At 34.6% G+C, this 112846-nt stretch overlaps 4 protein-coding genes across 4 annotated transcripts in view; 3 read left to right on the plus strand and 1 right to left on the minus strand.

Moving 5' to 3' along the window:
* The window catches only part of LOC137390610 (neuronal acetylcholine receptor subunit alpha-7-like), a 17971-nt gene extending 8595 nt beyond the window's left edge, over positions 1 to 9376 (plus strand). Inside the window, exons 5-11 of the mRNA XM_068076936.1 lie at positions 498 to 757; positions 1502 to 1708; positions 2455 to 2541; positions 3454 to 3563; positions 6364 to 6562; positions 8216 to 8378; positions 9211 to 9376. Coding sequence (XP_067933037.1) covers positions 498 to 757; positions 1502 to 1708; positions 2455 to 2541; positions 3454 to 3563; positions 6364 to 6562; positions 8216 to 8378; positions 9211 to 9376 — 1192 coding nt within the window. The remainder of the gene's footprint in view (positions 1 to 497; positions 758 to 1501; positions 1709 to 2454; positions 2542 to 3453; positions 3564 to 6363; positions 6563 to 8215; positions 8379 to 9210) is intronic.
* Positions 9377 to 17184: 7808 nt separating this feature from the next.
* Positions 17185 to 41090, plus strand: LOC137391981 (acetylcholine receptor subunit beta-like 1). Its single transcript, XM_068078563.1, has 7 exons — positions 17185 to 17328; positions 29348 to 29490; positions 30802 to 30846; positions 33694 to 33803; positions 36163 to 36276; positions 36334 to 37108; positions 40595 to 41090. Exons 1-7 carry the CDS (start codon positions 17268 to 17270, stop codon positions 40763 to 40765), a joined length of 1419 nt encoding a protein of 472 aa, XP_067934664.1. The 5' UTR covers positions 17185 to 17267; the 3' UTR covers positions 40766 to 41090.
* Positions 41091 to 59805: 18715 nt separating this feature from the next.
* LOC137390611 (uncharacterized) lies at positions 59806 to 91511 on the plus strand. Its single transcript, XM_068076937.1, has 15 exons — positions 59806 to 59925; positions 61172 to 61216; positions 62118 to 62227; positions 68468 to 69295; positions 70890 to 70963; positions 74177 to 74325; positions 76108 to 76242; positions 81013 to 81094; positions 82855 to 83030; positions 83713 to 83757; positions 84935 to 85044; positions 87024 to 87845; positions 89145 to 89185; positions 89518 to 89618; positions 91368 to 91511. Exons 1-15 carry the CDS (start codon positions 59821 to 59823, stop codon positions 91509 to 91511), a joined length of 2967 nt encoding a protein of 988 aa, XP_067933038.1. The 5' UTR covers positions 59806 to 59820.
* Positions 91512 to 91530: 19 nt separating this feature from the next.
* Positions 91531 to 112473, minus strand: LOC137391982 (cytochrome P450 10-like). The gene is made up of 11 exons (XM_068078564.1): positions 112363 to 112473; positions 109875 to 110074; positions 103925 to 103988; positions 102066 to 102192; positions 100997 to 101096; positions 98949 to 99069; positions 97414 to 97557; positions 95568 to 95737; positions 93720 to 93798; positions 92671 to 92868; positions 91531 to 91964 (listed from the first exon to the last, which is right to left on the minus strand). The coding sequence occupies exons 1-11, from the start codon at positions 112369 to 112371 to the stop codon at positions 91833 to 91835; spliced, it is 1344 nt and encodes a 447-aa protein (XP_067934665.1). The 5' UTR covers positions 112372 to 112473; the 3' UTR covers positions 91531 to 91832.
* Between the last annotated feature and the right edge of the window lie 373 nt (positions 112474 to 112846).

The following is a 112846-nucleotide window of genomic DNA, read 5'->3' on the forward strand; positions in this document are numbered from 1 at the left end:
CTTGGGACAGCAACACTTGAACACCTGCACCGATCGACTGCCTTCCAGTCTTTTAGCATTGTCGTTCGCTGTATTGGCACATCTGACGATCTCTCATGGCTCACTCAAACTTCCTGAGTATATATAATAGAAACATCGTGAAAATGCATAAACTGGTTTCGCAAACCTAACATTTTTACTGTAATTATTTTCCATGCTTTTAGAAATGAAATGTTCTATTCAAAATATTTTTGTAGTCAAAATCAAATTTTTAATTACTTTTATGTGCAACTGGTTGACAAACTTTAAGGAGTTATGGCTGTCTTTGACTCATTAGAAAACCTACTCAACATGTTAAACCGAGTGACTAGATTAGAGCAATTTCAAAGTTTCTTATGTCAACAGTAAAGTGACCTTGCTCGCAATTAATGCTAAAATACACCGCCTCAGGCCTTAGTAAACTAAGCATAGTCACAATAAGAATATATAAGCAAACTGTTGATAACTTGTTCTTTCAGCGCTGCCGATGCATTTGACGCCAAATACCAATCAGGAGTGAGAGTAGACTACGACGGCTCTGCTGAACAGATTCCACCAGGAATGTTCAAGTCTACGTGTCATATCGACATCAAATGGTTTCCTTTTGATCAACAGAAATGTACCATGAAATTTGGCTCATGGACTTATGATGGCACAAAGATTGACTTGCGGTTTCTCGATGGTTTACCAGAAGGCAGTACAGCAGGATTCGCTATGAATGGCGAATGGGATATCATAGGTACTATCACTGCTAGTTGGGTTATAAATTAAGTTTTGCCTTAGCATAAGCTTTAAACCTTAGCACAAGTTCTAAACCTTAGCACAAGTTCTAAACCTTAGCACAAGTTCTAAACCTTAGCACAAGTTCTAAACCTTAGCACAAGTTCTAAACCTTAGCACAAGCTTTAAACCTTAGCACAAGTTCTAAACCTTAAGATTTAGTCGCAAGATTTTTTCAATAGTTAAATGTAATGGCAATAGTAAATCAAAATAGACAACTGAAAGTTTAAAATAAATATATTAAATTTTAGGTAATGTATTTTTTACTACAATTAATCTAGCAATTTACTACAGATTTTTCTCTAATATTGTCGAGTTCATCAAATACACAGAGACTTTCGCTTAGTTTTGATTTGATTTACATGTATTTGCTTGCATGTTCAGTATTATGTTTTCAGAAGAAGAAAATATGATATTTATAAATTATGTTGTTGTTTAAGATCTCAGAAAGAATCTATTTATATTTTTACTTAACCAATATAACAACCTCAGATAGAGGTTAATCATTTACTCTTGGACGAATCCACTTGGCATATAACTTACATACCTGGTGAAATCAAACAGCATGGGACATGTCAGCCTATTGCAAATATTAGGAGTTGTGTTATTGTGAACATATAGAAGATAAATCCGAAATGCTTTGCAATAGCTAACTCTTTAACGAAAACAATTTAAGCTCAATAAAGTAAATTTGATTTTTTAGAATTTCCAGCGGAAAGAAATGTCTTCACCTATGAATGCTGCCCTCAAAATCCATTTGTTGATCTAACCTACACTCTGCGGCTAAAAAGAAGGAAACTTTATTATTTAATAAATATTGTTGCTCCATGTATGCTCTTTGCATTTCTTGGACTATTCACCTTTTGTATACCGCCAGATGCTGGAGAGAAGGTGAGATGCTGGAGAGAAGGTGTCATTTAGTAAGTTATAAACTTTTATAAAAACTAGAGATAGATAACAATAACAATCATGATGCATGAACATAAGATAAGAGTAAACTCTAGTTTAATAGAACTGAATTTACCAGCCGAGAGACATTAATGATAAGTTTGACGCAAGCTACAACACTTGTTTGTTTACACTAGCGCACTGCAACCATTATCTAAAGTGAATAATTTTACGCCTTTATAATTCTTATATTGTTTAAATACTTCCAGTTTTACCACTGTGTGATTTTGAACAAAATTTTTAGTAAAAACTAAATAAACTTTCAAAAGACTATAAAAAATAGCATTTATTAAAAAAGTTTAATTGTCGAAATTTCTCAGAATCTCTTTGCAAATGTTTTAAAAACATTTTAAATTGCAATTTTCTAACATGCACCTTTTGGGTTACTAAATAATTGCCTGCAGGATATTTTAAAATGTAACTTTTTGGTCCGACAAAATAAATAAGAAAATTTTTTTTCAAAACTCCTTTCAAACAGTGAGTGTCGGCATGCTTCACATGTATCTATCAGTATAAACTCGCACGTACTTGCAAAGTTTTTAAGAACATGAATACATTATTTGTAACAAATATGTTTTATCTATAGTGCAAATTGTAAAATTTTTTAATTTAGTAAATATAAGTTTGACTGACAGTTTGTAATTATTAGCTTCTGAAGTGAATGTATGTTGTATGAATGTACATGCGTGTGTATGGTTCCTTCTTCAGGTATAACAGTGCTGCTGTCTCTCACTGTTTTCATGATGATAGTTAGTGAGACACTGCCAGAAACTTCTGAAGCAATTCCACTGATAGGTACGTTATTGCTGTTTAGTTTGACAATCCTGAGAAGTGAATATGACTGATAATTTACAAAAATTGAATCTAAACTTGAAAAGCGATTTTTAAAAATTTACTCTTGCTAAGCATATATTGTTAAATTAAATATTGTGCCAATAAAGCACCATATAAGGTCGTAGATAAAAGGACAATTGTTAGTTTCCCCGAATAAATAATGCTTGTTTTTTCAAGGACCAAACTAGTGAGCGCATTGCAAGACACATTTAATAAAGCTGATAGCAAATTGGAAAAAAACAGATAAACCTTTGTTCAGCCAGTAAATATACTTATGATTAAAATTGTTTGCAATTACTTACCGTTTACTAACAACTTACGACTGCGTGCAATATTAAAGCAAGACATACTGATACTTACCGTTTACTAACAACTTACGACTGCATGTAATATTAAAGCAAGACATACTGATACTTACCGTTTACTAACAGCTTACGACTGCGTGCAATATTAAAGCAAGACATACTGATACTATAAGCAGAACATTTGAGGAAAGATATGTACGAGAGTAATGCTTTACACTGACACTCACACTGACACTGACACTGACACTGACACTGACACTGGCACTGACACTGACACTGACACTGACACTGACAGTTATAAATTAAAAAGAAACACAATAAAATAATAACATACCTTCACAAATTAAATAATGAACATTATAAGAGATACAAAAGAAAATGTCATTAGAAGAAAATTCCGTATTTCGATGCGTTTTCGTTACTCAGTTTTACTCCAACACCTTCTGACATTTGAGGGCAGATATCCCGGTACAAATTAACACATCTTTAAAAGAAATATTCACTCTTTAATTATAAGTTTTCCGCCGCTGTTGATATAATTTTACTTAGTATGCAAAGTTTATTGCAGCGATATATTTCATGGGCATCATGGCGATGACAGCCCTCTCAGTGGTAGCAACCATAACTTCTCTCATCTTTCATCATCGGTCAGGAGAAACACACACCATGTCAAAATTTGTAAGTATTTAGTTACTGGTAATAATATGGCACTTTCTTAGGTATTTAATTAAGCGCTAATTAATAATGCTAGTCTAATTAATATATGAAGGCCGTTGCATTTGGTTTGGCTCATAGCCTTCAAAATTTTTGCTCCAAAATACAGTAGACGCTCTCACAACGTAAATAATCGTTCTGAGACCGTTTATCTTATAGAGAACTTACGTTATACGAACAGTAAAATACATGTAAATTACGTTATTCACTCCTACAACCTCCTAAACTCACCCCTTCGGTTTTTCAAAAAGGAAAGGAACTTCAATTAGTTTTTCAATTTAATGACTGTATTATTGGTTTGTATTCACAGCTTATCTCTTTTTTGTCACTTCCGCCTAGTTTAAGATCCATCATTAATGGAAGCACACACTTTCATTGCAAATTTAAATCGTTTTCCTCACATTTTTTCCAAACAGCAAAGTTTATGATGCAAAAGTTTTTATAGGCCAATGCCTATAATATAGTCAGCTTGGCAGACTGAAACCCTAATGCACCTGTCAACTGCTTTTAAGTATTTCTGAATAACTGTTTGGCTGCACCCTGTGATATATCAGTCTAGCTGATGATCTATCTATTCTATCACTTTGGAGTACTTGGCTGCTAGGGTACTGATATATAATAAAGATATTACTATAGGTTGTTTTCTCTCGCAAGTGCAGCAAGAGAGATCGATATGTTTAAGGCTAACTAGGGAACTCTTGCTTTTCAAATGAAATCTTAAAACTTGTACTGACTTGATGCTTCATGTAATGTACAATTTTTTACATATTATGGAGCAAAAACTTTATATAAATTCTTTATGTTATGTTGAATTTATGTTATAAAATATTTACATTATAAAAGTATCTACTGTAACCTCAAACAAGATTTTACATGCTGACTGATATTGACAACTACAAGAAAGAATGTTACCAATTATATTGTTTCTGATATCACTAAACCTCTCAGACTGTAAGCTTTCAGAGAAGTGCAGGCGCACAGTTTTGTTTTATCTTCATATTATGAGGAGTTATATAAACTAGTAGAGTTGTTAGGTAAAGAGGCAAAAATAGTCTCTGTCACCAAAAAATTGTTAACTCAAAAATACTTTTAAAAATGTGAGATTGTTTTTCATCAGCTTCATACTGCTGAATTCCTTTATTTAGGATTTTTATCAATTAAAAATGGTTTTCCTAGAAGAGTTTACACAAGTATACCATTACTAAGTACATGTATCAGTTAACATTTTAAGACAGTTAAAATTTTAATTTAGTAAACTATATATGTATATACGATGGATATTACTATATGTATATACGATGGATATTACTATATGTATATATAGTTTTATAGCTTTAAATTATAATTTTTTAACCTAAACACATTCGCAATCAATACCTGATTTATATTATTTTACCATAAATAAAGAGGTGAACAACTCCTAAAATTAAATATTGATTTATGGAAAAATAGATACAAGATCTTCCTTGTAGTATTTGTATAGCTAATTGGTAGTGTTTAAATGACATACAAGTTACATGTAAAATATCAAATATTGGGAGTTGTGGGACTATGAGCATAAGAAGACAACTCATAAGAGAGTAAGATTAGTTTGTTGCTTGCAACTGTTGAGTTATGAAGACAACAACATACTTACATCTAATTACATGTAAGTGAGTTATAATGCTGCCAGCTGTTTCTAGTAAAACTCTCTTAGCTGCAGTGATGTTTTATATGACAATGCACTAAGGTTTAGAGACGCAGGCGAGTGTTCAATATTATGGCTGTCAAACCTTAAAATAAAACAGCATGTCAATAAAGGGACATAAGATAAGCGTACCATTAACTGAGGGGCATCATATAGTATGTTTATCAAAGTTTTGTCACACTATTTTGAGTAAAGAACCACGGCACCTTTGAGTAAAGAACCACGGCACCTTTGCAAAGAACTTTCAACAGTTAAAAAACCAAAACTACATCACAGGAAAATATTAAAATAATTGATACTTTTATTGGGCTTTCTCTTAAATCCCTATCGAACAAAAGCTCTTATGCTGTTGTTTCCTGGCCACAAAAAATTTGTAAATGCAAAGTCATACTATGGTCTATACACAGCACCAAGTTTAAATTTTGGCTGTAAATCACATAATTGCATTACTAATGTTAGGAATATGCTCAATGACAAATACTTTTTAGTATTTCCCAATAAAGTTTTCCGTACCTCTACTATCTTTACCTGTAAACATCGCAATCAGGTCTGATCTATTTTACACAAACACAAAGATGATGAGCCAGCCTTAAGCTGCTATCATAGAGATAAATCTCACCAGCTAATTTTGGATATACATGTACGTGTATGTGTATGTGTATGTGTATATGTACATATAATTATATACATGTGTTATTTACATACTACCAGTAAGTTGTACAAATGCAGCAAGCAAGACCTTCCATCCTTTGATAAATTAACACCAAACTTTAGAACTCTCTTACCTTTTTATTTATGATAAAATCATATTTTTATTGGACTGTTTTGCTATTTGTTGTGCATGTTTGTAAGTTGAAAAATTAATATTTAAATTTGTAGAACCATATAAAAATAGTGTAATATAAATACATATATACATGTACAGTAGATTTTGAACTTTCTTGCAGTTTTTCTCTAAATAGCATACTTATTTGAAGGTCTTTTCTAAATACGGAGAGACAGCGGTATGACAGCAACTACATGTATGTGTTGTAAGGATAGCACATAACACAAAATTAAAAAACTCTTGGATTACAGGCAAAAGTGGTGATTGGTGAATGGTTAGCTTGGATTCTTAGAATGCGAAGGCCGGGTACTGAGCCACCCTGTAAGAAGAAAGGATGGTGGAAGAGAGAGTCTGATATTCAAATGCTTAATGTTAACACATCGCAGAGTCTTCTTGCAAACATTCGCGAACAAGAGGTCGACAACGAAAATTTTTATGCCAGCATTGGAGGTAATATAATGAAAAGATTTATATATGTTAATTATCTGCTCCTTAAAGTTGTTAACAGACTAATTTGACAGCCCACTTGAGACATTGGAACATGCCCAATGATGCCACTTTAAAAATCGGCAAAACGCTTTAGTTTTTTATCTCTTGGTTTTGCACTGTTGCAAATTTTCTACTGAAAAGAGTTTCTTTGTGAAATTGTTAAAAACAGCTGTTATTACATATAAATAACCATTAGTTGTCTTGCTCGCCATACAAATGGCATACAGGTATGCCTTCCCGGAACTTTGAAAATCAATGTCTATTAATCACCTTTAAAGTTTCCGTTTATCTGCTTGTCAAAGGTCTCCCCTAGATGTGATCCTAAAGCCTATATTTGCATGGCAAATAATGAATATGTAAATAATTTAATGTTTCTGTCAAATTGGACCATAAAAATTGTCAGCAAGTTGCTTAACTAGTTACAAATAGCTTGAGTTTATTGTTCGATTAGCCCAGGTTCAGTGAGTTATTTTCTTTTCATAGATGCATTGTGTTAGTGAAAATACTGTAATTGCAGTAGTTGATTGAATTTTTTTTCAAAATTGTGATAATAATCTTCACTATAATCTTTATTATATAAGAGACTAGTTCTTCCTTGTCAGTGTTGAGGTTGAAATGTCAGCAGGATATTCTAGGCTTCCGTCCAATTTCTATTACTTTTGCAATAAGCTTGGCCTTGCGCATCGAATTCCAAATCACATGAAAGACGTCCTTTCAAGCAGCAAATTACCGATGTATACACACGCAAAAGGATTACAAGGGCTTTTTATTTAGATAATGTAATGCGTGAACATGATACCTTTTATCCTGTGATGCTCTTATCTCCTCTCTTCTTAGGAGTCTCAGTTAGAGATTCTCAAGACATCTGACACTTCATTAATAAATGATCAAGGAGGGTACTTTCTGAGTCCTTAATAATTGACCTTAATGTTGCAGGAGAAATGACAAGGGTTTTGGTTATAAGATGCAAAAAATCATCTTATAACTCAAACCTTTGCTAAGCTTCTGCAACATTAAGGTCAATTCAGTGTTCTACATACTTTGAGTAAACTTACTGCAACATTAAGGTTAATTCAGTGTTCTACATACTTTGAGAAAACTTACTGCAAACATAATTTTACTTGTAGACTTATTCAGCTTCTGAATAAAATACGTAAGAAGAGGCTATAACTATAAAAAAAAATTAAATTGAGTGCACAAATTATTAACTAAACTAAAAGCAATGAATAAAACAATTTGTTCTAATAAGATTTCATTACAATTTTTCTAAACATGTTTAAAATTGTTTTTTTATACAAAAATGTTTATTTTCTGTGCATCACATGAAATGAGGCCTTGAGCTCTTCTAGAACTCAGGCCGATTTAGTATTAAACTGTGCGACTAATCACATCCAGAAAACCTGACCGCACAACTAAAAAGTAACTGTAGAAAAACTAACAAAATCTTTGTTAGATAGTGCCATCTGTTTAGATTTTAAAATGGTTAGGGACGTGTTATTATCACACGCCAGATGTCCACATTGAACTTGGAATGGTTAGTGACGTGTTATTATCACATGCCAGATGTCCACGCTGAACTTGGAATGTGAAAATTAATAAATTTTATTTTTACAGCAAGTACACACGGGGATGGATCTAATCACACTCTCAAACTGGATGCTCATCCCTTGTCCCCCCACAACATAAACTCTCATTCAAATCACAGTAACTTGGCTGGTTCACACTCGTCTCAGCCTATGGCCAGACTTGAGCTTCGAGCAATTCTCAAAGAATTAAGGTAGCTGTAACTACCATCCAACTTTCAAATTATATCTAGTTGGTTGACTTGAAGTTGATGTCTTACACTATTTATGCTCCGACTGTCACCCCCTATTAGTAGGCCGCTTATTTACATGTTATCTAGATGACAAAAGTATAAGAACTTGTTGGGTTTTTATTGGCTAAATCTTTAAACATGCATATATTTTTTTATTGGGCAGTTTGTAACCATTTTCATAGAAAAAATGTTTTACATACAGTGCAACAAAACAAAAAAAACCAAAAAAATAAAAATGCATTGTCTAGCACTGATCTTTGTGTTCACAAACGAATGCTCGATGATGGTAACACTCTGAGGCATTCTAGCCTCAACATGGCTAGTAGCAGTTTAAGCTCTACTTACTAGCAGTAGTGTGAACCGGTAGAACATCTGATGAACTGTTAACACCTGTAGTTAGTGAGAGAATCAACTGCTGGATGATTTCATGAGATGTTAAAACCAGCCACCAGATGAGAAGGTTTTGATATTACATGTAGTTTAGCTTTACTTTAGTTTAGCGTTTGCACTGCTCACCATTGAATATAAGAAAACCTTAAATTAGAAGACAAGAATCTTAATTATCAAAATCACTAAGTGAACGGCAAAACTTGATTGCGGCAAAACATTTGGCAGCAGTTACTCCTGTTGGACTATTATTATACTGGATGAAATAATGACTTTAGTCCATTCCGCGTAAATAATCCGCAACTCAACAAAATAAGCTTTAGTTAGAGTACTGAGTCCACACTTATTTCTATTTTTATTCTAATTGAATACAACAAAAACCAAAGCATTAAATCTTTGTTAACAGATACCTAACAGCCAAAGAGAAAGAAAAAGCGAACGATGACAAGATCTCATCTGACTGGAAGTGGTGCGCCATGGTGCTTGACAGGCTCTTCATATGGATTGTTGGCATCATCAATGTCATCGTGGCTGCCTCTGTCATACTCTCTGCTCCTGACCTTTTTAACTGACCCATCCTCTCACTCTCAACCAAATCAAATAATTCAACAGCAAATGGATGTGCAACATAACAGTAACATCGTAATGTTAGCGGTAACACAAATTAGATTTACCCATTACTAAACATGAAGTATAGTATTTACACAGTGTAAATGGAATCATAACACAGGGTTAATGCAATGTTAGTGCAATGTTAACTTGAGACTAGCATCCCCAAAGCTTTATTGCAAAATTAAATGGCATCAAACCATGGATACGTTACATGATCATTAACATAATGTTAATACAGAGTTAACACAATGTTATTGTAATTTAAAATTCACTTTGGCTGTTTAAAATTTGAAGTTTGAATTGTCGACTTTCCAAAAGTCTGAACTGGTTTACTAAATGGCGGATGGCTTTGCAATAGCATAGTTTAGGACTGAACACAGTGTCTAAGCTTAAATCTTCAATTTCAAATGTGTTGTAACTTTCTACTTCAATAAATCTGATTTGTTTTTAAGAATTAGACATTTCTCCTCGCTACCAATTATAACTATAAATAAAGACTTCCATCTATTGAACAATAGAATGTTTTGAAGTTTGATAGTTTCTGGTTTGCTAAACTATATGATGGCACACTCTGAGTAGATGTCTAGTAGTCATGTGAACTTACAGCAGACAGTTCTGTTAGAGAGAGCTAACACAGCTGGTGATGTACGTAGGAGATAATGATACTGTTGTTTGTTTATTTTGAGTTTGCTATTCGATCTATTATACTCAATATCAGCATTTGATGTTTGACTATTATATTATTTTATCAGAGCTACTTGTTTCGTCTAAAAGCTTTCCGGATAATTGCGTATCATTCCTTTTCCTACTTTAGATGTAGAATACAATATTATATGCTTACAAGGATGTGTTTTTTGTTCATGCAATTGATGCAACTGAATGCGAACAAAGTCACACACAGACTATAATTCGACACTTGGAACATAAAGTAGGAATGAACAATCAAAACCTTCAAGGCTAGATTTGTGGCTATAGCGATATGCTACATAGGTCAAAGTAATTTTAGTGGAGTAGAATGGCCTAAATGAAGTCAGCTTTGTACTAGAGCAACTTCATGACTGAACAAAAAAGTTGGCTTTTACGGAAGTTTATTAGAAAGCCAGTAGCAATAATCGAGAGTTCAGAAAAAATGCTGGTTTCAAATTAATTTCCTTTTATGCAGTTTATGCAGTGTGCACATAATGTTGTAGATAGATGTGCACATAATGTTGTAGATAGATGTGCACATAATGTTGTAGATAGATGTGCACATAATGTTGTAGATAGATGTGCACATAATGTTGTAGATAGATGTGCACATAATGTTGTAGATAGATGTGCAAATAATGTTGTAGATAGATGTGCACATAATGTTGTAGATAGATGTGCACATAATGTTGTAGATAGATGTGCACATAATGTTGTAGATAGATGGGCACATAATGTTGTAGATAGATGTGCACATAATGTTGTAGATAGATGTGCACATAATGTTGTAGATAGATGTGCACATAATGTTGTAGATAGATGTGCACATAATGTTGTAGATAGATGTGCACATAATGTTGTAGATAGATGTGCACATAATGTTGTAGATAGATGTGCACATAATGTTGTAGATAGATGTGCACATAATGTTGTAGATAGATGTGCACATAATGTTGTAGATAGATGTGCACATAATGTTGTAGATAGATGTGCACATAATGTTGTAGATAGATGTGCACATAATGTTGTAGATAGATGTGCACATAATGTTGTAGATAGATGTGCACATAATGTTGTAGATAGATGTGCAAGATAGATGAGCAAGGTAGATGAGCAATTGAAATGAAAATCCCCTGGTAACCCATTACCATCACCATAACAATCTCCCACCATAAAAATTTTTCCTAAAAATCAATCAAAGGAGAAAGCCAAAAAATTGTCATTTTAATACTCTTGAATTTTTTGACCATGACATATACAATATTCTCTCCCAGATGAAAAACTATTAAAGCAAAACCGTTATAACATAGCTTTCCCAAACTAAGTTGTTCAGAACTTTTTAATAGAAATTATACATGATCTGCTACATGTTCGTACAGAGCACATTGAATATTAGTAAACAGAGCTGTGGAATGCTGTCAGATGCAAGATGTAAGGTTGATCCGGATGGCTCTTGAGAATTTATTATAGAATTCCTCAGCGCTTGTTGTTATTGTTTTAACATAACATTGTTTGAGCAGCCTGTTTGACTTTTTGATGGTGCTATATAAGTTCTCTTCAGAAAGAAGAATTAAATATTTTAGTTACTTTTGTTTCACATTTTATAGTATACATTCAAAATGGTTTTACTTTGAATCTTGGCTAACCTACTATATTAACCTGTTACAACTACATTGTAGGCAACATAAGCACCTGTTATACATATCACGGCATACTACCCAAGGGGTTCGATAAGTAGAACACTAAACTGTGGAGGGGTGATAAACAAAGTATCAATGGATTATGGCAATATCATGGGTAGATAAACAAGGCCTAATTCAGTTTCTTAAATGAAATGAACTGCACCTACTGTCAGTGAAAGTGAGAGATTATTGGCACAGAAAGTCAGTAATTAGGTGATTACACATACTGAAGGAATGATAAACATTTGCGAGAATAATTTATGGTGAAAGGAAATAGGTGAGGCAGAAGCTGCCAACTGTGAAACAGCTGCCTCAAATCATTGTCTAGGAATTGCATGCCACTCAGTAGTAGGAGGTATTTTCATAGATAAACTGGTTCCATGAACACATGGCATCCCATTGGCATCTTCCATCAAATAAAGTTATTTAAATTATAAGCTAAGTTGGTATTTTCGATTATCAACTAAAAAATAAATTCGTTCCGCGCTAAAATAGCTGTACCATTGTAAGGCAATGAACTTTAAGTAACTAATCTATTTTAATAAAAGTTGGGTTGAAATTTGCCAACGTTGGCAATATTCTAGGCCTATATGCCAAAGGATAACAAAATGAATTGATTTATTTAATATATTTTATTAAAATATAATACATACAACAACGAAGGTAAAATAGCTATATTTGCATATTTGCGATAGATGTATCAACTATTTTGAAGTAAATGCATCAGCAGATTTGTAATAGATGTATCAAAAGATTTGTAATAGTCATGCCAACTAACTTACAATAGATGTACAAATTAATTAACAATATGTGCGCCATCTTCTTACATTTCCTACCTAACTTAACTTTCCAATACTACTGCAAATGCTACAAATATAAAAACTCTCACAATGCACAAAATACTGTTTGAGATTGAATGAATTTTTACACAAGGCATGCATTATTAGCTAATGTGAGATACAGTTGGTACACGTACACAAGGCATGCATTATTAGCTAATGTGAGATACAGTTGGTACACGTACACAAGGCATGCATTATTAGCTAATGTGAGATACAGTTGGTACACGTACACAAGGCATGCATTATTAGCTAATGTGAGATACAGCTGGTACACGTACACAAGGCATGCATTATTAGCTAATGTGAGATACATTTGGTAAACGTAGACAATTACTGCTTTTTATTGCCACTGAATAGAAATGTTTATCGTTTATTGGTTTCATAGCTAAGTTATTTTATTTATATTATTTTAATGTTTTTGTACTTTATCCAATAGTTTTCATCGTTACTCTTGTGACCTCTTGCTGTGCTGTTCATTGCTATCATCCTAATTATTTATCTTGTTCCTGTATAACCTATTACTGTCATCCTAATTATTTATCTTGTTCCTGTATAACCTATTACTATCATCCTAATTATTTATCTTGTTCCTGTGTAACCTATTACTATCATCCTAATTATTTATCTTGTTCCTGTATAACCTATTACTATCATCCTAATTATTTATCTTGTTCCTGTGTAACCTATTACTATCATCCTAATTATTTATCTTGTTCCTGTATAACCTATTACTATCATCCTAATTATTTATCTTGTTCCTGTATAACCTATTACTATCATCCTAATTATTTATCTTGTTCCTGTATAACCTATTACTATCATCCTAATTATTTATCTTGTTCCTGTATATCCTATTACTATCATCCTAATTATTTATCTTGTTCCTGTATAACCTATTACTATCATCCTAATTATTTATCTTGTTCCTGTATAACCTATTACTATCATCCTAATTATTTATCTTGTTCCTGTGTAACCTATTACTATCATCCTAATTATTTATCTTGTTCCTGTATAACCTATTACTATCATCCTAATTATTTATCTTGTTCCTGTATAACCTATTACTATCATCCTAATTATTTATCTTGTTCCTGTGTAACCTATTACTATCATCCTAATTATTTATCTTGTTCCTGTATAACCTATTACTATCATCCTAATTATTTATCTTGTTCCTGTATAACCTATTACTATCATCCTAATTATTTATTTTGTTCCTGTATAACCTATTACTATCATCCTAATTATTTATCTTGTTCCTGTAAAACCTATTACTATCATGAAGTATAATATTATACCTACTCTTGATACCATTAATATATTAGTATTTTTTGTATAACTATTGTTGTATATATTATTATATATTAATGACGTTTTAGAATGGGTTTTACTAAAATTGGTTTGAAGTAATGTTACAATCTGATTTTTATGTTGGGAAGTGCTATAAAAAGACATTAATTTCTCATTGAAGAAAGTTTTCCACACGTAGTATGTTGATTCCATTTGCAAAGACTATAATATAATAATTATTCTTGCTTCATTTACTATTATTATTGTTGCTATCAATACAAGCAAGGTGGTAGTGTACTGTGTTGCAAGGTGCTAGTGTACTGTGTTGCAAAGTGGTAGTGTACTGTGTTACAAGGTGCTAGTGTACTGTGTATCAAGGTGGTAGTGTACTGTGTTGCAAGGTGGTAGTGTACTGTGTATCAAGGCGGTAATGGACTGTGTATCAAGGTGGTAGAATTCTGTGTTGCAAGGTGGTAGTGCACTGTGTTGCAAGGTGGTAGTGTACTGTGTTGCAAGGTGGTAGTGTGCTATGTTGCAAGGTGTACTGTGTTGCAAGGTGGTAGTGTCCTGTGTTGCAAGGTAGTAGCGTACTGTGTTGCAAGGTGGTTATGTACTGTGTTGCAAGGTGGTAGTGTACTGTGTTGCAAGGTGCTAGTGAACTGTATTGCGAAGTGGTAGTGTACTGTGTTGCAAAGTGGTAGTGCACTGTTTTGCAAGGTGGTAGTGTACTGTGTTGCAAGGTAGTAGCGTACTGTGTTGCAAGGTGGTAGTGTACTGTGTTGCAAGGTGGTAGTGTACTGTGTTGCAAGGTGGTAGTGTGCTGTATATCAAGATGGTAGTGTACTGTGTTGCGAGGTGCTAGTTTACTGTGTTGCAAAGTGGTAGTGTACTGTGTTGCAAGGTGGTAGTGTACTGTGCATCAAGGTGGTAATAGACTGTGTATCAAGGTGGTAGAATTCTGTGTTGCAAGGTGGTAGTGTACTGTGTTGCAAGGTGGTAGTGTGCTGTATATCAAGGTGGTAGTGTACTGTGTTGCAAGGTGGTAGTGTACTGTGTTGCAAAGTGGTAGTGTACTGTGTTGCAAGGTGCTAGTGTACTGTGTATCAAGGTGGTAGTGTACTGTGTTGCAAGGTGGTAGTGTACTGTGTTGCAAGGTTGTAGTGTACTGTGTTGCAAGGTGGTAGTGTACTGTGTATCAAGGTGGTATTGTACTCTGTTGCAAGATGATAGTGTCCTGTGTTGCCAGGTGGTAGTGTTCTGTGTTGCAAGGTGGTAGTGTACTGTGTTGCAAGGTGGTAGTGTACTGTGTTGCAAGTTGGTAGTGTACTGTGTTGCAAGGTGGTAGTGTGCTATGTTGCAAGGTGGTAGTGCACTGTGTATCAAGGTGGTAGTGCACTGTGTATCAAGGTGGTAGTGTACTGTGTTGTAAGGTAGTAGTGTGCTGTTTTGCAAGGTGGTAGTGTACTGTGTTTCAAGGTGGTAGTTTACTGTGTTGCAAGGTGGCAGTGTACTGTGTTGCAAGGTGGTAGTGTACCGTGTTGCAAGGTGGTAGTGTACTGTGTATCAAGGTGGTAGTATACTGTGTTGCAAGGTGGTAGTATACTTTTTTGCAAGGTGGTAGTGTACTGTGTTTTTAGATGGTAGTGTTCTGTGTTGCAAGATGGTAGTGTACTGTGTTGCAAGGTGGTAGTGTGCTATGTTGCAAGGTGGTAGTGTGCTGTTTTGCAAGGTGGTAGTCCGCTGTGTTGCAAGGTGATAGTGTACTGTGTTGCAAGGTGGTAGTGTACTGTGTTGCAAGGTGTTAGTGTGCTGTGTTAGCAAAGGCGGTATAGTGCTGTGTTGCATGGTGGTGCTGTGTTGCAAGGCTTTGGAAGGCAAGGATTTGAATTCTGAACCATCTTTTTTGTTTCTAATCTCCAACTGTGGCTTTGAACAGACGGACGGATGAACAGACAGGCACGGCTCTCATTTTAGTAAAGATGTAACTATTAATTAATGTAGGCCTATTATTCATTTTGCTGCATGAACTATTGCATATATATTTGCTAATGCTGTCATTGTCACTAATATTATTGTGATGAAGAAAGAGTGGTTAGTTTTTATTCAGACAGGAAATAGGCTTATTAGTAGTTAGTGTTTACCAAGGCTTTTGTAACAGTTTATTACTACCGCATGCTTGATACTGAGCTATGTTTGAAGATTTGAAGATTTCTTAGAGCATGAGTAAGAAAACATGGCAATACTATGATTTGTGACAATACAATGAGTTGTGACAATACAATGGGTTGTGACAATACAATTAGTTGTGATAATACAATTTGGCATTGATGACTAAATCGGCAGTCATAAGTAAATAGGAAGCATACGTCTAGTTGTTAATACCCTTATATTGTCTTTCATAGAATTTTTTTAGCTTAAATATACAAAATATTGACAAATATGTTGCATATATACAAATATATACAAATACGCTGCATATATACAAATATATAGGTCTAATCAAGCATAATATAGACAATGGAAGTACAAGTAGTCTGTACAATTATTATTTACTAAATACTTTCAAAGTTTGCATAATTTTGTTACAACGCCATTCTAGAGGCGTGAGAGCACATGCATTCACTTGATTATGCAAAGTTGTTGACATCTGAACATAAAGTTAATCAAAATAAACAATGGCCGTATTCTCGTTCATCTTGCTTATTCTATATTAGCTTATAAAAGCTCTATTTGCTTTCGAAATCAAACCATTCACTATGAAAATAAATCGTAAGTAAATTTGCTCATCAGTACTGATGGATGAACAATTGAGAAATGGAGGAATTACTCAAAGGACGCACCGTCATTAAGACCTGTCAGATGTGTGTCATTTATGCACTGATGTGACTGGAGAAAGACTAAGGTAGTCTATCGATCTGTAATTACAGCAGGGGTGAGCGAGAGAACGAAAGAAAGCTGATAACCGCTAGTGTTTAGGTAACAGTAATAGACTCGAGTAGCCCCTAATCGCCTAAATGCCACCGCAATTAACACAATGCAAGTTTCTTAAGCTCACAGATCAGCTAACAAAACAAGATGATCTGATTGGCTAGCTAACATTGGCTATTATGCCCTCACGCTGTCGAAGACTAAAGAACGGCTCAGGCTCTTACCGTTTTCGTTGTGAAGGATTACAGTCAACCATAATAATGATTGTAGTTGCTTGTGTCACACAGACATCGGTACTGAAACTGTATCGACAGTGAAAAGAAAGCAGACGATTTGTGGATATTTGACAGACTTTCAAAAAGGCTATTTGTGCTGATGGAAACACGTTTAAAAGAGCCAGTTAAGAATTGGCAGAAAAAATGACTATTTTAGCAGTGCCTAGATCTATGATACTGGGGCTAACTTTGCTGCTAGGACAAAGTAAGTTATACCTAAATTATTCTTTCGCAGATGTAAGTATACTATGCTGTAAGTGCATAACTTGACATGATCCGTGATATAATCTTCTTAAATTAAAGTGAGTAAAATGCTGAGCTGAAACCATTTTAAAAGACATCATGTAGAGTGAACTATGTTAAATCAACTGCACTCACAAAACTAAAAAGTATTGTTTGAAAACGCAAATGCATAAAGCTTTTTTAAAGCATCAAAATAAAATTTATAATTTTACCACTTTACCAATTTTTCCAGTTTTTTGTTTACTATTTTTAATGCAGTCAGATTAGACAAGAAACTTTAAAAATCTTGGATACGACAAAAGGAAGCATGCGTAACACAAAGTATCCTGACAAATAGCAGTGACTTGCAGTGACCTTGCAGTGACCCGCAACGTCAGCTGTCAATTTATACAAAATATTCCCATAAAGCTCCGCAAATGCTAAATTCTAGCAGGGGAGACAAGGTAGAATTTACTGACGGGCATCTAATCAGAGTCAAAACCAAATCGCTTAGCTAATATGTTCATACGCTGAGAAGTGGAGTGCAACAATAATTATACCAGATGTGATATAATTATCATTCCTATCATATAGTATCTTTGAAGAGACTGTGAAGAGAGTGTTCAGCAATCACCAGAAGCTACACAAATGTTACAACAAAATCTTGTAAAATACTTACATTCAAGGAATCTTTATATTCAAGAGATGTAAATGTGAACCATTTATAGAGTACACCAGCTAAAACAAAATAATCTACTAGCATCTGTTACCTGAAATATCTTTTGTGTACCTCTATTGCTTTATTGTATGGAATGTCAACCACTCATTCGCAAAGAGTGATTTTCATTTCCTGTAAGTTTCCTGTAAGTTTCCTCTGCTTTGAAAGCAAACGCATAGTTGAGCAACTTATCTCTATCAAGATTAAAGTCGAGATTAAAAAGACTTTTCTATCAATTCATAGTAAGATTAGTTGAGTGTGTGAGCTGCATTTAGTGATGTCCTCTGGCCTTAAGCGTTACCTGGTAATACTTGCTGACTTGAAGTCTTTTTTGTCTTTTTTCCACTTTATTCACCATTACCAAGTTACTCTAAATATGCATTTCTCTATAAACTCAATCTTTTCATCTCTCATGTTGTAAAAAAGGAAAAAATCAACAAAGTTTATGTTGCCGACCTTTTCACAGTTTTAAATATTTTTGTTTGATGAAAACCTAAGTTTTTTAGTTTAACGTACTGTTACTTACACAGAAGTGTTTCTGGGTGAGCTTTACACATAACTTAATGAGTTTTCAGAATGATCATTTATAGAAAATCCACAACTTTTAGCTTTTATTATTTGGACACATGACTCTCCCCATTGGCTGCATGAACCTTTGACTGATGTACAAAGACAATTGAATCGCAAGCTTTAAAAGCAAACACTGCTGCCATACATACATCTAAAGCTAGACAATTTAACCAAAGAGTTTACAAGAATTATTTTGTTCAGCACTTGTTTGCAGCCAACTTGTTAAATATGACTGCCAAATAAAATATAAATAAATATAAAATAAATATGCTCGTAAATGATAAATGAGAAACATACTCGTATGACAAACATCGTTTTTTTATTTTATGACATCAGAACGCTACATCTACCATCATATGTTTCAGTTTATGAACTTTCTGTTACTACAACCTTCAAGTCAATACTATTAGATTACCAACTTTCCAAACACATTTGTTCAGCTTATTTAATATATCCTGATTTCAGTCTTTTTGCAAGAATGGCCAAGTTTTTGTGTAACTTTAACTATATGGGTTAAATCACTGATATATGGGTTAAATCACTAATATATGGGTTAAATCACTAATGCAGTCTCAAAAACAGACCTTCAAAAATTAGCTGCGTTGTAACAATAGTATAAATAAATATACACAAATACAAGCCAACTTGCTAGAAATTGTGACAACACAAGGCTGGTGCTTGAGAAACAGCTGATTGGTGCTGAATATCGGCAGCAAAGCATTTGTGAAATACCTGTGCATCTTTGCACTTGTAATGACAAGGTAATATATGAAGATGTGAAGGTTGACCTTTAATTAAAGTAGTGCTCTAAGCTGGGCAGCGACTAGGCAGCGACTAAGCATGGACTAAGCAGCAAGCGGTTGAGTAGCCCTGATATTTGTGTCTAGCTGCCAGGGCGGGTAATTGCTCTAAGCAATGAGAAGTATTTCATAAAGGGAGGTAGCGCAGACATACCTACTGTTACTGGTCACTAGTTTCAAGAAATGAACTAGACTATAACTATTATAGATGCTTTAGTCCATTTTTGCAATTCTTTCAGTAAGTTTCCTCTGCCTTAAAAGCAAATACATAGTTGAGCAACTCATCTCTATCAAGACTAAAGTCAAAATTAAAAAGACTTTTTTATCAATTCATAATAAGATTAGTTGAGTGTGTGAGCGGCATTTATTGATGCCAATCTTCTACAAATTGAAAAGAGTCTATTATCTCTTCCTTACTCAAACTGCTTTAATAGTGTAATTTTAATGATAGGAATTTACTATCGGAGAATTTTTTATAACAAATTTTTATTGTATAATTATGTCAAGGAAACCCTTAGGAAATCATAAAGATCTTTATTTTTTGTAAGAATAGTAAATTATTGAATGCTGAGTATATTATTGTATGTTATATAATCTTATTATTATATTATTGAATAAATAATTGAGCTTGATACAATGAATACAAAACAGGTTGCTATAAAAGCCTTGCTATAAATCTTCCGCCGATAGACGCAATTTAGAATGTAGTAACATTAATAAAATACCGGTTTTTCTCAGACTAAAAGTGAGTTAGCTTCTCTTTTTCCTTTCTTTCACACCCTTGTTTCATAATCGAAGAATTATGTGGTGCGAGAAGGAAAGTTAATGTGGTTTTAGTAAACAGAACAAAAAGAAAACCAAACTGATTTGTGACAGGAAAACTGTTGCCATTGCTATATGAGCAGACTTGTAATTAAGTATCATAAAACACATAGTTGTTGATTTACTGTCAAGAACAGCATAAATATTCCAACCTTTCCTTATTCCTTAAGTTCTTTATTTCTAATATAACTTGCACTCTTTTGTCTCAGCCTTTCTGCTGATTTTCATTTCAACTGCTGTTAACCAGTTGCTAAAATAAGTTCTTACTTCCTGTTCTCCTGCTCATTGATAAAAATTTCAAACAGATGTCAACAAAGTGTTTTTGGTAGGAGTAATAAAGAATTCTATGCAAACAAAACCACTTTGACATGTTAAAATAAAATTTGGCTGTAAATAGGTGGAGCACAGAGGTTAAGTCTAGCAATAACTAGGATCCTACTGGATTCACACTCAGCTGAGAGAATTACTAACGCGACATCAAATACCCAGAATGCTGTCGATTCTTATTCATCAATGAGTCATGATAGTTCAACTAAGAAAACAGCTCAGCTACTTGAGCAAACAATCTGGCAGCGGCAGCTTTCTGACTCTCAAACATCTTGGCCTCGCCGAAGAATGAGAGCTCTCACGTTTCATTTATCAAGACAACTTGATTCTTTTCACAAGATCATATGATGTCACTTCAGCCATAGAAGGTTTTTCTTTGGTATATTTGCACAGCCGTGCATACAGCGTATTAGAAGTGTTGGACAATTGACTCACCTGAATGGTGTTTACACGCACCAACTCTCGACCACAAAAGACATATCGATGATCAATGTTATAGGCCTTGCGGATCAAAGATCAACGTGTGATTCTTACAAACAATTGTTGTAATGTCCGTAGCCCAAAACATAAAGAATTTAATATATACTTCGGCTCAAAGTTAAATTCATGCAAGTCCCTTAAAAACAACTTGAAAATTGAAGCACTTTTTGAGATCTTTAAGGTCACCATAATATTTATGAATGAATTGGGTAATTGCTTATGATGAATGTATAATGACTCTGGGTCATACTTGATGTATTTTATCGACGAATCCGTCGCTATCGTTAATATCTATATTTTTTCGACCACCTGATGAGCTCGTCGAACTGGTAGCATTACTATTGAGGATGGCTGCTGCCTGTCTGAGCACTGAATTTAAATTTATGTAATATGTTTTCAGCCCAACAGTTTTATTATTACAAAAATATTTGAGCTACTTGTAGGCCTATATAAAGGTAATGCTGAATAACTGTTTTAATTGTTTTTTCCTAGAACTGACGAAGCCGTGGTAGCTGTTATTAATTTCTCTTAATCAACAGTATTTAGTATAACAATATCTAGTAACATAATATAATTCAATATGATATATTACTATGTAATCTTATATACATCAGTAGCACGACATCATTTAATTTGATATAAAATACAATATATAGTAATAAAGTAAAATAACTATTAATACGATAGCACGTATTAGAATACAATGCATATAGTATAATCGTTGTAGTACTTTATAAATTATTATAATATGATATTAAATAATTTAATATAATGCATATAATAAAATACATTATTATATAATAAGATGTTATATAATATAACACTGTATAGTTTACTATTATATAATATGAAATAATAAATCTTCATCTAATCAATTTCAATACCACATGCAGTAAGGTTCAGGTGTAGTATTGCACCATCACATGACAGAGTAAAGTATAATATAGCTCAATATAACATAATACAATAGCGTATAACATAATCTAGTAAAATAATATATAATACGGTGCGATGACATAAAATACTCTGCATATTACAAACTATTTATGTTATATTATGCATTGTACTACATTATATTATGTTAGTACATATTACATTATATGATTTTGTATTATTTTATTTGATTATACATCAGTTTATATTAAACTATATATTGTATGATAAGTTATCATATTATAGTATATTATATTCTGTTATAACAAATTATATAAGTTTGCATATTATTGTACTGTATTTTATCACATTAGGTTGTGTGATTTTTTATTATATTGTTCCATATTATGTTTGGTTGTGATATATTATAATATACTATAGTATACTACTATATTGTTTTGTGTTATAATGTATTGCTGTATACCACCTTATATTATGTTATATTTCTGTTGTTAATCCTATAATATGGGACCACCAGTATCTGTAAGTTTAACATTTCTTCTTGAAGACATCAAACATAATTATCTTTAAAATTACCAGCGAATAGAGCTCCCAAAACAGATATAAAACATACTAAATAATAGCATGCGATGTCTGCTGACAAAAAGCATTAGTTCTCACTGTGATGTCTCTGCTGTTTTGAGTTAGGTGAGGTTAACTTGGTTAAACTTACACAAAATCAATTTCTGTCTGAGCTCAAGCCAATAAATTCAATTAGATTCAGATATATATATATATATATATATATATATATATATATATATATATAACGTAACATGAAATGAAGTATTTCTATTTAGTATTAAACACTCTTTACTATAAGAAAAACTGTGTCTGCCTGTCTGTCCATCAGTTTGAAGCAACAGTTGAAAGTTTGGATTAAAGATTACACCATACAGGGCTTGAACTCGTTGTTATAAAATGCTGTTTAGACAAAAATGCTCAAAAACTCCAAAGCTGAAAGAGTTACGGATGCAACTTCTACAATGCTCTTTCATACAAGCATTGTTTACAAAAATCCATACAAATTAGTTAGTCCCAAAACTAGCATAATACCGCGTACCAGCTGAATGTGAGACAGAAGGCTAAGCATCAGCCAATGCTAGTGCAGCAAAAGGTCAGAGACCAGGAGTGCTTTATCTTATGTCAAAAAGGTTATTATAGTTATGTAATAGACTAATTGCTGTCTATAGGCTTCAGGGCAAACAGGATGAGAAAGTTCATTACTTGTTAAAACTCGTTAAATATAGCTGCATACAGAAATCCCGCATATAACATTATTTTAACAATCTAGGTAATTTTTCTTGATAAAAAACTAATCCTCGTCCATAACTCAATAAGGCATTTTTCTTCAGAAAAAGTCATTAGCTTTTTAATGAATGCACTCATTTATAGCAAATCAGCATGCTAAGTTATTGTGCAATTAATGTCAACAGCCAATAGTAGCCCTCGCTAAACAGTAGCACATGTTGGCTAAATATGTCAACATAGTTAGCCTTTTAAAAGAAAACATTGTAAAGTGTCTTGTCTGTGGTATCTATGTCTGTGGTATCTATGACTAGAAAATATAAAAAATAAGTTGAGAGCAAAGTGACTTGACGAAGTTCAGAGGCAGACCTTCCAACAAGAGAGTACTGAAAACTGCAATCTCTACAAAACCAATTTTTCTCTTAAACTGGACCAGAATTGAAAAATTTATTCATTTTTTTGTTTTTATTTAAAATAAGTAGTTTGATTATTCACTGCTGCCGTGTTGCCGTTGGCTAGTGGTCTAGAAAAATTGACCCGTAAAGCACGACTGATGAGTTCAGCTCTTGAACCTAAACTTGTGGAAGCTGAAAAAAAATTCGACTTTAAAATGCTCCTTTCATAAATCTTTAGGTATTTAAATGGTTTCTATTGCTGGCTTCTAGCGTCAGTTCACATGAGAGTGGCAGCAGTTCCTCTACTGTCTTGTTCACATGAGAGTGGCAGCAGTTTCTCTGTTGTCCTGTTCATGTAGGAGTGGCAGCAGTTCCTCTACTGTCTTGTTCACATGAGAGTGGCAGCAGTTTCTCTACTGTCCTGCACCAACTAACATAAAAGAACAGGCTTATAATCAAACTAACATAAATTACTTTTACAAATTCAAAGTGAAGGATGAACTTTTAAAAATTTTTAAAAGAGTTTTTAGGTAAAAACAGCCCTTTACTGCCTCTTTTCTCTTTAAACATCATGGTTTCAAATTGATTAACTCTCAAAGATAAATATTGAGCCATAACCTTGTATTTTTCTTTATTAAGTATTAACCAATATTAAACTTAACTGTCAAACCCACTCCATGTTAACAAATTAGCATATTAGCAATATTAATGTAAACAAACACCACGATATATGAAAAACATATTATATACGGTTGAATATCTTGTCATGTGCAAATGAATGTAGTTACAACACTAACATACGTTAACATATTCAGAAATGCTGACAAGTGTTAACATGTTAACATGACATTAGTTGATGTGTGCAGATACATTTAGGAGAGCCAATCAAGCATTAAGTACTAGTGTTAGTATTGAGATATGTTAATAGGTTAACACATGTCAATTTTTTAGCATAAGTTATAAAATCTTTACACACTAACAGTCTTGTGCTTGCTCAAGAATTTCAGTGTGCAATGGTAGCATATCAATATATGTGAGCGGGGTGTATGTATGCATCTCAATAACAGCGAAAACCATTTGTGCTTACTTTTGCCCTTTCACACTAATAAAGCAAAATATGTTTCTGCAGCCATGCGCAATCCCGTAACTGTTCTGTGTTTTGTCCGTGAGAGTTCGCCATATGTAATAATATGTGTAGAGTTGTTGCTAGATGGGGCAAGGTGGTCGAGTGGTGCACTGATGACACACTTGGTTTCAAATCTTAATATCCTTGTTGGATTCCGGTGAGGTGGGATTTTTCCCTAATCCTTATTCCTAGCGCTCTCAGCGTGACTTTGGACAGACAGATATGGACAGACAGACAGATATGGCTCCTATTATAGTAAAGATTAGTACACTAAAGGTCTGCTGATAAAATGCAAAGAATAAGTATTTTGTGATGTTTCCTGCTTGTCTGAAAGTGGTGAGTTGATGTGTTGTTTCCCTTGACAAAGAGTCAAGAGTTCAAATCCATTTAAAAGCAATCTTTTTTGCTTGCCTCTAACCATGATTTCAGACAGTTGAACAGACACGGCTCTTTTTATAGTAAAAATTGTTATGTTAATATGTTAATATGCTAATTCAAGATGCCAATACCTGCTAGCAGCTCCTGCAATAATTTTTAATTACTTCTTGGATAACTTAAGAGATTGGTATTATACAACCAAGAAACTTACAGAAGACTGATAAAACAGAACTAATTGTTTCAGCTCATACCTTGGTCCCCATTTTGTCCCCCTTACAATGATACTTATGATTGATTACAACAACAGCCAGCCAAGATAATTCTAACTTCAATGGCAAAAAGCAAATGTGTCGGTGTTTCGGATGAATGGCGAACCGATGCGTGTGTTGTCTATAATCTAGGACTAGCGTGAATAAAGGGTGTAGATTATTGACAATATAACGCGTGATTGCTTGGAATGTGGTGACAAGCTTGACAAATATTGGATTGTTGTCTATTTTACGCAAGCTTCCTTTTATTAGGTCTACTTTTTGGCAGGGATCATTTGTGGTGAATCTCATACTTATCTGAATAGATAAAAATGTATCAAATTTATCACCGCCGTTCAAGGCCGTTCAACGCCGTTCAAGGCCGTTCAATGCCGTTCAATGCCGTTCAATGCCATTCAAGGCCGTTCAAAGCAAACTCCGGCCGTGAAACGAAGAGAATAAAATCATAAAGAGTAAATAAAAATAATGCGAACTGAAAAAAAGCTCATTTTTAGATAATGTTGCCCTATAATGCAGCTTGGCAGAGTGTTGATGTCTGATATATGGTGTAGAGGACTTTCTGAGAAACAGGAATGGATGTAATAGATGGCCAGTCAGATTAGAGATGCGATCTGAGTATTTCATACAGCAAATATCCAATAGCACATGTAGCTCATCTCCTAAATATCATGTATATCTATTATGTCTAAATGGTATAGGCACTTCGATAACCTTTCCTGTATTTGCAGTCCATTAGTTCATATTGTAATATTAGTGACAATACCAAATACGGTTACCAAATACAGTTAGACTTTTACATATTATGTTAACTCACTTCAGAGTCTTCGGTAGATAATAACCATTTCATGTCGACTCCAAAACTCTCTAAAATCTTACTTAATATACACCCCAGTAACTTACGGTGGCTCTTGCTCATAGCAATACAATAAATACATTTAATCCAGTTCGCACAAAACCAAAAATGAAAAGTTGAATTTCAAGAAAAAAATTAAACTAAAGAAAAACTGACACAAAACCTTTTATAGATTTTATCAGAAAGTATCGTTATTGTTCTAAAACCTGCAATTTCTTTATGTTTGAGGGGATCTAAAATGTTTCAAGAATAAAATCAAAGAAACTTTATTACAATAAAACACATGCGTACTTTATTATTTTTTATGTTATCGTTTTATTAGTCTTTTGGAATGTATGCTAAATCTACTTCCAGTTTCAAATAAATTATTCAATCATAAATAAAATTATAAGTTAAAAAATCCATGTCGAGAAGATCGTAAGTAGAGGTTTGACTGTATTGTTCATAATATGGTACATGACCATCAATATAATGGTACAAATAAAGTTGAAAAACAAACAGCTGTTGAAGTAATCATTCTCAAGGTAAGAGAAATCTGTAAGACTGACATCCAAAGAACAAACTGAGCATTTAAATATCTTAAAGTATGACGAGAGACAGCGAAAGAGCAAAGCGTTACGTTATTAAACTAAAGGACAACATATTACTGACAAGCCATACCAGTTCATGGTGTACAGGAGGGAGACAACTCTCCTGTTAAAGAACCCACAGCAAGGGTGTTCTATTGAAGTATGTTGCACCGAGTTATATTTTTGACAATCACCTTCAACTGTTTTTTCTTACACATTCAATCCGCTAGTCAAGGCAGAATAATTATCACTTTACTACTCGCATTTTCTAACATTCCAAATAATAAATCTATTTAATTAATTCTTGTAAATTAAATAGGAGTATAGATGATCTTAGTGGTGGTGCTTTACCCTTGTCTATTGAAAGCATCTTTAGCACTGCTAAATTCACTAAGCAACTTGTCCTGTGTTGTTTTGAAAATATGGATTTCCAAAAGACAAATTTTAGTGGGTGACAGGAGAGACAACTTTAGTGATTTTAGTGAAATATTGTTTTCCTGTTTACCAACGTTTTAGCTTCAAGATAATTTATGTTATAGTTGGATAACCAGCCTTGAACACAGTTGATACTATCTATCATAAGCTGCTGACCCGCATGTCTAATTCCTTAGTCAAAGGCTGATTCTGTACCCAATATTGTACTGCATTTCTATGCTTCGAATGAGTTTGGAGCTGCACCCAACCATTTCCACGATTTTGATTACTCTATAAATCTTTACGAGATTCGCAGGGCTTCCCTCCAAACTAAACTTGCTAAAGTAGACTCACTTTCGAATCTAGTTGCACTGAAAAGTAATTATTTTGTCCTACTTGTACGAGCAACCCTTCCCGGAATTCCATTCCTTGTTGGAATGTAAGTGTTGACATAAAGGCAAGAAGTCAAGCAGAAACAGTAGTGAGTAACAGAAAGAAATATTTTGGAGCAGAGACCGCATGGTTGTGTGTGGAAAATCTTTTACTTTCACTGGGGAGAGCTTGGTCGAGTATGATGTTCTACGATGTTGATGTACTCTCACAAAGAATACCTTCACACAAATTTAGCGAAGCAAAATAGAATCGAATGCATTCGGTTTTAGCGTTTCTACGATTCGGAGTACATGTAGAAGTACTTCCGAGCCCATACGAAGCATTTTAAACAGAGTATACTATTTGTAATTTCTTCTCACGGCTCGTTCATTTTTCTGTCATCTTCAGCGATTTTCACATTTCAGTTATTACTCAATATTACTTTTGCTATTATCTTTAACCCACTTCCTGTTTACTCTCTTTTTTTTGTTTTCACTTATCTTTTCCTGGGAACAAAGTAGAGCAGAGGTCACACGAAGATTCTGAGCATAAAGCATTAAAAAAGCATTATACATGTGGACATATTAAAAAAAACTTTGATTTTTGCGATGCTGACAACACAGATTTTTGTGCTTGTGATTATGCATTCTACGCTAACCAACCATAATATGAATAAAAAATAATTGCAGATAGCAATGACGTAGCCACAGGGGTCTGCTAATGCTACTAGTATTAGCAGTTACTTTCTTGTAGAATCCTGGAATGACAAAAAGTGTCTTCCAAGGTCGTGCATGCGGCGTGGATCAATACATGCATCGCTTGCATACTCTCATCAACAAGATACAAGTGGCTAAGACAAACAGTTTCATATTGTCGATATTCACATACATCAAGAATTCAATCACAAGAAGTGCTATAGCATGACTTCAGACCTGCTCTTGTCAAGTTACACACTCCTAGGAACAGCGTAGCAGAGAGTCGACTCATTAGTTAGCGCGCAAACGACATATACATCTACAGAGATAGTAACAGGGGACTGACTAGTTCATGACATATTCAAGGGAAATGCTGTGAAGGGAATAGAATGCTGCTAGCAACAATTTTATATTTGCTGTTGGGTACTACAAAGGTCAGCGGTATGTCCAGTCTAGGTACTTGGAAAGAGTACAGGAAGCAATGGAGCGCTAAAGGTATAGATTCACCAGTGACATCAACAGTTCACCTATAGACTGGCTTATTATTTTGCCTTTTCTGAAGAAATTATCAACAGATTTTTTACTGTTTAAAAAGGCTTAGCTTTGTGAGATTTGATTTGCTATTTCGCAACCCTTTACGTAAAGTTTACAAAGCCTCCGCTCTAGGTTCAGAACAAAAAGCCTGCAGTTTTAAAACACTTTAAAATATTGTGCTATAGGCTTGAAAAGGAGCAGCATTTTTCGCTCATCGTCAGCGAGAGCTTAAATAACTAAGCAAATCGCACCAATGTACAGACTAGCAAAAGCTTGTATCCTGAAAGTTGATTGTTTTACCTTGGAGTGACAGTTAGTTTATTTTTAAATCAAATGATGTCTTATTGCTAGGACTAGACAATATAAGCTTTCCTTCCACCTTTCTTACCACTTTGGGGAGACAATATAAGTCTTCCTTCGGCCTTTCTCAAGCGTTCAGAGAACATACTCTCTACTAGTTATGACAAAACATAGTCATCTTGACATGATTTTGTTTTAGGTTTGGGGAGTGACTCAGAACACAGGCTAGTCCAGGACCTGTTTGACAAGCCAGGTTACAACCCATTGATTAGACCCGTAGAAAATATATCAGATCCTATAGAAGTTAGCCTTGGAGTCACTCTTTTTCAAGTTATTACAGTCGTAAGTAGAATGGGATAACAAGATAAATACATTGAAGGAAAAACTAATATACCGACACTTTTCTATCAGTCTTTATATATTTACAGCAGTATAGTACAGTAGTATAATATAGTACAGTAGTATAGTATAGTACAGTAGTATAGTATAGTACAGTAGTATAGTATAGTATAGTATAGTATAGTATAGTATAGTATAGTATAGTATAGTATAGTATAGTATAGTATAGTATAGTATAGTATAGTATAGTATAGTATAGTATAGTATAGTATAGTATAGTATAGTATAGTATAGTATAGTACAGTAGTATAGTACAGTAGTATAGTATAGTACAGCTGTAGTATAGTGCTATTTTGTAATCGTTTGCTAATGTATAAAATTTCTACGCAATAATATTCGATGAGTTCATAAAATGTTGGATTGATTTCAATCTATCGAGATCAGATCGGTGTTTGTATTGAGTTGAGCAGCCTTGGCGGTTCTGGTAGGTTCAACAAGATGATCAACATGTTAGCTTAAGCTCATAAGGTCTTGGAGCTCTAGCCTCAGTGACTAAATTTGCTTTTGAGATTTTTTTAGGAGTTTATAGAAGCGTTAGGCCGAAATTACTGTGGTGCTTGTTTAAAGAAAATAAAAACGCATTATGGAAAGTGTTCTTGAACCAGCAACCTTATTGAACTATATATTTTTGACATGAAACATATATAACTTTATTAAAAAGCATGTATATCACTTGCAAAGATATTTCCAAAATTAGCAAGTGAGTAAAAAATATGAAGAAACATGGACAAGCTTGATTGACCTCAGCGGGCACCCCAGCAGCAGCACGCTGACCTTTGCTGAACGTCAGTGCCACTAATTTAGTAGTGACACATTAGAAGGTTTGACTATGGCCCTGATGATTTAATGTCTGAATACGTATACTCTGTGTCACTTAAAAACGACCTTCAGACCATCCCACTGTATGCTGCTAAACAGTCTCTAACATTCTTAGTTGGGCTAGCAAGGGAAACAACTACTAAACATTAGTGTTAGATTACTAACTGAGACTGCTGATTTATAGCGGAGACTTCTAAGTAGGGACTGTCGCTACTAACCACTGTCGGTTATTGAGAGTTAATAATCTCTATGTTCGCTATTTTCAGTCACTACTAACTACCAATAGTCATAGCGAGTGCTGGGGCTTAGCAGTCACCCACCTTCTACAGCTCGATACTGACTATTAGGCCTCTCTACCCACAATTGCGTCTCCACACTAGCCTCTCTCAGTCACTAGTTGAGAGTTGAGTCATGTTAGCTTGTTGTATTATACAGGAAGAGAGGACACAAGTAATGAAGACTAACAACTGGATACGAATGGTAAGTAGTAGAGCAATAGAACTCGCTTAACTTCCTGTCGACCAAACAAGATGGAAACAGCTACTTAAAAAGCAGTTTAAATTAGTTGAGCATTTATTTTTAAATTAATATAGCAGCAAAAATATGTATAATTTATACTGATTTTTGTCTTTTTACACTAATAAAGCAAAGATATGTTTCTTCAGCCTTGCTAATCTCATAACTGTTCCCTTCCTTCAGTTGGATATTCATAATAATACTAATGTCAGTGAAAGGAGCAGTAGGAATGACATATTATTCTTTTTAACTAACAATTTATTCTGTCAGCGTTTGCATTATGATAAAATACAGTCTTCTATGTATATATATGTATATATGAATCTCAAAGTTTGTCATTTGTCTGTCCGGTTATAGTGATAAAGTTTTTCATTTGTCTGTCCGGTTATAGTGATAAAGTTTTTCATTTGCCTGTCCAGTTAAAGCGATAAAGTTTTAGGAGCCTACTGTATTAAAGTACTGGATTTGAACTCACAAAGTTCAAATGCAACTGTAAGTTTGCAAACGCACACATTGAACCACGAGGCTAAGCCGTACTTATCATTCTTACCTATTTATCTTCGATATCTTTATCGCTAAACGAAGATGCACTTTTTGTTATTAATTAATATTACTTTTTACGTTTGTTTTGCTTTTCAAAAAATTTTAAAAGCCGTTTCAAAATTCATTATTGATGTTTTAATTTGCAATTTTCAAATGTGACGTTTCAATTTAAAATACCTTATTATCAGCTCCAACTTTGGATTCTTCCTCGTGGCCATTGCTAAAAACTATTACATTTAAAACTTTTACACCTGGACTGTTGTACCTTAAGTAGGAGTTAATGTACCTCGAGTAGGAGTTGTTGTACCTCGAGTAGGAGTTGTTGTACCTCGAGTACGAGTTGTTGTACCTCGAGTAGGAGTTGTTGTACCTCGAGTAGGAGTTGTTGTACCTCGAGTAGGAGTTGTTGTACCTCGAGTAGGAGTTGTTGTACCTTGAGTACGAGTTGTTGTACCTCGAGTAGGAGTTGTTGTACCTCGAGTAGGAGTTGTTGTACCTCGAGTAGGAGTTGTTGTACCTCGAGTAGGAGTTGTTGTACCTCGAGTAGGAGTTGTTGTACCTCGAGTAGGAGTTGTTGTACCTCGAGTAGGAGTTGTTGTACCTCGAGTAGGAGTTGTTGTACCTCGAGTAGGAGTTGTTGTACCTCGAGTAGGAGTTGTTGTACCTCGAGTAGGAGTTGTTGTACCTCGAGTAGGAGTTGTTGTACCTCGAGTAGGAGTTGTTGTACCTCGAGTAGGAGTTGTTGTACCTCGAGTAGGAGTTGTTGTACCTCGAGTAGGAGTTGTTGTACCTCGAGTAGGAGTTGTTGTACCTCGAGTAGGAGTTGTTGTACCTCGAGTAGGAGTTGTTGTACCTCGAGTAGGAGTTGTTGTACCTCGAGTAGGAGTTGTTGTACCTCGAGTAGGAGTTGTTGTACCTCGAGTAGGAGTTGTTGTACCTCGAGTAGGAGTTGTTGTACCTCGAGTAGGAATTGCATCTACATTTTCTCTCCGTTTGGTCAGACAAAGCATGTGACAAAGACAGTCCAATATCTCATTTTTCCATTTGTACCGGTATCGAAAGGTACCAGTATCGTCTATCAAAACTTTGAATACAACGAGCTTCTGCTGCAGCAGTAACCTTTTTTATGCACACACTTCTATGTATTAATTGCTATTATTAATTCAACATATTTATGATTTTTATTTTGTTTTCTCACTACATATTACTTGTATCATTATGAAATTACTTTTCATTATAATCATAGCAAATCAGACTTTATTTAGCCATTACTTGCTAACTATTTCACATTTACTTTTATACACCTTTCCAGCTGTTTTATTTTTTTTTAAATTTATTTGAACTGCACAAAACACTTTTCTCACGATATGAAGTTTGAAAATTAGAAAGGTAAACATTGTATATGCTAAATAGAAACAAATCTTCTGTTCAAAGGCTTTTTGTTACTCTGGTAATGCCGGGTATTCAGCTAGTATTTACTATAGTAAGAGCCATGTCCATCTGTCCGTCCATCTGTCTGTCCAAAGCAGTAGCTAGAAGTTGGGAAAAATCTAGAATTGCATGAGATTCCAACACTAACACCCACATTACTCCACTGCCTTCTGCAGTTTCAAAATAATTGTACACATAGTTATTCTCTGTGCTTTATCAGCACGCCTGATGACCTGCTTACAGCACACTAGACTGCCAGAGTACTAGCATATAATAATAAGATCAATAATATTCATAACAAATAATAAAAAAAATAATTATATTAATAACTTTACCAAAGTTAAACGGATTTAAAACTAAAATAAACGTTATTTCAGTTAATTTAATAAACGTTATAGACGGTGTTAGAAAATTATTGGCTGGCCAAATAATTTTCCTGTGACCAATCATGGTTGAATATAAAAAAACTTTTTTCAATCTTAAAAATCTCCGGCGGTGTACTAATAAGTTGATGGGTTGTATAGCATAATGCTGCTTCCGGTAAGTACAGTAAGTACAGTAAGTACAATACCAGTATTACCCATCAATGGCTGAAGGCAGTTCCATTTTCCGATAGTACATTTGTAACACGTGATATCATTACTATAACTAATTGTAATACAGAATACAATAACGTGTAAAAATTACTAAAATTATTGTTTACAACAAGCTACAAATAACTTTTCATGATTCCTTGAAACTATGTGAGTTCTTTTCACTGAATTTCCACATTTGTTAAAATAAATCTCATATCTGTTTCACGACTCCCTATAGTTACCTGATATGATTGACATTTAGGGATGGAAAGACTATCAGCTGAAGTGGAACCCAGAAGAGTATGGAGGCATTACAGAGATACGTCTACCATGTGCACAAATATGGAAACCAGATATAGTCCTTTTAAACAAGTAAGTCATTTAATCAGAGTTTTAAAAAAACTTCAAAACAAAGGAGTTACATTTTTATAAATCTCAGTCAAAATGAGTAGTTGACTTAACTGTAGAAACTTTTCTATTGTAGTAATATTTTATTCTGGAACATGATGGCAGAGTTTAATTAGTAATACAAAAAATTGTTTTTTGTGACATTATGAACACTGGTTGGTCAAGTGTGCATTCTTATAGCAGTATCTTTGGCTACAGATAAATACTCTATAGTCTCAATTTTGCAAATAAGACAATCTGTGACAGTTGATGTAGCTGAAGTTCTTTTGATCAGACAAAAATAAAAAACGGCAACGTAAAAACGATTACCTCATGTTCAAGTCTCTCAATAAAATGAGAATAACACCTTATTTATTTCAATTGCTTGCAAGTACATGTAGAACGTACTTGTTTGTTAATATTAATACGTATAATTATTTGCTTAGTTTTTTTAACAATTTTTATAACCAGTTATTCAGTTTATCCTCTGCAAACAAAATTAATTACTAGATAAGACGTGGTGCTTCTTTTTGTAGCCTTGCAATGACGCTTCATTCATAAAAATTCAGATGTCACGCCATTGTTTCATACCAGAGATGGTGCTGTGACAAAATAGGCTGAAATCTCACTCATATCATATTTATGAACTGATATACTCTGCTACGACAAAAGTTGGTTTCTATCACAAACCATTGAAAAGCTATAAATAACTCAACATGTAAACCTGTGAACTGCTGAGAGATGAATAATAATACAATAATTCAATTACACTAAAGTACTGCAAACTTTGTGCGTTAAAATTTTCATTATCAAAAATTATATTTCTTTCATGGCTATTTCACTCAAATTAAACCAAGTGTTAAATAACAGTCAAAACTTTCTGCATTTGATCAGTCGCCCTCATGGTTGTTGGTAACTTCCAGTACTGGAGTCTAGGAAGGTCTTCCACTCACATATAGAATAATATCTGACTACCTCTTAGACTTCTGTGATGAATCCCGCACTACATGCCTATGTTTGGTGTAATACTTACGCAGGGAATTTTTATGTCATTGGTTGGTTGTTGTGAACTGTGGAAAAATGAAAGAAGCGAAAACTAATAAAATGTTTTTAGAAAAATGTGGCAGTTTGAATTCATGGCAATTTCACGAGAGTATTCATTTCCTTGGTTTATTATATTATATTGTCATATCATGTTATGGTATACTTTATTATATTGTACTAAATTATGTTATAGTACGCAATAATATACTACATTACTCTACATATTATTATATTGTTGTACCAGTTGCATGAAGAATGCGTTTACAATTCTGGTTAACCATAGATAAAGCTAGGTTACAGATATTTCACAGCCTAGATTAAAACATGCTACCTATCAGGGTCTTTTTATCTGGCATAGTTGTGACTTGACTCATAATAGTAACACGCACTCTTCGTGAAGCCACCATAATATGGTTAAAAAGGCTTGCTTGCCCAAAAAATAAACCATTCACACAATTCTATGCAAGCTAGTCACCTGAATCCTTGGGAGGTTTAGTGAAACAACTCTGTAGATTTTTTCAGTATTACCAGACCTTGCGCAGATTTGAGTGGTGCTTCCGCTCGCTACAGATGTAGCATTTGTGTAAATCAGAAACTGCACACAGACTTCAATCATCACTTGTGTTTTAATTCTGTGTGAATCAGACTCCATGTATGGTTAACTATTGCTTGTTAGTCAGAAGCCAAATGAACTACAAAAGTTAATGAGCTCATGCAGATGGCGAAATTGAAAAGTTAGTATTGGCTACATTGAGTGTGATCAATCCTTCCAAGATAGAGCATGGTGGACATGTCTGAGGCCAATGGGAGAGAACTGGACAACTGGAAACATGCCCAGTTGCAGAGAGCCATTTAAGGCTGAATGTCATTCCAGTGACTTTTCTTGAGCATTGAATTTTAATCTCAGTCTGTTGTTCTCAGTGCAGCTTATCCTAATGTCTGCTGAATGCAATTTTAATGGTAGAATTTATGTTTTCTGGAATACACACCAGTGAAATAAAAAGTCTAAAAGTTGATTTGATAAGTCAAGCTGTTGGCAAGGCATGTTGTTAAAAGTGTGACACAGATATCTCTTTGTAAGCAGAAGAAGAAAAAGCTGTAATGAAAGACCAATGACTTGCTCATCTACACAGTCAAGTGTTATTGACAATCAATAATACTGACAATGAGGACATTTTATTAAGAATATCTTATTCTGATATGTTTACTGAAACAAGCACTTATCTATGCACAGTAAAGTATTAATTCTACACTCGTATATATACGCGTGTCTACCCCTGGCCATTGTTTCTGTTTGCAGTGCTGACGGCAAATATGAGCAGTCGTTCTGCTGTCATACAGTGATAGGAGCGAATGGCACTATTATGTGGATTCCTCCCTCCATCTATAAGAGTTCTTGTACAATAGATGTCGAGTACTTCCCGTTTGACGAGCAAACGTGCAGCATGATATTTGGATCATGGACATTCAGTGCGAGCCAAGTTCAGCTAAAGTTAGACACGGAGGAAGCTACTTGCGAAGTCAGCAACTATGTCTACAGCGGCACTTGGGACTTGATGAAATGTCCGGCAACACTGTCAACCACAAAGAAAAACAGTGAAATTCAATATGATATAGTCTTACGCCGAAAGACTCTGTTTTATACAGTTAATTTGTTAACACCTTGCGTATTAATATCCTTTCTTAGCGTGCTCACATTCTATCTACCTGCCGACGCGCAAGAGAAGGTGACCTTATGTATTTCCATTCTTCTTGCGTTAGTGGTGTTCTTGCTGCTTGTATCAAAGAGTTTACCGCCTACATCAGTGACAATGCCGCTGATATCAAAATACTTGTTTTTTACTTTTATCATGAATATAGTGACAGTCGTTGTTTCTGTTGCTATAATTAATATCAACTTTCGATCTCCTCGGACTTATAAAATGCCACGCTGGATTCGAATTATCTTCCTCCAATGGTTACCCATCATACTGTTTATGAAACGACCAGAGCACGAAGAGAAATATTTGCGATGGAAAGAACGAAAGCTTGCGATGAAGGAAGCGAGCTCAACTCGACCAAAAGCGAATGGCGCAACGACCGGCATTGAGATGAACGAGTTTAAAATAAGCGACGCCGAGAGCAACCATACTTTCCGTTCTGCAACTACAAAAGAAACACTTCCAGTTTCCATCAAAGCTGCCAAGGCAATTGAGGCGATAGAATTCATCACAGAACACTTAAAAAGAGTCGATGACTATGATGAGGTGAGTGATAATTAAGCGATATAGGATAACTCCAAACTGTCTGATTGAAGCCATACAGAAAAGGTCAACTTCAAGTGAATACAATAATATCAACAGACTGAGATAAAAACTTTTGCATTCTTCAAAAATTCCGACAAAACTATAAAATTCGTGACAATATGAAAATCTATCAAACTTTGAAATCTACAGGTAAAAATAAAAACTTTCACCTTCGTGATTCAAATGAGCAAATATAACAGAATGTGAGAACATATTATCAGTAAAAGTGTCTCTGAGAATATCAGTCATTAAATTTACTAACAGTCCGGATAAATTCCTTAAATAAAAACACAAACTGGTCAAAAATGGAAATATATGGCGCCAAATATTGAATAAACTTTCAACTTGTTGACCAGCATTTAGCGAATCAGTCTTTGGTAGCAGCACTTGGCAATCACAGTTGTGTATTGAGAGCGTTAAAGGTCAGCAGCAGTTACTCCTGCTAGTAATCATACATGCTGCTGCCTGATTTCTATCTGGCATCAGGCAGCATAGCCATAGCCATAGACATATCTGATTTAGCGTAGCAGTGGAGATGTTCATCTCTTAGTATATTAACAAATACCATGCTTCCCTTGAATGAACTTATTGATATAAACCAGCATATTAACATTTGTTAATATGTTGGCCAATGGAAATCTATTAACACTTGTAAACATATTTATATATACTCTAATGCATTAATTTATGCTAACATATGGTAGCACATTGGCACATGAAAACATGGTAACGTATTATTCCTTCAACTCTATTGTAATTACAAATTTTATTACAATTAATATAAATTTTAGTAACTATTAAATTTAATTCTTTTAAATATTAACTTTAAATTATGTTAACATGCTTAAAAATTTGAAATTATTAACATAATGCAAACATATTACAGCACAGAATCTCAGTTATTGGGATTTTCTCTGTATAGTTATAAATCTTGACAATACAAAAACTCCAGACCTTGTTTCGCTACAGCTATAAACTGTTTAGGCAAACGAAATGATGGTGAGCTCCGGGCATTCGCTCGTTTAGCATAGCACAAACGTGGCTTTACATCAAAACTAACCTAGCAGTACCTTTTCACTATTCTCGCAATTTTCTAAAGCTATCATTTTGTTAGTATGTCGTTGTTATACCATGACACAATCAGAAAGAAGTTTAAATGTTTTAATAATTTGGTAATATCTTTGAACGGTTTTCTCTCAACTCAAATGAAGAACTCCAAATTCTTAACTACAAAAACTACTTGACTGAAGAATAATTTGCTGATTTACTTGCAAAATAACATATTTGCTGCATGAAACGTAGCTATGTAATGAAACGCAGCTCCGGATAAGTTAGCGCCGACAAAACAGCTATATTGAGTACATAGATAATCTGGTTTAACTGTTTTCCTGTGTTCACCCTTTAATATTAGTTGATAGTATTTGTTATTTGTAAGAAGCTATTATTGAGGATAACTTTTTTAGTGTTGTTTTATGAGATTGCTGTGGCTAATGCATAACACTACCCCTAAAGCAACAAAAGACCATTAAAGACCAAGCACTTGACTATTCATTGAAACTGGTTCACATCGTCTTCCATTGCCGCAAGCGGCAATTTAATAGTAATACAATGCAAACATTAATAAGGTGACATTACCTGAGCAAACGTTGACAGTGAGAAGTATTTGGCCGTCCTTACAATAATAAGAGCTTAGCTGATACCATCAAATGGTAAAGTAATTTACCTTTATTCATCTGCCTGCAACCATTACTAGCTCTCAAGACTCTGAGCTGTTGGGGACGACTTAAAACAACAAGAATGATCGATCTAGCTCCATAAAAAATAAAATTAACTTATTGTCAATAAAGGTGGACAACTCTCAATTTTAAAAATGCTGTTAAATTTAGTCAAGAAGTTGCTTGCGCCACAGGTTATTAATGAACGAATGGATATCTTTGTTTGCGTGTGTGTGATGCTAGTGCAGAGAAGACCACCAGAAGGTCAATACATTCAGATTAGTCTGAAACTGCTTCTAAGTAGATTATCATCCTTGATCACCTCCGCTCTGCCTTTTTGAACTGATATTGGACAATAAGGAGGCAGCCATGATGTAAGAGTCAGCACTCTAACCTGCCAAAAGGCGGGTCAGTAGTTTCAGTCTTTACCGGATGTAAGGAAAAGAATCTGGTCTCAAATTGATTCTGTGCCAAGAGAGGCAACCTGAAAGAAAACGAGAAACCACCTCAGTACCCTCCCAAGAAAACTCATGAAATATTATCAAAGACAGGTGCGCTATTTGCCATTTGCCATTTGCGATTTGCCAGTGAAAACGTTATAAATTATTCTTTATTTTCCTTTTGAAGTGCCTATTCATTCATTTTTTTCTAATTCTTCTCTAGACATTCTCATCAATCCATCTGAATCAAGTTAAGTTTTGATCATTCTCCTACTCACTACTACTCTGAAATATACTTACCCCTGTCCGTTAACGCCCTCGAAATCATAATCATAATCCACGTATTAACTACTGCGTCTATGTCCTGTGTTTATGAACAGATGTGAGTATATTTCAGAGTAGTAGTGAGTAAGAGAATGATAGAAATTTAAATTGATTCAGATTGATTGATTGATTGATTGATGAGAATGTCTAGATAAGAATTGGAAAGAAATGAATAAATAGGCACTTCAAAAAGAAAATAAAGAATATAACTTTTGCACTGGCAAATCGCAAATGGCAAATGACGCACCGGTCTTTGATAAAATATCTAATTCAAGCAGTTAGAGGTCATGGCGTGAAGGACCTGCCTATTGCAGAATACTTGTAACTAAGCACTCCTACAATAATGTTGAAGCTCTATTGTGACGCTAGTGCTTGCAGAATATAAACTGAAGGTTTTCTTATTTCATTAAAAACACATGACTATCGACTGTGTTTAGACTATCGTTAAACACGTTAGACAATAGATGTTTGTCTAGCATGTTAAACACATGTTAGACTATTGTCTAACATTAATATTGTTGTATACTAACATTTACTCTTATTTTGCGTGTTCATATCAATAGTTTCATCTGTCTTGTGACTGTAGGTGTGATTAACCAATAAGGGTTAATTATAAGATGCCACAAGTCAGCCACCTTTGAAAGTGGTATGCTAACTCTGGTATGATCTACGCTGACGTTGCTTGATGCGGTTTTAAATAATGAGGCCCCCATTTTTATGAGCCTGTGAATATAGTACTTGTGTCTTTGCCAAATGTCGCAGCAGTCTGTCGTTTCACAAAAATTTTTACTGGTTGTACAAAATATGATCAATCAGCATAGTTTTTTGTGTGTAGATCTCTCATGTAAAGATAATCGCTCATGTAAACATAATTCCTCATGTAAAGATAATTCTTCATGTGAAGATAATCCTTCATGTGAAGCTGTTATCAACCAGTTTTTTTTCCATTTCTCTGTATTTGATTGTAGATCTGCAATGATTGGAGATACATAGCTGGAGTTATAGATAGGTTTCTACTATACATCTTCCTCATTATCACCATTGCGGGCACTATTAGCATTATTGTGAATGCCCCGAACATCTTTGAACATGTTGATCAAAAAGCCATAATTGATGAGCTGATGAACCAATCTAGCTAGAATGACTGTTGTTTTATGATCAACACAAATTCACCTAATTGATCAATATTGTATATACATATTATATTATATATTATACTGTTACTGTGTGTTCCCCGATTTTTTGAGATTGGTGCCTAATTTGAGCAGATTATTTGCTGTTTCAGTCACTTTATTTTGATAATTGTGTATAAGCATAATATGGACGGTTGTAATTGTGGCTAATTTGTTGAAATTAGTAAAAACACTAATTTTAAAACATAATTTCGTTATCGATGATGGCAAATAGACCACAAGTTCATCGGACTATCCGCTATAAATGATCTATTTGCATCTGTTCTGACATAAAATGCTGACATCTTTCTAAACTTTAATGTTCTCTTTTTTACTAGTAGCCATACATTGCATAAGGAACAAAATATATGAATATATTTATTAAAGAGTTGTGTTCTCTCGTTATGTAGTGTTCGAGCAACCCTAGGATCAACAAATATACTGTCAATTATATATATTTCTTGCCAATGTACTGCAACGTGAGCTATTCTTCAAAGTCATTAAATTTGAATGGAACCAAAGCCTTATAGAAACTAGTTTAATAGTGGTCTCAAGTTTACAAAAAAGTTTTACCTTCCAACTCTTTCCAAATTGAAGAAAATATTTGAAACCCTATTTTATGTTGAATATTTGGCATGCAGCTTTTTATTCAGACACATTGGTTGCTCCATACCATCCTTGACCTTTGCTGCTAACATTTCAGTTACCCCAAACCTCAATCAGGGAAGACAGCTACAAAAATATGCTCTATTGGAGTCAATCCTATGTAAATTTGAAATATTAAATTTACATGTAAAACATTTATAAGCACTTGCACCCTGGCAGACTAGTGTGTAATGGGAACTCATCAGGTGTAATAAACATTCATACAAATATTCAAGTAGGTTGTTGAGTGGCACAGTTGTTAGAGTGTTGGTCCACCAGCTGGAGGTGCAAGTTCGAACCCTATATGATGCAATCTATTTTCTCAACTGTGAACTCAGCTGTGGATAGACGGATGGGTAGGCACGCTTCTCCTTATAGTAAACTTTATTTATAATCCTTAAAAATCATTTTACAAACCTTTTATAACCTACTTCAATTTTTTTTATTCATTGTCATTTGTTAAATGAGATGCTCCAGCATTTTGCTCTAAAGCGTAGGTGAATATTTTAACTGCAACAAGTTGGAGAAGCGTGCTTTTGGAGCAACACACGTAGGAACAAAATAATTACTAGTGCGGTGCATTGTTCTCTAAATATTATAAGACAGATTAACAAAAATGAGGATTTTTAAGAGAAATTTCCAACAGGATATGCATGTATATGCGTTGTTACAAAAACATAAACCATAATATTATAGTTCATCAGAGCTGGCTCCATACAATAAGAAAACTTATAAATTTACAGCATAAAATCACTAGCCTCACCAAAGATTAGCCTAAGCTTTCGATCTATAGCAAGCTAAATGCAAAAACAATGTCTAAAGTTTTTAGTTAGTCATTCTCAAGCCAGGGTGTCATCTGTATGCATATCAAGCCAGTACATAAGCAGTTATACCATTTCGACTGTGCCCCCACCACAACCCCTACTCAGTTGTTTCATTGCCGGAATTGTGAATATTTAGCTACAAACTGTATTCAGATGCGTGAAGATAACCAACCTTGATTGCTTGTGCTCTAGTTCTACACCGATGAGGAGCTCTACATAAACTGCCTTGTATACAAGGGGTATGGCTAGGGCAGCTGCAATAGCAATCTTTCTTACTATATTAACAGCTGTGATTCTGTTCATCTGTTCTCAGCCATGGTTGGAAGATGGAAAAAAGCCAAACATAGGATTTAAACCCACGACACTGGGCCTCGCCCCTGACTCTCTACTATATGCACCATCCATTCCTTCAAACCAGATTTACTGTGCCTTTACTTATTGGCTGTTGGCTGCGCTTTATTGAAACACCTGGCAATCTTTCACAGCACTCGAGTCTGCCGGGGCACTAGTCTGCTTTATTATAATCTAATTCTATATTATATCTGCCAGTTTGTCCAAAGGCACAGTTAGAGGTTAGACAAGTTATAACAACATGCCAGGCTCGAACCCACGAGTTTCATCTTGCTAGACATACACTCTAACAACTGCATCAACCAACTGACTAATGGTGTTCTAGAATAATTGTATGTAATGATCTCTCGCGGTACACTATTCTGCAAGGGTACTAGCATCATTAATATATTAATAATGTCAAGCTCTGCGTCATACATTTTAGCATGTTTACGATGATGTTAAATTTACAGCTTCGCAATATAAACTTTAACAATTTATGTCTAGTTTAGCAATGAGTGAATTGAAAGGAGCATGCACCAAAAATGACATAACTCTAAAGCCAATATGTTTAAATTATTATATTACAAGTAGATCAATTTTATACAAAAGAAACAGTAAAGGAAAGTGATAAAAATGAGTTAACAGATTCTATCATAATATTAAACAAGACTATTCACTGCTAATTCTATTCTAGTTTGCCATCTAGATAAGTTGGAGATTTGTTGGAGTCAGACATGTATTAGTCAGTTTTGCTTTTCAATGATTTGTATAAGTAACATCATATTATACTTTTTCTTTGGTAATTACACATAGTAGTCTTAAATTTGCAGAAAATATTAGATATAACTAGTAAGTAGCCCGGTAGTCCCTTGCTCTGTAGAGATCACCATGCGTAATAACTGTGTGCACAATTATTCCACAATGCAGCATAATAGTAGAGTGCAGTTAATAGTGCGCTTGCTTAAAAAGCTGTATATCTGAGTTCAATCCTTGTGGAATGACTGCTTTTCTTAACCCCTAAGTGTGTCTTTGTCAGAAGGACGGACGAATGGACACAGCTCTTATTATAGCAAAGATTAGATTCAAAGCTGAAATATTGGCTCACACAAAAACTGGTAATGAAAGGTACAAGCATATCAAATATTTTTGTGCTAGTTTGATATAATAATTATGCTCTTTAATAGTTCCCTACTGAAACATCGATGATAACTTCTATCAACTGCAGCTAAATGCATCTTTTTAGACAAGTTTTGTTTGTAAAGATATTCTACTCAGTAATCTGTAGGAGTAATATGTGTTGCCAGTTTTTCAATACTGATGACTGAGTAACTCTTTCAACTTTCCACTGACTCGAAGCCCTTCTAAGATCAGATCATCAGCACTGTCATACACTGGGTGATTATAAAAAGAATCGCTATGTGAATTCCTCTCGCTGAATTCTTTGTTACATTTCTGGCAGCCTAAAAAGATAATCGTAGACGACTACATGTACATACATGACTAGCTAATAGCAATGCTGATAAAGGCTTTACATATTTACATGTAGTTAGTGTTTGACATTCATATATAACTGCCTTTACCAGAACATATTTTTGTAATTGTCTTTTCTAGTGGAAGTTTTTGGTATTTGAAGTTATAGCGGCAAAAATAGTTTATATTCAAGTGGTTTAGTCGGCACATAAAATAAGAGCTAATTTATAAACAAACATAACTTAAAACTTTTTGTTTATTCAAATTTGAAATTTTGTCTTCGGAGTTATTTTCTCTTGTTATTTTTTCAAAGCTGGTTTGGCGAGTGTAATTACAATAAGGTCGTACAACTACTGGGTAGAGTTACTGCAGAAGAAATGAGTAGCAGGAACATAGAGGTGATGTACCAGTCAGTCGCCTGATCGCATGATAATAGCCCGAGTATCTACATAAACAATGAGAACCTTGCAAGTATTTAGCCTCTCACATGCACTAAAGATCCTGCCACTATTGTAATTTTGGAAGAGGTTTTCTAATTTTACTAAGATCTCTATGTCTAGAGTAAGATGCAGCTTATATCTAATGCTTTAGTGATGATTACTTGCTATTCATCTACGTCCACTTGCGATAATTTGCTGTCTGTTCATATCTATTAAAGTAGTTCTGTTGTTTTCCTTGTCCACCACTACATCATCTGGCTGGTTTGCCAAGACATGCGTATCAGTCAGGGTGAAGAAATTCCATAAGAGCTTAGCACGGTCACTCTTATTGACCTTTTTTGAGCTTCCCATCAGTGTTATAGTTTGTTGAGGCCATGCACATCGGATAGACTTCTGTACACCGCACATGTGACATGATTATGCCTCTCAGTGTATACACCTAACACTTGCTGCTTCCATCCACTGATGATGTGTTGGATGGTCTCTGGTGCATCCTTGCACAATCTTCACCTAAACCATTTATATATATACTAGCCGTGCTACTCGGCGTTGCCCGGGTAATAAAAAAGTATTTGGACAGAAAATTGATTTGTATTTAACATATAACAACATTTGCCATTCTAACTTTCATACTACATAATATGAGAGAAATGTTTTGTGTAGTTGAAATAAATTAAGAGAGAAAATAAAAACAACTGTAAAGGTTTTGTGCAGGACAACTAAATTAAAAACAAATAAAGCAACTGTAAAGGTTTTCAAACAACTGTAAATTAAAAATTTTATAACTTTCAGCGACGTATAGCTTTTAATAACGTGCAGTGGAACCTCGGTTTTCAAACATAATTCATTCCAAAAGGTTGTTCGAGATACGAAACATTTTTTCCATTAGAATGAATGTAGGTAAATTTTAATCCATTTCAAGGCAAGAAAACAACTTCGGTAAAGTATTTTACATTTCGCACCATAAACTGTACTGTATACTATAAATAAAAACAAGTAAATATAGATCGTGTTTAATTTTAATAAAAGGTTTTCTATTTATGATGATGGAAAAGGAAACAAAAGTAAACATATCGTATGTTTTGCTCTTAAAACATCAAAAACATTAAAGGTTAAGATGCAATGACAAAAATTGCAGAAATTGATAATGAAATAGCAAAGAAATGCAACAGATCAGTTACATCAAAAGTTGTAGGAAAAAGAAAATATAAACATCAATGGCACGTTTACATCCCATCTTTGAAGGAGAATCCTCCTCAAAAACAATTTATTGGGTAACTGGTCTGGAGATGTTATCTCCCTAGCAAATCTCTTCGTTAAAGGAGACGTCGTTCCAGATGGTTCCTCCCTTTTTGTAAAGAATTTATTAAGCGTAAATTGCTTCTACGTTTGTTAACGAATGTTTCCATGCTGTTTCCGGAGCTGTTCCAATTTCAATGCACATGCTCTGGTTTGCCCCGAACTTATGTTTGAGATCCTAAATGAACAAATATTAAAATCTTTGGTTGAAAACTGAATTGGTCAAGAACCAAAGCGTTCAAGAGCCGAGTTTCCACTGTATGTAATCAGTACACAAATCGTCAAACCTTAAGTTAGAGATAAATTATTGTCGATATCGTGGAGCCAAATTAATTAGACTTAGAGAAAAAAATGAAGAAGCACTGCGTTGCATATACCTCAGTCCCAAAATATTTTTGAACAGAAACACTGCAACTCGTGGACGCAAGGCTAAAATAATTAGCACACGCATGGTGTATGCGGTATGTGAAAATATCTGTGGTCACTACGTCGTTATAGCTCAGCAGTAGAACGTCCGGATGAGAAGCTTGTCGATGTGTTTGTGGTAAATATCAGGATTTTAATAGCTGTAGCTAGAAGGACATACAATATATACACACAAATATATATATATATAAATCGTTTTATATTTGTTTTATATTTATATATGTTTATATAATACATAAATAAATATATATATATAAATGGTTCTGTACATATATAAAACTGAAAACAGTTTTGTATACATGTATATATATTTTTTTTTATATTACTTACTTGTTATTTACTTTATATTCATGTGTATGTACATAACATAAGATAACATTATATAACATACACGATATACATATTAGGTATATGTGTGTGTTTGTGTGTGCGTGTTATATATATATATATATATATATATATATATATATATATATATATATATATATATATATATATATAACACGCACACACAAACACACACATATACCTAATATGTATATCGTGTATGCCTAATTTTAAAAAATATTTCTATTTGTGAAATGAAATTATTGCCAATAAAGTACTATAGTACTTTATTGCCAATAAAGTACTATAGTACTTTATTGGCAATAATTTCATTTCACAAATAGAAATATTTTTTAAAATTAGGCCATACAACAATAGTAAAACAAAAAAAAGGGAAAAAAGCAACAGCTAGCCATTAAAATTGAATAAATAGTCTGACAAATAGTGTTTAAAATGCCTTTCTCTGCTAAGAGAATGGATATTTGGCGGAAGATTGTTAAAGCAGCTGGCAATGACATTTTCAAAATGATTGTTAGTGATAGTATGCAATTTGTTCATATCACGTAAGTTGAAATGAGATAAGAACCTGTAATTGTCATGTAAAAAACGAGGACACAAACCATGAAAAATCTTGAAACATTGAATTGAAGTAAAATAAATATTTAGCATAGGCAGAGTGAGAAGACGCAGAGATTTGGAAAGATCATTTGTTATGTGTTATGTAATCACCTAATCAGTTATTAGTAAATATGTATCAAGTAAATGCATGTATGTACAAGTACCATGTACTAAGTTTAGCCTAAAAAGTCAGCTAACCCCCTTTGCAGTTAGCTTAAAACCCATGATAGTTGATTTTAAATTTTGTTTATGCGAATTAATTTTTCTCTCTTTTTTGCTTTGATTTATAAAAACTTATGGTAAAAACACTTGTCAATTTTTCAATAAATCTCACTGCAGAGCTTATTAGACTTAGTTACCTGCAGAATGAACCCATTGCTAAGCAATCACATTTAAACCTGTATAAAACTTTGTTTGCAGTTATAGAATCATGTATTTAATTTTCTAGTCTGCTCCTAGTTATATTAAAAGGCATTGTCGTGCTCTTGCATCAGAGTTATTAATATTCAGAGGAAAATGTGCATATAGATAAAGAAATGTGAGTGCGTGTTCAAGTTGAGTTCATGTCGGATGTAGCATAATTGATTGTATCGCACTTGAGCGTCCCATATTTACTAAATATACACATGTTCTATTTACAGCTTTCTATAATTTAATCACATTGTTTGCTTTTGAAGCCGTTGGGAGGCCATAACCCTTTGTGCCTCCTTTCATACGCTTGTAGTTTATAGGTCTCTATTATACTGGATTGTAGAATGTTCCGGCAGTCATACTGTAGATGCGTATAAATAGCTTCAGAAGATGGAGACACGAGTACAAATCTATGGCCGCCAGTGAGACACCATTTTAAGTGGTCTCTTGAATAGTGATTTGAAAAATAAAAACAAAATCTGGCCTCTACTGAGGTTGTCGTTAAAAAAGAACCTTCTCTAAAATTCTGCTAGAATGCTCCAGCCATCTGACTTGCATCAAAACACGCAAATTACTAGATGATTTAATGTAAGAACATGATGCTTGCTACTGAGTTTTAGTTTATTCTGAGGTTCTGTCATCGAGTCCATGCATACAAGTTTTCATGTGCAGTCACGATTGAAAAACCTGGTAGCTTAAGAAATGGTAAAAATGACCACATTCGGTAGATTCAGTCAAGGTCACTCGTTGAGTAGATATCCCAAAAATTATTTTATATTCTAATTTATTATTATACACTCTTACCATTTCCCTAAGGGAAAATCTTAGGGGCAATGGTGAGGGTGAGATGGCAGCCAGACTAACAGAGCGAGGAAGCGCTATCAGTGAACACCAAGGTTAACATAACTAAGCCTACTGTCTGACCTTTCCTCGACCATACACAAACAGTGTAGATAATAAAATGTAGATAGTAAAGTGTAGATAATAAAGTACAGATAATAAAGTGTAGATAATAAAGTGTAGATAATAAAGAGTAGCTAATAAAGTATAGATAATAAAGTATAAATAATAAAGTGGAGATAATAAAGAGTAGATAATAAAGTGTAGATAATAAAGTATAGATAATAAAGTGCAGATAATAAAGTGTAGATAATAAAGTAGAGATAATAAAGAGTAGATAATAAAGTGTAGATAATAAAGTATAGATAATAAAGTATAGATAATAAAGTATAGATAATAAAGTGTAGATAATAAAGTGTAGATAATAAAGTCTAGATAATAAAGTGTAGATAATAAAGTATAGATAATAAAGTGTAGATAATAAAGTGTAGATAATAAAGTGTAGATAATAAAGTGAAGATAATAAAGTGTAGATAATAAAGTCTAGATAATAAAGTGTAGATAATAAAGTCTAGATAATAAAGTGTAGATAATAAATTGTAGATAATGCACAGCATAAAATTGAGTTTAAGTTTTTACTTTTTTCATGCATGTCTTGTATGTTAAATTTATTTTTATTGGATCTATGCTAAATTTACAATCCGCATCATATGTTCTTCATACGTTCTCTAGCATACACCTCGAGCATATACCTCGAGTATACACCTCGAGTATGCACATTAAGTATACACTTTTAGCGTACATGATCTGAGTTACAACTGTGACCAGTCGGGCGAAACTGATCTAACCTGTAACTTGGATAGTGAGTGTATAAACATATAGCACAAATCAAGAAATTTTACTGTGGCAATTTTTAAGTATAGTTGAAATTTGAAAGCTTTTCATCTATCATCTTTGCAATTCTGCTTACTGTCAAGAGCTATGATAATAATTATATAATATTGCTCGTATTATTAGATTGCGACAATCAAAGGTTTTAATTCTTTAGCATTAAAACCTTAAACTTGAGAGCAATGTTTTTGCAGCCATCATTACCTTGGGAGTCTGTTGCAGCCATCATTACCTTGGGAGTCTGATGCAGCCATCATTACCTTGGGAGTCTGATGCAGCCATCATTACCTTGGGAGTCTGTTGCAGCCATCATTACCTTGGGAGTCTGATGCAGCCATCATTACCTTGGGAGTCTGATGCAGCCATCATTACCTTGGGAGTCTGTTGCAGCCATCATTACCTTGGGAGTCTGTTGCAGCCATCATTACCTTGGGAGTCTGTTGCAGCCATCATTACCTTGGGAGTCTGATGCAGCCATCATTACCTTGGGAGTCTGATGCAGCCATCATTACCTTGGGAGTCTGATGCAGCCATCATTACCTTGGGAGTCTGTTGCAGCCATCATTACCTTGGGAGTCTGATGCAGCCATCATTACCTTGGGAGTCTGTTGCAGCCATCATTACCTTGGGAGTCTGATGCAGCCATCATTACCTTGGGAGTCTGATGCAGCCATCATTACCTTGGGAGTCTGATGCAGCCATTATTACCTTGGGAGTCTGTTGCAGCCATCATTACCTTGAGAGTCTGTTGCAGCCATCATTACCTTGCGAGTCTGATGCAGCCATCATTACCTTGGGAGTCTGATGCAGCCATCATTACCTTGGGAGTCTGTTGCAGCCATCATTACCTTGGGAGTTTGATGCAGCCATCATTACCTTGGGAGTCTGATGCAGCCATCATTACCTTGGGAGTCTGATGCAGCCATCATTACCTTGGGAGTCTGATGCAGCCATCATTACCTTGGGAGTCTGTTGCAGCCATCATTACCTTGGGAGTCTGATGCAGCCATCATTACCTTGGGAGTCTGTTGCAGCCATCATTACCTTGGGAGTCTGTTGCAGCCATCATTACCTTGGGAGTCTGTTGCAGCCATCATTACCTTGGGAGTCTGTTGCAGCCATCATTACCTTGGGAGTCTGATGCAGCCATCATTACCTTGGGAGTCTGATGCAGCCATCATTACCTTGGGAGTCTGTTGCAGCCATCATTACCTTGGGAGTCTGTTGCAGCCATCATTACCTTGCGAGTCTGAAGCAGCCATCATTACCTTGGGAGTCTGATGCAGCCATCATTACCTTGGGAGTCTGTTGCAGCCATCGTTACCTTGGAAGTCTGATGCAGCCATCATTACCTTGGGAGTCTGTTGCAGCCATCATTACCTTGGGAGTCTGATGCAGCCATCATTACCTTGGGAGTCCGTTGCAGCCATCGTTACCTTGGGAGTCTGATGCAGCCATCATTACCTTGGGAGTCTGTTGCAGCCATCATTACCTTGGGAGTCTGATGCAGCCATCATTACCTTGGGAGTCTGATGCAGCCATCATTACCTTGGGAGTCTGATGCAGCCATCATTACCTTGGGAGTCTGTTGCAGCCATCATTACCTTGGGAGTCTGATGCAGCCATCATTACCTTGGGAGTCTGATGCAGCCATCATTACCTTGGGAGTCTGATGCAGCCATCATTACCTTGGGAGTCTGTTGCAGCCATCATTACCTTGGGAGTCTGATGCAGCCATCATTACCTTGGGAGTCTGTTGCAGCCATCATTACCTTGGGAGTCTGTTGCAGCCATCATTACCTTGAGAGTCTGTTGCAGCCATCATTACCTTGGGAGTCTGATGCAGCCATCATTACCTTGGGAGTCTGATGCAGCCATCATTACCTTGGGAGTCTGTTGCAGCCATCATTACCTTGGGAGTCTGTTGCAGCCATCATTACCTTGGGAGTCTGATGCAGCCATCATTACCTTGGGAGTCTGTTGCAGCCATCATTACCTTGCGAGTCTGTTGCAGCCATCATTACCTTGGAAGTCTGATGCAGCCATCATTACCTTGGGAGTCTGTTGCAGCCATCATTACCTTGGGAGTCTGTTGCAGCCATCATTACCTTGCGAGTCTGTTGCAGCCATCATTACCTTGGGAGTCTGATGCACCCATCATTACCTTGGGAGTCTGTTGCAGCCATCATTACCTTGCGAGTCTGTTGCAGCCATCATTACCTTGGGAGTCTGATGCAGCCATCATTACCTTGGGAGTCTGTTGCAGCCATCATTACCTTGGGAGTCTGTTGCAGCCATCATTACCTTGGGAGTCTGATGCAGCCATCATTACCTTGGGAGTCTGTTGCAGCCATCATTACCTTGCGAGTCTGTTGCAGCCATCATTACCTTGGGAGTCTGATGCAGCCATCATTACCTTGGGAGTCTGATGCAGCCATCATTACCTTGGGAGTCTGTTGCAGCCATCATTACCTTGGGAGTCTGATGCAGCCATCATTACCTTGGGAGTCTGTTGCAGCCATCATTACCTTGGGAGTCTGATGCAGCCATCATTACCTTGGGAGTCTGATGCAGCCATCATTACCTTGGGAGTCTGTTGCAGCCATCATTACCTTGCGAGTCTGATGCAGCCATCATTACCTTGGGAGTCTGATGCAGCCGTCATTACCTTGGGAGTCTGTTGCAGCCATCATTACCTTGGGAGTCTGATTTTCTCATGCTCAACACCTTTCACTGATTAAAGTAAATTTTTATACTCATAGCTGTGTTAAAAAATGCACAGACTTTTGCACTTTCTTTAATCTCCATAAAATATAATATTAACAAACCCTGACTCGGGTTGAAAGTAAGTGTCTTTTAAAATTTCATCTTTCACTACTTTCCAGGAAATTATTTCATTCGACGTGTTGAAGTATTTTACTTTGTTAATCTAAGATTAGAACTGCTTAGCAGACCAGATCTGATTGCTAATACTCATATATATATACGTACATTAACATAGCGTATACTCTTGAAAGATATATTGATAATAGAGGGTCGCGATGTATCAGGGCAACACAACATAAATCTTTGTAAACATATTCAGACTTCAACACTTTTTCTAACTACACATTCAAACAACGACACTGAGCTTCTAAAGATCTGCACGTACTTTGTACCTGCTGTACTTAGAACCAGAGTATCAATAAAATGAAGTACGGAGACTTCCTACAAAGTTGTTGTCGGAAGCCAATAAGTAAAAGGAGCCATTAGACGCTATTGTCTCAGACTAGATTAATTAATGCTGTAAAATGTGACATTATTGACGAATAAGTACAAATGATATCCAGAACCCAAGAGACCAATTAGCCTGCTTGCTCAAGTGATGGATGAGTCTATCAACTCTCTCCTCGAGGCAGCAGCGGAGAGACAGCGTGATAGCAGCATCTACGTTTACGCATGACTAAGTCATACATCAATACACTTATAAATGTAGCTAAACAGACGGCTTCGGGTCAGGGAATAGGCAGCAGTGTACATACTTCTATATCAACAGCAATCTCTTAGCAGATGGTATGATTTTCTGTCTAATCTATTAGCTAATAGCGTTTGCTCTTACTGCTTCTAAGCAAGTTTTTGATACTTTCTATAAAAAAGTATCGGTGTAAAAAAGTTTGGTGTATTTTGTAACTTTATGTAACAGTATTAAATAACTATTTCATTTAACCTCAAGGAAGCCGCTAATTAGGTTGGTTAATGCATCTCCATTGTAAATATTTTATATTCGCACTGAACTTGACTCATAAAATTACAAGCGCCATTCTATACTTCATTAATTGCACTGGTTCAATGCACTGGTTTTTAAACACACTAATTAGTAAAACATTTAATTAATTTCTATTGCTTGTTAAATAACATACAGACTTCAAACGCCGAATAAGCTTTGGCAAAATATAACAAAATACATTTTATGTGTAAATTTTATTCTGAGACTTGAAAACTCTAAAAAAATAAAGAGGACTCAAAACACTCATCTGATAGCCATAGAGTTAGAAGTCTAAGTAATTGAGCTTGATGCTTTCCGTCGCTTCACATTTGTGAATGTCTCATTTAATAGTTGAATAAGAAAAAGCAATTTATGTAGGTCAGCTATCACAAGAGTTTCAGTATACTAACTAGAACTGTATATACTAGTTATAAGTCAATTATCTTGTGACACAGAAAGACAGATGTTTTTCTTGTGTAGCATAGGCAATATACATGGTGTATAGAGGTAGTTTCTCATAACTACTAAAGCTTTTGATTTTTAATACACGACATTAATTTGTATCTTCATCCTGTTTTTTCCTGTTCATTCCTATTTTTTTTTGTTTTTTATAAATTCACAGGATGTATTTTTTGTAACATTTCTCATTTTACGACTTATTGCTAAATTTGATATACAGATACATATTATAGCAAACCTTCGAGCACGAGTTAAAGAAAAGAAAAGTATCAGAGATGTTCAACACGAATCTCTTAGCAATCACATGCTGCGGTAAGTAAAACATGTCTGATCAGGTTAAAGATAGACTTAGAAATGAGATTATGGCAGATTTGTTCAAAATTTAATATATTTTTGAACCAAACTTCTAACATTTTTAAATCTACAGTCAAATTAGCAACCAGAATAAACAAAACAAAACCTTTACTCAAACTGTCAGTTTTTTCAATTTCCACATTTCAACTGCGTAACACATAATGTTTGAATACCATCTTTTTCAACCAGTTTGGAATTTTCAGGTTTTCTGCTGAGTTGTTTTTTATTATGTTTGTCGAATGTTTTAAACTCTCACCAAGTTTAGAAATGGTGCATTGGTATTTTGCAAAGAAGACTTAATGAACGTTTTAGTTCATCCAAAGCATTCTTCACCTAAACTGCTGAAATGAAGAACACCCAGTCTTTTGGCTCAACAAAACCAATATTTGATGCGTTGAACCATTTTTGTTTTTGTATTGAAAATCCATAGATTTTGACCTCAAACAAATTTTCAAATTTCCGAGTCATGCCCTTTCATGTCTCAAAACAAAGAACAAAGATTTTTACTCCAACAAGCAAACTTTCAACTGATTATAAATTATGTTATTTTTGTCAAACAGAAACATGTTGCTAGCTTATTAAAGTAGAAAGTTGCTTACACACACACAATTCTACAGACATTGTTATCGCTACAAAATTATCAAGTTTTATTCGTAAGTAATTATTTGATTAAAATTTGTTAATATTTTGGTTAAATGATTGGGAGTGATAAAAGTGTGTAAGTCAAACATGAAAATTGGTACTTTAAAGCCTGGTTCTTATATCGATTGCGAGACTCCGGCAGTAACTTGCGCAGCAAAACGCTTGCGACATAAGGCTCCGTGGCATCTGTTCACATAACAGCTGCATCGCTAAACATAATCGCGTAATCAAATAAAATGTTCGCTGGCCATGCCATTTCTTTAATGGTGACCTTCACCCGTACGTTGCATTTTGGGAAGGTTTTTCTTGCGGCCTTTTTCAAAATTTGAACAGCACTAAACTGTTGTGTTGCCGCCAGGAACTACCGGCGGTCCTCGGCGGTACCCGGCGCGTAGGTTCCCATTTCATCGCTAATAGCCTGTGGTGCTGTCGCCATTGCTTGCGACATATATGGGAATCAGGCTTTAGTTGAAATTGACCTTCTAATGCACCAGTCAAAAATCACCTCCTTTCCAACTTGATTCTAGAATGCATTTTCACACATATTTTTTTATTTTCTAACCTTCTTAATAGACTCTAACTTTTTATTCTATCGATATTGTTGCGTTGAGAATGACTATTCAGCAATAGTCGGAGGTGTTAACAAGGTCAAACTAACCAACGAGTGAGAGAGTTTACAGTTGCAACGTTGTACTTATACTAGTAATTAACAAGTGCTTTTAGATTTCAAACTAAAAATTTACGTATTGATGTAACAATTGGCTGCCAGGTTCAATAGGCCTACAATTGCAGTAGATTTTTGTACTGCAGAGTTTACGAGAAGTCAGCTAGTGTAACTACAACATAGGAGCTCAGTCTACATGTCAGCTTGCAGTGGGGATGCTATAAAGTTGATGTGCTTTTCGCTAACTGTAAAGAGACAGAAAAGCATATGTATATATCGTAGCTGAAGTTTAGCGTACCATCTTTAGCTTTTTTAGGGTAAAGGGTAAGTAACTCCCAGTATCTGCCAGAGTTTTCACCCACCAGCCGTTTTTGTAGCAACTGCCTAAATAGTAAGTACAGAGGGAATTACTCTCTACCTGAACAACTTGTCTGCCTTTCTATTGGTCAAATAAAATTATACAACTAATTCAACTAAATTAATTGAAGTTAATAAAATAAATTAAATTAAATGAACTAATTGAATTAAACCAATTCAACTAAAAAGTAAAATTATTCAACTACTGTTCATATGTTAAATGTTCATATGTTAAATGTTCATATGTTAAATGTTGCATAGAGGCCTCTGATAATCAATACGGTAGAAACTTGATCTGGATATTTTTAGCCTTTAGAACAAACTAATGATTAGTTTAGAGTATATGTTTTTTGTGCTTTGCTGTCTAACATACCTGAAGGAGACTAAAGAAATTGTGCCAAGAGCATGTGCTTTAACAGTAATTATAGCTTCATAGCGATATGAAAGAGACAGCAAAGGCTACTACTGCTATAGCGATATGAAAGAGACAGCAAAGGCTACTACCGCTATAGCGATATGAAAGAGACAGCAAAGGCTACTACTGCTATAGCGATATGAAAGAGACAGCAAAGGCTACTACTGCTATAGCGATATGAAAGAGACAGCAAAGGCTACTACCGCTATAGCGATATGAAAGAGACAGCAAAGGCTACTACTGCTATAGCGATATGAAAGAGACAGCAAAGGCTACTACTGCTATAGCGATATGAAAGAGACAGCAAAGGCTACTACTGCTATAGCGATATGAAAGAGACAGCAAAGGCTACTACTGCTATAGCGATATGAAAGAGACAGCAAAGGCTACTACTGCTATAGCGATATGAAAGAGACAGCAAAGGCTACTACTGCTATAGCGATATGAAAGAGACAGCAAAGGCTACTACCGCTATAGCGATATGAAAGAGACAGCAAAGGCTACTACTGCTATACTCTCTATTTAAAAGCAATAACAATAAAAATGAAAAAAAGAAGCTAATGATATGCATTTATTTTATGGTTTCAGTGATATGCCAGTTTCGACACATGCGCATAGATACAAAATTGTTGCCTAGTCAGTTGCTATGCCAACCACACGCTTTTTGTGCTCACTCAAGCAGTTACTCTGCCATAATCTATTAATTATTCATGAACTAAATGCACTCACATGCAATTACAGAGTGCGTGGCTGTAGCTTCTGATTAATATCCACCGCACAGGTCAAGTGAAAACTCATCTCGGCTGCTTTAATTATTTAAAGCAAATCTTATCATTACTTGAGAGTAGTTATGCTGTTGCTTTAATTAATTAGGCTCGGAGAATCTGTGGTCCTTTGAAGGTTTATCATTTCTGCTAAGTAAATGTTTCCAGCATTTTGAAATGTAAATTTTTTGGTACAATTACAATAGTTGTATTTGTATTTTATTGTATTTGTATTTGTATTACACACACTTTTTATTTATGTAATGCTAACTATTCCCCTCGGAATTGTCTAGCTAAGCTATGAATGGCTTGAGGGTGTTGTAGGCCGTATGCATTGTTTTAAACGGGTCACCGTGACACAGATACCTCAATACCGGCACTCTCGAGAGCGCTGCTGAGTGCAGCCTCTATGTAGGAAAATGCACCAATGCTCTTTAGCTTGTAAGACAGCTTTCTTTCATGGTTTCACATCCTTTCTATCGGCAATCTCTACTGACAAATCATTTATATACTTACCAAAGTAAAGAGTCAATAGGGTGAGGTTATGTTATTCGAACAGAGAGGAAGCTAAAGCTCATCTACCACGCGGGTAGCTTATGCCAAGATCTGTTAGCTAGTCAATTCTTCAGTGCACCTTACAACAAGGTGCTCGTGTGTTCCTAGCATTCAATAATTTGATACTTTTAACCTTCATTATACATTCCAGGGAGACTAATTAAAGATTTTAAATTTGGGTTTTCTGTTCAGTACTTGCACTTGCAATTTAAAAGAAGGCAGCTCACATATAGCTAATCAATTATAACAGCAATTAGGAGATAAAGCTGACAAAAGTTAGATAACATAACACCTACTTAATCAATTAGTGACGAATCTTTACTATAGTAATACATGTATTCATACATCTGTCCGTCCATCTGTCCGTCCATCTGTCCGTCCATCCAAAGCCACAGTTGGAGATTAGGAAAAGAGATTGCATTGTATCGGATTTGAACTCACGAAATGTAGTACTGAGCATAGGCAGTCTAACAACTGTATCAATCACTCACTAGAATAATTGTACGCATAGTTATTACACATGACGATCTCTCACAAATAGGACAAGGAAGTACGTACCAATAACAATTGCTTTCAAAATCATTTACATTTTTTACTTGATTAAAATTTGGATATCTATAAAGCAGTGAAAACTTGAAAAAAGTATATAAATAAACATATACAAAAATTAATTTCAATTAGTATAATATATCATTAATAATATTTTGTTCGATGATGAACTTTTTATAGTCACAAAGCTGGTTATCAGTATTAGAAACTAGGTGACTGTTTTTTTTTATCTCTCTACACTTACACTCACTGTTGATATACATGTAGGAATACATTGAAATATAAAAACTTAAAGCAGCTAAAAGAAGAAAAAATATGTTTACTCTAAAAGCATTTGCATCATTTAACAGGGCTGTTTCATTCAATCTATTATATTTGTTTTACCAAAATTTCAGCCCTTTCAGCCAGTGTTATGAGAATTTGTAATTGTTCAACTTGGCTGTCAATATTTTTTTGTTAGGCCAGAACAAGTTTTAAGATACAACAGGAAATGTGGCAGAGCGCTGGCAGCATAGGCCAAAGGCTAGTTGGGCTCATATGCAATTTCTATCGCTGTCAGTTGCAATTATTCCAGTAGCTTATCTCCTCTCTTCCTGTCAGTGGAATTTAAATCCTCCTCGAGTCAAGCTTGAAGAGGCTAATCAATTATTTATGATAACAAAGCAGAATGATTGCTAGCCTAACTCTGAGGTCTGACACGAGTGGATGATGCAATCAAGTCTCTCCCAGCTGCTTGGCTCGAGGCACTTAATCAGCTTATTGCTTTGTTTGTCACATAAATGCTGCTTGCTGTAACATAACCTGTATAGTAGGCTAGTCAAAAGCATTCATTACTTCTCTTTGTTTCAAAGTTTACTTCAACTTCTTGTGCAATGGAACTACATATTGACCCTTCAAAGGGAGCAATGGAACTAGCATATTGACCCTTCAAAGGGAGCAATGGAACTAGCATATTGACCCTTCAAAGGGACCAATGGAACTAGCATATTGACCCTTCAAAGGGACCAATGGAACTAGCATATTGACCCCTCAAAGGGACCAATGGAACTAGCATGTTGACCCTTCAAAGGTACCAATGGAACTAGCATATTGACCCTTCAAAGGGAGCAATGGAACTACATATTGACCCTTCAAAGGGAGCTTGTCTTAGAAAATTAATAATTCAATTATTCTGTTTTACAAAAAGTCATTCCATAAATAGAAAACAAACTTTGAAGGTTTTTTGTGTTGTGAGTAGCATCAGGTTTCTACGACGTAAGTGTGACAGTCAACAGGGTGACATTCTCATCAGTGTCACACTCTCATCAGTGTGACACTCAGCAGTGTCACACTCTCATCAGTGTGACACTCTCATCAGTGTGACACTCATCGTGTGACACTCTCAACAGTGTAACAACTTTATGTTTATCAGTACAAAGATTTATACTACTAGTTTTAATGAGCCTATAAACCTGTTTTCAGCTTTTACTAAGAAAGCACTATTATTGTTTTATATACAAAAGTAATATTTTAATAATCAATATTACTTGTACACCTTTTTCATTTAAATGCATGAAACAGCTATTCCACAAGCTCAAGCATAGATGCGAGTGATCTTTCGCGTAACCAATCCAAAGACAATACAACAATATGAAAACATCCATAAATAACAACATTCCTACTAAGCTGTTTATGTGCAAAAGAAAGAACCAAAATACATTATATTTTTTCTAGCTAGCTACGCGTAGAGCAAGTTTGAAATTTGCCTTGTAATTTTTATATGCGGATTTATTTCCTCCGCTATGTCATTCTCCAACTTTGTTTACGCTAACCTCTTTCTATGTTTAGTTAACTGATTCTAACAAATAATTTTAGACAAATTGTAGCGTGACCCAAAGGCTTGCGGTTAAAACAAGTATGGTATACTTTTAGCCTTGGTTTTGCTGTGTGAAAAAGGAGGCATTGCGAACCCCGATGCAAAGTCGCTGTACAATTACCTCTTTAGAAAAGATCCAATGACGGGTCTTCAAACGTACAACAAGCTGATCCGGCCTGTTGATAACAATACAGACACTCTGACTGTCAAGTTGGGGCTCAAACTCTCTCAGCTCATAGACATAGTAAGTACATTACACTGTAGGTGTCATGATGCACCAGTATATGTAGTTGTGAGAGGCAATGGCGAGTTATTGTGTAACAATCCCCAATGTCACATACATCCTTCAGTTATGAAAATACAAAATCTGTGTACATCTGTAAAGGCTACACATGTAACGAAATATAACAGTAATCAACACTTCGTTAACAAAACATCTTAACTTATTAACATTATCGAATCTGCTTCTGAGTACATTTGATCAATGAGTTTCTAAAAAAAATTGTAGTCATGGAAATAATATTTCTAATAAGGATTCTTTTCTGACTGCAACTTGGAACTGATTCATGCTAAAAACAAGATTTTAACCAATTCTAGGAATTTCTATACATAACGATTGGTTGCTGTATGGATGTACAGAACAACCATCTGCAGCATCATGCTTGTAGCGTAAAAAATTGTTTGAGAAATCTGTCTATCTTGTGAGTGAAATTTGGTATTAGTGGAACAAATTTTTACAAAACGAGAGCTGTGTTCATACATGCATCTGTTCTAAGCCTGGCTAGATGCTGGAAAAAAGACTGCATTGTAGCTGTCAGAATTCTGGGCAATCGGCTTATTAGGCAAACCCTCTAACATCTGTACCAATCAACCAACCTGCCACTTTCCAAAATAATTGTGCAAATAGTTATTATGCCTGGCGGTCTCTCACGGCGCACATGACTGCCCAAGGTGCTATTATTTACGATAATAATAGTTGTGTCTGTTTATCTGTCTGTCCAGAGTTACGACTAAAACTTTGGAAAAACCTTCATCATACAAAATTAAACCCCACAACTTTCGGCTTGGCGGACCAACTTTCTATCACCAGCCCCTCAAACATTGGCTGCCCTACAGAATAGTTGCTCACATACTTATTCTCTGTTCTGACACACCTGATGATCTCCCAGAGTACACTAGACTCCCAGGGTACTATTATAAACCATGTTTGCAGCTCGGCGTAATTGGTGTTGCGTGATTAGGTCAGCTGACCAAGAAGATCACAATGACATGGTGCTGTATAGTGTGTTGAGATGGTGTCTTGTTGAAGCCAAGATTTTTGACTGAACTCAAACAGCTTAAATACATGGAAAGACAACTCTCTCATTACATCGTGTCAATAAACGTAATTTCTGATTATCATCATCGTACGGTAACTTAGAAGATGGGAACAACTAATAGCAAACTGAATAATTTAAAATTAAACTAATTGAAAGTTTAATTGCTTTTAGGATGAGAAAAATCAGATTATGACAACAAATGTTTGGCTGAAACAGGTGAGGAAGCTTTATATCAAGTATTCATAGCAGTTTTTATTTGAAAACTAGGGAACTAGGGCTATAAGATTATTTAGTAGTATTAATGAGAATATTATGGAGGGAACCTTGAGTTTTATTTAATTGCCATTCTTTCAAATCAACTAGTTTGTTCATGTTGATGTTGAAAAATAAGTTTAGAATCTAAATACTTCTACTTAAATACAACTTATAGAAGTAAATAAATGAATTTATCCTTGGAACGGTCCTATAGTAAACAAGACTTTGTATCAATATAGGCTTAGCATCCATAGGCTAAATATGTGTAATAATCCAGGTGTAATTATAAAATATATCAAAGCTAATTATAAAATATATTTACATAATATACTTTTTTTAAATCAATGACAGACAGAAATCAGAATTATTCAGATGAAGATATCTTGATAATAGCTGTATTAGGAACAAAAATATGAATGCATTGCGTAAATGGCATAGAGCTTCTCTATCCTATCAGATAAAATCTCCTAGTTTCTGGGAAGTAAAGAAAGCGCAATGTCCATCATAGATACTACAGCGCAGACCTGTCAGTATGCTAATTGTAAATATACTTGAAAACTGCCATAAGTCTCCAAATTCCAAATAAAAATGAATAAACCCATCACTTGCAAGGTTCTTGGTACTGCTGCCCAAAGCGATGACAGTTAAAAGCTCCCACACGTGTCTCCATAGCGAGTGGTCAGTTATAATTACAAGCAAACCTTCCTTCATCGTCATTCTACCTCAGAAGGAACCTCAGCTCATTTAAGACTCAACACTAGACAGTTGTAGAAAAACAAAAAATTTGCTAGCTCCTAGGTAGGGTACAGTGTACAGGAATACACAAGGATAGTATGTGACCTCGTGACCTTTGTCACTACAGAAATGGAAGGACTACATGCTGGCTTGGGACCCGAAGGACTACGGAGGTGTTGATGTACTCTACGTGCCATCTGAAGAAATATGGCTGCCTGATATTGTCCTCTACAACAAGTATGCCTATGTGAAATATCTTTGGTATTTTTAATGCCAGATTGGAAACAGCAAATTCATCTTTTCCGCATTGTTACTAAAGCAAATAAGGTATAATTGTGTGAATCAAATAATTCATATTAGGAATTTCAGAACTTCAATCGGATTTTTAAGTTGTGGCTGTATTTATGAGTAGAAGTAAGCACACCATTTCAAGTTGTGGCTGTGTTTATGAGTAGAAGTAGGCACACTATTTTGAGTTGTGGCTGTATTTATGAGTAGAAGTAAGCACACCATTTTAAGTTGTGGCTGTATTTATGAGTAGAAGTAAGCACACCATTTTTAAGTTGTGGCTGTATTTATGAGTAGAAGTAAGCACACCATTTTAAGTTGTGGCTGTGTTTATGAGTAGAAGTAAGCACATCATTTTTAAGTTGTGGCTGTATTTATGGGTAGAAGTAAACACACCATTTCAAGTTGTGGCTGTATTTATGAGTAGAAGTAAGCACACCATTTTAAGTTGTGGCTGTATTTATGAGTAGAAGTAAGCACATCATTTTTAAGTTGTGGCTGTATTTATGAGTAGAAGTAAACACACCACTTTGAGTTGTGGCCGTATTTATGAGTAGAAGTAAGCACACCATTTTTAAGTTGAGGCTGTATTGATGAGTAGAAGTAGGCACACCATTTTAAGTTGTGGCTGTATTTATGAGTAGAAGTAAACACACCATTTTAATTTGTGGCTGTATTTATGAGTAGAAGTAAGCACACCATTTTGAGTTGTGGCTGTATTTATGAGTAGAAGTAAACACACCATTTTAAGTTGTGGCTGTATTAATGAGTAGAAGTAGGCACACCATTTTAAGTTGTGGCTGTATTTATGAGTAGAAGTAAGCACACCATTTTAAGTTGTGGCTGTATTTATGAGTAGAAGTAAGCACACCATTTTAAGTTGTGGCTGTATTTATGAGTAGAAGTAAGCACACCATTTTAAGTTGTGGCTGTATTTATGAGTAAAAGTAAGCACACAATTGTAATTCTATTTAAGTGCTGCTACAGATGATTAATGTAAAAACGAAAACTCTTTGAACAAAAAAGTCAGCACAGCGAAACTACAATTTGCAATCAAATCTTTGTACAGAGCTATTAACAGTAGAATTTTTTTACCAACAACATCTTAAGAAACCTTCAAGAATGATGTGAAAGTATGTTTCCAATGTTAAGAATTTTAATAAGAGGCAAGTTTGATATCTGTGCAGAGGCAAGTTTGATATCTGTGCAGAGGCAAGTTTGATACCTGTGCAGAGGCAAGTTTGATATCTGTGCAGAGGCAAGTTTGATACCTGTGCAGAGGCAAGTTTGATACCTGTGCAGAGGCAAGTTTGATACCTGTGCAGAGGCAAGTTTGATATCTGTGCAGAGGCAAGTTTGATACCTGTGCAGAGGCAAGTTTGATATCTGTGCAGAGGCAAGTTTGATACCTGTGCAGAGGCAAGTTTGATATCTGTGCAGAGGCAAGTTTGATACCTGTGCAGAGGCAAGTTTGATATCTGTGCAGAGGCAAGTTTGATATCTGTGCAGAGGCAAGTTTGATATCTGTGCAGAGGCAAGTTTGATACCTGTGCAGAGGCAAGTTTGATACCTGTGCAGAGGCAAGTTTGATATCTGTGCAGAGGCAAGTTTGATATCTGTGCAGAGGCAAGTTTGATACCTGTGCAGAGGCAAGTTTGATACCTGTGCAGAGGCAAGTTTGATATCTGTGCAGAGGCAAGTTTGATACCTGTGCAGAGGCAAGTTTGATATCTGTGCAGAGGCAAGTTTGATATCTGTGCAGAGGCAAGTTTGATACCTGTGCAGAGTCAAGTTTGATATCTGTGCAGAGGCAAGTTTGATACCTGTGCAGAGGCAAGTTTGATACCTGTGCAGAGGCAAGTTTGATATCTGTGCAGAGGCAAGTTTGATATCTGTGCAGAGGCAAGTTTGATATCTGTGCAGAGGCAAGTTTGATACCTGTGCAGAGGCAAGTTTGATACCTGTGCAGAGGCAAGTTTGATACCTGTGCAGAGGCAAGTTTGATACCTGTGCAGAGGCAAGTTTGATATCTGTGCAGAGGCAAGTTTGATACCTGTGCAGAGGCAAGTTTGATACCTGTGCAGAGGCAAGTTTGATATCTGTGCAGAGTCAAGTTTGATATCTGTGCGGAGGCAAGTTTGATACCTGTGCAGAGGCAAGTTTGATATCTGTGCAGAGTCAAGTTTGATATCTGTGCAGAGGCAAGTTTGATACCTGTGCAGAGGCAGGTTTGATACCTGTGCAGAGGCAAGTTTGATACCTGTGCAGAGGCAAGTTTGATACCTGTGCAGAGGCAAGTTTGATACCTGTGCAGAGGCAAGTTTGATACCTGTGCAGAGGCAAGTTTGATATCTGTGCAGAGTCAAGTTTGATATCTGTGCAGAGGCAAGTTTGATATCTGTACAGAGGCAAGTTTGATACCTGTGCAGAGGCAAGTTTGGTACCTGCGCAGAGGCAAGTTAATTACTGCTTATATTATTTCTTCAGTGCTGGGGTTTCACGATCACAAGGTCAAAGGTCAATTTTTCATAATATAGTAGATTACTATTAAGAGATTGTTGCATTAATATGTTGATCTGATATAACCTCTTCTATATTCAGTCTCTGACCTCAAGTGTGCTGATGTTTGGCTGTCTCAAAAAGATCATGTATTATTATGGTTGGCTGTCTTGACACAGAGGTCAGCAAATAGACAACATTTCTATATGTATATATATATATATATATATATATATATATATATATATATATATATATATATATATATATATATATATATATATATATAGTTATATGAGTTAAAAAAGACTTGTACAAAAATGACGACAATAGTCTTGCATATTGTCATAGCTTATAAATATATGGTTTCATTAGCATTGGGTACTTATACATTTACACAACAGTAGAGGGAAACAATGGGACAAACTCTAACCAACCTATCTTGAACCTAGTATGAGTATATATATATTCTCATGAAAGTTCTGTAGTTCAGTATAGAAATAATCCATTTCTATTTGTAGCTATTCCATTAGTGGCATTAGCCATTTCAAGTGCCACTTGTTGACTTTCTTTGCATATGTATATGCTACTTACGGGCTACTTACGGGGCTACTTACAAGGCTATTTATAGAGCTACTTACGGGGCTACTTACGGGGCTACTTACGGGGCTACTTACGGGGCTACTTACGGGGCTACTTACGGGCTACTTACGGGGCTACTTACAAGGCTATTTATAGAGCTACTTACGGGGCTACTTACGGGGCTACTTATGGGGCTACTTACGGGGCTACTTACGGGGCTACTTACGGAGCTACTTACGGAGCTACTTACGGGGCTACTTACGGGACTACTTACGGGCTGCTTACAGAACTACTTACGGGGCTACTTACGGAGCTACTTACGGAGCTACTAACGGGGCTACTTACAGGACTACTTATGGGACTACTTACGGGGCTACTTACGGAGCTACTTACGGAGCTACTTACGGAGCTACTTACGGAGCTACTTACGGAGCTACTCACGGGGCTACTTACAGGACTACTAACGGGACTACTTACGGGGCTACTTACGGGGCTACTTACAGGACTACTTACAGGCTCTTGTAACTTCTATAGATGAAAGTCTTTCATGTTTCCACTAAGTATGTTGTAGACATCTGCTGAAGGACAGACCAGTCCATTTGGTTGAAAACTTCTTTGATTTTCATATCTGTCTATTCACTGCATCTGGTGCACTCTAATTTCTCTATTTCTCCATTCTAGACATCATTGCATAGACATCATTGCATAGACATCATTGCATAGACATCATTGCATAGACATCATTGCATAGACATCATAGCATAAACCGCATTTCATCTGCATCTGATTATAACAAATGATGATGAAAGTTCTTAAAGCAACAGGGATGATTATTTAAGGAAAAACAGACAAAACTAATTCATATGAAAGCCTAAATATGTTGTTTGCATACTTGCAGAATGCTTTTATCACAAGAAAGACTAGATTTTAGTCTCTAGTTTTAACACAATAACTTCAATTCTTTGCAGTATTCTGCTCCGTCATTTTTGCTCTGTCACTGCTCTGTCTGTCACTTCATTTAAATATATTTTCTTGACTTAACCAATTTAATTCACAGTCAAACGAAAATAAAGTTTTAAGTTTTTATCCTAATATCATGTTAGCTCTTTGCTAGCACTGCAGGTATATTTTAATAACACAGTTAAGCATAATGACACCTGCTACAATATGTCATTTCTTTGAATTGCTTCAAACATGTTCCACTAAAGATGCATTCACCTTCACTTTCACATTATCGTTCACTTCATTCCATTAACTGTTTGAGTGACCTTTTCTTACTTTGAGTACCTGCAAAGCTTGTCAAGTTTGGCTATTTAGTCTATGACATTAAAAGTACTTTAGAAAGTTACACCCGTCACAGGCATGACAGGTATTAAATTGATTTTTGTTTCAAACAGTGAAATTACATATTTTTGCAAAAACATCAATATTGATCTAGACAGAATTGAATATTTATGAAACTCGTATAAGTCCTGTCAATTCATTTTAGTTCGCACATTGTTTTATCATTTGTTCAACGCAGCAATAATAATTTTATTTATAGCTAAAACTAGTTAAATCCAATAATATAAATAATGATTTAGTTGTGATCGTCTAATCTTTAGCTCACGGACTCTTTTAAAATTGTTAAAACTTTGTATTAATTACCTTGACAAAAGCAAAACTATTTTTGAGCAGTAAGAAATATGCAACACAGTACTAATATAGCTAAAATAGTGAGTGATATATACATGTAGCATCAACTAAAGTGGTAAAGCAAAAAAAAAGTTTTGTTTATCATGGCAGACAATTTGTTATTCTTAATACACCGAGACTTGACTTTGAAAACAAACATATAAAATTGACTTTTTAGAGATATTCTTTTAGTAAATAAAAACCAATTTTGGAAGTAGAACTTCAAGTTGAACCCTAGTTTTCCTAACGTAGTACTTTGACAGCGTGAGGAACTTGCCTCAAAGTTTATTTCAACATCGAACTGTTGTTAGACCAATAAAATGAATCTGTCCAATCAAAAGACAACACAGGCATGCCTTTTGATTGACGAGAGTTACCTTCCTCTGTATAATCTGACTAAATACCAGTAACTAGTAGCTCGGCAGGTACTCAGTTGTCATGGCAATCTCATAACGTAACGTTCACCACTTTTTGAAGCCAGAACTACATTAAGCTACGGTCCAAGAGTTCAATGTCTTCAGCTCTGCTTGCTTAACAGAGGAGACAACTACTCATATACACTATGTTGTATCATGCTATTATTTGGTATAGCTTTTGCTTTCTTGCATATGATTTATTCTACTACATACATGTCGATTTAGGAGTTGCCTTCTACTGAATAATAATTTGTATAGGTTGTCATATGCAAGCATGGCCTGACTAGAAGCAATACTGTCTATATATAGAATCTCTTTCACATACTTGAAAAACTCTAATTTACCATGAAATGATATAACCTTTGCATATTATATATAATTGATTGCTTTCAAAATAAAATTGTAGTCTTGGCATCACTTTCTCGTTTGTTGACAAAACAATAAGTTTTTTGTAGTTAGTATATACGTATCTGTTGAATACAAGTCTGATATATATTGAGAGTTGTTTTCTTATGATTGGATAACTCCATCTTCTAGTAACATACAATTTTGTATATCATACATGCACCTAACTATCAATACATAAGCAAGTTTTTTTCTAATTGATTATCCAGCCAGCTGCTTGGAACAAAAGCTATAAAAGAATGTAGCAATAATTCGACTAATACAGTAAGCATGAAACTATGATTAATTTAAACACTAGACACTCGCAAAAAATGTTGTGATTCTAATATATATATATATAAATATATATATATATATTATATATATTATATATATACTATATATATATATATATATATAGTATAACAAAGGCTTTGCTGTAAGAGCCTCTTTTATATTATAAGAAAAGAACCTAAATTTGAGGTGCAACTTGATGCAGCGTAAATCTCTTGGTGTAACTTGAGTGGTGCAATCTTCCTTGATACAATACATCCAAAGTAATTTGTCCACATGTTAGCTTTATGCGATGTGGTGCATGCTCAATGTTGTGATGTAAACCAAAAGATGATTGTAGCGCTGATGGAAATTACCAGGTCACACTGATGACTAAGGCTACAGTTTATAGTACCGGTGACGTCGTATGGGAACCACCCGCTATATACAAAAGTTCTTGCACTATAGACGTTGAGTTCTTTCCATTTGATGAGCAGACATGCTTTATGAAGTTTAGTTCATGGACATATGATGGAAACCACGTAGATTTGAAGCATATCGATCAAGCCGACGATGTGCAAGGAGAGGTGTTCATAAAAAAAGCGATTGACATGGACGATTATTATCGATCATTTGTTTGGGATGTGATGAAAGTTCCAGCGAACCGCAATGTAGTCCGATACCCATGCTGTCCTGAATCATTTCCTGATGTAACTTTTAACATTCAAATCCGACGAAAGACACTATTCTACACGGTTAACTTGATAATTCCGTGTGTCACCATTTCCTTCCTGACCGTGCTCGTGTTCTATTTACCTTCGGACAGTGGTGAAAAGATTACCTTATGTATTTCCATTTTACTCTCACTCACCGTCTTCTTCCTTCTCTTGAGTGATCTTATCCCTCCGACCTCTATCGTTGTTCCTCTCATCGGCAAATACTTACTGTTCACTATGATACTCGTGACCCTCTCTATTATCATTACTGTCATCGTACTGAACATTCACTATCGCTCACCTACTACTCATACCATGTCTCCGTGGGTACGCAAGGTCTTCCTTAACATTCTTCCTCGACTCCTTATGATAAAACGACCAAATTTGTCATCTGACAAGATTGCAAGGAAGCCACGGATACCAATGATGATCAAGAAGGATGTGGTGAATGGTTTTGGAAGCAATGAAAACCGGTAAGTCCCATCTCTAAAAATTACTGTTAAACAATAAGTTTATCTTTTTTACCTGACAGCAAAAATAAAAAGAGGTATTATACTATTATAGAAGTCTGATAGCTTTCCTACAGTATAGAACACAACATGTATGTCAGTATAATTTCCCTAACTAATTATCATTATTGCATTACTTAATGGGTCACTAATGTCAAATTTTGAAATATTTTATCAAAAAAGTATAGATATCTCTCTCACCATTTGAGATTTTGTTGGTTGTTTTAAAAGATCTGAATGACAAGATGTTTCAAGATTAAAATTTTAGTTAAATTGCTCAAAAGAAACAAACTTCACCATAAGTTGCTTCAATGGTGAGTTACGTACCTTATAAATGTAGTGATATACATGTGAGTTACGTATGTACTTTATAAATGTAGTGATATACATGTGAGTTACGTACTTTATAAATGTAGTGATATACATGTGAGTTACGTACCTTATAAATGTAGTGATATACATGTGAGTTACGTACCTTATAAATGTAGTGATATACATGTGAGTTACGTACTTTATAAATGTAGTGATATACATGTGAGTTACGTACTTTATAAATGTAGTGATATACATGTGAGTTACGTACTTTATAAATGTAGTGATATACATGTGAGTTACGTACCTTATAAATGTAGTGATATACATGTGAGTTACGTACTTTATAAATGTAGTGATATACATGTGAGTTACGTACCTTATAAATGTAGTGATATACATGTGAGTTACGTACTTTATAAATGTAGTGATATACATGTGAGTTACGTACTTTATAAATGTAGTGATATACATATGAGTTATGTACCTTATAAATGTAGTGATATACATGTGAATTACGTACTTTATAAATGTAGTAATATACATGTGAGTTACATACCTTATAAATGTAGTGATATACATGTGAGTTACGAAGCTTATTAATGTAGTGATATACATGTGAGTTACATACATTATAAATGTAGTGATATACATGTGAGTTACGAAGCTTATTAATGTAGTGATATACATGTGAGTTACATACGTTATAAATGTAGTGATATACATGTGAGTTACGTACTTTATAAATGTAGTGATATACATGTGAGTTACGTACTTTATAATTGTAGTGATATACATGTGAGTTACATACATTATAAATGTAGTGATATACATGTGAGTTACGAAGCTTATTAATGTAGTGATATACATGTGAGTTACATACATTATAAATGTAGTGGTATACATGTGAGTTACGTACTTTATAAATGTAGTGATATACATGTGAGTTACGTACCTTATAAATGTAGTGATATACATGTGAGTTACGTACTTTATAAATGTAGTGATATACATGTGAGTTACGTACTTTATAAATGTAGTGATATACATGTGAGTTACGTACCTTATAAATGTAGTGATATACATGTGAGTTACGTACTTTATAAATGTAGTGATATACATGTGAGTTACGTACCTTATAAATGTAGTGATATACATGTGAGTTACGTACTTTATAAATGTAGTGATATACATGTGAGTTATGTACTTTATAAATGTAGTGATATACATGTGAGTTTTTAAACAGAGCTGGAGGAAGTACAGTTATTGCCAACAAGCACCAGCTGGAAAACCTGCTGCCTAGAGAAGGCCGCCAGACTGGTGGGTGTTCATATCTTTTCTGCTTGTATTTTGAGGTTTTAAGCAAAAATATGACAAAGAGATTTTTTGCAAGTTTTAGTCTGTTTTAGTCTGTTTTAGTCACAGTAAAAATTGATGATATCCCAGAAGCTATATCAAATACAGTTCTTTTTAAAATTCAGCTTAAATGGCCTTTAATGCTGATTGGTGAATTGGTATATGTACATTATCTCCTGTTGCACATTATATATAGCTATATGTACCTCCTGTTGCACATTATATATAGCTATATGTACCTCCTGTTGCACATTATATATAGCTATATGTACCTCCTGTTGCACATTATATATAGCTATATGTGCCTCCTGTTGCACATTATATATAGCTATATGTACCTCCTGTTGCACATTATATATAGCTATATGTACCTCCTGTTGCACATTATATATAGCTATATGTACCTCCTGTTGCACATTATATATAGCTATATGTACCTCCTGTTGCACATTATATATAGCTATATGTACCTCCTGTTGCACATTATATATAGCTATATGTACCTCCTGTTGCACATTATATATAGCTATATGTACCTCCTGTTGCACATTATATATAGCTATATGTACCTCCTGTTGCACATTATATATAGCTATATGTACCTCCTGTTGCACATTATATATAGCTATATGTATCTCCTGTTGCACATTATATATAGCTATATGTACCTCCTGTTGCACATTATATATAGCTATATGTACCTCCTGTTGCACATTATATATAGCTATATGTACCTCCTGTTGCACATTATATATAGCTATATGTACCTCCTGTTGCACATTATATATAGCTATATGTACCTCCTGTTGCACATTATATATAGCTATATGTACCTCCTGTTGCACATTATATATAGCTATATGTACCTCCTGTTGCACATTATATATAGCTATATGTACCTCCTGTTGCACATTATATATAGCTATATGTACCTCCTGTTGCACATTATATATAGCTATATGTACCTCCTGTTGCACATTATATATAGCTATATGTACCTCCTGTTGCACATTATATATAGCTATATGTACCTCCTGTTGCACATTATATATAGCTATATGTACCTCCTGTTGCACATTATATATAGCTATATGTACCTCCTGTTGCACATTATATATAGCTATATGTACCTCCTGTTGCACATTATATATAGCTATATGTACCTCCTGTTGCACATTATATATAGCTATATGTACCTCCTGTTGCACATTATATATAGCTATATGTATCTCCTGTTGCACATTATACAAAGCGTTATTGCTGTTTTCACAAACAAGGGTTACAATACGTTTTTATAATTTTGTGCCTAATCTCACTATTATTCTTGTCAAACCTCATAAAAAAATAACTTAATACTAATATGGGTGCTTTCAAATTTTCTGAGCATAAATCTATCAATTATATATTAAACATATTCGTTATTGATTAGGGGTGTGAAATGCACAACTCCTAAGGCTAACATATATCCATGCATTTGAAAATATCCTTCATATGAATTTTTATGATATGCGATTGACCTGACATGTACTCTATTAATTAGAAGATGCTTGCAGATAAATCCAATGAAAATTAATTTAGCATTGGCTAAACATGACGGTTATAACTGGTGGTCCATTATTCCAGCAGACAAACATTAGCAGTGCAAGGATTTGATGCATGACTTTTGATAAAGAGTATAGAAACATACAATAGCCTACAGCCAATAAGGTTTCTAAGACTACGTCTGTTGTATAACCATGTCTCCAACCAACAAAAAATCTACTGTAATTATTCCATAGTCATATTATTTTATTGCATGCAATTAAAATATGAACGCTTTGTGCATACCCCTTGCACAATCGGATTGTGGCCATGGTAGAAATTGCAATTCAAGTGATAATCAATTAGTAATTTAAAATTAATAGTTAAGTCAACAAAATTATTCATGTTCAAATTAAATTATGTACTAAATTAATTTGTAAAATAAATCATTAATATTTGAGTTAATAAATTTCTTTTTTCAAAAACTGGTTTACTCACAATATTATCAAATAAGCCATCAGTTATAAAACAACGATAAATTTGACCAATCTGCATCAATGATTGCATTTATAAATTATTTGCAGGAAAATTCGTGTTAATCTTAAAATTTTGAAATAGCATACTCAAGAATTTTGCATGGAATTGAATTGCTATGCTAATTAATAATTCAAGCGTATCGAATATACTCAAGTATACAATGCTCTCATGTATATGTCTATAGGTGATACAACATAAAAATTGTATTATTGTAAAAATTACTTATGTATAAGTCGACTACACTATTTAGGAATATTTTAGAATATTTGGAAATATTTATATCGAATTATTTATCGAATTATAAAATATGGGATTTTTGGTATCCAGAGTGAAGATATTACTCGCAGAATTTTAAGTTTTTATTACCTAATACAATAAAGGGAGTTCTTCGACATGTTTTGAATTTGATACAGCTAGTCTACTGTATTATTTGGCCCATCACTGCTTGCTAAAATGCGAGTTAAGCGTTACATTTTTTAAACACATGTGTGTGACTTTGCGCTTGGTAGAAACAAAGTATCAATTAGGTGTTTGGTAAGCAGTATCTATGGAGCAAGAGCTATTTAACCGTATATTCATTAGACTTCATTCGGAATTTATAGTTGTAAAATTTTGCCCGATGTTTTTCCAAATAAATTACGTATTTAATTCAAAATCGGCCGGCAGTTACAGTACAGCACAACAATGGTGGCTACCATGTTATAATTGAGCGTGTCATCGTAAGCTTGTTTTTTAATAATATATACTATGTTTTCACTGATACACAGTTGATGGTAGTTCTGTGAGGTCACTAACAGTTATATAACAAAGCACCACTATAACGCGTGCTTGTTAAGGCTTCATTGTACAATGTTTACACCACGTCTATCATAATGGAGTTGTCTTTTCATATTCACATTACGATTGACTCGGCAACATATACATTACTCATATATAAGCCGACCCCAAAAATTTTACCTCAAATCGTCTTTCCGAATTTTGACTTGTACATGAGTATATGCAGTAATTCAATACAGTTATTAATTGACAACAACCCTGTTGCACATACTTAGGAGCATACCGAGCCTGAAATCACCTTTAGGGACCTAGTTGAACTTACCAAATTGAAATATTTTAAAGGGGAAAGAGAAGAGAGCAAGAACTTGGGATGGAATGGCAACTTACGAGAAGGACAGACGAGAAAAGGCCATCATCCACACGTCGAAAGAGCTTTAGAAGGTGTCAGATTTATTGCTGACCACCTCAAGGAAGAAGACAAGGAACAACAGGTGCTTCTACCTTATTTATTTCAAGTTTTGGTAACGTTTTGGTAAGCATCATCAGCTGTTACAAATTATTTTAGCGTTTTCAATATTTTGAACACTCATTAGTACTTGCTCATAACTTTTAGCAGGGCTCCTCTCGACTTGCACCAGACACCTGTCACCTGACAGCTGACACCTTTCACCTGACAGCTGACACCTGTCACCTGACAGCTGACACCTGTCACCTGTTCAATGGCCTCCAAATAAGGCAGTAGGGTACTAAATGATGTATGTTAGCAATTATTGTTTAAAATGCCCACTAAAAATTGTGAACATTTTTCATGAAGCATTAATGTTAACAGATTCATTTTATTGGTCTAACGACAATTCGATGTTGAAATAAACTTTGAGGCAAGTTTCTCACGCTGTCAAAGTGCTACGTTGGGAAAACTAGGGTTCAACTTGAAGTTCTACTTTCAAAATTTTCATCGTTGCTACTTGCAACGTCATTACTAATAGGTCGGAGTTGTTAACAGCAAAGTCATCAGGAACTAATTTTTATTTAAACTAAGGGTATGTGCGGTCTCTGACCTTTACATGGCAGAGGTCATTGAACCTTAGAACTTTTCCCACCTTGCTTCAGTTCTTAAAGGTTGGCTAATGGCAAAATTAAAAATTTTTTATCACAAAGCGTAAATATTTTTTGTTCTTTGAGATTTTATTTGTTTTTTTTAAGTGGTCTGGCCGTGAGGATGTTTCAAAAGTAACATTGACAAAATAAAATTGTGGTTTAAAATGTTAGGGACAAACAGGAAGTGCGACTGTTAACGTCATTTTTAGAGATGTTTTTTTTTAAATTTTAACTGTGATGTTAATCTTGAAATATCCTGGCAGCCAATTTACCTAAATCATCAAACAAATTTTCAACTGATAAAAAATATATATACTTTGTGGTAAAATCTTTTAAAGTTTGACATGAGTAACCCTCTAACAAAATGGATATCATTAATATTACTATTACACGTCAAAGCTAATTGACACTCATTCATGGTTTTACCCAATTTGATAATTTTTACCAACACATGCTAGCACAATCACACATAAGCTAGCACAATCACACTTATGCTAGCACAATAACACATATGTTAGCACAATCACACTTATGCTAGCACAATCACACATATGCTAGCACAATCACACATATGCTAGCACAATCACACGTATGCTAGCACAATCACACGTATGCTAGCACAATCACACATATGTTAGCACAATCACACGTATGCTAGCACAATCACACATATGCTAGCAAAATCACACATATGTTAGCACAATCACACATATGTTAGCACAATCACACCTATGCTAGCACAATCACACACATGCTAGCACCATCACACATATGCTAGCACAATCACACATATGCTAGCACAATCACACACATGCTAGCACAATCACACATACGCTAGCACAATCACACTTATGCCAGCACAATCACACATATGTTAGCACAATCACACATATGCTAGCACAATCACACATATGCTAGCACAATCACACATATGCTAGCACAATTACACATATGCTAGCACAATCACACATATGTTAGCACAATCACACATATGCTAGCACAATCACACATACGTTAGCTCACGCTGCCATATGCTAGCGCATGCTGCCATATGTTAGCGCACAATGCCAGATGTTAAAATATGCTAAAGTGCATAAGCTTTTTACATGAAGGCAAAATATTCTATTGTGGATTTTTATGCTTATATTTTAAAACCTATAATTCCATTGTTTCAGATAAAAGAGGATTGGAAGTACGTTGCCATGGTGATAGACCGACTCTTTTTGTGGATATTCACTACAGCATGCGTTGTTGGTACCTTTGGTATAATCCTGCAAGCTCCTACTCTCTACAGCGACGACAAGCCTTTGGTATTGCCCAAATAGAACAGCTTTGACTACGCTAAAGCCAACCTATTCTCAGAATGCAGAGATTATTCCTCAAAAGGTTACAAGCACTTTACCAATAGACAGCAATTATTTCAAACTGTAGAAGTTATGTGTTACTATCAGTTTTTAAAGATACTACAAGGCTGCGAAGTAAGTTTTGTTTTAAGTCTGGTATGATTGGCGGTTTTGAACCGCTGGCTTGACCATTGTCTCATCTATAAATTATTAGGCTTATAATTTTATAGTTTTAGAAAGTAAACATATTTCTACAAAATACAATTGTATGACTGTCACACTCTTTCGCTTGGTTTTCTACAAATGCTATTGTGCGGTCTTCTCCACCCCACATTCATTCTCACTGATATCACTGAGCCCACATTCATTCTCACTAATATCACGGAGCCCACATTCATTCTCACTGATATCACGGAGCCCACATTCATTCTCACTAATATCACGGAGCCCACATTCATTCTCACTGATATCACGGAGCCCACATTCATTCTCACTAATATCACGGAGCCCACATTCATTCTCACTAATATCACGGAGTGATGAGATTCAGCTATGGTAATTGAGCATTTCATTTTTAGCTCGCCAGCGTCTCAGTCCAGCTGACTTTAAATAGTGCTTGGAATAAATATGTATATACTAAAACTCAAGAAACTATCCTATTTGAAGAGCAGTTGTCTGCTCTTGTTCCATCGCTTTTAGCATAAAAGTCATTTCAATTTCTTATTTTTGAGGCAGAAATAATAAACTGTTTGTTATATATTTTCAAATCAATCACCAAACTGACACTTACATGCACTGGAAAACTAACAGTTAGTGATATTTTTAAAATTTTTGTCTATGTACCCATATATTGGGCATGCAAAATATCAACGTCTAGTCGCTGCCTTTAAACATATTTTTAGTCTGAAAACAAATTTTCAGAGCGTAGGATTTAATGGATGGGAACCGCATAGAGCTAAAAATCGGTCAGTATACTCTATGGAATGTTTCATGTTTTCTCCGCTGTTCATATTCTCTACATTAATATTCACCATTGTAATACACATAAAAACAAAAACATTCATTGAGCACAGTCAATAACTTTTACTCTATTATCACCTACCATTAAAGTACCTCTTACAGGCCACTTTTCTAAATTAATCACATCAATTACAATGAAAGACACATCCTCCATAAACGTATTCCTACACAAACGCATTCTTACATAAATACAATGTTACATAAACACATTTCTACATAAATACAATCTTACATAAACGCATTCATACATAAACACATTCCTACATAAACACATTCCTACATAAACACATTCTTACATAACCACATTCCTACATAAACATATTCCTACATAAACACATCCCTACATAAACATATTCCTACATAAACACATTCCTACATAAACGCATTCCTACATAAACACATTTCTACATAACCACATTCCTACATAAACATATTCCTACATAAACACATCCCTACATAAACACATCCCTACATAAACATATTCCTACATAAACACATTCCTACATAAACGCATTCCTACATAAACACATTTCTACATAAACACATTTTTACATAAACACATTCCTACATAAACATATTCATACATAAACACATTCCTTAAACTCAGCTCTACATAAAAACAGTCTTCTAATGTCACTATTACCTCAGCGGCTCGGTAACATTAAAACTTAAGTATTCACTGGCCATGAAATGACTGCTAGGCGTACTTGCACAGGGTATTAAATTACCCAGAATGTAGCACCTGCAGTTCTTATAGATCACTAAACGAATTGATGATATTTGCTACACCTAAAGCTGGTTTACGGTGGACTTTGATAGAATCAATGTTCAGCATGTCCAGTCTTTCATTGGTCTTTAACAGCAATGCAAGTAAATGAGGCTGTAAGAGTAAATTATCTTAAAAAGTAAGTCAATTTATTCACTTAGTTTTTAAACTGGATTAAACAAAAAATAAATTATAAAACTCATCCATTACAAGCGAAAATCTCTGAATCGTCAAAATATTTTAACTATAATAAGAGTCAAGTCCATCTATAGCGCCCGTTCAAAGCCACCTTTATGGGTTCCGAAAAAAACTGCTTTAAACAGGATTCATACTCTAAACCTACTGCTTTGGAGACACTTGCGCCAGTCAACAGGTTCCTAGCGCTTCAGCATACTTGTGCAGATGGTTAGTCTCTGTGGTTTATCAGCACACCTGACAATGGATGAGAGTACTAGATAACCAGTCTACTAGTTATTAGTACTATGTACTATTAGCACTATGTATTAGTATTAGTACTATGTACTATTAGCACTATGCATTAGCATATGTACTATGAACTATTAGCACTATGTATTAGCATTTGTACTATGTACTATTAGCAGTATGTATTAGCATTTGTACTATGTACTATTAGCACTATGTATTAGCATTTGTACCATGTACTATTAGCACTATGTATTAGCATTTGTACTATGTACTATTAGCAGTATGTATTAGCATTTGTACTATGTACTATTAGCACTATGTATTAGCATTTGCACTATGTACTATTAGCAGTATGTATTAGCATTTGTACTATGTACTATTAGCACTATGTGTTACCATTTGTACTATGTACTATTAGCAGTATGTATTAGCATATGTACTATGTACTACTGGCACTATGTATTAGCATTTGCACTATGTACTATTAGCACTATGTATTAGCATTTGTACTATGTACTATTAGCACTAAGTATTGCCATTTGTACTATGTACTATTAGCACTATGTATTAGCATTTGTACTATGTACTATTAGCACTATGTATTAGCATTTGTACTATGCCCTATTAGCACTATGTATTAGCATTTGTACTATGTACTATTAGCACTATGTATTAGCATTTGTACTATGTACTATTAGCACTATGTATTAGCAGTTGTACTATGTACTTTTAGCTTTCAGTTACGAAGCTATGATAATAGGATTTCAAATTTATCAAGTTTATAACATTTTCTTTACCATTTCTTTACATTTATTTACCACTTCAAATGGAATGACACATTTGCAGTAGTATGTAAAATAAACTGTATTAAACAAAATAAAAATAAACTAGACTTTTTTTGTGAAAAAATAAAAATCTTATTTGAAACATTGTTACTCAAGGTGTATTTAGCCAATAGCCAAAAATTATATATTGATTCTCATTTAAACTGATTACCGTGAACCCTCTATTTGAACGCTACCTTTATTTAAACGCTACCTCCAATAAATGCCACGTTTAATAGAACACCATCTCTAATAGAATGCCACTATTATGAGAAGGGTTGAAAAATAGAGCATCACTCTTCAAGCAAATGCCACCTCTATTTGACCACCATTTCGAAGTTCTCTGATCTTTGACCAAAAAGCAATTCCAATGATGACTCAATTACATCAATAACAATTAGTTGTTTTGCTGTTGCTGTATTGGTTACCATGGTTTTAGTAACTGCGTACCTGAGGAGACTGATCGTCACAATCATCAAACCTCTAAATTAAATTTGAATTAAGTTTCAGTAAACTGAAAATGGTCAAAAACAGTTTTTTTCTAGGCTTCAGCATTTTAACAGCTTTCACCACCAACTAGGAGCCCTTATATGAAACAAATAACTTTTGATGAGCAATAAAAAATTTGTGAGCCAGTCTTTTGCAGCAACATTTTTTAAAATTCTTTGCACCTGACAATTATCAACTCAGACAGACATATTGAGTGGGATTTGCCTGCACATTGCCGATTAGTACATAATTACATCAAACCATGTTTTGCCATTATCTGGAACATTACGAGTAGGCCTGTTCATGAAAGACAAGTAATTGATTTAAACTGATATAAAAGTATTAGCATGTAATACACACATATATCATAGTTGAGACTGGAGCTTGACGGATGTAGCTCTCCCTATTGGCTCACCTCTTACAGCACGCCACATTTGTAGTATGATGGTAAAACTATTGCCAGCTGAAGTCCCTGACAACGATAATGTTTTTCTTTGTTATAACACTCTAAACAGTCTATCAATAAACACGAAGAGCTGCTCTAAAGCCATCAGAATATTTTCAAAAGACTCTTGTATATCACTAGAAGGCAATCAGGTGCCAAGTATAATTAAATAACCTTTTCAGAAGAAATGAGAAATAGCCGTTGGCTAGCATTAATCATGTCATCTATATGAGGGCATATTAGTTGAGCTATGGCAGCGTATATAACATATTGATGAGTCGCACTCACAGCGCCTCTATTAGGATATGAGCAGATACCCTGCTATTGATTCTGACATTATCTATGTGCGTCTGGATGAAACCTAATATTAGACATCACTGGATGCGCCATCACTCTTGCCACCGAGGTCAGTGATTATATTGCAGCAAGAAGGTGTGTATAATAATTATATTGTTATTGTTTTAATTTACTTTTTATTGTACAGCATTTTTTATTCTGGTTATGATTGCTATTTAATTTATTTCTAAATGTTTCTCTGAGTATTATGTTCCGCAAACTTTCTTACTATAATAATTCTAATACTTCAGTGATTACAATTATTGTTATGATTCAAAGGCTGTCTGTTATTCTCAGGCTATTATTCTCAAGCCATTATTCTCAGACTGTCTTTTTTAGACTATTCCTATCTGATTATCTTTATATTTGACCTTCATAAAAATTGATGAGTTTTACAACATTATCAGCTTTCGATACAATATATTCCCCAGGTTCATACAGACCCCAATATATTCCCCAGGTTCATACAGACCCAGGAGCAAGATTCTAGCATGTCGGTAACAGTTATAGCAGGTAAGACTCAAGATCTACCAGACCATAAGCAAGAAATGGTAGAAACTGGAGAGCACATGGATGTCTGTTCACAGTTGAAACAGTTAGATCTAGAGTCATTTTTAGTGTCTGAAAGAAGCAGCACAGCAGTATTTATCCAAAAAAAGGCTGCTTTTAAATAAGTTAGGAATAATAAGCACCTGGTGACAACTGCCATAAATGCTCTTGTGACTAGCCACATCTGGTGTTCATTGCAATTACTAGCTGACCATATAAGTTAGTAATACTATAGAGCAAGGGTGGGCAATCCCTCAAATATCGAGTCTGATGTCTGCTTAGCTTGGCACAAGTCAGCTCTGTGATTTTGGTTGAATTTGCCTAAATCCAGCGGCAAGGGAACCTTGAGGACTGGAAGTGTAGGCAGGGAACCTTGAGGACTGGAGGTGTAGGCAGGGAACCTTGAGGACTGGAGGTGTAGGCAGGGAACCTTGAGGACTGAAGGTGTAGGCAGGGAACCTTGAGGACTGGAGGTGTAGGCAGGGAACCTTGAGGACTGGAGGTGTAGGCAGGGAACCTTGAGGACTGGAGGTGTAGGCAGGGAACCTTGACGACTGGAGGCGTAGGCAGGTAACCTTGAGGACTGGAGGTGTAGGCAGGGAACCTTGACGACTGGAGGTGTAGGCAGGGAACCTTGAGGACTGGAGGTGTAGGCAGGGAACCTTGAGGACTGGAGGTGTAGGCAGGGAACCTTGAGGACTGGAGGTGTAGGCATGCCCGGTTGCTGAGATCAATTTAGGGCTGAATGTCATTATGGTCTCTACTAGTGGCTTTTTATGGGAATTAAAACCCAACCTGTTGTTGCAGTGAGGGCTTTTAGACCACCAGAACACGGCTGCTCTCAATGGAGTAGAAAAAAAAACAAAATGAAAATTTTTACTTCATCACAACAAAAGAAGCAGATATAGTTTAGAATGTTAATGTGCTTAATCTGTTCACAAGAAACTGGCATTAAATTCTTTGGAATGGTCACTTACACTAGTGGTGATAGGATAGGCAGGGCGGTATTGGTCCTGCAAAATCAAGAAGTCTGCTGTGGCTACGCAAAATAGGAATTTGCCAAAAACCAACAAGACTTCTTACCCTTAAGTTATTCCCAAGTACCAATTACTCTCAAGTACCAATGTGCCAAAATAATACCAAATGGTAAATAAATTAAAAAAGCTTCGCAAATATGCAATTAGCTAAATATTTTAGTTTGTTGAAGCAAAACTAACATCTCTTTTTATTGATTATCTCTTTATTCATTGTTATTCAAATGTTTTTGCATTTAGATTTGTTTTTATTTTTTAGCTTGGTCTGTACTTTATCTATACCTTTTGCAAGGCATGCTTTAGAGCTGCGTCTAGCTAATAAACATTTGTAATAAATTTATTCCAATGGAACAAATTACTACAATTATGATTACGTTGAAATAAATATTACTTCAATGTATCACTGCTTTAACATGAGAAGAATTTTTTGGGTCATAAGAAGTTCATATGTAGATATTTTACAAGATTCTGATAATTTAATTATCACTTCCTACAGGTTGGATGTACAACAACCAATACCACAAGCATTTGTATAGGGTTTTTAATAAGTCTGAATTACTTAAATTACATCTAGATTGTGTCTGTGTTCTGATACTTTACCTAGACCTGTGAAACTGCAGTCATTTTACGCAAACGTCATTTTACGTCATTTTCTAATGTGCATCATTTTACATGTATATCCTGCTGTAGCTTTATTAATTCTGGGAGGCATGCATCCTGGTTGTCATGGTAACCCAGATGCCAAAATGCTGTACAATGACCTTTTAACTAGAAGTGGATATAATAAGCTGATACGACCGGTTGTCAACAATTCCGATGTTTTAACAGTCAAGGTCGGCCTTAAGCTTTCTCAGCTCATCGACATTGTAAGTTGAAAATTGTTTTCAGTTTAGAACAATATGAGGATGTAGTTGATAGTATGCATTATCCTTGGTTTGTGGTGTGTGGTGTGTGGTGCGTGGTGCGTGGTGCGTGGTGCGTGGTGCGTGGTGCGTGGTGCGTGGTGCGTGGTGCGTGGTGCGTGGTGCATGGTGCGTGGTGTGTGGTGGGTAGTTTGTGTCGCGTGGTGTGCGGTGTGTGGTGTGTGGTGTGTAATGTGTGGTGTGTGGTGTGTGGTGTGTTGTGTGTTGTGTGTTGTGTGTTGTGTGTTGTGTGTGGTTTGGTGCATGTGTGCAATGTCTGGTAGAAGGTATGCGGTATAATGTCTACAGTATATAAGGTGTGTGATATCTCATGTGTTGTGTGTAATGTGTGGTACAATGTGGGTGGTGTGTGGTATGTGGTGAGTGATGTGTGATGTGTGCGGCATGTGGTGTGTGGTGTGGTGTATGATGGGTGGTGGTGTGTGGTGCATAGTGTGTGATGTGTGGTTTATGATGGGAGGCGGTGTGTGGTATGTGGTGAGTGATGTGTGGTGTTTGGGTGTAGTGCCTGGAGTTTGGCGTGAAGTATGTGATGCGGTGGTGCGTGATGTGTGGTGTCAACTACATCACTATGTTGCATATGGTATAACCAGTTGTATTTTTTGTATATTAATTACTGTTGTAGGATGAAAAGAAACAGATAATGACAACCAATGTTTGGTTGAGCCAGGTGAGTACATGTAAGCTAGCATGAATGTTTTAAGTAGACACATTTGGTTTGACAGGAACATGGTCAAAAACATGCTTTGCTTCTTTTCAAATATAAAATATACGTTTTTGTCAAAAAAGTAAGAGCAGATAATCACTGTAATTTAAAGTATTCAAAGGATAAATATCCATTTAACACTCAACTACAGATGTAATTTTTTTGACTTGATTACAGTTCCACTTACCCACAATTCCACTTACCCACAATTCCGCTTACCCACAATTCCACTTACCCACAGTTCCACTTACCCAGTCCAAAGACCCTCTTCATATACTATCTGAGCCACACAACCTGTGCTGTTTAGTTGAATATTGATTTTGCTACAGAAAATATTTGTAAAATATATAAATATTCATTTGTTTTCCCTTCGAATAATTCAATTAAATTTTTGACCGCTGGCAAATAGAAGTAAACAACATTGCTAGCCTGTGATTAGTTGAAATGATTTTCGTTGATGTAAATAAACGCTAGGACACATATTTCTAGCAAGAAAACTGTTAACTTGAACATCAACTGTGTTGCTCAAATATGCATGAAGGTTTTTGGATAAAAATTGGAATATCATTAGATATTTATTGGAGCATTGTTTGTAATCCTGATTTGTGCGGCCAAGATGCTAGTACTATGATCAATAGTGAACTTAAAACATTAAAGTTATTCAAGAACTCAGATGACACTTTTTCCTGACCTTCATATCAGTGCCAATATGGAGGTCAGGGAAATGTTAGCTTAAAACCATAATCTTTGCTATAATAAGAGAGGGGTCGGTCCATCCATCTGTTCAAAGTCATGGGTAAAAGTTGTGATAAAAGATTTCTGAGAATACAATGCAAACCTACATTATTTAGCCTAGTAGGCTGATACTCTGAAACCTGCTTTCTCCATTGCCTTGTTTTAATTATTTGCTCTAGTATTGACTCTCAGAGCTCTATCAGCACACCTGACAACCTTCAAGGCTACTAGTTATACAGTATTAAAGAAAGTAGGCATTAGAAGAGTTATTTTATTCCCAAATATTTTGTTGAATCTCTTAATATGTTTTAGTGAAACCTGAAAATATCAGCATGGCAGTCGCAGTATCTTAAGATGATATTCGTGTGTGTTGGTTATGTGACTTAGCAATTGTCTTACCTTGTAGGAGTGGTATGATTATATGCTGGTATGGAATCCCTCTAATTATGGTGGAGTCAAGGTCCTCTATGTACCGTCTGAAGAGATCTGGTTGCCTGATATCGTGCTCTATAACAAGTAAGATCATTAGTCTATATAAAATTCTATTTATTCTAATCTGATTTCTTTACAGATTGTCCAAAACTTTTTAGCTCACCATCTTGGTGCCAGACTTTTTGGGGCCAAACCTTCTGGTGCCACACTTTTTGGTCCTGGCCATTTTAGCAGTGCTTATTTTACTCCAAAGAATTTATTTATGCTTATATACAGTAAATGAATAACATGATTATAGTAACTAGAAAATGTATAAAATATCATGTTATTCATGAAATTTTAAATATGTCATCAAACCAAAGACAAATAGTGAAATTTTATTTCAGCTCAGCATATTTTACTTGTTTAGTTCAGTTCACTGGATGTGTTATTGACGCAGCTGATGATCCATGGGCATGCTGGTTTATTTTATTCATCACTTGGTCATCTTTAGCCTGAATTCTTCCTTCGCATAAATTTTTACATTTACATCACCGAAATTTGTTTGATGGATTCAGTAAACTACATCCTTCAAATATGTAATGTAGGCATTCTTTACAAGTTTTTTTTCCACTTTTGCTTAAAAGATACAATGAAAGATGGATAAATTCTGAACGAGCAACTTGTGTCAAAAAGTCCAACTAAGGTCTAAAGAGGAGTTGGCTGTGAGCTCAATTTCACTGCAAGTAAAGCTTTCATATTTTAGGTTTACCGCTTATGTAGGTAAACTTTAGCTACGTGCTCAGTAACCATAAACAGCTCGTCTGCTTTCTATGCTAAAGGTCGGCAGCACAAATGTTTTACATGTTGAGGGTCAGCTACAAATGCCTTATTCAAAAGATGTCAAAAGGCCTAAAGTTAATACTACCATAATAAAAAGTATCAGTGCTAACTTTTATTACACTTAGAATGCATTCATAGTAAGTGTAAGCAATCACTTCAACCTTGCTGCCAGCAAGCTATGGTATATCAAGAGCCAAGACAGCTAATATTGTCTAAAAGCTTTTGTTAGTATTGATTTGACTAAAAAGAAACAACCCAATGCGGTCTGAGCTCAGACTATATTAGACTACCAAACACAGAGATATTACTATATACAGTTTGTGTGACTAAAATTATCAAATTCAAAAAGATTTTTGTTCAGAACATTTTTGAAACAATAAACTTGAAAATACTATAGATACCAGTACGTTCTGATCAATGCGTTATTACGTAAAAATACTATAAATACAAGTACGTTCTGATCAATGCGTTATTACTTGAAAAATATTTTCTTTTTGCTTACTTGTTGCTAAAATGAAGCAAACATGAGCTAGGCTTGAAACTTCTCACAAAATATTTTCTCATGTTTTGTTGAAAAGTTTTGATTTGGTTTTTTTTTGTAAATTAAAAAACTATTTTTAGTCGTCAAACAAGCTTCTTTCAGCTTGAAAATCTAGCAAATGTTAGAAGTTTTCAAAGATGAAGATAAAGTTTGCCTTTTGGTAATACATAAACCCAGTAAGAGTTGGAGAGATCATGCATTTCCTAAATCTTGTAGAATGCATCAAACTAATAACATGTGCCTTTATCTTAAATTACAAACATTTTAAAGTTAATAAAGCTACAAAACGTAACAATATAAATTCATAAATGTGAAACATAAATCATAAAACATAATAATCAAAGTTAAAAAATTTTACGAAATACATCTAATTTCATGACCTGTAAAATTTTGGAAATTTGCAAAAGTTACAAATTTTTCAGAATTTACTTCAAAATTCACAATATTTGAATAGTTTGGATACATCTAAAAAAAGTTACGAGATTGATTAATTGTTTTGTTAAAATTTTTGAAATCATAATCTTTATAAAAAAATTTAAATTTAGTACAAACTTCAATTTTTGTAAAATCTAAAATTTGGACATTCGTAATATTGCATAATTGAATCATTATTTCGTTTGACCAATCCAAATTATGTATTCTTTGTTTGTTTAATAGCAAAAAAATGAAATAAAATTGTTTTATATAAGCTGTATTGTAGCGCCGATGGCAACTACCAGGTGACACTGATGACTAAGGCTACAGTTTACCATACAGGAAGGGTTGTATGGGAACCACCCGCTATATACAAAAGTTCTTGCACTATAGATGTTGAGTTTTTCCCATTTGATGAGCAGACATGTTCCATGAAGTTTAGCTCCTGGACATACGACGGAAACAAAGTTAGCCTCAGGCATATATCTCAGCCAGATAATCAACAAGGAGAGGTAGACATACCCGTTGCGATTAACATGGCTGACTATTATAGGTCATTCATTTGGGATGTAATGTCAGTACCGGCGAGACGTAATATCGTTTACTACCCTTGCTGCCCAGAGTCATATCCAGATGTAACCTTTCACATCACTCTTAGACGAAAGACTCTGTTTTACACGATTAATCTTATAATACCTTGCGTGGCTATTTCCTTCTTAACTGTTCTCGTCTTTTTCTTACCGTCCGACAGCGGTGAGAAAATATCTCTTTGCATTTCTATTTTACTTTCTCTCACCGTTTTCTTTCTTCTACTCAGTGATCTGATACCTCCGACCTCCCTCGTCGTACCTCTCATCGGTAAATACCTTCTCTTCACCATGATACTTGTCACCCTTTCCATTATGATAACAGTTCTAGTACTGAATGTGCACTACCGCACTCCTACCACCCACGTCATGTCTCCGTGGGTACGCAAAGTCTTTCTTCACATCTTGCCACGTCTACTTATGATGAAAAGACCGAGAGTGTCCCACGAGCAGCGGAAGAACTTACCAAAGCCTCTCGCCATTTCCTGGTTCAAAAAAACAGAAAATGGAGTTCACGAAAGGTCAGTTTCGAGGTGCAAGTAAGCCTTAGCTCTTGAAATGGTTGTTAGGGATAGCTAAGGCTATTTTAAAAGTATGATCATTGGTTTCTCATGTTAGTTTACGAGCCATACTGCTAAAGAAATAAAACACTGATAAATACGCATGTGTCAAAAGTAATCTTAGCTGAACAGTAGCAGTGACAACCTTCACACTTGTTTTATAACTTTTATAAGTAATTAATAGTTGCATTGGGCAGTGAGTCTTTTATATGTTTTTTTTTCAGATTTGTTTTACTAAATAGTAAGTTTGCCGACCAGTTTTTTAACTTTTCACTCATTATCTTTTAAAAACTTTAAAAAAATAATTTTGGTTCTACATTTTGTGGTCATTCAAAAACACAACGTGATTGGTGATTTTGGGTGCTACAGAATTAACCAATAAGGTGTTTGTAAAAGAAACTAACTGGTCCGATAGTTTTAATCTAAAAGCTCTGAGAAATAGTTATAGTTGGACATCAGGTGTAAATGCTATTCCTGTAAACTTGAGGATTTGCTGAATATCCTGAGGCTGCATTACATATTCAAACCTACTTACATTCTATTAGTTGGTTGCAGGTTTAGTTGTAAAACATCAACAATGGCATTATTTCACATTTTTCAACTTTTTTACAAAAGCTAAACTGAAAAAATAACCAATAACTGTTTTGCTAAAATATCATTTTATAGTTTAATTAGAGTTTCTAACTAGCTCAAAAAATATTTTAAATTTTTTTGTTTTATTGCTTTGCTTTCTCGTTAGTTTAACCTTAGCACTCACATAACTAAAACCAGAAACAATTACTAATTTTTTATAATAAAAGCTATTCATTTGACTCTGGAATCTTTGTCTGTGAAAAAAAGTTAAAAAGCCTTAAATTTTAAAGTTAGAAACAGTGGCTGACAACTCCCTACAACACTATACCAAAGTAGACCATTAACAATCTATAAATAGAATTAAGTAAAAAAAACAAAAAATTATTAGAGATTCGAATAATTACTTTATTATAGCTGTTTAAAGTTGTTAGCTATCAGATCATTGCTAAACACCTTTGTGACCTCTTTTCGAAAATGAAATTATTCAAAAGTAAGCTATGACCCAATAGTTGACAAGCAGCAACTTCTGAAGAACAAATTTTTAAGGTCAAGAAGCATGAAGTATTCAGAAAAAAAATCTGTTTATTAATTTTCTTATCAGTTTGGCTAGCATCGCAACATTCATGGATTATGAAAATGCATCTATTGACTTACCATGGTGGTATAACTGGAAGTTGTTTGTTGCAGCAAAACAAATGTTGGCGGAGCTAACAAATCTGCGGGTAAAGGTGAGTCATTTTGAGTGTACATGATGACTATTCAAAGCGGACACTGTCTATGTTAGCTAGCAGTATGAACACGTAACAGGATCATATTAATATGAAATGTAATTGGGTAAATTCTTTTCTTACGATGTTCAACGTTTGTATTCCTAATAGAACAATGTTTATTTTTAAAGCGAAGTTATATTTTGGCATTTTAGTTTTATATAAGTTTTTAATTCAAGAGTTTCAAAAGTTTAAAAAGATAACTCATTTAGTTTTTGAAATTTTTGGTTTTCTTGAAAATGTTCAACTTCTGAAACCTTGCTAAATGTCAGCTGAATTTTGATTTTACGCAGGCAAAGAAACGGTCATAGCATACAATCCAGTGATTGAGAAAGCGTTGGACGGTGTAAAATTCATTGCTGACCATTTCAGAGAAGACAACAGAATTATTCAGGTAATACATTACCTTATTTTTAAGCATTCAAGGAACTTTAATACAGAAAACTTCCTGAACATAGAAAGGTACAAGGGTAACACAGGCAGTCAGACGTTGCTTTCCTTCCAAAGTTGTATGGGCAGCCAACTCTTAAAATAACACTACTTTCCTAAAAACTTGATAGTGGCAATTAAATTTCCCAATAATTTTTTTGAGATAGGAATTATATTTCGTTAGAGAGTATTTACAGCCATCTTTCAGTCATCTGTGCACCTTTGATAGTTACTACTTAGTAAAGTATAAAGTCATCACACTTAATAATGTTATGAGTACAGGTACTCAACAGTGCCCCATTACCTTAAGAGATCTCAAGGTTTAACAACTATTTGTACAATTGTTCTTAGTTGGCTGTTAGTAGGAGGCTGATCAGCGCAGTTGTCAGAGTGTAAGGCTTGTAGGTCATTAGTTCGAATCTTGTATGGTGCAATATTTTTCCCCCGTTCCAAATGTGGACAGTCAGGCGAAGACGACTCCTATTACAGTAAATATTCTGTTCAAGGTGACTGAATTGTAACGCGTCTTGAACTGACTTGTTGTATGAACACTATTGATATCCGTATAACAAAGCATTGTCTATTCATGAAACCTCTACTGAAGTAATGGTTAGCTGATAATAGACATGTTCATTCCATAAAATGTTTTTGTGCTAGCATGCCCTAGATTAAAACTTTGTTGGCATAAATTGTATTTAAAATAAATTGTATTTAAAATAACTCAAGCTAAAATTAGCTGATATTATTTTCACTATAAGCTTTTTTTATTCCACATGAGCTTAGACTAAATTATAGAAGAGCATTAGGTCTTTTGGCAGCTACAGATAGTACACCATAGCAAAAGTTTAGAAACTTTCCAGGAGAGAACAACTTCTGTTGGAGTCATAACATGATTAATAAACTAAATATTTAAAACAAACCTTCCATTGTGTAAGTTTGCATAAAACATTATTTGGATGTATAACAAATTTGTTTATTTTGTAAATACAGTAGAATCCTACAAATAATGAGTTTCATTAAGATATAACCTTCACTTCAGTTTGAAAAAGCACAGGATTTAAAAGTGGGCATCCATTGTAATATTATTGTTTTATGGCAATAAAGTTGTTCATAGGAACTAAGGCTTTAGTTGGCACTAAAATATCATTAGATGAAGGGCAAGTTTAGTCCTTACAAAGACACCACATACATACCATAAGAAATCTTTACTATAGTGCGGGCCGTGTCTGCCTGTCTTCTGTCTGTCTAAAGCCACAGTAGGGGATTAAAAAAGACTGCATTGTATGGGTGTTGAACTGGTGACATCCATTTTAATGAACCCTCACTCTAGCACCTTCTCCAATCAACAGCATTTCCGAATAATTATGCACATAGCTATTCTCTGTGCGTCATTGACACACTTGACAATCTAACACTAGACGGACAGGGTGACAGTATTTATAATAGACCAAATGATACAAACTAAATAAAACTGGTAGCTAGTAACAAACATTCAAACTAACATGCATAACATGTAATATTTTGAAGCTTGGTAGAAACATTATAAGTCAATAGAAAACTCAATATGCTATCAGCGTGTGATATCAGCGTGTGATACTGTCAGTATACTGATATGAATATGCTAATTCATAATAAATGTTGTTATGAATTCTGTGTTTAACTAATCAACAAGATGCAATGAATCCGGTTTAATCTAGTTTTTTTATTTGTTCAGATAAAAGAAGATTGGAAGTATGTTGCCATGGTGATAGACCGACTCTTTCTCTGGATATTTACCACATCCTGCATTGTTGGTACGTTTGGTATAATCCTGCAGGCGCCCACTCTTTATGATACCAGAAGACCGATAGAGTTCTAAGCAAGATTTATCATATTCATCTGGTCAATCTATTTTATATATTTTGCTGCCGATATTGTATTGACATATAACATATTCATAAGCCGAGTATATCTAATCATAGAAATTTATGAAAAACAAACACATCTCTATCCCAAGTTTATAGATTAATTATTTATAAGTTTAATTAGAAAAATCTTTCACTATATATTTGGAACAGACATAATATATAGCTGTAAATACAACATTGTTTCTAATGGCATCCAATGGTAAGATACTTCCTGCAGCCTCAGCTTTCTAATAAATGGATCAAAGCTACGCCTTTCTTATACCCATAATGCTTTAGTTTTTAGAAATCATGCTTGACCTCTCTATGAACTTCATACTCATATGCGCAGAGCTAGTCATGACCGTGTGTAACACAGGCTCTGGAGGTAACAACTCCGGATAAAAGACATGAAATCTTGATATAATCTGCAAGAGAGAACCTAAATAATTACAATAATAACAAATATACACAAGAATACCATATAAAATAATGCAATACAATATGTCAAAAAGATGCACTGTGATGGGATATCATATAAAACGACGCGACAAGGGAAACATCCCCTGTACATAAAATGACATGAACAAAACCTATTATAATATACAAGCAAGGCAGCACAATGTAATATGTTGTAATATGACCTAGTATAACATTGTGCTATGCAAAGCAAATTAATACACTCTAAGATAATTTTATAAAATAAAATATAACACAATAAAATTAGATATAGCAAAACAACAACAACAACGACACAACAACTCATTGTTGTAATTTTGAACTGCTGCGACTACTACCCATACTTGTATAATCCTGAGAGGAACAGGTTATGAATTTCCATAGTGTAATAATGCAACTTGTAAAATAATCCAGGATCATTACTGTGTTCTTTGCTAATTTTACATTATTTCACGTTTAACTGCACAAATGCATGATATAGAATACACTAAGTATTAAAGCATAATAGCCATTCTACAACATGAAGAAATTATAATGTTTTAGTAGATAAACTGCAAGAGACTTGATCATTGACATCTAAATTAAATGCCAAGAATATTTTCATTATAACTTTTGATTGTTTCCTTTATGAAACGGTTAAAAAACATCTATTAAGAATATCAAATGCCCGCCTACCCTCGCAAGCCCAAGGTGCATCTCCTGCTCTGCCAGTCGTCTGCCTATACACATCCTGGCCCCATGGCCCCAGACTAAATTAACAACACCCATGTCTTCGCTTCTCTCATTCAGCCATCTCTCAGGGATGAAGTCATTTGGTTGAGAGAAAACATCGCCATTTCTACACAAGGTGCAAGTGTTGGCTTGTATGTGAGTCTGTAACAAAGCAAACTGCAGTTTTTAATAGAGAAATAAAATTAAATTTTGTGGTACTTGACTGGTTTCCGTTCACAACTACACACTCTTGCTATACACAACTTGCTTTCGGCTCATACCACATTGTATGTACAAAATGATATTATTCTTGCCTATAGCTTGTAATATACATGTATATGAACGGGAGGGTTTAAGCAAACTTTAATATACTGATAAATGACTGTTCCAGCCACTGAGTTCATGCGATATAATGTGATATAATACGCTGTGGCATAAAATTACATGAAAGATTTTAATATAATATACATAAATACAATGTAATGGAACCTGTTGTAATATGATGTAGTGTAGTATGATATACAATAAAGTAGTATAATATAACATAGTGGTGTGATTTATCGTAGCACTTTATCACCAGTTTATGCAGAATTTAGCCAAATGTGTACTGGAAATGCACCCATTAGTATCTAAATTGATTCTATCAGTCTAGTGAAAGAATATTAGTCAAATTGTCTACGTTAACCGCAACAAACTATCAAATTAAATGGTAATATGATCTAGTGATAACATACGTTTTCTAACACCAAAGCAGCCAAGAATTGATTTGACCAGATCTGGAGGAAAAGGCCTATATGCTAACTATAGCTGGGATCCTGATACCAAACTATTCATGTAGTTTGTGAGAAGCAGCATGATGGGGTAGATATGATCAGAACTACAGACAGCAACTGCTTGTTACATGAAACAGAAGTGCTTGCCAGATGCAAACATTAAAGATATAAAATTGATTATACAGAGACAAAGTAGGGTACTTAGACTTCATTTAGGAAGTATGGTGCAGTAGTGCTTACCCCCGCAGGCACTCGGTAGCCTAAGATCTCTACATCCTCGTTCAGCAATCTACTTGTAGCGAATGTGACTGGATAGAGCCTAGGAATGTAGAACGAATTTATTATAAACTGTTATGTACAGCGTTATGTACAACGTTATACACAACGTTATGTACAATGTTATATACAATGTTATATACAACGTTATGTACAACATTATGTACAACGTTATGTATAACGTTATGTACAACATTATGTACAACGTTATGTACAGCGTTATGTACAACGTTATGTACAACGTTATGTACAACGTTATGTACAACGTTATGTACAACGTTATGTACAGCGTTATGTACAACGTTATGTACAACGTTATGTACAACGTTATGTACAACGTTATGTACAACGCTATGTACAACGTTATGTACAACATTATGTACAGCGTTATGTACAACGTTATGTACAACGTTATGTACAACGTTATGTACATTGTTATATACAACGTTATGTACAACGTTATGTACAGCGTTATGCACAACGTTATGTACAACGTTATGTATAACGTTATGTACAACGTTATGTACAACGTTATGTACAACGTTATGTACAACGTTATGCACAACGTTATGTACAACGTTATGTACAACGTTATGTACAACGTTATGTACAACGTTATGTATAACGTTATGTACAACGTTATGTACAGCGTTATGTACAGCGTTATGTACAACGTTATGTACAACGTTATGTACAACGTTATGTACAACGTTATGTACAACGTTATGTACAACGTTATGTACAACGTTATGTACAACGTTATGTACAACGTTATGTACAACGTTATGTACAACGTTATATACAACGTTATGTACAACGTTATGTACAACGTTGTGTACAACGTTATGCAGACACAGAAAACAAAGATTTGCTAGGTTGAACTAAGTTAATGAACCTGTGTGTAAACAGGCAGCTTTATACTATATTTAAACGTTTGAATTTCCATAAACACTGAATCATCCCAAAACGACTGTTTAATGGAAGTCGTTGGACGTTTGAATATGACCGGAGTTTACGCCGTTAAACATTATCACAGAGTTGTAACTGGCTGCTGTACAGTTTTTGGTAGCTTTTTATATGCAATTATTGCAGGAATTTGAGCTCGGGAAATAAATAAAATATGATATTTTACGCTTTTCAAATGCTCATTCTTTAGATATCATCTTTTTGCAGATAATACTGTGTAATTTTTAGAATTGATGAACAAAGATTAAAGATAGGTGAACTTATGCAAAATTTTAATAGACTATCAACAAGTATCAGCATTTCTATATCATTTGTGATTGTATTTGGATATTTGAGGTGATCTGACTGCCAGGATGTTCCAAGATTAAAACTGAAAAAGCTTGATAGCGGTTAAAAGCTAAACACGTTAAAACCGTATTGACTGTGGAGAAATCAGTCGGAATAGTAACTGCAGTAATTAAAGTTTTAAAACTATAAGACACTCTAAATTCAAAACTTTAAAACACAGCAATTTGATTATTTGTGTTATGATCTATTTATAGACAAAGTTCAGCTGTGATTACATTTACATTGCGTTGTTTGTCTTTTGTTAGCCTGATCATTCTATTTGACTGAACACAAAAACAATCCTATTTGAGCATCAGAACTAAAAAAAGCCATTTTCTTCTTAAAACTATGATTTTTAGCTAAAGGTCCTCTGTTCTTAGCTGAGTTTTTATTTGTTCATAACTTTTTATGTAGAGTTGTGGCAACCTCTCCTTAATTTTTTATAAAAATTTTCCTTGGTGCTAAATTTATTTTTGATATCATTATTTTAGTTGAAAATGGTGAAGATAACAAACTGACCTTTGAGCCTCTTTAATGCACGCCTTGGTGTATCGAAGTTTCTCCATCATTTCAGGAGTTATGACATCGCAGTCAGACCCAAGCACTTCCTGTACCTCATTAAAGAGGGTTTGCTGGCATCCTGGGTTTTTTGAGAGCAAATAGAGAGTCCACATGAGGGAATTTGAAGCCTTGAATATAACACAAAAATAGCAAAACAATCATAAAAACAGTTGTTAACTTTTCAGGGCTTTGAAGACCTCTGTATGAGTTTTGCAGCAAAACAGTGATAATTTAATGCAATGTTGCTGCCTTCAAATTGTGCTGACTTTACTCAAAAGAATACTAAAGCTGGCTACGTATCTAAGAGTAAAGGACTGCTACAGTCAGCAATTTGACTTACTATGCTGTCAGTAAATTAGAGCCTTAGATTCCAGAGCTTCCTGCACTTTGTTTAAAAATTTCGGTATTTGTTTAAAAATCTATGTAAACAGAACTAAAAATCTGCAAAGGATGTTTTCTGAAGCAGTAGTTTTGTTTGAACTTCAGCACACAGTGATTGGTTTGAGAGCCTTGAGCACTTTCAACTATGCCAGCCTACATCCTAGGCAATGAAAAAGGAAAAGAACATGTTTCAATTTAGTATGATATAATATAAAATAAATATAATAGAATATACGACTAAATAAAATAATATCATATGATGCAATGTAAATAGAATAATATACTATAATATTTAATTGCAAATTATAGTATATTATTGCATAGCATAATGTGATATGATTTAGTATAACATAGTATAGCAGCAAATAAAACAGTGTACTATAATGCTCAATAAAATCTTATAGTATTATTTCATAACTTCATATGAAACCAAATAGGTTTATGATAGTATTACTCTGAATTTTAATCCGGTCACCAGATTTTATATTCAAATCAACAAAAGAAGTTCTTTTTCAAGCTTAATCTCTTTACAATACTAACAGCAGCTGCAAACTACTAAAGACGGACTTTTAATATCAATGGACTACTTGAGTGCTTTGATCTATTAATATTTCTATGAATGCGTCTAACAAGCCGTCATCTCATCACAATAAACACACATTTTTTATTCTTGGATCAAAAGACAATTCAGACAATGTTATTATTGCTGCTAAAACCTCACAGTTTCTACTGACCCAACCATGAGTTGCTAATAACTCACAGCTTCTACTGACCCAACCATGAGTTGCTAATAACTCACAGTTACTACTGACTCAATCATGAGTTCCTAATAACTCACAGTTTCTACTGACCCAACCATGAGTTCCTAATAACTCACAGTTTCTACTGTCTCAACCATGAGTTGCTAATAACTCACAGCTTCTACTGACCCAGCCATGAGTTACTAATAACTCACAATTTCTACTGACTCAACCATGAGTTGCTAATAACTCACAGCTTCTACTGACCCAGCCATGAGTTACTAATAACTCACAATTTCTACTGACACAATCATGAGTTGCTAATAACTCACAGTTTCTACTGACTCAACCATGAGTTGCTAATAACTCACAGTTTCTGCTGACTCAATCATGAATTGCTAATAACTCACAGTTTTTACTGACCTAACCATGAGTTACTAATAACTCACAATTTCTACTGACCCAACCATGAGTTCCTAATAACTCACAGTTTCTACTGACTCAACCATGAGTTGCTAACAACTCACAGCTTCTACTGACCCAGCCATGAACTGCTAATAACTCACAGTTTCTACTGACCCAACCATGAGTTCCTAATAACTCACAGTTTCTACTGACCCAACCATGAACTGCTAATAACTCACAGCTTCTACTGACCCAACCATGAACTGCTAATAACTCACAGTTTCTACTGACCCAACCATGAGTTCCACTAACATGACTCCGATCTCAAAGTTACTGAGTCCTTGACCAGCCAACAAGTAAGATACAAGACACTGACGCTTGTTCTCGTCTACCTCACCACCTTGGTTCAGCTCTTCGAGTCTCTGTTATGGAAAAGATGTGGGAAAAGATTAAAATGAAATCTACAAACTCGAGTTTGCTGGAGTGTCTGTTAATACCATTGTAGAATCAGTCAACCAGTTTACATATCATTGAGTGACATTATTGTTACATTTAGTTGAGTTGCCTACAGTTGTAGTTCTCCTTCTTTGAAGCTTTTAAAGGAAAGGAACACTAGAAAGGAACTTAAATCTGATGTGGAGAGCAAGAAAAGTAACTATTAATAGTGTGGATCTTTTGTGGCTATAGATTAGTTATAAACCAACTAGCTCTTGTTTGGAGTAGAGTAGCCACATTTGAGTAGAGAGCAATACTCTGAATCTAAAGAACACTCATTGTAATGAGTTAACCTAGGTCAGCATTTCTTAAACTGGCTTAGATCAAACCTTAGATGTTTAGTGAGTTAGTCTCAAACATTCGGTGGTCAGCTACTTCCAGTCTAACATTCACTACAATAAGAATACTGTTGATATATTTCCTTCAGACGGTTCTTTTAAGATATTAATAGTAACTTGTGGAATGTATGACTTCTCTAATTCCAGGTACAACACAAAATACACTAGTTGGCTTTACAATGAGGGTGTATTGTAACAATGGTATTAGACAAGTATAGATAACTCCAACAGCTGGGGCAACGATTAAGTGGTAATGCCTTTTCATTTATTTTGCTGTTATTGCTTTTGTTTCTTAAGCCATAATTTATTGACGTCAGCTCGTTGCTGTAAATGGTGTCAGTAGAAAACTTTGTAACCTTTACACCAAATGCACAAAACCTAGCTTTTAAAGCTGTTGGGAGAGGGAGTTGCGACTGCATTATGATTGACTGTACGATACTAGTCGAGTAAGGCTAAATTAAAAGTTGACCTCTTTTCAACAAAATTGTCATTTAAAATAGAGAAAACATTTCTGTATAATTTATTTCAATGTCGTCAGTATGCAAATGATTGTTTGAAGTCATATTTTAATATTGTTTTAAATTGAGTTTTTAGTGAAAACCTGTGTACTTTCATATTTTCATTATTATTGTTATTAGTAGCATTATTAATATATTATGAGTACTGCTTGTGATGTTAATAGTTCATTCGTAACAACACTATAGAGACATAATTGAGATTATTAAACTATTTTTAATTTTTGAATTGAATAGAAAATTGTGCTGCCAAGAGAAAATTGTTATCTATTATACAAATCGTTTCGGTTTGACTACTACTACTTCCTGCTAGTAGTAGTCAATCCGAAACATTGAACAAAACTGTGTCAAACTTGTGTGTGCAATCAGGAAGGCAAAAGATTAAGAAAGATACCAAAGCGGGTTTGGTGACCACGCCCACTCTGTCAACCTATACTTAATAAGTCGATGTCATAGCAATAGTACCTGATTGACTATCTTGAGGCTGGCACCAATTGCCCTGCCGCAGTGGTTCTCAAATTTTCGCCACATTGGTGTAGGGAAGCTCTTGTAGAAAGGCAAATCAAACATAAGTTTTTGCATGCACCTACAGACACGAGTAAAAACAGGCACTTTGAACGAAAGAAGACGCAGACATTCTGACATCATGACTGTGTTCTGTGCCTTAGTCATATCTGGTTTGTTTGTTAATTCTTATCACAGATAGTGTATTATCATTTACAGGTTGATCTATATGGTGTATCTACATGTATCTATTCATCTATCTATTAATCTATGTATCTATGTATTGATGTATCGATGTATCGACGTACCGATGTATCGATTGTATCTATGTATCAATGTATCAATCATTGATACATCTATGTATATTATACATTATATACATTATTATGTATCTATGTATCTTTTTATCTATGCATCTATGCATCTATGTATCTATGTATCTATGTATCTATGTATCTATGTATCTATGTATCTATGTATCTATGTATCTATGTATCTATGTATCTATGTATCTATGTATCTATAGGTCTATGTATCTATGTATCTATGTATCTATGTATCTATGTATCTATGTATCTATGTATCTATGTATCTATGTATCTATGTATCTATGCATCTATGCATCTATGTATCTATGTACCTATGTATGTATGTATCAATGTATCTATATATCAAGGTATCAAGGTATCACGGTATCAATGTGTCAGTGTATCTTTGTATCTACATGTATGTATCTACGTATCTGCATTTCTACGTTTTTACATTTCTACGTTTCTATGCTTCTATGTATGTATGCATCCATCAACCTATCTATGTATGTACCTATGTATGTATCAATCCATCTGTCTATGTATCTACCTGTCTACCAATCAATCTATTTATCCGCTTTGTGTAAGCTGTGTACATTGTTACTGAGCGTCAAAAATTCATTAAATACATTGAAAATAGCGAAATAGCAGAAATAGAGAGCTAACACAGTCAGCCTTTGATAGGTATAAATCAGTAGAATAAAAACCATGGCAACTGAAAGCCAAGACTGAGATCAATATGCTCTCACAAAAAAGGTAAAAGCTTATTTCAGCTGCTAACTGCAATGTACTAGCAGTACTTTTAGGTCTAATAATTGATACGCTGGTTTATGAGAGAAGTTAGGCTTGCTCTAAGCAGTGGATGTGGCTTAAATAACTCAGCAGACAACAGTAGCTAAAAAGTTGATAACTCTAGTTAGGTACCAGATCAGCTCTGAAATATATCACACAGTTTCAGTATTAACGAAGAAGTCACAGTGAAGAGAAGTCACAGAGTAAGGGGAGCAAATCTCTAACAGAGAGTTTAGTAGTGTCGAGATTTGTACTCTTCTCAAATCTATGATAAGCTGCAGGTGGTTAAAAAAACCAGTAAAATATATAGTAACTTACAATATTCAACCTGATCATACTAGAGCCATATAGCTTCACAGAGTCCCTCGACAAAAACCGAAAACAAAAACGCTTTTTTTCCAAACAAACCCAATCGACATGCTGATCTCTAATGGAATGTTGTTACTTCGCTCTCAATATCTCACTTTTTTGCATTCACTTTACAATTTTACAAAAAAATTATTTGTAGTTTTTTGTAGAGAATTTTGTCTTCTTTCAAATGGTTTATGATACAACAATCAATTTTAAAGCGACTGCCAATGGGAGTAGTTTTTGTTGATTAATGTTGCGCCTCTCTATTAAAACTTATATGAAAATAGTGGACGTGGCCTGTTTGTTTGGAAACGATCGAGCTCCCCAATACGCTTCCTTTGATCGCGAGACTCTGAAGCTATACGGCTCTGGATCATACTGATCTTAAGCAAGCCATGACCTATTTTAGATACTGGTTCCAAATGACTCATGCACATGCTAAGTACAACTGTGAAGGAACTCCTATTGTTACTATCAGTTAACAAGTGCTAAGCTGTAGCCCACAGCAATGCAAGCAGGTTACTTCACACCTTGTATATTCCCATCCATTTACGGTACCTGAAAACTCCTATGATGTTGGTGACTACTTCCATTGTGTCCACATCTGGTACTTCCTTTAGCGTTCCCAGCCTTGCATCCAGTAAAAATGTGTTTACCGCTGTAATGAAACTCTGTCTGGATCAAAAGGCATACATGATTTAAGCTGCGCCTAGTTGGATATTACATGCGGAAAGACTTCCTAGTTAAAAGATTAAGTGGCAGAAAGTTTGTATAAATTGTAAAGTTAAATAATATTACATACAGTCAAACTGCTACACAAGAATCCAATTCATTCTGGTGCGATCTTCATGTTTAACAAAGTCTCAAATTGAATCATATGTTACAAGAAGGATACATTCTACTTTATTTTATTAATGTCACAATCTAAAACCTATTATAGCTCTTCAATAAGTAATGGATGCATTTGCATGTGAAATTTTATCAAAACCATTAAATAAATTTAAACGGCTAAATAAAAAACCAAAGGTTAAGTTCCAAAAAGATGTTTTTGTTGTGCTTTACAGGCGTTCAACTAGAAGTGCTAACATGGAAATGGAAACGTTTGGAAGTACTGAGATGCACTATACGATACATTTTATATCTTCAACTAATGTAGATTATATATTTTTATCATCAATATAATTTGTATATTTGCTTTTAATTTTTTCAGTTTGAATAACCAAACTGTAATTTTTGAAAAAATCGAGTATGTTGGAAAGTTTTTATGTTGAAGGAATGTAAGCAGACACGCTGCACTATATATAGCCTTACACATCCTTGACAGCGATAAAAACACTTTAATAATATCACGCTTTCTGTCTAGTAAACAACTCAAGGTAAACAGAAATATCTTAAGTGTAGCAATCACCTCCCATTGTGAAATAGTGCACAACTGTGTTTCCTTTGTTAACCTTTGTTGCATTATTCTCTTGTTTTAAAAAATCTCTGATATAATCAACACGTTTGAGCTATTTTGTTGCTGAAAGTTAGTCTTGTATCCAATGTATTTGTTACAAATTCATTTTTTTAGACTGGAGAGAGGCCTAGATTTTGGGTGAAAAGCCGTCTTATCAAGGATGATACATACATTCCATAGACCACCTGAAGAGTATGTCATTCAAGTCATGCACAATAGCGTTGTCATCCTTTGAAAGTGCCAAAAGTTCTACTAAATCCTTGGCAACATCATCCATTGGCTCCATATACTGCACCACCTGTTAACAATCCAAAACAAGCACTGATAAGTAAGAGTACAAATGAAAAAACTCACAAACACAATTTGTACTATATCATCTATATTAATATGTAGTAAATAATTAGTTTTTTCATACAACAAGCAAAAAACTATTTTATGGCCTCAGCCTATAATTTATTTTATGACTTCAGCCTATAATGTATTTTATGACCTCAGCCTATAATGTATTTTAAACATGGAATTGCTAAAGAATTTCACAACGAATGCTTGTAAATATCCCTAGGCTAAAATTTGAAATAATAAGGGAGACAAATTCTGTCTACTTCTGTAAACATTGCAAATTTCCACTGAAAATACCTCAAAAAAACAACTGCAGCAAATTTAATATTTGCCGTGTGCTTTTAACCTATAATTTTGATTGCATGCAATAAAAAAATATTCAATTCAGCGGATCAGATTGGTTTCCTTTTTCGTTTAGAGATCATTGAATTCACAGAATTATTCATGATTCCTGACTGCATCACACACATGAAATGTTCTATATTACAGCATAAGTTAGGCCTTTTTGGGCTTCCGCTATTATAGATTATAGATTGCAGATATAAAGAAAGCCTGACCTTTCGTGTCTATATCTTACTGCCATAAACTTTTTAGCAAACACTTCGCAATGTTAACTTTATTATTCTAATTTCTTATTATTAAATTATTCTAAAAGTTTATATAAGCTGGAAAATGTTTTAATTCTATTAGATATGATATCACTACTATAGCAAAATACTTTACAAATTGTTGCTATAAAAGCCAGCCTTTGGACAGCTAATAATATATGGAAGTTGTCATACTTGACAAACCAATAAGGTTTTCTCTCAATGTTTGTAATCAAGCAATTTAAGTACTGTGCAAAAAGTTGATTGGCAAAAACTCACGCACACATGATTGTGTTTTGGGATTAGGTAAACAATTTTATCAAACCCGTAGAAACCTATTAGTACAAATTGTACTGTACAATTTTACCAAATCATGCTGATGTACAATTGTTTACAGCTGTCATAGAAACGGTCATAGAAAACACGCCCACAGTATCTCAGTGTCTAACGTTTTAGCTGAGGTATTCTGATGTAACTGTTTGATTTGACTGGTAAGAAATTTTTATTAATAGTTCATCGGTAAAACTTTGAATGTTAATCAAATGATCCAAAACTTTAGGCTTTCAACCAAATGTGAAAAAAGCCAAAAATATATTTTTGGCGATGCTGACTTTGGCTTGGCTCACCTTTCCGTGTAGTATTATAGATGATCAAATAAAATGGCAAAGCGTTGAAATTTTGCCATTATAAACAATATTTTTCTAATATTTCTATTAGAAAGTTTTTTAATACAAGCAGCGTCTGTAGTTCTTCTAACCAGCCAATCAAGATCAGCCACATCTTAGCAGCTCAACCCTTTATTGATTGCTTCGAAGATGCTAGAAGAGCGAGCAACTCGTGTCATGTGGAACCGTGTCTACATTTTTACAAACAGTTTTTGCAAATACAACAAGACAAGGTTTAGTTACAGTTATTACTGATCACTCGCTAAAATAAAAGTTATATGAAATAACATGAGGGCAGCATATAAACAATATTCGGGAAAAATTACATCGACAGAAAGCAGCTAACAGCAACTAATGAAGCCAAGATCAATAGATCGAGTATATTCTATGAACCGAAAATAGACTGGCTCCACTGGTCACTATGTACGAGAGCGCATACCTCCTTCGGTCTCAGCATCTTCTTGTTGATAGCTGTTCTGTACTTGTACCATGTCTCACCATTCCTGTAATATTTAGTATACATATTAATACAGATAAGGAGTTTTTAGACTTGGGAGTCTTTAATCTCTATTGTAATAACAACAACATAATTGATACAATAGTAATAAGAATGTAACAGCGTTAATTATGAAAAATAATATAACCAGAAAAATGAAAGTAATAAATACAATAATGATGGTAATGATAATAACACTAGTGATAATAATAATAGTGTTATATCTTATCAATATTGCCCTTATTGTTATCATCTCTATTAATATGCTTGTTATTATTGAAGCCCCAGTTAGTATTATAGCTGTGCTCAGTAGTTACGATAACAACAAAATTAATATTAATAATTATAATGAGGACAATAACAGAAACATTTACAAACTGTATGTCTTGTAATTATTTTATCATTATGAACTCCTCAAATCCTAACTATAATACGGACTGTGTCTATCCTTCCTGTTTATATTAGGATGATAAAATGTATCGCTAAATTTATAATGGCACTAAAACAGTATCTGTTGGATAGTCTGGGAGAGCCAACCCTGGGGTTTGCTCGCTGACTTTCAGTCATAGCATCTTGATTAGCCATGCCATTGTGCATTGAGATCTGCATCACTACTTTCCTGGTTAAATAATTGGTATAATATTTACACATGTGTTGTCTTTTCTTCATTATTACTAATTTCAGATGGTTTATGACGTTTATGACGTTTACGACGTTTACGACGTTTACGACGTTTATGACGTTTATGACGTTTATGGCGTTTATGGCGTTTATGACGTTTATGGCGTTTATGGCGTTTATGGCGTTTATGACGTTTATGACGTTTATGACGTTTATGACGTTTATGACGTTTATGACGTTTATGACGTTTATGACGTTTATGACGTTTATGACGTTTGTGACGTTTGTGACGTTTGTGACGTTTGTGACGTTTGTGACATTTGTGACGTTTATGACGTTTATGACGTTTATGACGTCTATGACGTCTATGACGTCTATTACGTTTATGACGTTTATGATAAAATCAACTCCTTATCCTTTGTGTCACGAGTAGTCTTTGATCACTATAATGATTTAGTAGGCAACCTTTCACAACTGATCTACTTGAGAATGTTGTATGCACTGCAGCAGAGTACATGGTAAGTATCATCTGTGAATAAATTGCTATTTTTCATTATTAATGAACATATCTTGTTCAATGTTTAATTGCACCAGAGAACAGCCGACTAAATTGGCAGGCAAATCTATAAATGCTGCTGTTGTGTTTGATACTAAAAGTCAAAGACAGCATATTGGTATTGATTGGTTGATCGATTGATGTTTCTATCTAAGAGTTCGTTGCTGTCAGCTAGCTGGTTGTCACAAAGTATGTTCTAAACTAAAATTCAAAACCTGATGGATAACAATAAATCAGCTGATGATAAAAGTAAGAGGCTTTACAAGTACGCATCGAAGAAGAATACAAGTACACATCAAAGAAGAATACAAGTACGCATCGAAGAAGAATACAAGTACGCATCGAAGAAGAATACAAGTACACACCTAAGAAGAATACAAGTATGCATCGAAGAAGAATAAAAGTACACACCGAAGAAGAATACAAGTGCACATCAAAGAAGAATACAAGTACACATCGAAGAAGAATACAAGTACGCATCGAAGAAGAATACAAGTACACATCAAAGAAGAATACAAGTACACATCGAAGAAGAATACAAGTACACACCAAAGAAGAATACAAGTAACACCAAAGAAGAATACAAGTACACACCGAAGAAAAATACAAGTACACACCGAAGAAGAATACAAGTACACATCAAAGAAGAATACAAGTACACACCAAAGAAGAATACAAGTAACACCAAAGAAGAATACAAGTACACATCAAAGAAGAATACAAGTACACACCAAAGAAGAATACAAGTACACATCGAAGAAGAATACAAGTACACATCGAAGAAGAATACAAGTACACACCGAAGAAGAATACAAGTACACACCAAAGAAGAATACAAGTACACATCGAAGAAGAATACAAGTACACATCAAAGAAGAATACAAGTACACATCGAAGAAGAATACAAGTACACATCGAAGAAGAATACAAGTACACATCGAAGAAGAATACAAGTACACACCGAAGAAGAATACAAGTACACACCAAAGAAGAATACAAGTACACATCGAAGAAGAATACAAGTACACCCCGAAGAAGAATACAAGTACACATCGAAGAAGAATACAAGTACACATCGAAGAAGAATACAAGCTGATTTAAGCACAACGCTAATGAAATCAAATAAGAAAAATTTGTACCGCAATAAAAATAGATATGTAGAAATTTTAACAAGCTAACAGCCGGGTGCTGTCGCACCTCTAAACAACAGGCTGCTATTTGATATCTAGAAAAGGCTGCTGTTTGTGACATTAAATTGCTTCTTCGTTCAGGTTCTGCGCTCGGAAACCCTGTTAGACTTGCTAAAGCTGGATACGCGAACGGAATACACAAGAAAAGAGATTTCGCTTGTTTCTGCTTTTAGCATGCATTGCAGAGAGATCATAGCTAGAAAGGTATTTGTATCACCATGGAAAATACTGTCTATGTATTCTACAGACTTATTCGGCCCTCAAGCTAACAAAATCTCCAAATGTTCTCAAAGATTGTGCATTTTATTTCTAGCATTTAATTATTAGATATTGAATTCTAGCACTATGAGACCAAAACAACTGTTAGATTTTATATTCGGCCACTTCTCATAAATTATAAATCCCGGAGTAATGTCATCTGTAATCATAACAAATGTTGCAATGAACTAACGACTACCTATTCCATATCATATTATTATCACATAATAGCTAACCACTTCCCAACTAACAACGACATTCCTGGGATGTTCCGTAACGTTACGCAGAAATAACGTTCCAAACAAACATTGTCATAACGTTCTACAAACGTTATTTGATGATCATTGTAGAATTATGTTCCAACAATGTCGCAGGAACGTTGCATAGAATGTTGTGCAAAAATATTATCATAACGCTCAACAGAATGTTACAGGAATATACTTTGCTAACGTTATCATAACGTCGTTAGAGAACATTATCAATGAATGTCCCAGGAATGTCCCAGGAACGTTACTCTGGAATGTTCGAGTGCAAACATTCATGTAACATTGGCTTGCAATGTAACTAGAATATTATGGGGTGACATCATATTTACATTCAAATAATTGTCCCAGCAATGTTTCAGGAATGTTACTTTTGAATGTTCGAGGGTTAATGTTCATATAACATTGGCTTGCAATGTAGTTAGAACATTATGGTGTTACATCAATTGTACTTTCAAATGAATGTCCTAGCAATGTTACAGAAATGTTACTTTTGAATGTTCGAGGGTTAACATTCATATATTATTGGCTTGCAATGTAACTAGAATATTATGGTGTGACACCATATTTAACTTCAAATGAATTTTGTAGCAATGTTTCAGGAATGTTACTTTTGAATGTTTGAGTGTTAACAATCATATAACATTGGCTTGCAATGTAACTAGAATATTTTGGTGTGACATCATATTTAACTTCAAATGAATGTCCTAGGAATGTCCCAGGAACGTTACTCTGGAATGTTCAAATGAAAACATTCATATAACATTGGCTAGCAATGTAATTAGAATATTATGGTGTGACATCATATTTAACTTCAAATGAATGTTCCAGGAATGTCCCAAGAATGTTACTCTGGAATGTTCGAGCGTTAACGTTCATATAACATTGGCTTGCAATGTATTTGGAATATTATGGTGTGACCTCATATTTAACTTCAAATGAATGTTCCAGGAATGTCCCAGGAACGTTACTCTGCAATGTTCGAGTGCAAACATTCTTGCAACATTGGCTTGAAATGTAACTGGAATATTATGGGGTGACATCATATTTACATTCAAATAATTGTCCCAGCAATGTTTCAGGAATGTTACTTTTGAATGTTTGAGTGTTAACATTAATATATTTAGGTTGCTTTGGAGATGTAATGTTGGTGGAATGTTGTATAGCTTAAGGAAAAAATATTGTCGACGGTTATGCTCGGTACATTATAGTAACGTTGTACGCAATTTATTAGAGGATCATTCTGTGAAACATCAAAATGTTAGAAATTGTCTACACAGTTACACCCAACTAATGTTCTGGACGAAAACGTTCCTGGGATGTTAGCTAATATCTTTGAGGCAACATCATGGAAAGCATGCTTGTGGAATATTCTGTAACATATTCTCCCCATGTCGTAGGAATTTTGCACCAGATCATCTGCTCAATGTTACGTAATGGTTAAACTCCATACTATTCCGAATATATTAGAAAACAATATTATGTGAATGTTTACACCCAAAAATTTCAAAGTAGCAATCCTGTAACATTGCTGGGACATTCAATAACCATGTTTTGTAACAACGTTATAATAACGTTAGCAAACCTTTTCCACTAACTTTCTAGCTAAAATGGTACAAAAACACATGATTTAATTTTTGGAAGTTGTCACCCTTTCATAACAAAAAATTCTTTAAAATGATGCAAATTAAAGATTTTATAGATTTTTTATCACAGATATAGAAACAAACAAAATAATGAAAAACAATAATGATAATTTTGAATGATTTATGTAAATGAATTGAAAAGTCACTACAAATTTCAATTTTCGCACTTCATTAGACGTATCGCAAAAATGACTAAGGTCCATTAAGCTTTCTGGGTGCTGTAAAGTGTCATACCATGACGCGACGGTGTGAGTGCATCGCATCTGAACACATTCTGGGACTTTTTGGGGTGGTTTCAAGTGTTATGTGCTAGTCTATTTTACAGTAGATTAAAGCTATGTCTGACTAGCTAATGAGTATAAAATCATTACTTTCGTTGAGTGAACCCAATGCCCAACCATGTGTCAACAACTTTTCTGCCTTTAAATTTTGTTTCAGCTCAACATTATGGAATATTATGGAAAAAATGTTCGTGGAATATTACGCAATGTTCTCCCAATATTGTGGGAGTGTTATGTGAGATCATTTGCTAACATTCCAGCAATGTATTTCCCGCAATGTTGCTGGGATGGTGTGGGAAATACGTTCCAGCAATGTATTTCCCACAACATTGCTGGAACGTTGTGAGAGTTACGTTCCAGCAATGTATTTCCCACAACGTTTCTGGAACGTTGAAAATGTGTCTACAAATAATCTTGTGACAACGTTACGATGAAACGTTTCTGGGACTTTTTGGAACATCCCTGGAACGTTCTGGGAACGTAAAATTGTTAGTTGGGTTATTCCTACTTATTCTGAAAAGAATGAAACATAGCTATCTCCGTGGTATCTACCACTTCTAAAGTTGCCTTGAGAGGTGTTCATTCTTGCTTCTCGCTCATAGAATCTTGGCGTATTAGCTTTATTTAAGCAAAGCTATTATTTTGCAATGCATGTTTTTATTTGTACAATAAAAGGATGCTAATACCGCAGGCTTACTAAAAACTTCAACAAAGTTTCACAATGAAAAAGATTAAGTGTGAAGCAGTTGAACTCTAAGTTTAACATTAAAAACAAACCATAAGTTGAACATATCACAAGTTTCACTAATTGTCAATTTTTTTGTTCCATGCCAGATTTGAAGCCATTTTGTCTGAAATTCCTTAATAATTCATCAAACTTTCAACTTCCAAAATAATCTTTTCAACTGCGAAACAACAAATCTCAGATTTACTTGAGTGTGATAGTGAGGTTATCAACTCTAAATTTTATTTTAGACTGACGCATAAGTACATGCGCCCGCCAGCGAAATGTGAATCTTATGATAAACCGATGAGAGATTTTAATTGCTTGGTCAGTAAAATTAAAATCTTTGCCTACCCATTGACCATGCCAGCTCCAAGTTTGTTCTTCAGCCTGTATGTGAGTAAAGGCTCTAGCGGTATTCTGGTGGGCATTTTACCATCAGCTCTCATCACCTTGCTGTACTCTTTGTAATCGGTTACCACAACAATGGTTATCGCAGGAGCGTAGCGCTCTTTGTAAATGGCGCCATACTTTTTATAGCGCATGTTGTAAGCCTGAATAAATCAGTATTGTTGACATTACCAAAAGCAAATACAAATTCAGTCAAACTTCAGAGACCAAAAAATAATAATGTAGCATGTATCAGAATGATTTGCAATTGAAATATTTTTTACGTATCGACTAAAAATGATAAGCCATAAAGACTCGCTGGTGAAGATGAACTCCAAGTGAGCTCTATCTGTTGGGCACGTAACCCTTTGGGAGTGAATATAATTTAACAGGGGATTCACAAGAGTCAATAGTTATTTTTATCTTCTCATCTAACCAACCAATCTAGCATAAATAGAATAATTGTTGTCAACAGGAACTGGCAAATCATTCAGAAAGTATGTCCATAAATCTGTTTTTGAGACAATTTCGTTGCGATAAAAATGGGACTTCAGACATCACGGTCCATGCTCATAAACATCAGTAGCTATGAGGACAACTTTTGAAGCTTTTACAAACCTACCTGTTTTGGCTCACTGCAAATTTTAAATCAAGCCATAAGTGATAGAACAAAATGGTCAAAAAATTTAATAATAATCACATAATTGTAGAATGAAGGATTATTTAATGTGGTTCATTTCTCACTCTTTGTTTTTTACTATAATTCAACGTGGTTATTTTACTCAAAAGATTTTGGCAAGAAGCCAAATTATCATCCTTCTGAATGCTCTGGTGAATAAATCACAAAGCAAGAAAGCACGCCAAGTTTGAGCTCGCCCGAGTATAAATTGATGAGATATTTTAAACTCAGGCTTCTTTGTAAGTGCATATGCACTGAAACTTACCTCGTACTAGACTTAACAATGTTGTCTATGTAAAGGCACAATAAAGTACAACAGTGGCTATTTTTTGCCAAAAATCTCAAATCACAACTTGTAATCACAAATTATTTGCATGTCTCCATGTTATCTTTTAAAAAAGAATATAGAAGAAAAGCTAAACTCTAGTGCCAGCCAGCACTATAAACTAACACTTTCGAGGCGTATACAAGTAGATACTCATAGATCATTTGTGCTAGAGAGCAGCTGTTTCTGACCTCAACTACATGTATGTTAGAGTGTATGTCCAGGACTGTGACCATATGATTGATATGTATGTGATAAGCAAATAAACCATATATGCATTCACATAGATACAGATACATTCACATAGATACAGATACATTCACATAGATACAGTTACATTCACTTAGATACAGATACATTCACATAGATACATTCGCATAGATACATTTACATAGATACAGACACATTCACATAGATACAGATACATTCATATAGATACAGATACATTCACATAGATACAGATACATTCACATGGATACATTCGCATAGATACATTTACATAGATACAGACACATTCACATAGATACAGATACATTCACATAGATACAGATGCATCCACATAGATACAGATACATTCACATAGATACAGATACATCCACATAGATACAGATACATTCACATAGATACAGATACATTCATATAGATACATTCGCATAGATACATTTACATAGATACAGACACATTCACATAGATACAGATACATTCACATAGATACATTCGCATAGCTACATTTACATAGATACAGACACATTCACATAGATACAGATACATTCACATAGATACAGTTACATTCACATAGATACAGATACATTCACATAGATACATTCGCATAGATACATTTACATAGATACAGACACATTCACATAGATACAGTTACATTCACATAGATACAGATACATTTACATAGATACAGATGCATTCACATAGATACAGATACATTCACATAGATACAGATACATCCACATAGATACAGATACATTCACATAGATACAGATACATTCATATAGATACAGATACATTAACATAAATACACATTCATTCACATAGATACAGATACATTCACATAGATACAGATACATTCATATAGATACATTTACATAGATACAGACACATTCACATAGATACAGTTACATTCACATAGATACAGATACATTCACATAGATACAGATGCATTCACATAGATACAGATACATTCACATAGATACAGATACATCCACATAGATACAGATACATTCACATAGATACAGATACATTCATATAGATACAGATACATTAACATAAATACACATTCATTCACATAGATACAGATACATTCACATAGATACAGATACATTCACATAGATACAGATACATTCACATAGATACAGATACATTAACATAAATACACATTCATTCACATAGGTACAAATACATTCACATACACCAAGCCTCAATGACTCGCAACGTACATCAAACATCTTGTCGAAGGAAAGTCCCCTCCAGCCTGTGAGATACTGGAAAGCGGTCCCAAAGTATGGCAAACCTTTTGGACCAGGGATTGATTCAAAGCTTTTCAGCTGCAGTAAAAAATAACATAAACAGGAAAACAATTTTTTAAACCATCCTTGATTGATCAGCTATCAAAGTACGTATAATATAAACAAACACACACAGTATCTGTAGAGTATATTTTGATATTGATACATGTCATTCCAGTTAGAACAGAGTTTAGCTATAGTTATAAAAACAGTTGTTATATATAATCCAGACCATCTGTAAAATTAAATAAACATTCTGTTAATAGATATTTTCATTTCTTTTTGTTTCTTCCTATATTGCCTATAACGTATTCCTTGTGTGTAAGATATGACAACATTAATATATAAATATAATGTGCATTTACTGATACATATATCCACCTCAATAGTTTTATTGAAAATGTTAACCTCTAGA

Source organism: Watersipora subatra, chromosome 3 (assembly GCF_963576615.1).
Source record: "Watersipora subatra chromosome 3, tzWatSuba1.1, whole genome shotgun sequence".
NCBI lineage: Eukaryota > Metazoa > Bryozoa > Gymnolaemata > Cheilostomatida > Watersiporidae > Watersipora > Watersipora subatra.

Bases quoted from the DNA above. Each gene is read 5' to 3' on its own strand.
- LOC137391982 (XM_068078564.1), bottom strand. The intron at 95,738-97,413 runs GTGAGTTATTAG...GTTATATTCAAG, and splicing joins TGGTTGGGTCAGTAGAAACT to GCTTCAAATTCCCTCATGTG. The intron at 93,799-95,567 runs GTCAGTTTGTTA...CTACATTCCTAG, and splicing joins TGCATTAAAGAGGCTCAAAG to GCTCTATCCAGTCACATTCG.
- LOC137390611 (XM_068076937.1), top strand. From the start codon at position 59,821: ATGACGGGTCTTCAAACGTACAACAAGCTGATCCGGCCTGTTGATAAC. The intron at 70,964-74,176 runs GTGGGTGTTCAT...AATATTTTAAAG, and splicing joins TAGAGAAGGCCGCCAGACTG to GGGAAAGAGAAGAGAGCAAG. The intron at 89,619-91,367 runs GTAATACATTAC...TTATTTGTTCAG, and splicing joins AAGACAACAGAATTATTCAG to ATAAAAGAAGATTGGAAGTA.
- LOC137391981 (XM_068078563.1), top strand. From the start codon at position 17,268: ATGACTATTTTAGCAGTGCCTAGATCTATGATACTGGGGCTAACTTTG. The intron at 29,491-30,801 runs GTAAGTAGAATG...TGTATTATACAG, and splicing joins TTTTTCAAGTTATTACAGTC to GAAGAGAGGACACAAGTAAT. The intron at 33,804-36,162 runs GTAAGTCATTTA...TTCTGTTTGCAG, and splicing joins GATATAGTCCTTTTAAACAA to TGCTGACGGCAAATATGAGC.